We start from the raw sequence: 144179 nt of genomic DNA on the forward strand, positions 1-144179 counted from the left end.
AACATTGAGCTATCAACAAGCTGGTTCCCAGGACCGTTTCAAGTGTAATGAGCTTAATTAGAAGTCATGACCAAACTAAAGACAAACTTAGTGCACTGCAGTGACATACAGTGAGGTGCATTTTTAAAGCACTTTCAAGCATAAAAATGGCTAAATAAACTAAAATACAGTACATAGGTAAGGCATTCAGAAGACGCATTCAAAGACGCTATGAATGATATATAGTATTCTACACTGGTCAGTAGGTCTCAGTAGTGTTACTGTAATGTTGGGTGAGCCATACAAGCACCAGACTTGATTGCCGGAATTGTTGGTTTGAATTATCTCTAACAGGCAAAATAATTCCTAATAAAAATCCCTAAGAAAAACATGGGCTACTGTTGTGGCCATAACCCCCTGCCAAGCTAAAACTCAACGCTGAACCCTCGACGTCACTTCCTGTGACCACCCAGCTCTCCAAGGAAACACATTTATAGCAACGCACACAAGCATGAGTCTTACAGCATGTCTTAAATAGCTTATTTACTCTTATTATATCTAATATATGGGGGAATATGAGTGTAAATGTTACTATAGGGGTGTTATTTCATATCTAGAGGGCTCTAACAATGTTAAAAACTGTATTTAGAAGGTCATAAACAGGTTTTCTATACTATATGAAAATATTCCATTTATAAATAAGGAATCCTACTTTGGGGAAATTCACTTATCACGGTCAGGTTTTGAACTAATTAACCAAAATAACCTAGGGATTACTGTATATACGTAGAGTGACTGACCAGACAGTTGTTAAGCTGTTGTGTTTATGGGAATGGACACACATACACTGACAGAAAATAGATAAATGGATTTTAAAGTAAAGATGTTTTTGTTCCATGGTTTCTACTGCAAGTAGATTTGCAGCTCAAAAGTCCCGTTCTCTCTTTCCTGGAGAACAGTAGTTGACTATAGCTACTGATTTATTCATACCATAATATTTTAGAGAGCAATACAACCTCAAGCCCTGTGAAAAAGTTCAATCTTGATCACAAAATGCATCCGTGACAGTTCAAATTCATTTTAACAATACCCCTGTGCAGCCACACAGATTATTCAATCATGATTTTCCAACCCAGTTTTCCCGCCAGTGAGCTATTTACACACATAATTAGGATGGTTTGGAGGATACAAGGACAATGGGGTCACATGTCGATGTTGTGAAGACTCTGTCCCCAAGGGCGTTGAACAAAAAAGCAGAGGGCGAATGAATGCCATGCATGGGTCACAGATGCATACAGTACATGCGTGCATGGTCAAAACGCACATTCACTACACATAACATACAAGCTGAAAACTGAGTTGGTGGGTTTTTTTTACCGTTTTTTACATTGCACATGTCCTCACCATTGTATAGCGTGTGGTTGCAAGACATTCAACAATTGGTCTGAAGAGATGCTTGCTCATAAAAGGTGTCATCTACAGGCAAAACATATAATTTCTATATTTGCTTCATCATCTCCCTGCAATTCCCAATTGAGATCATGTTGAGAGCTTTAAAAAAAAAAAAAACACCATCCACTTCCCGACATGATTTTTTAATGCACTCCGATTGCAGTGATGTATTTCTACTTCTGTAGAAGTCTTTATTTTTACTTTTACCTCTGGACAATGCAGACTCTTGGCTCTCAAGAAGCATTAAGATCCTCCGTCAGAGGAGACATAATCTCAAGAGGAGATCTGAGGCTCTCAAAACCTCCCATGAAATGTTAAACAGTTTTTCAGCGCCTTTTATCCGGGAGGCGGCACTGGCAGTGGCGCTAAACAAGCTCACGGGTTTCACTCGGCGGTATGCAACACTTTTGTTCCATTTGTAGCTTGTTTGAGTCGACACGCCAAAACCTAGAGCGGTGTGTGGAAAGTGTGAGTTTAGCTGTATTTTTATATGAAAGCATAGGATTATTCAGCAGCTACAGGGAACTTGTTATGCTTTTTTTTTTACATTTTTTTTTATCAGTGATCATTAGAATGCTCAAAGGTTTGGAACCCAAATACCCTTTTTCAGAACACCTAAATCCACCCAAACTTCTGAGACGCCGGCAGGTCATGCAAAGGGCAATTAAGTCAAACCTCAAATAGTACGTAACATTTAATGAGCTTACATTTTGAGCTGTTTCATGAGATATTTTGATGTCTTTGGCGGACACAAACACACATGCAACGTTAATGTACAACACAAACCAACCTGGAGAGGTTTAATACGGTCAGGGGGGCTGTTTTAAGGGAGACAGCCTAATATGGGACTCAGATCCGTGCGTTTCTGGACAAGACTTTACTCAACTCTCTCACACACACACACACCCTCTCTCTCGCTTAGTCACTTTTTCCGCTCTCTTCCCAGCAGCCTGTGGCCTTCTTTTGGCATCTTCTTGAGCTACAATTTTCCACGAGTCGCCTCCCCTCAAACATGTTTCTAGTCGAATTTTCCCTTTAATGTCGGGAATACAGTAGTCGGACTATTTTTTGTAATTTTAGGATCCTTGCATAAAGGACACTGGACAAACTGCTCTCCATCATGGACAACTCCACCCACCCACTCCATCTGACAATAGAGGGTCAGCGGAGCTCATTCTCCAACAGACTCCTCCAGTTACATTCCCACAGTAAACGCTACAGGACTTCATTTATTCCACACGTCATCCATCTACAATACCTCACCTGACTGTAAAAGATAATTCATGACATTATTGTGCTGGACTGTCTGCTTTGTATAAAGTGTAAATTTACTTGTACTTACCATATTTCTATTTCTAAATATGCAAATCCTGTTTACCTTACATTCTTTTTATTTTATTATATGTTTTCATATTGCATTGCAGTGTTTGTCTTTTTCTAGGTATGAGCCAGATATTTGTCTTAGATGAGTATCTGTTATGGATACTGCATTTTTGCATTATTTGATAATGCATCACTCCTACTCCTTGCTACTTGGATCATGTGGGCTCTATCCAAGCACTGCTGGATGGAAGTGCCGGATCGGAGTGTGGAATGAACTGCTTGGATCAGAATGCTTATATTGGAGATTTTTGATGCTGGTCTATATAATACGATACAGTCGTCTCTCGTTTATCGCGGTTAATTTCCTCCAGACCGAACTGGGATAAGTGAATTTCCGTGAAGTATGATTCAATATTAATAAATGTAATATTTCCATAACTACAGAGCAGAAAACCTGTTTATGACTTTCTAAATGGGGTTTTTAACATGATTAGAGCCCTGTACACATGAAATAACACCCCTATAGTCACCTTTGCATTCATATTATTCTTTGTTTACACCACACTGCGCAGGCTACGCTGGCATAGCAAGCTACTGAGCTAACTAGTTAGCCTCTACAATTTCTTTATTCAAAACTTACAGTGTTTCAAACGGAGTGGGGAAGAAGGACAAATACCGCTGCTGTCTTTTTGCTCTATTTTTCCTTTTCTGCTGTTTTTTTGTGTGTTTATTTTATTTCTACAATGTGCCTCGGGCCAATAAAAAGCTTTCGCGTGCCACACTGTGGACACCCTTGGTTTATGTATTTCACCGGAAAGGTGGAGTGTTACTAAACAGGGGAAGAGGGTCTGCATGCTCTGCCTTGGTACGATCACAAGCCTTGACTCCTGCTCGTCAAACGCTGGTCTGCATGCTTGTGGAAATGCTCTGCATGCTTCCGCACATGTTTTATTATGGCCACTTTAGTACACACTCCGCAGGCTTGTGGAAGTGCCGTGCAAGCCTGGATCTCCACTCCCGCAGCGAATCCATCCTTTAGTGGCCACTTATACGAGTAAACACAAACTTCCTGTCCCTTACTAATTAGTGTTTAGGAATTTGGTTCGCCTCTGTACTGAATTGATGCTGCGTCCCCACAAATCCAAATACCTGTCCACCCCCAGTTGCTCTCTTACAGTCCCATCCACGTTGTGTGTACAGTACCGGCCTGGTATCTCTTCAGTGTTCTTGACACTATGCTATAGGAGACTCAGCAAACCTGCTGGAGCTGCACTGCTTGGATCATTTCTGTAGGCTGCAAATAGCACCTCGAAATACCACTAGTGGTGGAATACCACTGGCTGGAAAAATTCAAAACCAGCCAAGAATTCACCACAGAGGATGAGGAGACAGAAATCAGTCTGTGGCCGCCACCAACCAAACTATTCCAGAATAAGGGACGGTTATTTGTCCCATTTTCACAACAACGTCATCATTATTGCAACCTAAATGATTGACATACGGATGTGTGTTTCACTCACATCCTCCTACATTTCAGAGCACTTTATCCTAACATTTGGGATGTTTGAGAATGAACCAAACAAGAGCTACGGCCAGTTTTCCTTCATCGGCAGCCATGACCGTAGCACTCATGAAAAAGGTCATATGCCAGAGGGGTATCCCCATGACAACTTAGTGCCATATCCAAAGAGCGCTGCTGTAGACTCATGTGCCCTGCAGTTAAGTAATTCATGAGACATTCTTTTCTTTGAAAAATCAAATGGAAAGGAGGAAGAAAGACAAGCCGGGAGAACAACCGAGAGCCTCGACAATCAAAGATTAATATGGCTGCTGTGCCGGTACGGCTAACCCTTTGTTAGTCTGTGTGACTCGTTGCAATGAATTTCCACATTTTTAGGCTTACGTGTTATAACAATTTTACTAAATTACATTACTAAATTTCACCTCTAATAAGACCCAAATAAATAACTAGCCACACCCAGTGACTTTGACTGCTAAAATGAATTCATGAAATAATTAATTAAATAGTGAACTAATTATTCGGGATGTCCGATAATATCGACCTAATGATATTATCGGCCCGATATTGGCAGAAAAATGCAATATCGGTTAATATTGTTATCGGGTTTTTCCCTATAATGCAAACCGGAAAAAATGCTGTATATAAAGGCCTATGGTCTCCAGTATTGGCCGTCATCGAGGAATCCAGCGCTGCAATACGTGGAAATACTTTGTCACGTCCTGTGTTATTTCTCACAGTTGGAACTGGGCTTGATATGTTGAAACCACGGGCGCGGGTGTACCGCAGATAGCACCGACATTAGCTAACTGCTTAGCTTGTAGCGGTGCCAGCACGGTCTCGTTGTCTCTGTTGACAGTTGACATTTTTACCCACGTCGAGGGTCATCAAATATGGAGGTGCGATTCAGGAGACAGAAGTCGAGGTTGGTGGCACCAATCAGTTTACTCTCCACTCAACCAAGAGCTGTTTAGCGCTAGCTAAGTGGCTACAACAACCTCATGACCCGGAAATGAAAGTAAGATACTGTAGATTCCATGACATATGTGGTGTTACACATATCGGTTGATATCGAAATCGGAAATTGAGAGATGCACAATATCAGCATATAGGTTATCGGCAAAAAAAGCCAATATCGGATATCCCTAATAATTATATATGTTTTTTTGCATTAAATGAACTAGTATTTTAATGAATTAATGACACGTTTAATAGTACATTTATGTATTTAATTCCAATTTTAATTAATTAATGATACAATTAAGTAATTACTGAGTGTGTTTATGTGTTTAATGATTTAATGGTACATTCGATAACACCTATGTATTTCATTACAATGATATTTAAATACTGACACATTTCAGTGATTATTTAAAGATGTATTCTTTTATCTCATTCTGTCCCATTTGATCCTCGAACGTTTGGAATTAGTTTTGAATTTCTAAAGTGTATATTTTTCATTTTTATTCATTGATTTTCTACATCTTATCCCTCAGGGTCACAGGTGAGTCTTGAATTAACCTAACATGCACGTTTTTGGACTTACTTGAGTAAATCCACGCAAGCACGGGGAAAACAAAAAACATCACACAGAGAGATCTAATCCAGGATTCCAGCCCTGAACCACCTTACTGTCAGCCAGATGCAATTAACCGTGCTGCCCAGGACTAACATTACAATTCCAAAATACCCGACGCTGCGTCTTCTATGCTCCTGCCACATCCTCCACATGACATCAAGCAGCATGCACACAACAACTTTTAAGTGGTGAATGAATATTTTACAAAGCCTGTTGCGCTGGCCATGCACTTCAGCATACGAAGCATCAAACAATAGAAGCTGCATTATTCATCCATTACACATTCACCAATGTCTAACTCAGAGAGGGGAAGGAAACATTTCCAAATATCCTCCCCATCCTCAGATGCATTGAGCTGATCCAGTACCGTCTTCTAATTAGGTGAACCTCAGTGAATAATGCATGACTCATTCAACAGCTCACCGTGCCAGAAGCTGTTTGGTTTGGAATGACCAAAAATCTTCTTTTTCTTGCTGGTTTCTCAGCATAAACGCACATCATGTATAGATAATGGGTTTGAATCTCCTTGCAGGCATGTGTAATTGATTTATTTAAGGCTAATTATCAAGGTTTGCAATTCAAATAAGCATGGATAAGTGCGGTGTTTATACGTCATCAAACTGTGGCAGTATATCTCCACCGTTAGGTCCCTAACATGCAGTTAGGCATGGAGTGTGAATAACCCGCACAAGTGTGAAACAGGATGAGGTGGGGATAAGTAAGTCAACAAAAGAGTGGCTGAAGAAGAAGAACATTAAGATAAAGAGTGGCCTTGCCAGTCTCTGGACCTTAATCACAGAAAAAATCCGAGGTGGCAGGTGAAACATTGAGTTGCCAAGCAACAGCCTCAAAACCATCATGGTTTTTGGAGAGTGCCTGTAAACAGGAGGGGACCAGAATCCCTCCTGAGATGTGCGCAACCCGGGCGACCAACTGCAGGTGGTCTTCAGGTTATGTACAAGTTCCATTCCTAGACTGTGATGCAAGTCGAGTTTTGGTGTAAATGGTACCTAAATTATACGTAAATTAACCCCTACATCACTCACACTGTACACAGAACACATGAAATACATATAAAATACAGTCATTAAATGATACAAGAATAAATACAAGAATTAGACTAAACAGTCATACAATAAGAGATCATTCCAAACGTTTACCCTGTGGTTGTTTTGCACACAGGGGGGCGTTGCAAGGGAGGGAGAGACAGGCTTACTGGGAGGAGGAAGTGTCAATAATAAGACCACTACAATGCTAAATAATCACTGTTCATTTTACAGGAGAAGTGTTCAAGAAGACCACCTTAATCCTTTCTAATGGTCGCAGTTTGGACCGGGCATGCGGCCAATGTTGATTTCTCCAATGACCTCTAATTTCACTTTCACTTTCTTTTATGCGCTGCCACCAGATGAGTCTGCCTCACTGCCTTGGGGGACGTAATGGAGGTTAAAGTTAACTAAAAAGAACAAAAGTGATGCACCAGTATATAACTCTGGCCACGTATTACTCTGCACAACCACGGAATGACACGACTCGGACATTTTGAAGTGCTTGTTTCACTCAGTCAAATACAAATTCCTTTCAGGATTTTTTTTGGATGATATTCTGCCTTTGTTAAAAAAATCTACCAAAAAGTATGGGTTGTTTATGTTTTTATAAGGGGGTAAACAAGCAAAATCTGGCCGGGATGAAATCATTTTTCCCCCTCTGTGTATTTATGGAGCCAGAACACTGCCATTAAGTTTTGCTATTGAAAATAATTTTACAATGTAGAACCACTATTGCTGTCAAATGGTTAAAAATTTTAATCAGATTAATCCTGGGTTTAAAAGGAATTAATCATGATTAATCAACATTTGAAATGATGCTCCAAAATATGCCCATTTTTACTGTATTTTATTGAAAGAAAGATTCATGGATTATATATATATTTGCATGTATTAACAGCTCCAGATGAACTGAAAATTTCAATAAAGCTAAAAGATACCACACATCTTAAAAAATCTATTTACCAAACTAGTTTCTTTAATAGTAGCAGAACATTTGAATCACACCTCAACTGCTTTATTATGAGCAAAGAGGGGTTGCGTTCAAACACATCACGTCATTTAAGCGGAATTCACATTTATGATGTATTTTCTGGGATTTACGAGCATACTTAAATGCAACAAATTGTAGCTCCGCGTTTAGAGTTACAAAGTGAGTGATAAGAATATCCACTTATTATTTTTTGTCTTTCTGTTTATTTAGAGGCATAATAAAGATGTTTTTGTGATGTTCGGACTGTCCCTGAATGCATCTCGCGATCGTGTAGTGACAATGAGGAAGCGTTGTTCCGACGACAAAGTGACAAAAGACGCGTTTGTGAGTTGCAAATACATTTATGCAGTTGGAGTTGCACCGCTGCTTATGTGTTCAGGTTAGATTAAAGTTATAAAAGAGCTCAGACTCTGTGTGACTCTGTGGGGAACTACACGGTGCTGCCGACTGTCGTCATAACAGTGAGATGCGGCTCGCCCTAAGGCCTATGCTTTAATTACGCTGAAAGATTTAACAGTGAAATAAATTAGTTACCGCCGTTGACGCGCTATTTTTGACAGCCCTAAGAAAAACATGCATTAAAAGTAAAACATGTCATTCTTCAGATTTCCCCTTCATGTCAATCTTTATGTCAACAACCCTGAACCCTGAAAAACACAAATAATTACTCCCCCACCCCTCCAGGGTTGTTGCTTTTCAATATCAACGTCCTGGGTTTGACTTACAATTTACGGTAGTTTGTTATCGGTTACAACTTCATGGCAGTGACGAGGCATGAGCGGTTGTGTTAGAGGAAGTAGGGTGAATGGCAGCCTCTGCTGGCCACTGCTATTACTCGTTCTGCCGCAGCATGGCATCAAATTTAATGCTGCTTGGAAAACAACGATTGAGAAAAACAGACGTCAGTCCCTTTTTTACCAAATGTTCCTGGAACTAAAATGTTGGGATCCATTCCTTCTCAGCAACCACAGTGAGTCTGCATTTCGCCCAAAGCCGGCTGGGATAGGCTTCAGCTTCCCTGTTGTAAAAAAATGGATCTCAAGTTTGATTACAAACAGTTCAAATACTGTCTCTCCCCAAAGATCACCCATCCATCCATTCATCCATCCACTTTCTATGCCGCTTATCCTCCCTAGGGTCGTGAGGTTATGATGGAGCAGATCCCAGCTGACTTTGGGTGAGAAGCGGGGTACACCCTGGACCGGTCGCCAGTCAATCGCAGGGTACATGTAGACAAACAACTATTCACGCTCACATTCATACCTATGGACAATTTAGAGTCGCCAATGCATGTTTTTGGAACATGCGAGAAAACCGGAGCACCCAGAGAAAACCCACATGCAAACTCCACACAGAGATGCCCAACGGAGATTCAACCCACATCTGACAGATCTCCTAACTGTGCGGCCCCAATCACCCACATCGCGTAAATATGAAGTGAAAGTAAGAGACTCTGTCAGATTCCCCCCCAACGTTTCAAACTGCAGGCCAGTTTTGGGGGCATTCATAAAGCAACACCAACGAGTGAAGCGGCTAATGAAGTCCTTGTGTGAGCACATTCCTTTCATCGTGAGTGCAACCATGTGTTTCTAAGTGTGCAAGCCAAACATGCCTTGCGTAGATGCAATAAGATGCTGAAATCTGCTTGTTTTTGTTTCCTGACATGCATGAACACCTTAAACCCTCCAGGGCCGCGGTGCATGAAACTGGGATAAGGGATTAAGCCGGGATAGCTTGGTTATTCTCGCTCACTTTATTCGACATTAATGCATCTTACGGGCGGGCAGCTCTTGGCAGCTCTTTCAGCTGTACACACTGTTTCACGTAAGGATTGTGAATGGGCACAAATTCCCTCCAAAAGTGCAGTTTTCCTTTAAGGAAGCCTCATGCGTGCACTGATGCGGGATTGGTTTCACCTGGCTTGGTCTTTATGCAACCAATTAAGCCTAGACGCTCTCGTTTTTGCGGTGTGGGTATGAAGTCTTGGCTATGACGTTGTCGTCACAGTTGGCATTTCTACAAGTTTTGTGCAAAGGCCGAAGAAAGACACATTATGGTGGGCATCTTCACTGTGTTTTTAACATAGTGGGATAAAGGTAAGGTTTTCTTTGAATTTTCTGTGAACAATGCTTGATGAAAACTGAAGGCATCAGAGATGGGCAATTTGAAATAAAGTAACTTTGTTAAGATGCCAAGTTCCACAAATTTCCATTTCGAAGTGGGCTTTCTTCCAGTGAAATCTGAACAGTGTGACAAAAGCTTCAGTCATCACAATTCATCAGAAGGGCTTCCAGCAAAGATGGTAGTCCAGAAAATGACAGAACTATCTCCGTGACCAACAATGTGAGTGCGAAAACGAGCTCGTGAAGGTACCATGTGTAGCTGAGAAGCAACTCTCATATTTAATTCATTGGTTTACAGTTCAATTAAAAGGCAAATTAATACATGTAACTACATAAGACCATAATAAGTAATACTTTTCAGCAAATGTGTGTTTTATTAAAACCATGTAAACAAGTGGGAACTCTTTTTTTTTTTTTTTTATGACGTTGTTGAGGGGATAGAGTAGGCGTGGCACACTGCACATCACGGGAATTTACACTTCCGTTTTTTTTTAAATGACATTAATACATTTAAATACATGAGACCGTAATAAATAATACTTTACAGCAAATGTAAGTTTTATTTTCATTTAGTGAAATTATGTTTAAAAAAAGAGGAACTTATCTTTTTTTTCTGTTTATGACGTTGCTGGGGGGATGGAGTAGGCGTGGCACACAGTAACACAAGATGATGGACACCTGGCGTGTCAGAGAAGTCATAAGTCTGAAGTGGTCTTCAAATAATATTTCAACTTTATTCCTCTGGAGTTGATGTGGCTAATGAGGTATTATGTAGGAGTATGTAAACAAGATGGGAACTCATTTGTTTGTTCCGTTATGACGTGGCTGGGGGATAATTAGGCGTGGCACAAAGAGCAACACGAGATGATGGATGTCTGACGTGCCTGAGAGAATTCACTAGAAGTGCAATTTGAAGTAGTTCGGATTTCAGCCTTATTCCTCAGGAGTTGATGTGGCCAAAAAAGGTGTTGTATGTGAATTATGTGTTATTTCAAGGGTTGTATAGTCATATACGGTATTTCATATGTCTTATTTTCTCAGTTCTGACAGCATTGTTTGGGCACGTGTGGACATGTACAAAGGAAATGTCTGCTAAAACAAGACGATTCATCTCAACATCTCCGGGGAAACCAGGTGACCCAAAGCCCTTCCACGTTAAAGAAGTTGTGCCATTGTATTTAGCAGCACAGCGATTAACTCTTGGTTGCACTGAACCACAAAATAGCTCTAAAATAGCTTGATCTAGGATACTGTACGTATTTACCATTTTTGGGGACATTTTAAAAATAGAATTGAACAAAAAGACTAAGGGGGGAAAAAAACCTGGGAATTTGATAAATAAGCAGCAATTTTACAAGAATAAAGTCAAAATATTAAGAATTAAGTCGGAATCTAATGAGAAAAAGTCAGTTTTACAAGAATAACGTAATAGGAGGAAAAATAATAATTTTAGTAGCATAAATTTGAACCACAAAAGTCATATTATGAGAAATAAGCGAAACATAATAGAGTTGTAATTTTTGGAAAATTAGGTTGGGTGAAAAAGTTATATTATGGAAATAAGGTCGTAATTATGACGACAAAATTTACAAGAAAGTTGAAGATGGAAAATTGGGGGAAAAAAAAAACAGCAGAAATTTGAAAACAAAAAAAACAGCTGTAATTTTACAAGAATCCATCGATCTTCTTCCGGTGTATCCAGGGAAGCCCAGACTTCCATCTCCCCAGCCACTTTGTCGAGCTCCACCCAGCGGATCCCGAGGGAGGCATCCTGACCAGATGCCTGAGCCACCTCATCTGGCTCCTCTCAATGCGTTTTGTCCCGGATGACAGTGCTTCTCACCCTGTCTTTAAGGGAGAGTCCAGCCACCCTACGGAGACAACTTATTTCGGCCGCTTGTACCTGCGATCTTGTCCTTTCGGTCACTATCCAAAGCTCATGACCACAGGTGAGGGTAGGAACATAACCGAGAGCTTCAGCTCCCTCTTCACAACGGACTGATGCAGAGTCCGCTAATTTTACAAGCATAGAGTCCAAATGTTAAGAGAAAAAAATTGTACTCTAACGAGAAAGTCGCAATTTTATGAGAATGAACTCGTAATGTGAGGGGAAAAAATGTTACATTTTAGTAGCATAGAGTTTAAATATTAAATACAATGTTAATTATTTTAAAGTCGTAATATGAGAAACAAAACAAAGTGTAATTTTTGGACTATTAGGTGGGGTGGACACTATAATATGGGAATAGTCATAACATTACAAGAAAATTTACAAAGGAAGTTGAACTATTTGGAAAAAAATGGCAAAAACGAGACAAAAGTTAATATATGCTTTTTCACATACAGTATATCACAAAGCTGAGATGCATGTTTTTCTTAATCTACAGTATATAACTTCTTGGCATATCAACACGGGTGGGTTTACAAAATCAAAGTGGCCCTTGCATCCTTTCATTTTGAAGTATGTGGCCCTCGCTGGAAAAGTTTGGACACTCCTGCTCGAACACAATAAAAACTGAGCATTACTGCTGTTGTAAAGGCGTAATTATGCAGCTCTTGTGTTGGATCTTGTTGCGTAATCTTGCTTGGCCTTGTTCTCTGTGCTTCCCAAATAAATCACCCCAACAACTATAAACCATATTTAATTCCACCATAGCATACTGATGACACGTGGTACAAAAAAGGCCAAATAGCAAGACATCGCATTACAAAATGGACCACCCCACTCATGTCTAAAAAATGGCACAGTAGGATTTCAAACCAGGGAGAAAACACGACAACCATTTGTATGTATTTACTGTATGTATACATTTTCCACTTTTTTTTTGGTGTTTTCAATAAAAACATTCTGTATATCATTACACTCAGAGAAACAAAGCACAATTGCTACACATTTCACAAAATCCAAACCTTGAGTGGTTCGTGGAGGGATAACGAAAAGCTACAGCGCGTTTCATTCCTACATTTTCTTAAAGGGAACGATTGCAGATTTCTCCAGCTGCCAAGAGGGCGTCAACATTCAAACATATGCAAGCAGTATAGCCGCCCTCTTTCTGCTAAGCTACTCCGCCTCAAAATTTACACTAATTTGTATGCAGTTTACCTCGTTATTGTTAAAAGTACACTTAGTTCTTTCAAACAAACTATTGGGAACATCTACTAGCAGGTGGCGGTGTTTTTATATTATTTGCATGAAAAAAACTGCATCTTGAGCCAGTTGTAATTATTCCCTTTAACGGAAGAAGACGCATGCTTGGAGTAGAAAGTGTTCACAGAAGGAAGCAGCAAATTGACCTGACACTAGATGGCGCCAGATCCTAACCACAACGTTTTGACTACTTCCTGGTGTTTCCTTTTTTTTTTTTTTTTTTAAACAATATCCCGTAAAAGAAATGCACCATTTCAGAATTTGTGAAATATTTGCCAGCAAATATCCCCCTTACTAAATCTTTGGAGAGGACTTGGCCAGCTTGGGTTTGGGTTTCAGTTAGAAGTGCTGGTTCGTCATCCATTTCAAGCTGAAACAATCCACCTCCCCCTGCAACCGCGGCTTGATGTTATCACACTTATATGTGGATGAAGCGTCCTCCAATGATGAGAGGAATTGAACGACACTGCACACGTTGCATGGTTTTGGTCAGATAGGGTAACTAGAAAGCAGATTAATCATGTGTATTTAGATGTTTTAGCATTAGACTGGATTGCTAGTTTCTTGTAGAAGAAATATCAGATAAAATACACAGTTTAGTATGGTAAACCCATTATCTGCTTTACCCCGGTGCTTTTCAAATTGGAGTAATTTGATTATACAGCCAAACCTCGAGTTTTGCATGCACCAGTTTTCATACAATTCCGTATCAATGTCCAAAATTAACAATTTTTCCTCGGTTTTCATACAATATTGCACTTAACAAACTAGTCCGTTTGACCTGTACTGTATCTTTCGGCAAAATCAAGTGCCCAAACAAGGCACCCTGTGCATTTGATTCAGGCCTGGACCACATGGAAATGTTCCTTGAAACGTTCCTGGGATTTTTCTTTTTTTTTTTTTTTTTTTTTGCCGGGGTGAAAAAAAAAATGCGTCCATACTGCCTGATTAGTAAAAAGTTGCATGCAGACAGGAATGGATCACGGATGGAAACCATGTAAGACGTAAGGCACACTTATGGCGCTGTAAACCGACATGCAGACAGAACCATGTGACACCAAAACTATAGAGAAGAAGTCTGTTGTCTTCCACTTTCCAGGGCTGGCCCAGAATGACAACTAAGTGGAATTACTTCTGAGTCATTTGAGTACAAGGCAAAAGAAATATCAGAATGTCGACTGGGTTGAGTCATGTCAGTGGAAGTATTCAGATATTTTGTCGGAACTCTGGAAGCCGTTTTCTGAAAATACCGTTTCAGGCCACCCAGGACGCAGTGTCCGTGTGAATGAAAGGCTGAAACGATGAAACGCTTCGCCGTTTTTAGCGGAAAACATTTCAGTGTGGACAGCCCCTCACTGTGCACATGTGCATTACTTTATAAAAATGTGCGACTGCTAAATAACCCGCCATGGGGTCAAAGAAAGTTTGTGAGTGGCAGCAATTTGAACAAAGTGAGAAACGCTATTATTCAATGTTGTCCACATGTACGGGAAGTCTGTATCAACTATACGTTTCATCCAGTCATTTATAATTATTTCACTTTCTGCACCTTAAAGCAATAATTTTTCCCGATTTTTAAAATTTTATTTTTTGTTAGTATTTTTGTTGTTCAGAACAGATTAATTGGACTTACATTATTTCCTACGGGAAAATTGCCTCGGTTTTCGTATGTTTTGGTGAATAAATTGAATGAATGAAAATTAATGCAACAGAGAGGGCAATGCCTTTTTTTTAAACAGAGCCATGTAGGTTTTCTCACTTTTAAAAATAAAAGGTTTCATTTAAAAACTGCATTTTGTGTTGTCATTGGCTAGTATTTAAATTTGTCTGATCAGAAACAAATTAAGTATGACACATGCAAAGAAATAAGAAATTAGGAGGGGGCAAACACTTTCACACCACTGTATATGTCATATACAATATGTCATATACAGTTGGACTACTCTTTCTTCTGTCGCAACACAGTTTGTATTTTACTACCATAAGCCGGGAGCTAAAATGAATACGTTCCTAAATGCTACGCAAACGTCCTTGGCCTGCCTGTGACCCTCTCTCTCAACAAATACATGACATGAAACCAACAAATATCCTGAAGAAAAAAATAATTCAAAAACAATACATATTTGGCACTTACCGTATAGCGCAGTAGGTGGTTTACTTACAGCCGAGTGCTTTTATATTACGATTACATTCAACACCGAGGACAAAAGGGCAGTCTTACAAAGACTAACATTTACATGAAAGGCTTGAAGAATGACAGAGCTGAGTTAGATTTGGCAAATCAAAACATTTGATCAGTTTGAAGACCCCCTTTAGTGGCGCGTACAAGAATTCTGCATATAGTGGTCACAAAAGTTGCCTTTTTTACTAACTTAACAGCCATTTTACCTGTGGTTCGCCACTAAGAGATGCTTTAAAAAGGCTGAATGACACCAGAATGGCATTCGTGGCAATGTTCTGAAGATGTGTGGTGATTTTTGAGGTATTTCTGGTGGGCATTTTCCAATACCGACATGTCAGGCAGAAACTATATCCAAACATAAGAAAGTGTGTGGTGGCCCATGGATGGTTCAAAGTTCATAGAAAGCAGCAGCTGAACATGTAAACAACAATGCCATGGCGTGAACATGCTGGCGGATCCAGAGATGGACGAGAAGGAAAGATGAGGCCGTGTGATTGTCACGGGAGAGTCAACTCTGGCATGAAGCTGGGCTTGATGATCTCACACCAGCGTCTCCGGCAACGTGTCTGCATTGTCTGAAGACAACAGCTGCCAGATTTGCCACCGGTCCCTCTGCCAGTCCTGCCACTCCGAGGTGTGCGGCGTCATCGTCCCATCTGAGTTTTTCTGCTCTGCATTTGGCTTTCTGTGCTGCAGAGGGTGCTGCTGAGCTGCTGCAAGCTGAGGTGAACTCTGACAAGCGGCCAGTCGGTGATGAGCGTTATAAGGAGGAGGGCAGCGGCTTCCGGTGACAATGGCAGAACCGCCCTCCTTAGCGTTCCCCCTGCCCTTCGGTCCAGACGTCGGGCTGGCTCCATGCTGGATCCCCTCTGTTCGGTTCACAAGCAATGTTGCAGACGCAAGACTGATGGTCGGCTGCAGGTGCGGCCGCCTCGTGTTCACATGAGGGCTGGTGCACATGCGGGTCACCGGCGGGTGGGGTCTGCACTCAGCAATGCAAGGTGCTGCTCCCGTCGTTTGTGCCATCGGCTGGTGTCTGCTGTCACCATGGAGTCCATCAAGTCCCTCCTGTGAGCTGCGGGAGCTTCCCTCCGACATGTTGCCATGGGACCCTAGTAACAGAACATTTGCGAGAAGTTAATTCAAGATTGTCGTGAACAGTATAACGAGGGAAAGGCTTCTTGAGACGTCATCTGTACTTCTGTGAAGAAGGTGTCGGACGTTTCGCTCCTCATCCGAAGAGCTTCGTCAGCGAACTAACAAGTGGAATTGGTGTGCCAATGCCCTCCTCCTATTGGTTCCTTACACTAAGACTGGGAGGAGTTGTGGTCCTACACCTTCGAACCCAGGTCTTCCCGATCCCCTGCTTGTGACTGTGTGGCCAACATGCTAACCACGAGACCACCGTGCAGCCTAATTGATATTTTATTTACATTTATTTTATTTTTCCATTTGTAAACTGTTTTCAGGTCACAAACTGGTTTGACTTGTCTTTTGCGTGACGTAAGACTGTATGCCTGTAATTTCAATTAGTCTTTTTTATTTTGTCCCACTGACGAGAAATTTTCTTTTCATTCTTCATTTTTGTCCATTTGCAATGCTTGCTTATTTTGCTGAAGCACAACTACAGCTAATATGTTGCTTTGTCTACAGGTCTACAACAATCGCTTTTCACACATTCACAAAAAAATGTGATATTGACCGTCCAGGTGTGGTGGAACTATGGCTTACACAGGTTGAAGCACCAAGGCCAAGACCACTGTTATTGTTGAAATCTGCCCACCTGTGTATGTTTGGTCTTGGAGTGTTGGTTTCAGAGTCGCGTGCCATGTTCCCCAAATGTTAGCGTGCTCCTCCGATATACTGTCTAAAGGAAGCAAACAGGAAACAAGGTCAAATGACGGACATGGCACCCTCAGCATTAAAGGCAAGTCAGACGTTTGGTCCAAAAATAGATTTTCAGCTCACCTGGTGCAACCCAGCTGTCTGCTCCCGGCTTTCCTGCCTCCCCTCGCCGTTCGCTCAGGACGGGGGAATTGTTGTCGTAGGGGGACACCTCCCCGCTGGACGCTTTGTTGGAGTCGCTGGAGGAGTGGCGCTCGCTCAGAGTGAATGGATCCTCAGACTGGTGGAGATCGGGACTCCTGCAGGGAAAACGAAATTAGGCTGAAAGAGTGGATGAAACGGGAGGAGAAAATGATGTTTTTTGCGAAACTCACTGTGATGCTTTTCGCCTCAGGAGGTAGTCCACCACATCGGGATCGGTCTCCAGTAGACTCATCAAAACTTCATTTTGGAGGTCAGGTGGGACCTAAACAAAACGCAGTTTGGTTTATTTCAAAATGTAAATTCTCCTAGCTCATGGTGCAAATTGAAGCAGGTCTGTCTTCATTTCCTGCTTTGTTGCCAGATTTTTAATCACGCCAGACTCAGGCCGGTTTACGAAAGCCCTTACAGATGTCATCTCCCCATTTCAAATGAACATAAACCCTTCCTCTTACCAAGACACAAAGAAGTCTGATGTGATTAATTGGCTTACCGTAGGAATGTAAGCCTCAGGGGAGTGGCAGTGGCAGATTACAAAACATTATGGTTTAAAGTTTTGGACCTGAAATGACCCAAGCTTGCATGTCTGCACCGTTTGAGAATCTTGAGAAGAGACAGGAACAAAGCAAGCGAAGAAGAAGGTAATCCGTGCGAAATCGTGACCTCTTCTGACTCCACACGAGGGATTTCTTGCCTGAATTTTCCTTTTTTATTTTGGAAAGAAGGCCTTCAAGTGTCTGGGCGAATGTTTCTTGATGTTTTTGTCAGACATTTGGCACCATGCACTTACTGACAAGACACGTCTGTTTCTGTCTGCACAAATATGTGAGAGTGCACCAGCTGACATAAAGAGTGAAAATGAGATCTGACTGACCATGAAGAGTGTCTGGTAGCTGGCGATCATCCTCTGCAGCGCGGCGATGACGGCCGTGCTTTCCTCGGCTCTCGCGAAGCTTTGAACACTGAACTCCTTATCCGAGGACTTGAGTTTATGGAGTAGGTTGGGACCAAAGATGGTGGCAAGGTTCAAGGAGGTCATCTTGTTCCCTGTGATCTGTAATGAGCAAGACAAACTGGTCGGCGCGGCTTGGTTCGAGTTGTCTAGCATGGTGTGACATCCTGATTGGGTTTGGGTGATTGATGGTGCTATGGCACAATAACCATGCCAAGTTTCAAGAGTCATCATTTAAGCTGTCCAAACCTGACGTTTTGAGCCTGGGGTTTCTTCCCTTTCTCCTTTCCAACCCAAATAAGACATGGAACGTCACTCAAAATACTAACGTCCTCTCTCTGACCTAAACAGCAGCAGCTATGGAGGCTGTTCGTGTGTTTGCATTGTCTGTGAGTGACGAGAGTTCACCTCTTGTCCATCCTTGCCCTGCCGGTCATGGGCGTGGTCAGCCACGGTGGACAGGAATTCCAGGAGGCGATGAAGAGTGTCACTGTTGCATGCTGGGAGCAGGTAGACCAGTAGCTGGGTGACAATCTGCTGCTCATCTGGATCCAACACTGCAACAGCAACAAGGTCAGATGACAAGCTGAGGTGTCCTTGAATAGGATTAACGTAACATGAAAGCGTACATGTAGTGTTTATGAAGGCGGTGTACAGCTCTTTGGTGAGGAGTGGGTCAGGCATGTCCCTGAGGAACTCCTTCAGCAAGGCGGCCACGTCGTGGACGCTGTGCTCCTCATCTAATTGGACATCAAAGCCGCGGTCAAACTCCTCACGCAACTGAAGCGGGAACAAAAAGTCAACGATATGATGGATTTTTATAAAGTGTGTAAAAGTGCATGTTTCTAAATATTCTGTTAGTGGGTATTCCAGCAACAACTGGTACACCACATAATTATAATCATCTCATATAGCTAAATGAGCTAACTAAAATATTAGATGAACGCATGCACATCAAGCAAGCGACATCTGTGTTATGATGGCGGACAGAGGCAAGTGAAGTCTCAGAGGCACACAGAGTCCGACACATTAAGAAAAAAACGTTATTCTTTAACACATCAACAGCCGTGCTCAATTCCAACACCATAGACGTATTGCCAACTCGCATGCACGTCCCTCCGTTCATCCTCTGAAAAACACTTCCTCATTCTCCAACACACAGAAGCAATATGCACTGACGGGCACTCCAAACTCCAAACACCACCACTACTGTACGTCAGTGAACAACTACTAAGGTTCATTCGAGCAATCTCTTATTTTTCACACAACAACGAGCAATGGCTAAGACGGCCTAATTCGTTTGTCTAAGATAAAAGAGCGGTATCCAAAACAGTTTAAATAAAAACGTTAAGAAGCTCAAAAATTCCAATACTGTGCTTAATACCTGTAACTCCAGGCTACAGTGTAGTTCAGATGAATTGCAACAGACGTTGCCAGAGACAAGACAAATCACATCATGGTGTGTAGTGTGCTTAAGCTTGATTTAAGGTTCATTTGGAGCTGTTGGTAAACATACAATATGTTAAATACTTATAATAGTGTCCTGTAATGTACGTCGCTGTTAATAAAATACATTGAAAATGAGTATTTTTCAGACATAGTTGTAAATGGTGATTAATCATGATTAATGAATTTGCAAGCTGATTTCTTAAAGAACTAAGACTAATTAAAAAACAATAATCACTGGAATACCTTTCTGGCAATATCAATCAAAACTGAGCTTCTTCATTGTAAAGGCATTTTTTTCAACACCTTTTGCATTCATTAGAAATCATGCATAAAGCAACACTAACCTGTCGAACTCTTTTCTTGGAACTTCCAACTCTGAAAATTCCGACCGTCTGCAAACCTAAGTGTTAAAAAGGGGATGAAAGCCAACACATTACTATAATTGCGGCATAATTCAAGGTATTGCAGAAATGAAGCCTCTGTTTATGACACAATGAGTGTGTGCAGCCTACCGTATTTCTCAATGTGTTGGCAGCAGCTGTCGACCACACGAGGCACCTGCCGGTATATTGGGTTGAGGCTCAACCGTTTGTCCCTTTGTTTCTCCTTCTTATTTGGTGTCTCTGCAGGCAGCGAGAGCTGCAGCGCCTCCAGCAGGCGGGACTGGTTGTCATCCAGGTCAGTGATCGAATCCACTGACATCCCACCCTGGGGCCAAAACGAGCATTTTCATTGGAGAACTCCAAGGACAGAGAACACATCTAACCCCTTTTAAAGTACACCCGACCACCTCACCCGTCTGCGCACTCGTGGTGCAGCCTCAGGTGTGTTGGGCGACGTTGACTCATTGGCTGTCTCCGATGTGGAGCTCAATGAGGAGTTGCTGCTTGAGAGTTCCTTATTCGACGGCCGCTTGGTGGCAAACTGTTGATGATGCAACAATTTGACTTGGCAATAGGGGTGTAACAATTCGTTTTGGTAACGATTCAATTCGTATGGCTAGGATTCAAGGACGATATTGGTTCATTTAGAACGATATGATGGTTAGGTGTGCATGCATCTTGACCTGTAGGATGGAGGAGACAAGGTCAGAGGAGTCCTTGTGCTCCTCTCGCTGTGGCGGATCCTGGCGATAGCCGTCCTGGCGCTGCCTGTGCGTCCTGTCGTTCGCAATGACCTGCGAGAGTGGTATACTGAAGGCTTGAGGGACACCCTCTAGGAGATAAAAAAACAAAAATGAAGCTGTGAGTGTGGATTTCAAGGTCACGCAACAAAAATCATGCAATGCTTTAGCAGCTGGAAAGGGAAAAAACAAACTCTGTTGGAACACTACATTGGCTCGGTAGAAGCTTTTTTATGTGCTACTCATAAAATCTTACAACAGTACTACCACAGATGTGAATTGTAAAGACATCACAGAAAGTAATTTGGGTTAAAAAAATGACAATATACTTACCACCAATTGTGGTGCCTTTGACCAAAATAGCAAAACTTTATCGGCCCTCACCCACAATCAATGTCAAGTTCTGATTGGATGTCTTCTTTTTGACTTTTGCAGGACGGCAGTAAGAAAATAGGGAAAGGAAAGACAGCTGCATCCCATAACCACAACTAAAAGGCTTGTAGCTCAACACGACCACAAACATGGCTGCACAGCAGATTTACTCTGCAAACTCACAGCGGCATGCACATCTGGTAAACACAAGGTCCGGCACACGCAGATCTGCACGTATGCACAAAAGCACCATCTGGGCTGCATGATGCACATGATCCATCCATGCCAAGACCACATCAATCAAACCATGCCAGAGCCTCCTCTTAGGCAATGTCTTCACTGACAAGTGTGCTAAAACTTGAGAGGGAATGAGTCAGGTTTTGCCTTCCCTGATTTAAATTTGCCAGTTGCTCAAAAGAGTCATAACTACCAGAATGTTCCCCTTTTGCACTATATAAATATAATCCAATACATTATTATTATCACTTTATTTTCTTCTTCTTCTTCCTAACGAAGACGTCTGCAGTGCAGTGTACAGTTCACTTTGCCACAGTAAACATCCCTGTTGTTTCCATCTAAATCCTGAAAACAATCACCTGTATGTACCTGTAAATTTTACAGTGTGATTGTTGTGTAAATGTGCTCTCAGTTACTACTTTTCCCTTTCAGGTGATGCATTAAGGGTTGTCGCAGCCTACGATTGTGCAACGCCAGATAGCGTGCAGAACCTGACTCTGTCCTGCTGGAGTCCTGACAGCATCAACGCAGTCCGCTAAGTGCATCGTTGCATGCATTCTTAAATTTCAACGTGCCTTCACTAAGATCAGAGCACAGACTCACAAGTTTGATAAGGAAAGGCTGTTTCACATTATCTCCACCTTCAATCTCCGTCTGGCCGTCTAAAAGACCCGTATGTTCTGCAGCCAAATAATGCTGTGCTCAGCGTGCAGTCCCCCCACTTAGTATAAATACAAACTCTAAACACACACTTTATTTTTATAGCATCTCTGCTCACTTGCACCTGAAGACTGCCTCGCCAGAGGAAGGTAGGGGCTGACTTAAGAAAACCCCCACCACATATTTGTTAAAAGACCATGGCATACCTTTGTCTTTACTCTTCTCTTTGGCTAAAGAATCCAGCTTCCTCCTTAGCGACTTCTTCCTCTTCTGTCCGTCTGTGCAGGAACAAAAGACAAAAACTCACCATCTGGACAACAAGATATCTTTGTCCAGTGTTGCTGTTGTATTCAGATATTTGTAAAATGACTAAAGAATGCAGACCTGAGCCGGAGGATGCACAAAAATCTCAAGCGTCTTGTTTTTTTACTACACAGATTAAAATATCGCCGTTTTAATTTCAACATGTGTTTCAAGAATAAGCCCCTTACCATTCCGACATTTATTTGGCTAAATCTGCTAAAAATGCATAGCCTAATTAAATGTAAGGCTGTTTGGAGTAGAGGCATGGCTTTGGGCTCTTTTGAAAGCTAACAAGCTGAAATGTTTTCCTCAACACTCAGCATCTGTCGAAGTGCTACGGTTTAAAAAAAAATGAAAATGATCCTTCAAAATAACTGGTTTGGTGTTATGCACTGGAAAACAAAAGGGGGCACAGCTTGAATTTTGACCTAATCCTATTTAAAAATTGACAGTGATATGACAAACTGAGTATTTTACATAGGTTTTTCTAAAGTTAGGATCTGGCGTTCGAAAGGTGTTCAATTTGGGGACCGATGGTCACCCTTGGTCAGTGTCTCAGCTGATTCTACGCAAAAACGGCTCCATGGCATCCTGACACTATCTTGTCTTTCAAAGATTTTGTCATGACTGTTTATATATCATGTAAACAGTTATGGGGTTTAATTGGTTGTTGTTGGATCAGTGTACTAGCATAGGTTGGGGTTGGTTTGGTAAATATTAGGTAGGGTTTCTTCAGTGATTCACAGTCACTCATTTTATTAAACAGCTCATGAATTAAACTTTCTGGGTTACTGTATTCAATATAAGGCATGATTACACGTGAGTACTGTCCTGCAGTCTTTAGAAAGGAGGGAAGGCGCCACAGTCAGCTGTCAGCATGATAAATGGCACCCATATTTGTTGATTAATGACTAAGAAACTCTTGACGTACACATTTAAAGCCTTGGAATTCTCTTATGGAAGCTTCAGCAAGTCTTTGTTCCATTGTCGGGCCACCGTGCCGTCCTGCATCCTGATGAAGCAACCTCAGTTTGAACCCCAGATGTTCTCCTGTATTGAATGAGTCACTCATCCATCTCCCACTAAACATGCCAGAGTAGTATTAGCCACTTATGTCATACGGTTTCAGTTTCCCAAGCCTCCAAGCATCGCTGACAAATCTATAAAGCTTCATTCAACATTACCAGTGTTGTTTGAGTTTCACCGTGTTTTTTTTTTAATACAATTACCCACAAACAACAAGTTGGAGGTGAAAGGAGAGCTGAGAGAAGAGGAGGTGGGAAGCAGGGAGGAACTGGTGTGTGAAAGAAGAGAAAGCAGATGTAATAATGGACAGCAAAGGGGAGGATTGGAGCCGAGATGGGAAATGGTTTGGATTTTTGACAGATGTCTTACGAAGCCAAACGGAAATGCGCCCAACTTTGGAGCCTCCTGGGCTCAACAATAACTGGACCTGTCTGAAAAATGCATGTCTTGTGACACGCTAAAACACCAAAAACTTGACTGTTCAATAAAATGTGAGAGACGGGCTGAAATAGTAATCCGATGCGTACACATTTCAAAGTAATTCCCCTTGCTTTCGTATGGCGGCTGTCGGGGGTTCTGGAATTTATACGCAACACTGACAAGAAGCTATTAAATCATGTTTGGGAGAGATCTAACCTTCAGCTGCAACTCAAGTCTCCACCAATGCGACGGCAGTGGCTTCACTCCCATACAGCCAAAGCAACGATAGAAAGGACACGTTTGCTATGTACATGTGCACACACAGGCAAACTATTCTGAAAATAACAGAGTTCAATGAATTCAAGGAAAAATGCAACTGTAGTATAAACGCAACACTTGTTTTTGCTCCCATTTTTACTGTACACAAACAGCCTGTCTCTCTCAAATATTGTTCACAAATCTGTGTTAGCGAGCGTTCATAATTCATCCACCTCACAAGTGTGGCATATCAAGATCAGTCAGAATGGTTATTGCACAAGGGTGCCTTTGGTTGGCCACAATAAAAGGCCACTCAAAACTGTGCAGCTTAACTGTATTGGGAGATTCTCATTCATCCGGGTCATCGTGTTCTCGGGGCATTGAATCGACCGCTGTTCAGGCTCTCGTAGAAGACGTTTCGTCTGATTAGTCTGAGGAGTCTAGTCTGTATTGGAAGAAGGTTTGGGGGAGGTCTGAAAGCCAGTCAGTATCTGGAATGACCGCCGTTTATGACCACATTTTTTGGCTTCCGATCTGTTTTTTTTTTTTTTTTTTTCCTGTCTTGCAAGCCGATCTGATCCAGCACCCATCCTTTTCTTTTTTCTAATAAGCTTTTGTTAAAAACATGAATTTGTGGAATTGAATATGGTTATGAAAATAGCTCTTAAAAGCATTAAAAATAATGCAAACAAAGTATTGCTGAATGTACTTTTTTTGTTACAAAGCATGACCAACAATATTGTTTGGCTTTTGGAAGTCAGGTCCCTAATCCAATAAAAGATTAAATTGGAAAAAATGCTTTTAGGGTAGGACTAATCATCTGCCATTGCTGTTGATCAATTACTTGTGTGATTTAGAATATATGACCTTTTTTTTTTTTTTTTTAAACAAACTCTCTTTAGCACAATAGTAATTTGTTGACGGCCCCTAGTGTAAACAAGCTGCAGTTAGAGCAGCATGCCGTGCGAGCAGTGGCGGAGCCACACATTTTTCATTGGGGTGGCCAAAGTGAGACCATTACTCACATAGGGGGGGCAATACGTTGATATATCCGACATCCAACGTGACACTAACTTCACTGCGTGGTGGTGTTGCGTTTTCTTCCTCTTGCGAGGGGCAGGAACAGGCACCCCCCCCCCACAACTTTCATTTATGACTGAAGCTTACGCACTACTATTTTCTTTGTAATGTATTTCATTGACATTGAACTGACATGCTTACGTCAGCAGAGGGCGCTGACTGATTCAATCGGGAAACTGTAGCTGTTAGCTTTAATAAACAAGCTCAGTCATGAGAAGAAGCCAACTTTTGGCCAAAGCTGATTTTTTTTTTGTAATAATGCGCAGTCAATGTGCCAACCTTATTTTGTTGAAAACATTGAACAACCCTGTGAAACAATACAAACGTGTTTTAACTGCACACGAGTTCTCATTATTTTTCACATTTTAAAAACAAACCAAACTTGCAGACTTCCACAGATGACACCGAAGACCTGATTTGAGCCTCTCACCAAAAATAATGTGCACAGCGACTAAAAATGACCACGAGCCCCATAATTTTCCTCATAGTAGTGTAAGCTATTTTTAAATTTTGTTCCAAATAAACAGGATGTGATGCACAGCGCTCTCATTTTGAAGGCCGGGTGTGTGTTGTGTGTGAAGAGAAGGTCTCTTGACTGCGTAGTGCTGTGTACATGAAGAAACGTGCCTCATGCAGCCGTGACCCCCTAAAATCCTTTTCACTGCTCATAAGCGCTAACAGCGGGCCATTGCTTGCTGTCAGTCTGGCAGAGCAAAAGGGGACAGCGGCTGACTTTTACACCTTTGCGGACGTAGATAAGATAGGTGGATAACATCGGTGGATAAGAACGGTTTAAGGGTCGGCCCATCGCCTACACCCCAAAATTAAGAAAATTGGCTCCGTAAGGCACAACTGTGCAATATCCTTGCTGTCTAATCAGCATCTTGAGGTGATTGAATTATGACAAGCTCACTAACGCAGACACACATGAACACATGACAAATGGGAGGAAAAGCAAAAGTGTTGCATTTATATTGTTGACGACATCAGTACCGATATTGGTAGTTTGAAATGTGAGTCTTTTAAGTTGTCGCTCTTCTTGCATTGTAATTCTGACAATTTGAAACCGTGTTTCCATCATACGCTACGATCAAGTTCAGCTGTTCGCCATACTTTGCAACGGCAAACCCTGATGTGGTTTGTGTTTCCACAGCATGTTGAGGTAAGTTGATGATACCTGCATCAGCGACGTATTCAGTATGACATCAGACACGACATGCACTAAAACGGTCAGATTTCCACAGTAGTTCGGTGTCTCCATTTTTCACACTTATCTGTTAAGTCCCCGTCCACATGCGCAAGCTCTAATTTCATCGCCGTGTGCCTGTGAAACACTGAGAGGCGATTTTGTTCATTTCTCATGCTCATTGCTCATTTACCTGTGGGACTTTCTCACCAAAAAATAATGCTGCATCCAAATAGCTAGCTGTTACTGGTAAAATACAGCTGGTCAAATGGATAACAGCACATTCCATTCATGAATTACATCAATAACCTCTAGATTTTTGTATATGAGAGTTCTACTCTTAATTAAAAAGAGTTAGAATTAGCAGACGATTGTATCTGTTGTGTACGGTCTTCTACCTTAGAAAGCTTGTGCCGATGATCGGTCCATTAAAGTGTATACATGCAAGAGGGATCTGGTTTCCAAGCGCATAGTCTTGTGCGTCGAAATCCAAGCTTTTTTTTTGGCAAGCAGTTGATTATTACATGAAGATAACAAACCTTGTTTGAGAAAAGTCAGTATGCTCAGTCCGTTTGTCAGTGGAAATTGCATAGAGGTGGTCCTTGGGTTACGAGCTAGTTCCGTTGCTACGACACTTTGTACGCTGAAATTCACACAGTCCGAGCTCATACCTAAATTAACACTTAGATCACTAAAACTGCACATAGAACACATGTAGGACATAAAAATACAGTCATAAAAATAGTAAATACAAGAATTACATGAAACAGTAATTTAAAAAAGAGAACAAAAAACACTGTGACTTTCATAGGACCAGATCTTTCAACATGCTGTGAAGGATACTGCAGCAACCTCCTGGATGTTATGTGTAGTGTTAAAAGAGTTTAGTGAGGGGGGTGCAGGTGGAGGAGAAGAAATTTGAGTTGTCTGATGTTGTTTTGGCAAAGTAGGCTGTTTTGATTGTTGAGTGACCCCCTCCTCGTCCGCCTTACAACATGTGGGTGATCTTTCTCCTTAGTGACGGTCGCGACAGTCCAATACTGACGGTAGTGTAGCCGCACATGGTGTATTCTTCGACCTAGTAACCAGCAAGTCTCGTGTTTACGGACCACAATTATGTTTTTAATTCATTTATGGTAACAGGTTTGTAACAAAAAAATATCGTAACACGGAACACCGTAAACCAGGGACCACCTGTCAATATTGGGCGGAATGGTTTGTGTCTCTTAGTGTGCACGTGCTGGCGGGGTGACTCTAATCTACAAGTTTGCTTAAAACGCATGCGTTCCCTGAAACACACCTACTTGAAAAGCTATGGAAGTGTGCGGGGGAAACGCACGTGATCCCACCTTTTGGCAAAGTTATCTGACATCCGACGTCATGGTCTTGGTGCAAGCGGGCGAAGGCCACTTCTTGGAGTCTGGCTCGCTCCAGTTCTGACAGGCTCTGAATGGCGACTGAAGTCAGACGTACACTCTGGCCGGACAGGCTGCTCCATGTGAAGTCACCCTGGGGGGGGAACAAAACACTTGTGGTCAAGAGTCACCTTGGTTCCTCCCTGCTAGCCCTGGAACCACAATAAAGGTGATATCAACACATTCAAGGACACTTGTAAGCCCACTGTCTGGATAAGGCATTAGGATAATTGGTGCGTCTTCCCGACCTCCCCGTTACCACTCCTCTCAGAGGACACAAAGGAATGCATGATCAGCGAGTGACTCATGGAAGCCAACCGAGTCTGAGGGCTACCAGAAATATATTAAAATTCAATACCATTTGTATGACGGAATAAGCCGCTAAGTAAACCTGGCTGCTGCAGATAAATGAGTAAGATGACTCAGACTATTGAACCTCATACCCCCCCCCCATATCTATGCAATGCCTTCTTGCAGGTGCTTTTTTTTTTCCCTCTGACCTTGTGAAGCGGTTGGTTTTGGAATGCCTGCACATTCTCCGTTGCCATCATCCAGCAGCAATTGCAAAATTGAGTGTGATCCCCACCCACCAGTATGTCAGCATACCGCAGGTTTCATAGGTTGAGTCACGAGAACTCAAGCTCATCCATCCCCATCAGGGACCCTGCTGAGCAGAACCAGTTTGACTGAGAAGGCGACTCTTCTTTGTGTTTGTCAGCTATTTGTCAGCTTTTGTGGCAGCACTCCTTGTGACTTCACCGCACATCGAGCGGGGTCCAAAACCAAGAGAGTTGGCGCTGCACTGGAAGACTTCAAACAAAAATACGGTCACGCCTTATAATAACAACGGAAAGCAAATACATGTGCTCAGGTTGACACAGAGAGGAAAAAAAACCCGACTTCTTTTTTTCTTTCTAAAAAACCTTTTCATTTGACTATACTTAGACAGCATCATGGCGACGGGGGGGGCACATTTATTGTACATCCATCATCTAGATGCTTACCGAGATGAACAGTAGTTACCATCTCAGTCCATGCAGTCCCAATGTTGTCCTCCCAAACACGAGGTTGCTAAGCATCAAGGCCACCATCACGTGCATCCCTAAGTTGTCTTATTTATCACAATTTAGGCTGCTTTTCAGCACTCGTTCCTGTTTTGTATTGGCAGCTGACGGATGTCACAGTGGAAAAAGTGCCGTGTTGACCGAATCATCACCATGCAGTCAAATGACTCATGCTGCTCGGGCATATGGAGACCTGTAGCATGTAATTGCGCGTTCTATTTTCAGACAAAGGGATGAAAGAATATACTTGTTTCCGTGGCAATACAGAGACAGTCCAAAGGGCCAGGGAGTGAAAGAAATATTGCTATGGCAACGCATCTGCAACACACCGGCGGTGAGCACTTGTTGCTATGATGCGCTGCATAAATTATTCTCAATCGGAGGCTCTTTCAATGTGACCAAGTTGAATCTGTCCCGTATGGATCACCAGGCCCACTAAATTATTGGCACTGACGCAACATGTAGACTGGAGCCCTTCATAAACATCAAACGGACATACTTCCACTCAATTTTTTCCATCAGTTTCGTCCTCTGTGCCTGAAGCAGTATGTATTGAATGCAATGTATTACAAGCTCCTGTATGCACTCATTCTATCAGTAAGTGTGTGTGTGTGTGTGTGTGTGTGTGTGTGTGTGTGTGTGTAAGTAATTGTCAACATTTCAGCACCGTTCAATGACAATCCCTGGCATAAAGGAAAAAAAAAACCTCTACCGCCGAAGTTCCTAAAGTGGGGTACGCAAATTGTCATGGTGGTACAAAAAATAATTTGCGCCTAACACTCTCAATTACGAGTGCGCCTGAACGCGAACGGCGCAGCAAGGAAACAGAGCGTGAAGTTGTCCATTGTTCATATGAACAAACACGTAACGTTTGATGATTACTTTGTGCATGAAGAGTGTTTCATCTTGAATGCTTCATTGATATTAGTACAGTAGTACCTCGCATAACGTAAACCTCCTTTTACGTAAATTCCACTGAACGTGAAGAATTTATGTAAAGTTTTTGCATTGTATTACGTAAGACATTCCATATAACGTAAAGTGTCAAGTCGGTGCAAGTTCAGAAATTAGATTTGAATAGCTCGCGCGACAGAGAGAGGGAAACATTTTCCATGACTAACAGAGTACACTTGGTTACGCCTTCTGACGCTTCACGCTCTCATTGGCTGACTTATACAGCGCGTACGTGAGTTTGTGTGAGAGACAGGCTTCTCCCTTCAACCTCCCTTCCTCATCGTAGTCGCCCTTAAACTAGTTGATTGTTTTTGTTTTTCAGTTTTATTCATTTACAGTAATCTTATTTATTACCTTATTTTATATTGGAATGTTACTCTACTATGTTTATGCTAACGTTTTCTTATATTTCCCCACCATATTTGGTAGACTTTGAATATTTTGAAATGCCAAAGGGGTGAGTTTGGGAAGATCTTGGAACGGATTATGCTATTTACATGTATTTTACGCTTTGTATAACGTAAAAACCCTATAACGTAAACGTTCTCGGAACGGGTTATTTACGTTGTAGGGGCGTCTACTGTATTCCAATCCCCACACGGTACAGCAGTGAAAACCTAGCTGTCACTGTGATTGGGGCTTTATCGTTGGATTTTCGTACTTCGGATACTGCGTTATCGGAATTGTTCAACTTTCTTGGTCTTAAAATGAATATGCAGAATTAAACCACAGCCATCGCGAGTGGACAAAAAAAACGAAGCTCATATTCAATCCATGAAACAGACGGATGCCAGCATCAGACTAGAATAAAGTATATGTAGGATGATTACTTACAGTATCTATTTATCAGCGCTCATGTGAAATGTGATCAAAATGCGAGCATGCAAAACACTCGTTTCGGACCCGGAAGTACTATAAAATTAATTAGCCAGTTCATTATGTTCAATATTTCAAGTTAATTAGGATTAAAAGGTTTGTTTTTTAAATGTGAAGGACGAGGGGGTACATGGCTTCAGGTCTCATGTCTGAAGGGGTACGCGACTGATAAAAAGTTTGGCAACCGCTGCTCTATCGTGTTCACGTTTCTATCCAAAAAATGCAGTTGGTGCGCACGAGGCATGTTTTCATATTGCATGTTCATCCCTCCAAAATGCGCACAAAACCCGCTCCCGTGTTTTACTGCGTTGTTTCCGTATGCCGACACACCAATATAGTTACCACGGCGTCGTTAGTATGACCACAAGACTGCATTGTGCCGATGGGATGCAACTGAAGTCAAACCTATGAAAAAAAACACTTGCACATCTGGTCAAGTCCACATTGTCTTTCTGGCCAGCTTTCGACACGATTGCGTACGGCATGTGCTGCGATATTCCAGGCAGGTACCAGAGGCCCAGAAGGGGAGCAGTTATTGTGGAAACAGATACCAGAGGAAGGTTTGGGAAATTCTCTTTGTGCTTTTCATCAAGTTTTCATTTTGTTTTTCCACTACCTTGAAATGACCTCCGAGCAGAGTTCCTGTCCTACAAGTTGAAGTGGAAAAAAAAAAGTTCCTTTTTTGCGCGTCTTTTGTATGTTTCCGTCGTGCATGTCTTTTACTGACAGGAAACCGTCTTAAGGTTCACATCTGTTTGCAATTACTGACCACCTTGACTCATCAGCCAGCTCTGTGTGTGTGTGTGTGTGTGTGTGTGTGTGTGTGTGTGTGTGTGTGTGTGTGTGTTTCTGCGTAAGCATGCACATGCGTGTTTGCACATGTACCTGTCTGGAGGAGTAATAAGCTTCCCCACCAGTCGAAGTTGTCCTCAATTCAGCTTGAGGGGAAACAAACAACCCAAGTTACATAACTAAACGTAACGGTAATTCAGTGGCTATCAGCTTTCAGTTTGACATCATCGTGCCGTCCGTGTGTGTCCGGGATTTGATCTTGCGTCTACCGCTGTGGAAAAATGAGGCCAAACGGCCAAGAAGGTCCTCTCCATCGTGCCATCAATTGCACAGTGCCAGCACGGGACTACAGCGCCCCAGTCAGGGCTGTTCCTTTTTAGGCAGAATGAAATGAAATTTGTCATTTGTCATTTGTCATTTATCGCTTTAGAATAAACATTCTTTACCTGAAAACCCCATTCAAATGATTAAAGATGTTAATCAGGTTTTGAATTCATCAATCACCATCAGCAACTACAGCGGGGGTCACCAACGTTTTTCCTTGTGAGAGCTACTTTTACAAAATGAAAATGGCCAAGAGCTACTCATTTTTGTAACATTTCTTTTCAGAGCTTATTTTAAACCCAAACAAAGCGAATATGCTTGTTTTACCAGAACATGAACAAAATGCTGGTGTCCACAACTCACATGTTGTATTTCACAATGCATTTCTTTCTACTGTTCTTTCATTATTAACTGGAAACCTGAATGAAAAGCAGGCTTGCGGGCACCTCATGTGGTCGTGGGGGGCTACCTGGTGCCCGCGGGCACCACGTTGGTGACCCCTGAACTACAGTATGTCTGAAATATGCCCATTTTTACTGTATTTAATGACAGGACAGGATTATGTGGATTTGTACGTATTAACAGCTCCACATGAACCCAATATGTCAGTCAAGCGAGAAGAAACCACACAAGTCTAAAAATCTATTTGTCTAACACTAGTCTCTTTAATAGTAGCAGAACATTTCAATCACACTTTAAACCGTTGCATTTTTCTTTTGTTTATTTACACACACACACACACACACACACACACACAATGAAGCCGTTTTTGTGACGTTGGGAGTGTCCATGAATGCGTCTCGCATTGTTGTGTTGAGAATGAGGAAGTGTCGTTCTCAGGATGAGCAGACTAGAGACGTGTGTGAGTTGGAGGTACATACAGCATGTGGTGTTGGCATTGTACTGCTGTTGATGTGTTCGGGTCAGAATGAAGTTACAAAAGAGCGTCGTGCTCGCCCTCGTGCGCGTGCGTTAATTACACTAAAAAATGTAACGTAATTTAATAAATTAGTTACCAGGCTTAACACGTGATTAACGCTATGCCACTACTTGAAAAATTAGGAATATGAACCACTTTGCTTCGGGTCTCAGTTTGGGCCTCTGTGTGTGGAGTTTGCATGTTCTCCCCGTGCGTGCGTGGGTGTTCCAAAAACATGCATGTTAGGTTAATTGGAGACTCTGAATTGCCCATAGGTATGAATGTGAGTGGGAGTGGTTGTTTGTCTATATGTGCCCTGCGACTGGCTGGCGACCAGTCCAGGGTGTACCCCACCTCTCGCCACAAGTCAGCTGGGATAGGCTCCAGCATACCCGCGACCCTAATGAGGAGAAGCGGCATAGAAAATAGCAGGATGGATGGATGGATGAACCACTTTGCATAGTTAAGTGGACATCTGTTTCCTCCTTGATTTTCTCAAGAAACAAACTTTGACAACTTGTGAAAGAAATAACCTGAGTGATTTATTCCCAAAGATCAGGAAAAGAAGCTCAGTTATTTGTAACCCGGAGTGTGTGTGAAAAAAGTATCCACATATTTCAGGCAAGCGTGAGGTCAAATGCATCCATGCATGCCAGCTTGCCAAAATGAGCTCCTTGTCACAAGCATCCTCTTCCATGGGTGATCCCAACCGTATATCTTACGTGTTGACCTTCTCTCCTTGCCACAAAAATCTCACACGTGCACTGTTTGAAGTGGTTACTCTGCCTCTCAAAACAAGTCAGCTAATCATTCACGTTCTACGACGTTTCGTGATTGATTGTTTCACTTGCGTGTGCATCCATGCTGAGTGGGAGTCATGGGTCTTTTAGCATAAGTACGTACGTAAGTACTGTTTGCCCCACGTGGGGCAAAGTGATCGTATCTCGATGGGGGGGCGGTGTGCTCACATACATGTTTGTGTGCGCTTTTGTATGCCACCGCTTGGTGTTGTTGCGTGTGAATGACACTCGAAGGTAGGTCAGATGACACCCGCAGCGAAGGGTTTGAAACAGCAGGAAGGAATTACTGACGGTTTAAGCTCCCCACAGCTTTCACATCTCTTGCAGCAAGACACGCACACCCCACAATTCCAGAAGAATCGGCAGAAAACACAAGCCAGACTGTCCCTCCAGTCGCTAACTTGCATGATAACTCTCAAAATATGACTTATTAGTATCAATCTACTGCTACTTATGTTTGTATTCCATGACATCAGAGTACTGGCGCCTACGTTGTTACCACACTAACCCATGCGGATTGGTCGGCACAAATGTGGATGCAACAAATCAGACCTGCTCCCTTCGAGCTTAAAAATGTGATGGACAACATGCACAAGGGCAGAGCTGCTTATTAGAAGTCACTTTATCACCCGCATATGTTGTTAACTTGTATTTGCGCTTCAGTATTCATTTGCGACACAACCTCACAGCACACAGCAGCACATAGGAAACAAAGATGTGCCTGTCCACTCACTCATGTGATGCACGACTGCTTTTACTGTCATCGAGTGTTGGGTATTTGTCATGGGTCATCAAAACACATTGTTCAGTGTTCCCCGCAAAGAATTGGAGCACCCCAAGTAGATCTGGCGCTGCCCTGGCCCATAAACACATTATAATGGGACTGTCTGTGTAATGCAGCTTGTTAACACACCTCATACACACCTGGTATGCCAGAGAATAAGAAGGTGCAGCAGGAGGGACAACGCTGTCGCTAGATTTATTGAGTCATCACACCCCTCGAGGTTTTCAAAAAAAACTTTTGTGAAGAGACTTTTCGAGGCTAAAATGGAGAGGTGTCAAAAGGGTTCTCTGTCCTAGAATTGATCTGGTTTAGAGTGGCAAATGTAAAGATGTGTGTGTTCAAGTTAAAACATGCAGTTTGTGGATTTATGAAGATGTGGAAGCGCCCAAGTTATGTACAGGCTTCACGTAACTGTGGCGAGCTCAAGAACTGCCCAACAAAGTGCAAAATCTCACTGCTTGATGGAAAACTTTACCGAACGAAACAAAGACATAAACATGTAAAAATGGTGCACGAAAGCATGTGTTGCTCTTCTCAATGAGCGTGGGATTTTTGGGAAACTTGTTGGCCGCGGCCAGCACGTAGAGGAAGTAGGTATGCTACATCACTGCAACCTTAAATCATTAGCATTTCACTCTTTATTGCAGAATGTGCTTTGTGACCTTTCATAAACTATTAGTTTAGTGTCAGACAAGTGTGACGCAATCAGCGCACGGCTGTGCCTTGGCTGTGTCTTCCGTCAGTGGAGCTCAGTAGTAGTCGTGTTTTTTCACAGATTTAAGCTCATGCAAGCTTATGCTAATCCTATTAAGGAATCGTTAGTTTATATTTCACGGCAGTGGCGAGAACATGAGCCAACAAAAGTAAAGCACATTCCCTTTGCGTTCCACCTTCTGATCTTCTCCCTCCGTCTCCATTTAACACAGCAGGATCAGAGCAAAGTCTCTCTAAGATTCTTACTTTACGCATGGGTGCTACATCCCCCCCCCCAATCAATTTCTTGTTAATCCTGTGTGGTAGTGAAAGAGTGAAAGGATTAAAGCACCCTGGTCCACCCCTGCAAATCCGGATGATGTCGCTTGGTGGAGATGACAGTGTTAAAAGCTGTGTCGTGGTCACACGACAGCGTCTCTGAACAGCTTAAAGCAGCAGTAAGGAAAACTTGGCTTTTGGTTTTGCTCCGGGGCCCCCCCTACAGTTGCAAAGTGTCATTTTGCTTTTGAGCAACGATGGGAAATTCGACCACTGTACACAACTCTCAGCTGATGATTGTGCTTACAATTTTCGGGCCGATCGCCGATTTTTGAAAAGCCTGGCCTGCTGATTCCGATTTTGACCGAAACCAATTCTTCTGTTAATAACTGGCAGCATAGACCGTCAATGTTCTGTGTTGGAAAACATTTAACAACCCCCCTGAAGCAATACACAGCAGTTGTTTTAGCTGCGGATGGGGTTGGTCTCTCAAATACAAATGACAAGTTTGGGAAACTGCTGTCCAAACTGCTAAATCACATCAGTTCTTTTCGTCTACGTCACATTTTTTCCACAAAAGGTGATGCACAAACAGGCTGAAATTGGCATCAGATTGCGCTTCACACACAACCAGCCCGAAGAAAGTATTCAACACTGTTTCCCCTGTTTATTCCATATGTTTGCAGTACGTTTTCACATGAGCATGGCTTGAAATCACTGCAGTCTGTGCGTCATGACCCTCTAATTAACGGCGTTGTCGCTGGTACGCCTGTGAATTCTCTCATTCACTGGTACCTCTTTTGGGAGATTTGCATTTGCTTGCTTGTTACTCCTGACGACACTCACTTGCAGCACTCTGTGTGTACACTCGCTAGCGCCTCGCCCCCCACTGGGACAAATAGACTGAATGACTGACAGAGGGTTCACTCACTCCGTTCATTCCGCTATAGAAGCAATGAGGCAGATGCACAGTGAGCCTTCTTGTCATCCAGCCGGTTTGGTGGAGACAGAGAAAGACGACAAACACGCATGCGCCTGTCAATTTATCGAGGCCCGCAAAACGATCAAGTTTGTTTTGATTTATTGTGCAGTTTATCGATTTATTGATTATCGAGAAGGTCTTTCTGGAGCATTTAGCTCGTTGGCTAGCGCTGCTCACTGGCTAGCGCTGCACAACTCTCACTTAGCAGGGATGTGCGGACACGGGTTGGACCCTAGGCAGGACGCAGGGCTGGATGGACCACACGGGAGACACAAGCCTGCTTAGCATCTGAATGACTTTCGGAGATGGGACTCCACCGTTTACAACTGGTACAAAATGCCGCTGCGCGGCTTTTGACCAGCGCTCACAGACAGAGCCACGTCGCTCTAGTTCTGCGCGCTCTAGTTCTGCGCACTCTGCACCGACTTCCCGTTTAATGTTCGTTTTTAAGGCAATTCATGGTACCGCACAATCTTATTCATGTGAACTTTTAAACATTCATCGCCCTAGCAGAGATCTCTGCGGTCTGCCGACCAAAAGCCGCATGAAGTCCCTCGGTCCAGTTACAAACGTGGCGTGATCGGGTCTTTTGTGTAGCTGCTCCCAGGCTTTGGACCTTCACAGACTTACATTTGTTTAAGGCAAAATGTTAAGGCTCATTTGCTCCAAACTGGATTGGCACTTTTATTTATTTGTATTATTTTAATACATTTGATTTATTGGTTTATTATATTCTTCTTGTTTTATTTTGGTATTTTTCTTGCAGTGTTGTCCAGCACTTTGGTTTAGCTGCAGCTGATATAAGTTGCTATGTGAATAAAGCTTGATTTGATTTGATTTACGGGTGTAAAAAGGTGTCCCCCATGACCTTTTGTGTGGTTGTAAATATTTGCCAGTCAAGACTGAACTTGCCATTGTTGCGTTTCATTCTTTGTCTACAATTTCAATCGTAGCTTATTCTGGACACCAAACAATTTCGGGGCCCCTCTTCAGGCCCCAGGGACCATCTTACCTTTAATGAAGATTTATGGTCATGTTTTGAGAGAAATGTACAAGCAGAACACTGATTTGTAGGCCCAGTGGGGGAATTGATGGTCAGCCAACTGCTTATTGCGGCACAGGATTATCAGGAGCATCAAACGTCACTTTGCTAGCATTTGGAAAAGTACAGAGAGAAGATCCTTCTCAGAGCAAATGAATCATCTGCGGTGCTCTCTATAGGGCCTTTACGTGCATGTGTGACATCAAACTGAGCAAAGGAACAGTCCAAACTTCATGTTACAGCGCAGGAAGCGAGAGTCAAGTGTAACTTCCCGGAGAATAATCACCACACCCGACGATGTCCAGCGATGCTTTGTTCTCAGTGTACTGTATGTGTGCGTGCACATGCACATGCACATGCACATGCGGTCAGATATTATTGATTTCCAAGAGGAAAGAGAGCCACTCCTCCCCTCCCATGTGCAGTTGCTCTTTCAAACCGACCAAACCAGTTCCTGGAGAGACGTCGCATTGTTTACTTCCCAATCCGGCCAATTTAAGAGTGGAAGCTGGTAGTTGAATATGATTACCAGTGCAGTTTAAGATACATAAGCATGTCATCAATATAAGTAAGTGTCGTTATCTCGACCAACCACCTCATTGGGTACACTTGCACAATTCAGTCATCTCAAATGCAAGATCTGTAACAAAAAATGCCAATACCTGGGTAATAAATGCAATTTTGGACATTGTCAGCGAGGTTTTCATTTGTTTACAACCACAACATTTAACCAACCGTAAAACATTTTGCATACCGAATGCTGGAGATGATCCCAGCTGATTTAGAGCAAGGTCCACCCAGGCTATGCAGTCAATAGAGGACTGAAGTTAAAAACAAGTAGAGCAACATTAATGGACTGGATTAAGAGTCGTAGGTAAATAGTGACTGAGTGTAAAGAATGTGTGTGTGTGTGCGTGTGTGTTGATCCTTACATTCCTGTGGAAGCCTTGAGAGCAGCTAATCCAGTGTTAGTCAATGGCCTCTTGAACTCTTAGGTTACGCTGGAGCGCACACACACACACACACACACACACACACACACACACACCCAGGCGCACTCTATGCTTGTGTTTGTTCAATGTGCACATACACCCCTGATCAATATTTTAAGACCAGTTGAGCAGTTGCAGGAACTTCTTTTTTGCACTGTTGGAACTTCAGGAGGTTCTAAGTAGAGCTTCAAAATGAACAAAAAAAAAAAGAAAAGAAACGAAGTGATACCAAGTAATTTATTGCAAACAACTACTAAAGTGAAATAGGCTGATCAAAGGTTTACCACCTTTAAAAGCCAAATGTGGATTCAGTGTCTTGTCTGTCAGGTATTCACGCTGACGTGACCTCTTGAAGGCAAAGGCAGAAAACGCTTTCTCTCTTTGAACCTGCGTCGGATTGTTGAGCTGCACAGGCAAGGCCCCAGGCAGTGTTGGACGCAGTAAAACAGTCATCATAACTTTCTTATACGATCCTGAGGGTTATGGTACAAAAACCTCAAGTGGGGCACCCAAAAAAATTGTCACTGGCCCCCTGACCCGCAAGATCCAATATGGCCGTCCGTCAAGACACGGGATGACCCCGGCCAAATGAAGGTCGGTACTGGTGCTGAGTGCAGTCCGGTTTAACCATCAGACGGCGTCTCAGAGAGAAGGGTTTTTAAAGAACAAAAAATGTCAGTTGCCCGTTTGTAATTTGCACGAGAGGTGGGGTTTCAGGGGTTTTTCCCAAATATGATCTTAAACAGCCCATTTCACTTGAATGCTTGCTTGCAGTAAATTGCTGACTCAAATTGTTTTTGTCTCACTCCCATTTCTTTGTTTTGCATAACGAAGCTCTACATAGAACCTCCATCAGATCCAACAATGCAAAATGGAAATTCTTACCATTTTTCAACTGCTCGAAAAATTTTGATTGGCCGTGTATGTGCACACCGAGCCATTGCACGTACATGCATGTGTCCCGTTTACTCGAAATATGTACGCTTTTCATGAAAAATAACCAGTACAGTTCAAATTTTGCTAACCAAGATGTTGACAGACGTACAGGTTCTTACCCAAATGGGAGGGTGCCAAACATTTGTACAGTTCGGTTATCTTGACAGCATCTTAACAACAAAAATGGACTTCTATACTTGTTGATGTTTAAGCCATCGTATTATCTCGGCTTCGCGTCATTCCTCGAAGTGGACGGGGCAAGAAAAAAAGAGAAAATGTGTTGGGTATTGTGTTGTGTTAATGTTTGTTTTAAACTTAGACATGCAGAAAACTGTAACAAATGCGTATGGGTTTTCCCAGACGTGATCGTGATCGTTGCTGCAAGTTATTTCTGGAATTCAATGGCGTTTATCACCTTCTTTGTCAAAATACTGGCACTGGCAACTTACTTGGCCTTCATTGTGGGTTATTTTGCAGCCATGATCAACAAGAAAAACAAAGCCTTGTGATGTACTTGTTAGTTAGCAAAGATCTACAGTCAACTAGAGCGACGACAGGGAGATGCTGTAATAATCTCCAAGAGAAATTCACATTTTGGTATTCGGTTAATTGTTTTTATTTAAACATGTTCTCAAGTGTGAATACTTTAAATTGCCTAAGTCGTCCATGAAAGCAGACCTGGTATCTTAAGTGTTTCTAGACAAAACAAGGTATTCGCAGACATCAGCTGTGTCTTGGGAAAACAGCGATGGTGCCACAAACTGTTTGCGTTTGCGGGCCTAACCGATCACTCGACTAATCAAAACAACAAGCTTCAGTTTCAGATTAACCGACTAAGAAAATAACCATTATTTGCAAGTAGGTATGGGCCGGTTATCGGTTTCAAGGTATAACACGGTGTGTAAAAGTCATGGTTTCAAAACCGCTAAAGTAGTCCGTCATACCGTCCTTAGGTATGAGAGAAAGTGGAGGTCCACCGCGGCCACTGTGTGGAAATACTCGTCATGTCCAGTGTTGTTCCTCGCAGTTGGAACTGGGCTTTGATGTGCTGAAGCCACGGGCATGAGCTGTGTTGCCAAAAGTCGCCAACTTAACCGTCGCGACATAGCTAACATTGATGTGAGCTGCCGGTGTGACAAGACGTGCGCCCTCGTAGAGCTTTGCAGCGCGTGGATTTTGTGTGTATTTCACAAGGCTTCGCAGCTATCAAAGTAATGTGGAAGCACATAACAGCAAGTGCATTTTTGACATGTTAACGTGAATATCATAACCTAGTAAGTCGCAGATGCCGTCGTTGTTGAATCGCTTGTAGTGTAAACAAACACGTACTGGCACTACATGCTGCAGCTTAAAACATACAGTAAATGCCAAAAAGGGATGCACATTTAGAAGATATACTTCATTTACAACAGATTCCCATGTGCAACAGCGCTAGGTAGCAAGAACGATGAAGGCCAACATGTCGTCATTCCACCGGTACTGCCGTGCTGCTGTCATAGTTGTCGGTCGACATATCACTCGGGTCGAAACGAAGAAGAAGAATGCGACAAAAGCCGAGGATGAGTGGTATAAACCATTTGCTATCCACTGAACAACAAGCAACAACTCCTTAGCAACATCTGCTGAACAACAATCCCATGGCCTGGTAACGGAAGTGAAACTTGGTGACGCAAGGAAGTTAAATAAATAAAAACTCAGCAAATACACAATCCAACAACTCCACAACACTTGTGGACAAGTTGTGACCTGCACATTAACCACACTATGAAATCATAACATAAAATTATATGTATTTTTTTATTATTTATGCCGTGACCATTTTTGAGGCACTGATTGCATTTTTTTGCAATTTGCTTTGTTCAGTTCTTTTAGTAAGAAAATATTTACGGTCTCTGACATGAGTGGAGGGATTAGCCATCGTAGACTGCATTAAGAACTGCATTTTATTTATTAATTTATTTATTAATTTATTAAATGGTTAGCATGTTGGCCAATCTCCACTTGGGCATCTCTGTGTGGAGTTTGCATGTTCTCCTCGTGGGTGCGTGGGTTTTCTCCGGGTACTCCGGTTTCCTCCGACACTCCAAAAACATGCATGTTAGGTTAATTGGCGACTCTGAAGTGTCCATAGGTATGAATGTGAGCGTGAATGGTTGTTTGTCTACATGTGCCCTGCGACTGACTGGCAACCAGTCCAGGTTGTACCCCGCCTCTCGCCTGAAGTCAGCTGGGATAGGCTCCAGCATACCCCCCCGACACTAGTGAGGATAAGCGGTATATAAAATGGATGGATGTTCAAACTTGACACTGCTTACTCTTAAGATTGAGTCTCTACAAAGCCCAAAAAGCCTGAGATGCAGGTTAACAGGCCCCAGTTGAAATCAACATTGGGCAACTTCAACTATTGCATGGCCCGGGAGAGCGCCAGGTACATAAATTTACTGAAACACATTCCTTGACGGGATTATCGTCCAGTCCCTGCTGGGTGATGCTGATGGAGGGAGTGAGAACACATACATTACTTCTTAAGCTGCAGGAATGCAGCAGGTAGCCAAGACGCGACTCTCATAAAAAGGCAGATTTATGAAAATAATAAAATACCCGTTTACTCTGCGCAGATCACACAGTATGAGCTTCAGATGTGCGTTAGCAATGACGGACATTTTACTCAATGACCTTTGACCTGCAGACACATTGAAGCAGTTAGGGAGATGATCCGTGACGCCCGCCCTTTTTGAGCTGCAAGACTTCCTGGAAATTTCTCCGACAAAGAAAATGAGCTGCTCTTGGGTTTGGAGTTTGGGGAGAGATTCTGCGCATGCCCCTGGGCTCACGTTTGGATTCTTATGCAGACTGCTTGATTCTTTAAATTGTGCCAGATGCGGAAATTTGATCATCATTTAACAGCTTTGGCAAGTTTAGTTTGGCGACACAGCTGTGGTCGAACAGAGAGGAGGAGTAGTATGCCATTGGGCAAATTACTTTTCTAAAGTAATTAGTTACAGTTACGGATGCTCCGATCAGGGTGTTACGCTGCCGATTCCGATACGGATCATCCATGAGTGAAATCGTCCTACTCTGGATATGAGAGTTGTCTGATGGCATTCTAGCAGGACTGCCTGGTATCATGCAGCGGGGATCCAAGTTGGAGAACACCCGGCGAACCCGAGTTGGCTTCAACCGCTGAGGGAGGCTGGTCGGTCATCGAGTCTGATGAATTCAAATATTTTTCGGGTTATTTGCTTTAGACTGTCACGCTCATACGGGTGAGTGTTGTCCAGCGTTGGCTACATTAGCTGCCATTGCAAGCCTGGAAAACTCACCACAGTCCGTCCAGTGTTTGTTCTTCAAATGTCGTATTGAATTCAAGCTTTTTCACGAGCTACCCTGGCGAGATATTTTTCATGGTATAATATATCACACGGCAGACATGTTTGTTTTATGTTTGGCACGCCTGCGCGGTGTGAAGGGAAGTGGGCGGGGGATGCTCACTCTAGGCTGCATGCTGCAGTAGTACGAGCCTGAGGTGATCGGCCTTTGTGATCGCCGTTGAAAGGCATTTATCAGCATATGCCGATCACTTGCTTTTTCACAAAAATCACTGTCCCTTAGTTCAGTCGCCCGTCTATGACGTCGACAGCGGTTGACTCTGTGGTTCTTTGCCACAAGTCTCTGCTTGTCTGATTGATCACGGCTGCAAAATAACCCACAATGGAGCCAACCAAAGTTGAAAGTGCCAACATTTTTCTAAAGAAGGTGAGAAACGCTACTAAATTGAAGAAATAACCCTCCTCGTCTCTCGTTGCTTTGTCAGTGCCGTCTTTGTCAGCAACCACAGTTCTCTCCCAAGATACGAGGGGCAGTCCTTCTCTGAGAATGAGCAACCACAACTCTCGTTGACTAGCTATTTAGCTTCCTGTGTAGTAGTAGTAAACAATGGCGACAAAAGCCACACCCTGATGGTTGATATAGCTCTCAGTGCATAATAGCGTGCCACATTTAACTGTCGGTAACGGTGTCATGTTTGAAATAGTAATTCATTACATTACCCATTATTGGAAAACAATAACGCTGTTATTTTTAACACCGTTACTCCCAAGGCTGGTGTTCCACAAGCAGGAAGCATCGGAAGCTGTGATCCGGTCTAACACTTTTCTTTGCAAAGTCCTTGGATGGTATCATAGTAGACAAATGAACCACCCGCAACACCGCAACAATGTCTGCTTCAAAGTTGAAGAGAAAAGAATGCAAGTAACGTGGTAAACCAGCATCTACGCTGGAACAGGAACCTATTTCGGTTCCCTGGGTATGAGCTTAATCTGTAAACCCTCTCTAGAACTTTCTCCTCTGCGCATCCTGCTTTTTTTCCCCTTCCTGCAGCCTTCCTACGTCTCCATAAAAAGACAAGTCTCAAGGAGGGCGGACTTCTCTTTCGTTGTTGATAATAAAACAAGCACCACTCCACCCCAACGCACTCCCCCATGCGACAGGTTCTGCTGAGGAAAGCGAGAGATGGGCGGTGTTGTCATGACGAGCTACAAGTGACGACTGTGGCACGCCAAGAGGCACTCTTAAACTCTTTCCAAGCAGTGTTACGCAGCTGCGCCACAGCAAGAACTTCTTCAGGCACCCAGTCAATAAACACAAAGGGAGTCACATGACATTCATATCCTTATGAAGCATGTCACAAAATGGATTGAATGACAATTTGACAAGCAAGCGTGAACACTGCATTCGATGCAAGTATGCCAAGGAAAACTTGTGGTCAATGCAAATTAACAGTACCGATGGCTAAGAGGCCACAAGTTTGGCTGCTGACACACACACACACACACACACACACACACACACACACACACACACACACACACAGTGGTGTGAAAAAGTGTTTGCCCCCTTCTTGTTTTTTTTTCCCCTTGTTTGTCACACTTAATATAAATGTTTCAGATCATCAAGCAAATGTAAATATTAGTCAATGACAACACAACTGAACGAAAAATGCAGTTTTATTATTAAGGGAGAAAAAAAATCCAAGCCTACATGGCCCTGTGTGAAAAAGTGATTGCCCCCCTATTAAAACATAACTTAACTGTGGTTTATCACACCTGAATTGAAGTGGAAAAGGTTATTAAGCTTTGGGACTCCAGCGAACCACAGCAAGAGCAGTTATCCACAAATGACGAAAACATGGAAGAGTGGTGAACCTTCCCAGGAGTGGCCGGCCAAACAAAATGACCCCAAGAATACAGCAACGACTCAGCCAAGAGGTCACAAAAGACCCCACAACAACATCCAAAGAACAGGCCTCACTTGCCTCAGTTAAGGTCAGTGTTCATGACTCCACCATAAGAAAGACACTGGGCAAAAACGGCCTGCATGGCAGAGTTCCAAGACCAAAACCACTGCTGAACAAAAAGAACATTAAGGCTCGCCTCAATTTTGCCAGAAAACATCTTGATGATCCCCAAGACCTTTGGGAAAATACTCTGTGGTCTGACGAGACAAACGTTGAACTTTCTGGAAGGTGTGTGTCCCGTTACAGCCTTTTAGAAAAAGAACATCATACCAACAGTAAAATATGGTGGTGGTAGTGTGATGGTCTGGGGCTGTTTTGCTGCTTCAGGACCTGGAAGACTTGTGGTAATAAGTGGAAGCATGAATTCTGCTGTCTACCAAAAAATCTTGAAAGGGAATGTTCGGCCATCTGTTGGTGACCTCAAGCTGAAACCAACTTGGGTTCTGCAGCAGAACAATAATCCAAAACACACCAGCAAGTCCACCTTTGAATGGCTAAGGAAAAATAAAATGAAGACTTTGGAGTGGCCTAGTCAAAGTCCTGACCTGAATCCTATTGAGATGCTGTGGCATGACCTTAAAAAGGTCGTGCTGGAAAACCCTCCAATGTGGCTGAATGACAACAATTCTGCAAAGATGAGTGGGCCAAAATTCCTCCCCAGCGCTGGAAGAGACTCATTGCAAGTTATCAGAAACGCTTGATTGCAGTTGTTGCTGCTAAGGGGGGCCCAACCACTTATTAGGTTTAGCGGGCAATCACTTTTTCACAAAGGGTCATGTAGCTTTGGATTTTTTTCTCCCTCAATAATAAAAAGTTTCGTTTAAAAACTGCATTTTGTGTTCAGTTGTGTTCTCACTGCCTAATATTTACATTTATTTGATGAGCTGAAACATTTAAGTTGATACACTTAAAAAAAAATTAAATAAATCAGGCAGGGGGCAAACTCTTTTCACACCACTGTACATATAAATTGGGGAACAAAGGGAAAATGAAGTGCTTCACTTGAATAACCTCCTTTTTCTGTTTGCTGTGGGCGGCCGTGCAGTAAAACAAACACACACATCAGCCGGTCTGTCAGAGACGACAGACGGGTTATAATATTTAGCTCCAAGCAAGGGGAGCGAGCGAGGTGTCATCAAGTTGAAGTCAAGGCGCAATGCAGTGAAAAGGGTGACGTCAAAGCAGGAGAAAAATGGGCCACACACGGGAGAATTTGAGGGCTTCTGTAAACACAAACGGCACAGGAAGAGAAGGTATTTGGTGTTTGTGACTGGTGATGACGGACAGATGCACAAAGACTATGGGTGATCAATACTTGCATCACAGACTTTGCTCTGTTTTGCTGTCAATATTCAGTGTAATTGTTTTAGCTGGATAATTATAACTAAACAATCTTGAAGTCTCCAAGATTAGTGCGAGTATCCTTTATTTGTGGGCTGCCATTGTGTAAAACGCAGGCACCACATAAACTGCCTGGTACATGTGACCTGATTTCAGCTGTTTTTCAGTTCCTCTTGAAAGTGATCAGGACTGACAGTACAGAATCAGTCATTCATTCATTTTCTGTTGTCCTGATTCGAACCCAGAGCCACCCACGAGGCAGACGTGCAAACCACATGCTCCACCGAGCGCAGCGTTTCCCAAAGTCAGAATTAAGATGCGTCATTTCATGAATGCGATCGCTCCTCCGCATGCAAAAGAGCAGCAGCAACATTTAAAAATTTTCTCATAAACCGAACACTTTTCGTATTTTGTTCTTTTGGTATGAGTTGAGTATTTGAGCATAGCTAAAGGTTTGTTATAAAGAAGATTGAAGGTTACGTTTGACTTTTTCAAACGTTACTTCAGAAGCAGAATAGTAAAATCACTGCAACTTCCACCGTAATTTTGGGAAACTGGACATTTAAGGCTACAAAAATCCATCGTTGAAATCACCTGTTTTTGAACGTTGCCTTCCCAGTTAAACAAGCCAACGGACATATGCAAGTGGATACGATGAAAGCAGCGCGCCGGCATTGCTCAGTGGATCTTGAGAAAGGGGCTACCAGCTGAAACTATTAATGCTGCGGTTAAGAGGGTGCTCGCGTGCGAAAGAGCTGCAAGCGATATTTCCCACCCCACTAATCCACACGTATGCAAAAAAAAAAACAAGGTTACGTTATAAAAGCAGTAATATCATCCTTTTTAAAGTCTCATTTTCAAAGATCTCTTTTGTGCCATTTGTGCGAGACAGTCGTGATTGACAGCCTGAACGCCAGTCATCTTATTCTAATGTTCTAGTATTTCTTGATTGAAAAACATTCATCTTGAGCCCGCGGCATACAGCAGCTTTAAAACGATAACTTTCTTTCTTTCTTTAAACTGGGTTTAGAATCCTTGTTTGTTGTTGCTGCTCTTGACTATTGTGCTACCTTTACATGTGACAGGTGCACCACCACTGTATCATTGGTCTAATCCACCCTAAATATACAGCACAGTACTAAAAGACTCAGTCATTTAGCCTCGAACAAATAAACAAGGAACAGCCACCTTGGTTTCAGGTGGGTCCATGACCATCATTACATCTGAATGGGATGGGATGCTCACAAAGGTGCTACCACCAACAACCAAACCAACCAAACAACCATCCTAACGATCGTTATTTGACACCACTGAAGAGCCAACCATCCCTGTCTGGACCTGCATCCCCCTTTAGAGGATAAATCGATCGGCTCTTGCACCAAGCTCTCAGACTAGAGCTGTCCTAGCTGGTCTGACAGGAGTGAGAGCGTGAACTGATGAAGCCTGCTCGGATGAGAGGCGAAACATCTTCTAGTACAACTTGAACAGTCCAGTTGTGATCGATTGAATAATGAATGCCCTGAGAATACAGTGACCTGGATAAATGACAATATTCACAGGCCAATATTCACGAAACATCAGCGCAACCACAGTAGTTAACTAAGTCACCCGAATTGAAATTTCCCCAAAGGAATCATATTGACGCCCTGGCGTCTGGAATGGAATATGTCACATGAGCAACTGTGCATTACCAGTTACACACTGGCAACCGTGACGCTCACTCTTTGACTCCCAGACATCCGTGGCTAGTCCGCTCCAGTACCCTAGAGTCCTAAATATTTATCCGTCCCTGTAGGAGTTTATTTACTGTCGTACTATGAAGGGTGCCGAACACCGCATTAACACAAAATCCCCTTTTTCCTGGCCTGCTGCTTTCAATTACATTCCTGCACCTAGTTCAGATGAGTTCATAGAAGGATTGATGAGACTGCAGAAATTCTCTGGCTGACAGTCGCACGATGTCGCACTCTGTCTTTGCTTGCGAACATTGTCTCAACCAATCATATCAGCTTCAGAAATCCGCCCCAAAAATTCTGATTACGCTGTTTTTTCTTTTATTTCCCAATGCCAAAGTATAATAAGTGTGCAACAGCAAGTCAAAACTTTGGAGGTGCAGGCAGTATTTTCAATGTAAACAATTATTTCATTATAATACAGAAGAGCTTTGGTATTTGAGTTCTACGCTCTCTTCAGGGCAATAAAATCATCCATCTGTAAAGGTCACTAAATACAAGTTTAGATTTAATATGAAAAAAAAAACACTAATCTCTAGTTTATTGGAGTTAATTGGTTCCAAACCAGACTGTGACAAGTGAATTTCTGAAGTAGGTTTCCTTATTCATAAGTGGAATATTTTCTTAGTTAAAGCATAGAAAATCTGTTTACAACATTCTAAAGACAGTTTTTAACATTATGAGAGCCCTCTAGACATGAAATAGCACCCCTATAATCACCTTTACACTCGTATTACCCAATATAGTAGACATAATAAGAGAAAATAAGCCCTTATTGACATAAATAAGACTCCAACTCATGTGTGTTACCATAAATGTGTTCGAGGGGACCTGAAAGAGGTGGACATGAAGTGACGTCAGGGGTTCAGAGTTGAGTTTCAGCTTTGTGATAATAAAAAAAACTTGTCATTTTCATAGCGTGGCGCGTCCCCAGCGCGCATGCAGTGTCAGATTTTACCAACGCTAACTTCCGGGGATTCTAACATTCCTACAACCACACTGTAACCACAATAGTCGCCTTTACATGGACGTCATCCGTGCACACCACTCTACAGGCATGACTAATCAACTTACGCCAAACTGTTACACGAGTTTAACGTCTTTAGCATTAAAAGTGATAAAAAAAACACACACATCCATTTAAAGCCTGCCGTGCTTAAATCCAATGCTTTATTTCCTACTATTGATGCAATTGATTGATTAAACAATGTCAGATCGATATACGTTGTCCGGAATAGTTGCTTACTGTCCACAGATCGATGGCTCATAGGAATATAAATCGATACATCGATGTAGTGGATGAATCGTTACACTTGTAGCTACCGCGCATGCGTATAACAAGGAAACCCGTTGTAAATTGAGTAAATCTTCTAAATTTGAAGGAATCTTTCACATGAGCACAATGTTTTCACTTAATAATGCTATATTAGTGTATTTTGTCATTTACTATACGTTTTACGCTGCAACGTGTAGTGTCAATACGTGTTTGTTTACACGACAAGCGAGTAAAAGGATGGCGTTTGCGACTTATTAGGTCATGATAGTCACGTTAACATGTTGAAAATGTACTTAAATCGCGTTATCTGCTTACGCATTAGTTCGATAGCTGCAAAGCCATGTGAAATACACACTAAATCTACACGCTACGGGATGCAAAACTCTACGAGGGCGCGTCCGGCGCCGCTTGATGCACGAGGCAGCTAACGTCAGTGCTAGCTCGTCGGTTAAGTTGCCGACTTTTGGCAACACAGCTCATGCCCGTGGTTTCAGCACATCGAATCCCAGAGGAATAAGACGGGACATGACAAAGTATTTCCACACCTCCACTCTCTCTCACACTGTAGGACGGTATGACGGATTATTTCAGCAGTTCTGAAACCGTGACTTTTTGACACGAGTAACCGGCCCGCGCCTACTAGTGACCAGTGTAGACTACTACTTTCATCAACGTCTTTTGAGTGCGTCTTTTGAATGCCTTATATCTGTATTCCACTTAATTTAGCCATGTTTATGCTTGAAAATGCTCAACTGAAGCAAAAACTACACAACATTTGCTAAAATACGCATATTGTTTGGTCATTTAACCAAGATTTATTCAAAATGATTTATTCATTCTTATATTTTTTTTAAACGTGACAGAGTGAAACCGCCAAATTCAAAGCGTTAAGTGGCAAGGGACGACTACAGCATTTTCCATTGAAAAAATGAAAGATTAAATAATTTAATCAATAATTACTATTTCTTTCATGAAAACAAATTTAAATTGAATATGAAGTTTAAGTTTATCTCTTGTTTCTATCTTGTTTTAGGGTAAAAAAAAAAAAAAAAAAAAAAAAGGTACAGTTTTGTTCCCAAGCTGCAAATGTTAAATGTACCTTGTAGGGTTGTGTCACTTGTTTCTGAGAGCTTATCTGAAAACCATCCCCATGTTATAAAGACACCAAGCACAAGCAACCCGCCTCTCCTCTGCACACGTCAAACGATCCCATTGGCCTTGACCCATATGGGTTGTTTTGCCCTCATCTTTTCAAACGCCACTACTTGCAGCTCTTGGCTGCACTGTTACCACCACTTGCAACCAGGAAATGATGTGTGGTCTTGTGTAAGTGTTGTACACACCACATGACACGTGAAACATTCCGCCGCAAAGACTATGTGCAGTTTCCTCCTGCCGTCTTTGGTTATAAAGACAAATCCAAATGCGTGCTGTTATTTAGTCACCAAAATGCACGATGCTGGGGCTTTTGGTGGGGGAAAAAACGGGCCACAACGGAGAGAAAGATTGACAGTCCAGATGCAGCCAACACACTGCACGAGAACGCGAAACTGAATAATTAAGAATGCATTAAAAGACTTACGAGGTAGCAATTTTGCCTGTCGAGGAACACGGCGTCTCCCATGGCCAAGGACAAATATCCACAAATAAACACTCCAAAATGTGATTGCAACAGACGGGATCCCGTTTCACAGTATTAAGTCCAAAAAAGTGTGCGCGCGTCAGACAGGATCCTTTCTTCTTCCTAAAATAACAAGACTTTTCTCTCACTGTAAGGCGCAGCCGAGGTTCTTGTTGATGTTTCTCCACCCGTCAGATGGTTGTGTCAGAAAGCTGTCCACGACACCATCGTGCGTCATGCGTAACGGATCCATACTGCGCGCTCTGTGGGCCCCGATGAGGACAAGATGCTGAACCAAGCGAGGGGAGGCAGGCGACGAGTTCAGTCAAGTTCAAAGTGACTACACGCGCGGATTCCGCTGCATATTTTCAAATTAAAAGTCCGTAAAAGCCATTGCAATTTTCTTTACGTCAGCATTCATCTGCAAACGTTATACCGCTCAAATAGCATCTCTCCATTGCTACTTATTACTGCTACTAACTTATTGTTGCGCCAATGTAAACACAATGTGATATAGTTGAAACAAATCAACTATTCGTATGATTCAATGCAGTTCTACGCCTCTGCACGCCACCACAAAAAAAGTTTTTAAATGAAATCACAATCAAAACTCAGCATATAAACTTTATGAAGATGGCAGTTTTATACCGCGCTTTGAATCACATGTGCTTCATGCTTTTATTTTGTAGGTAAAACTACATGTCCGTTCGTGTTTATGCTTTCGTAGCGTTTGACAGGAGCAAAGGCAATGTGGCAGACAAAAAGGGGAGGGATGCTTGCTGGAGCTGTACAGATGTTTTGAAAATCCATACATAACAATTGAAAGCAGTCAACCATTCAAGTCAATCATTTGTTTCTATAACGGTCGTGTTGTAATTCCATCTCTTCATTTTCTTGGAGCCAGCTGACTTTGGGCAAGAGGCGGGTACATCTTGGAGTGGTTGCCAGTCAGTCACAGGGCACATATAGAGAAATCACCGTACACACGCACACTCAGAACTGTGGACAATTTAGAGTCTGGGGGGAGAATGACTTCCGGGTGGGAGCAGGATAACAGGTACGTTTTGTAATAAAGACAGTTGGATTATCACAGTCTATTAATAACACGACAAGACTGAGTCACCAACGTGTTGTTTGGGTACTCGGAATGATACGTGGGTTTGTGAGGCACAATGTTTGGCGACATAATACCCAAGATAGTCAAAAACCGAGAAATGTTTGGCAAAAACCGAATCCTACAAGCAGATGTGATTCTAGAGTCGAGGCTCTAGGCAAAAGTTCACAAGGGGCCCCTGGAACCAGCGTTCATCAGCATTATGCATAGCACCACTGCTGTAGACAAAGTCTGTCAGCTCTCGGGGGCCTGCAGCTGGGCTGGGGCCCCAAGCAACGCCCCTGCCCATGAGAACCGGGGCATACGAAAACCGAGTATTTTCAAAAGGGGCAGCGTGATGGTGGTTGCCAAGCATTGAAATCATGGCTTGTGTGGGTTTCCCCTGGGTACTCCAATTACCTTCCCACAGTACGGAAGCATGCATGTTAGGTTAAATGAAAACTATACAGTGCAAGCCATCTATAGCCACGCCCCTTGTACTGGCCGACTAACGTCGACGAGCCATTGCTTACAAATTTACTTGCAACTTTGGCCGGCGACGAGTGTAGGGTGTATCCCGCTTCTCACCCTAAGTCAGCTGGGATAGGCTCCAGCTTACCCCCAACGGTGGTGAGATATAGAAAATGAGATGGCTGGATGGATGTTTTCATATGGTATTTTATACGTTTTATTTTATTGTATGTCTTGACTCCAGCGACAATAAAGCTTTCGTACGTACGCAAACCTTCCTTCTGGTGACTAACAATCTAAAAAAGTCTAACGAGTTACGTCGCTTAGCGATGGTGAGCAAGTTCACAACACAGCAATCCCTGTTTGCGGTTAATCGGTTCCAGACGCGACTGTGATAAGTGAATTCCCGCTAAGTAGGATTCCTTTATTTCTAAATCAAATATTTTCGTACCTAAGGGCATAAGTTTACAATCTTCTAAATGTGGCGTTTAATCTTGTTAGAGACTTCTAGACATGAAATAAGACCCGTACAGTCACCTTTACATTTATATTACCCAATATAGTCGATATAGTCTGAGAAAATAAGCCAAGTAAGACATGAATAAGACACGGCCTCGTGTTTGTTGCAATATATGTGTTCCGGACGTGTGCACGATAGGAAGTGATGTCAGGGTTCAGAGCTGAGTGTCAGCTTGTAATGGATTACGGCTGCAACAGTACTGTTATTATTATGATGATTATGTTATTTTTATTGTGTTTACTGTGAGATCATTTAAATCTGCAATAAAAGCCTGTTGTTCCAGCCTTCGAGTCTGACGCTTGTGTGCCTCACCAAACATTAGTTACATGACTGACACCTACTGGGCAGTGTAGAATACTACATAGCATCTTTGAATGCATCTTCTGATTGCCTTATAGTTGTATTTTAGTTCATTTTGCCATTTGTATGCTTTAAAATGCTTAATTTAGGCAAAAAAATAACAACAGTTGCTCAACTCATTCAGTAAAACGTAGTTATACATTTTATACAACCCGAACGCCCGATCCCAACAACGTATAGGCAAAAAGAGGTGATGACACAACTCCCCACTAATGCATTTCACTTCAGAGCAATTTTAAGCTATAAAATCGGCCACAAGGTGGCAGAAGTGCATTTGGTAAGAGCTTGGCAGAGATCATGTGGATGGTAAAAACGCACATGACAGGAAAAAGGACGTCAGAGAGCGTGGAGGAGTGTAGCGTGCACAAGGTTACGCATTGTAGGGAAATTTTAACGCATGCAAACACACAGTTCAGTTCCGAATGTGAAAATTGTAAATAGTTCATGGTGTTAGATTTGTAAATAAATAGTTATTTCGATGTTGTTTATGTTGTGGGATAGTTTTTTAAATATTTGAGCTGTCACAAAAGCAAAGAATATTTGTGTCAAAGTTGAAGTTATGCTTGAAATGTATCTTTAAAAAAAAAGCTGTTTTTCTCCCTTTTTTAATCAGGAACTCACATTTTCCTGAAACGTACCTATGTTCTACTGCTGATTACTAAAGAACAGAAAGAGATAGAAAGAAAACTGTTTTTCTTGATGAAAGACGGGTGTCTAATCTTTCTTTTGGAAGGTTCCATGTTTATACAGCCATGGAACACAACATTCTGTGTGCCTTGAAAAATCAGTCAGACTAGTCTAAAATGGCCGGGATTGAATGAGTTAAATATGCATATGTTTGACTAATAATAGGCTGTATTCAACCACGAAACCGCATGATTAAGCCGTGAAATTCAAACTGTGATGTGGCAAAGGACCACTGTACTATAACCCATGTCGACATAAACTGACCTTTTTTTCATAGAAATGAAGAGAGAAGTGGTTGACTATGTATGTTCATGAGAGTTGTTCGACATAGACGGGTAGGCGACATAAGCAGGGCCGTCTTAAGTGAGTTCCGGTTCATCTGTGACCCACAACATCATAAGCAATACGTCTGTGTAGGCTCTCAGTCGTACAGGAGTTGTCCATCGAGGAAAAGGCTTCTTGAGACGTCATCTGTACTTCTGTGTAGAAGGTGTCGGACGTTTCGCTCCTCATCCGAAGAGCTTCGTCAGCAAACTAATAAGTGCTGGTAGCTTAGGCCTTAAATACAGTAAGAGTGGGCGGAATTGGTGTGCCAACACCCTCCTCCTATTGGTTCGTTACACTAAGCCTGCATTCCTCATCTTTACAGTGGTATAATCCTATCCTGTTATTCACACCTACGATAAAAGGGAAGTGTCGCTCCCTGAATTGGGTATGAACGACTCTGATACTGGCTTGTTAGCATCTATTGTTCTGGCTCGGCCCTGCCTTCACCTCATTTGCAAGACTAAGAGCTGTGGGTTTTGGTCTCAGTAACCTGCTGAACACAGGGTCCAAATTGAACCTCAAACCACCATTCCGATTCAATGATGGGTTCTGTTGTTTGACAAAAATAGCTTCCTTTACTCCTCTTTCAAACCATCTGTTTTCTTTGGCCAAAATCTTTACCTCGCTGTCCTGAAAAGAGTGATTGGTAGCTTTCAGGTGTAGATGTACTGCTGATTGAGGACCACTAGCATTGTCCCTGCGATGTTGATAAAGCCTTTTTTGGAGCATTTGCTTAGTTTCCCCAATGTAGTGCTCTTTGCATTCCTCATCTTTACAGTGGATGGAATAGACCACATTGCTCTGTTTCTGGTTTGGAGCCTTGTCTTTAGGATGCACTAATTTTTGTCTCAGGGTATTTACTGGTTTGAAATAGGTAGGAATTTTGTGTTGCCATAAGATCCTCTGGAGTTTTTCGGAGACCCCCGCTACATAAGGGACTACCACTCCTCTCCTTTTAGCTTCTGTGGGCTTTTGGGTTTCTTTCCCTACTCTCTTCTTTTGACATTTGTTAAAAGCCCACCGTGGGTACCCACAGGTTGAGAGCGCTCTCTGGACATGTTGTGTCTCCTTTTTCTTTCCCTCAGCACTAGTTGGTATTTGTTCCGCTCTATGTTGGAGGGTCCTAATAACCCCTAGTTTATGTTGTAGTGGATGGTTTGATTCAAAAAGCAGGTATTGGTCAGTGTGTGTGGCCTTTCTAAAGACCTCTGTAAGTAGCTGTCTGTCCTTTCCTATAATTACCTTGCAGTCTAAGAAGGCTAGTTGGTTTTCTTTAGTGTCCTCGCGAGTAAATTTGATATTGGTGTCCACCGCATTGATGTGATCTGCTACACTGATCATCATATAGAGAACACAAAAGGGTTTGTGGCGAGCATCAAAGACCTCAGATTGGAGCCAGAGGAAACTTTGGTGTCTTATGATGTGACTTCACTTTTCACATCTGTCCCCACCTCAGCAGCAGTCTCGGTGGTGAGGAAGAGACTGCTCGAGGACTCAACTCTGCATCGGAGAACAAAACTTAGTGCTGACCACATCTGCCAATTACTGGAAATTTGCCTTAACACCACATATTTTCAGTTTAGAGGGAAATTCTACAGACAAATTCATGGTTGTGCTATGGGCTCACCAGTCTCACCCATAGTGGCGAATCTGTACATGGAAGAGATGGAGAAACAGGCTCTCACATCCTTCTCAGGGACAAAACCAAGGCACTGGTTTAGATACGTGGATGACACCTTTGTCATAATCAAAAAACAAGAAATTCAGTCTTTCACAGATCACATCAATGCGGTGGACACCAATATCAAATTTACTCGCGAGGACACTAAAGAAAACCAACTAGCCTTCTTAGACTGCAAGGTAATTATAGGAAAGGACAGACAGCTACTTACAGAGGTCTTTAGAAAGGCCACACACACTGACCAATACCTGCTTTTTGAATCAAACCATCCACTACAACATAAACTAGGGGTTATTAGGACCCTCCAACATAGAGCGGAACAAATACCAACTAGTGCTGAGGGAAAGAAAAAGGAGACACAACATGTCCAGAGAGCGCTCTCAACCTGTGGGTACCCACGGTGGGCTTTTAACAAATGTCAAAAGAAGAGAGTAGGGAAAGAAACCCAAAAGCCCACAGAAGCTAAAAGGAGAGGAGTGGTAGTCCCTTATGTAGCGGGGGTCTCCGAAAAACTCCAGAGGATCTTATGGCAACACAAAATTCCTACCTATTTCAAACCAGTAAATACCCTGAGACAAAAATTAGTGCATCCTAAAGACAAGGCTCCAAACCAGAAACAGAGCAATGTGGTCTATTCCATCCACTGTAAAGATGAGGAATGCAAAGAGCACTACATTGGGGAAACTAAGCAAATGCTCCAAAAAAGGCTTTATCAACATCGCAGGGACAATGCTAGTGGTCCTCAATCAGCAGTACATCTACACCTGAAAGCTACCAATCACTCTTTTCAGGACAGCGAGGTAAAGATTTTGGCCAAAGAAAACAGATGGTTTGAAAGAGGAGTAAAGGAAGCTATTTTTGTCAAACAACAGAACCCATCATTGAATCGGAATGGTGGTTTGAGGTTCAATTTGGACCCTGTGTTCAGCAGGTTACTGAGACCAAAACCCACAGCTCTTAGTCTTGCAAATGAGGTGAAGGCAGGGCCGAGCCAGAACAATAGATGCTAACAAGCCAGTATCAGAGTCGTTCATACCCAATTCAGGGAGCGACACTTCCCTTTTATCGTAGGTGTGAATAACAGGATAGGATTATACCACTGTAAAGATGAGGAATGCAGGCTTAGTGTAACGAACCAATAGGAGGAGGGTGTTGGCACACCAATTCCGCCCACTCTTACTGTATTTAAGGCCTAAGCTACCAGCACTTATTAGTTTGCTGACGAAGCTCTTCGGATGAGGAGCGAAACGTCCGACACCTTCTACACAGAAGTACAGATGACGTCTCAAGAAGCCTTTTCCTCGATCATAAGCAATAGAAAATAAAGGAATGCATGAATAAATGTAAGAGCATCCTTCTGTGAAATGCGCTCTTAAAAGGGGCCACAAGTGCAGCACACAACTGGAGGGCTTTAACAAGGCGGCGTGAATTGCTTGGGTTTATGCAATTCTTAATGTGGAACCGATGTTGGGCAATCTGTCAAAGTCTTTGCCTGCAGTTATAGCTTGTAAAAACAGAAACATGCAAAGCAATTGAGATGTTGCATCTTGGATATTGTGGATAAAGAGAGTGGCTACATGGAGAAGAAGTGACTCCGCAAGGGTCATGCCGAATTCCTCCTTATCAGGTAGTGCTTCAAACATTTGAAGAATTCCAAGATCTTTGGAGCGGAACACTTTATTTGCACTGATATCTTTAGATGAGATAAAATCCTGGGAGGAATTGTAAACCAGTCACTGTGCATCTCATACAAACTGATAGTGAATGTGCCGCTGACGCATGCTCCTGCACTTGTCCCCTCCTTTTGGCCATCCAATATGTTTATGGTGCATTATTGCTCAGTATGTTCCGAAAAGGCCCAGCACCTTTTCGTGTATTTTTAACAATTTTCGCTCATATTATTGCGTAACTCAAGGTTATTGTAGCAGCAGCAAAATGCACAAACGTCAGTCAAAGAGTGGGAATTATGGCGTCTCGCCTTAAGAAAAACAGAAATTTAATAAATAGGTCTAGACAAAATTAAATCAGACATTCTTGAGGATGATGGAGAGGAAATATACACAACTTTTCACTCAAGTTCATTTGCAAGGCAGACGGTTGTTGTTTTATGCTTCAATGGGAGGAGCTCGTGCTCTCCTAAAATGGGTGTTTCCAATGTGACGGAGCGGACGCATGGTGCTGTATGGACGTACAGCCCACATGTGATGCGGGAATCAGCAACTTTTAGCCAAATAGTTTGGCCAAGACAAGTAGAAATGAATATGCAAAACATTATGCGACTCGATTCCAACCTGTTTGGTGTGACACCACAAGCGGAGTGGAAAGTATGCCGTTTGGAGAGCTGGAAGGTGCTCCACTGGGCAACAGAGAAAAAGCCTTTGATGTGTTTAATAAACTTAACTGAATAGATGCTTCAAGCGCTATGAAGGCATTCGCTTGTGTTGCGTCAAGCAGAGCAAGCTAACCTCCCTCACATAGAGGACGCAGGGTGTGGAGGGTCATGGAACAAACCTCATAACCGCACTTGGGAGGATCCCTCTTGAGACGGAGCAGCTGAAAACATGAATTGTATTCTTTCCCACACCCTTCTAATACAGCAGCATGTGAAAAAATGCTACAGCTGATAAAAAAAAAAAGAAAAACGTTCAATATAATGTAGTAGTGTTTACCCTCTCAATTGCCAAAAGAGGGCGTGTGTGGACATCGTAGGGAAAATAAAGGGGGTGCACATAAATGAATACACAGCAGATGCAGAACAAAGCAGCTGCTGGGGATGACCTCACAACTGAGGAATGTGTGTGTGGAGCGCACGTGTGTGTGTGCGCACAATTGAAAATATGTGGGCTCTCACTTTTGCTTAGGGTGTAAACACAAATTGTGAACAAACTACTTTCTTATCAATTTCCCCAGACCACAATTTCCCTCTGGAAACGAGCTGAACTGTGTATATATTGTATATACAGTGCATAATTGTAAAGTATGTCCAGATGTTTTTGGACAGAGAGAGCTTCTATGATTTTCACTTTCCACGCCACCACAGCGGACTGGAAATAAAGCGATCAAGATGTGACTGAAGAGTGCTTTCGGCTTCCAGTCAAGAGTTTTCACAAAAATATGACATTTACTATTCAGGAACTACAGCCATTTTATTTAGAGCACCTCAACTTTCAGGGCCTCAGTATCATTTGGAAAATTGGGCGTTGAGGGGATCCAGTTTGGTGGGTTTCAGCATTTTGCAGATGATGCGGTCCTGCTGGCTTCATCGGGCCTTGATCTTCAGCTCCCACTGGAGTGTGAAGCGGCTGGGCTGAGCCGGGCTGGGAGGTTTAAGTTGAAGTCCACAAGTGAGGGAAGGATGGATCGTGAGATCGAAGGGCAAATTGGTTCGCCGTCTGCAGTGATGTGGGCTTTGCTTCGGCCCGTTTGTGAAGGCAAAGCTCTCAATTTATCGGTCCATCTACGTTCCTACCCTCACCTACGGTCATGAGCTTTGGGTAGTGACCGAAAGGACAAGATCCCGGGTTCAAGAAGCCAAAATGAGTTTCCTCTGTAGGGTAACAAGCTTTCCCATCCAGGAGAAAATCGTGGAGTAAAACCACTGCTCCTCCACACAGACGATTTGGCTTCTAGTCAGGATGCCTCCCCAGTGCCTCCATGGGGAGGTGTTCAGGCCACGTTCAGCTGGCAGGAGGCCTCGAGGAAGACCTTAGGATCCCGCGAGAAAAGCTACCCGAAAAAGCGAGAGAGAGGAAAGTCTGGGCTTCTGTGCTTAGTGTGCTTCCCCATGACCTGACCATGGCTAAGTGGAAGGACTGTATAGATGGAAGGATGGATAGATGGGCATCTTTGTAGAGGTGCCCCACATGGACCGCAGAACAACCCATTACATTTTTGGTGACGATCTGATTAAAGGTGCAAATACAGGATTCTTTTTTTCACCAATAGGGTCACTGCGGATCGGAACCACCCATCATCCGCCATCAACCAGGATGTAGTCTGCTAACTAACTAACGGACAAATGACGACTTTGAAAAAAAAAAAAATGGAGCTCCTTCATTTTTTTTTCCCACTTCAGTTAACAGTTCTGCCTTGGCAGAGGTCTGCGCTCGACTAGTGACACCATAGCGTGCGGTCATTATAGCACTGTGAAAACAAATCCAAAAAGGGCACAGTACTCTATATATAATTGCACAAATGAGCTCATAGGATACACTCACAAGTATGGTCTGGATTCAATCTGAATGCTTGTCCTACTTCTCTATACCATACCCAACGAGAGCGAGAGGGGCAGGATGTAGGAAGGAATGCTGTGTATACAAGACGCATCCACTGGACCGCACTTGGCGTGGACACGTCCAATTGGATGGTTCTTCTTCACAATCTGTGTGAAAGTTTTTCTTCTTAGTGTCAGTTCCATGAAGGAGCATTGCATAATGGGAGATGGTGTGAAATACTGTGAAACGTAAAGGCTTCAGTAGCCGTGACGCCACAACTTCTATCATCAAATCAACGGTGTCGCGGACCACAGGGCTATGATTGGTCTCCTTTTTTTTTTTTTTTTTTTAAGTACATCATTACCTTCTGCAGCAGTAACACCTGAACAACAGCCCCACTTGTAGCTCATCTCAAAGGGGTTTCATGGGGCTCTCATGGAGCTCTCAAGTTTTTCCACATCAAAGTCATCCAATCGTCCCTTTATGGAACTTAACAGACATGCTGGAACAGAAAAGGGCCTTCCCTAAACTAATCCAATAAACTAAACAAACAGTTGGGAACAAATTGTCCAAAATGAGTCATCTACAGTTCTAGCCACAACATTTTTTTTCTTTTTTTACTTTGTCCTTCTCTTGATGCTGTTCAAACTGTCGACCCACTCTTGAGTGAGCTGCCGTAACAGCTGGAGCAGGCTCACGGGGGACAACCGAATAGGATGCCCACCGAGTGATGTAATGCGAGCGTGTTGTTTATTTCTTACGCATCTGCGCAGCTTAACTACGTGTGTTTGCATAGCTTTACGCTCCAAACGGACGTGCGTGTAACCAGTGCATCGAGCCTGAGTTTTTGTCGACTCAAATATTTAGTCTCCACTGTAAACACAGCGACCTTCTAGGAATGCTCTGCTCATGCTCCCTGCAGATAATGTGAGTGAGAGATCGCCAACACGTGCAGCTGAGTTATGCCAGACCTAATGAAGCACTTGCACAACATCTTATCAATACAGCTTATTGCAGAGGTGCTCTTAACTTCAGTTCTACTCATTTATAGTAGTTGGGTAGAAATTTAATAAAAAGGGGTATAATTCTGCGTCTGAGTAAATCTGGACGCATTAATTGCTCACTTTTGTTCATGTTAGCTAAGAGTAAAGAAAGAAGTGTCGGGGGTTGACAGATCCATCTCATGACTTTTTCTCTCACTGAAATGCAGCTGGAATTCAAGCTCGACTCCCCAGTTGGCTCCGGTGACACTCCCACTACCTCGTACCATGCAACATGCACACACACATTAAGGCGCCACTTCTCATGGGTCATTTTAAACCGGGAAAAGTAAAGTGTCTGCCTGTTATGACCTGTCCGGCTTACATGACGCCTCCAGAAAGTAGTCGGCTCCCATCCACTTTTTAGGCTCAAAGCTTTTGGAGCAAAACTCCAGTATGTGCTTGTATGAGTGTAGACTGAATTATTTGAAATAAATAAGCGCATTAAGGCTACTGTGAAATTTTTTTAAGGTGAATACTTTTTCAATATGCTATTTTTTACGAACATAAATCACTTTCATTACGTTTGGAATGCAAAAAATGGAACGTGAAACAGTGTTTGCCCCCTTCCTGATTTCTTATTTTGTTGCATGTTTGTCACACTTAAATGTTTCAGATCATCAAATTTAAATATTAGTCAATGACAACACAACTAAACACGAAACGCAGTTTTTGAAATGAAACTTTTTATTATAAGGGAGAAAAAAATCCAAAGCTACATGGCCCTGTGTGAAAAAGTGATTGCCCCCTAAACCTAATAACTGGTTGTGCCACTCTGAGCAGAACCCAAACTGGTTTCAGCTTGGGTCACCAACAGATGGCCAGACATTTTTTGGTATACAGAAGAATTCATGGTTCCATTTATCACAGCAGGTCTTCCAGGTCCTGAAGCAGTAAAACAGCCCCAGACCATCACACTACCACCACCATATTTTACTGTTGGTATGATGTTCTTTTTCTGAAATGCGGCGTTACTTTTAAGCCAGATGTAATGGGACACACACCTTCCAAGAAGTTCACCTTTTGTCTCGTCAGAACACAGAGTATTTTCCCAAAGGTCTTGGGAATCATCAAGATGTTTTCTGGCAAAACAGACAATCATTAATGTTCGTTTTGTTCAGCAGTGGTTTTGGTCTTGGAACTCTGCCATGCAGGCCGTTTTTGCCCAGTGTCTTTCTTATGGTGGAGTCATGAACACTGACCTTAACTGAGGCAAGTGAGGCCTGCAGGTCTTGGGGTGTTGTTTTGGGGTCTTTTATGATCTCTTGGATGAGTTGTCGCTGCGCACTTGGGGTCATTTTGGTTGGTGGGAAGGTTCACCACTGTTCCATGTTTTGGCCATTTGTGGATAATGGCTCTCACTGTGGTGCGCCGGAGTCCCAAAGCTTAAGAAATGGCTTTATAACCTTTATCCAGACTGATAGATCGAATTAATTTAAGTTATGTTTTAACAGGGGGGGGGTTCACTTTTTCACACAGGGTCATGTAGGTTTGGATTTTTTTCTCTCCCTTAATAATAAAAAGTTTCATTTAAAAACTTAATTTTGTGTCATTTGTGTTGTCATTGATTAATATTTAAATTAGTTTGATGGTCTGAAACATTTAAGTGTGACAGACATGCAAAAAAACAAGAACTCAGGAAGGGGGCAAACACTGTCACACCACTGTAAATGCATCTGTTTTATAATTTATTAAAATTTTATGTTTAAAAAGCAGCGTAAAGTCGGATTTGATTATATTCACACATATTTTAGGCCCACGGGTTCTGAGAACAGAGATGCTTTATATTTTCAAGAATATTCTATATTTTGAAAAAACCTACCACAAATGTCACATCATCACAGCCTGTAAAATGGGGCCAAATAGGTGAGCGTAGCTTTACCTTTCTTTTTCGAAACATGACCTACTTTGCATAATTTATGGGCTACAAGAATATGTACAAAAGCTATCTGTTAGCAAATTTTTCACATAAATTTGTGCTTTCTGCTGAGACATGTTAGTGTTCCAAAGTTTGAACCCCCTTCAGTCGCTCCTGAACACAACTTTGTGCTGTAAAAAGGCCATGTCAGGTCATGTGTGACACTTGCTCAACTCAGATGATGTTTTGTCCCTGCAGGTATCTTTGCTATTTATATGCATTGGTCATAGTCACCTGTTAATGTTCCCCTCCCCCCGACAATTCGCACAAACTGCGTCATCGCCTTTTCATCATGTAAACTGTCCCTCTATTACGTTCGGAGAGGAACGCATTATTTGTTCTCCCTCCTACAGCCACTGTTTACATCACTGAGTTGTTGCTGAGGCAACAGACCGACCCTCACAGCCAGGAGGAGGCTGCAGACTGGAGGGGTTTTTTTTTTATAACTTGGAGAATTAGCTGCAACACCCTGCAACTGAGCCTTGCTGCTCAGAAAGGATTTTTTTCTTGCAAACATGGAAGAAAATGTCACATGTGTAAAGCAGTCTGACACAGTTCACGCCCGTCCGCACCATAGATGTATGGCTTCCTTGAGATCTGTTTCTTTTTTAAAATATATATTCTATTGTTTACTTTAAGCTTGAAGCTTTTCCATTGTCAAAATTTGTCAAGGGCAGCAAGAAAATTGATCCTTATCCTACCACTTATTGGTATCAGTCACTGGCAAATCAGTGGACAACTAAGTAATTAGTTACCTGGAGAAGTAATTACTGTGTTACTTTAAAAAAAAACAACCTTCAATTATCTCAAGCAATTCTCTACCACAACACTAAGGGGCAGCATTTTCCCCGAGAGTGAGCAACCACATCTCTTGTTGACTAGATATTCCGTAGTAGTGACCAATGGCGCCTGAAGCGACATCCACATCATTGATGTAGATATCAGTGCCACATTTCACCATTGGTAACCGGAAAGTTGAAATCGCTATTAATGAGATTACCCATTTCTGGAAAACAATAAGGCGTTTGAATGCCGTCACTCCGAACACGGATGCTGATACACAACTGACAAGCACTACGACTAAACCCCAAGGCTCTGACTGCCTCTGAATGGCAGCCAACTGTCAGCGGGGAAAAGCATGGAAAGATTTAATAAGTCTATAAAGTCAGAAGGCATGAAGACATCTGCACTCACACACACGCTGTGACTGTGATCAGTCATTTCAGAGCTGATTAAATCCCCATTAACACACAGACTCCCTGCAAATTTGAGCTAATCCAACCCAGGTGCATGTTTGTGGCTGTTTGGAAGCACACCTTCTTCTCCTTCACCCCTCCCGGAACATCACAACAACACAAGCCTGGATAAGGCCTCTTTGTTAGGTACAATTAGGACCAATTGCGCGCGTCACTGTGATGCTCATTTGCCACTGCTTTTGTACCCTTGACACTTGACTTTTAAAGATTGGGAGCATCGCGCTACCTTTTTGGCACTTCAAAGGTGTAATTATCTTGGTCTCCAACATTTGTATATATTTAGGATACTAACTTCAGTCCTAGACTGTGATAAAGTCGTGTTTTGGTCTAAGTTGAATCTTACACCGAAACTATAAGTCACTCACACTGTACACAGAACACATGAATTACACAAATACAGTAAGAAAAAAAAAACAGTTATGTGTACTGTAGTGTTAGTTTTGTGATTTCTGACCGTCTGTTCTGACTGTGTGAGAAGACAGTTGAGTTTGCTGATGTTGTTCTGCCGTAGTTTGTCCGACAGTAGCCTGTTTTGTTTTTGCAATTAAGGCATTGTTGATCGGCCGCCTCCTCGTCATCCGTCCAGGTAGACATTACAATACGTTCGTTGCCCTTAATGATGGTCGCGTGAGTCAAGCGATTGAGACAAGTGTGGCCAGTGTTGAGCACACACACGCTGTATCTACTGTAGTTCTCGCGCGAGTCTTGTGTTTAAAATGAAGTTTTGAATTAATTCTTGGGAGCATGTGCAAAACGCTGTAAACCGTGGACCATCTGTGAAGGCGATACACCACGCAGAAACCGACCACACACATTCACACACAGGCGACACCAATGTGTTGCGCTCCTAAGATAAGTCCGAGGGGGTTTGGTGCCTTGCTGAAGGCCACCTCAACGGTGCTCAACAAGCAGAATTGCATCTTTCCAACAGACAGTTAGCTATTTATAGTTGTCTGCAGCAGGATTCAAATGGTTGACACCCCCCAGACCTGTCGCCATAACAAAATTATTGTCGATAATCGATAATATTAGCAACATTTTTCAAGAGCATTTTTTTCATTAATTATATTGCATTATAATAAGAGTACATCGAATTAAAAGCTATAAACTTTAATTGCTCAAGAGTATTCAACATTGTAATTGGAATGTCAAGAGCTTTTAAATAAAACATAATAAATTAAACAAAAAAAGACAAAAAAAACCCAATGAAAATACAATGGACTCTCACATCTCTTTTAGCAAAAACTGCACTTCCAAAATCACAATCATAGTCAAAAACAATAAAAAAAAATAGACCCTGTCTCTTTTAAGAGTTAAGGTCGGGGGGGGGGGGGGGGGGGGGGGGTCATATTTGAGCTGGACCACATATCTGGGGTGGCAGAGTAAAATGCAATATTTCTAATGTCCTTCAACATGTCTTCTTTCACTTGGTTATACAGCTCAAGAATTGCTGCTTGTGACATGTACATGTACGTTCTCCCAGGCAAGTCGTACTATCAAACATTTCTAACATTTCCAGAAATGTTGTCATTTCTTTTGCAATGGAGCGAGCGACACTGTCTGTGAGCGCGCACCATTTTGTGCTGTTTGTTTGTATTTACTTAGCTGACCAAACGCCTCGTCAGTACTTTCGAACGGCGACATATCGGTTCGACGACGTTCATGCGCTCACCTTGTTCATTTTGTTTAAAATATTCCCACACTGGGGCTGTGGCATTCTTAGAAACCATCGCTTCTGTGCCTTCATGCATGTTAGCGTATGCTGGCTCACGAGGCTAACTTGCCGCTACCACTCACTAGTAGCCCCGCCTCCACGTAATTTCTGAGAGGAGGGCACCAACACGCACAGACAGATGCAGAGTGAACCCTCTTGTCATCCAGCCAGTGTTGTAAGGAGAGACGAAACAAACACGCATGCATTCACATGTCAATTTATCGAGGCTGGCAAAATTATCACCTTTTTTTTTTAGTCGTTTGATTAATCAATTTAGCAATCACCGTGACAAGCCTAACCCCCCAGTGCAAAGTAAGTGCTACGATGCTACCCCCAAGAACTAAACCTAAGTGATACAGTAATTGTGAATTGTACCTTGAGAAGACGGCAATAAGGGGAGCACGGGGGTACATGTGGTTAGAACCTCTGTCTCACAGCCAGCTGGTTCTGGTTGGAGTCTTGAATCTGACCTCCCTGTGTGAAGTATGCATTTTCTGCCCGTGCGTGCGTGGATTTGGGGCTTATATGTCGCTTTAAAGGTTCTCTTCAGACAAGCTAAAGCATCTGGTTTGCATTGCATTTATGATGCTGAATGACGTGGCACAATTCTGTTGGTTTCATCATTGCTGTTGTCAATGTCAGCAGGCCACCGTCGCTGCTGCAGTCGTAAAGCCCATCATTTTCTGCACAGGAAGCGGAAATGAATTAAGAATAATAATTAAAAGGTTGAAGTCCAGCCCAGTAAAGTTGGGCAAAGGACATAGTGTTTTTGAATATTTTCGAGATCACTAGATCTACAAACAGTCATCTCAGGCACACGGGAAAATTTATGGGAAGGTACTTAGCAGGGGAGAATAGGATCTGTGCTTGGAAGTGACGCTGCTCCCTCCCAAAGCAACACAAACACACGTTGTTATCCTTGTGTGTGTGTGTGTGTGTGTGTGTGTGTGCGTGTGTGAGGCCTGGAAAGGCTTGCACGTAAATGTTTGTGTAGTGTTTTAGCCAATGTCCAAAGTAAGTTAAATCATTCTAGCATCCCAATCAAATAATTTGGGGTTTATTTAATACCAAAGTGCTGTAAAATGGGATTTATTTGGCCATAAAACCTGTACTGCACAGCTGTTGCAATGTTTGTGTGGCAGATATTTGGGACAAAGAAGGGTCGTGCACACAGATGTGTAGTTCTAACTGGCCCACCCATATTTTCAGCGTGATTCATCATTTGCAAGGCGCGTGCGCGCACGTGTGTCCAGATGATGCAGATCTCGGGTCAGTCAAAGTCACGCAAAAGTGATTTGCAGCTGACTGGCGCCTCCTACTGGTCAAATCCACCTTTTACAAAACCTTCCTTCTGATGCTGACAGCATAAACTGTTCCAGCATAGAAATATGGCAGACCTGGAAGGGTTCTTAGAAATAAAACATACATTCTCGTGAGAAAAAGGGTTATCTCGTAATTACGCCATTTAAATCTGATTCAAGCGTAAAATCTAAGGCTTGAAAAAAAAATCACAAAAGCCAGTGAAAGCCTTGCCTAAGGGTACAGTCGGAAGGGCATCCACAGCCTGCGGCTGAGGTGTTATAATATTTACGTACTCATTACGCACAAAGCTGAAAACCGGACTTGACAAAGTAAGTTGATAATCACTGTCGAGGGACCAATTAAGACTGATTGTGGATGTTAGGTTTTGTCGAGTTGCATCTTGACCTCAGAGCCTGGGTTTGTTGAGCCACTTCCGCCGTATACCCCCTAAGTCTCCAATAGAGTTGGGCGTCGTTTGAATCTCAGCGATTCCGGTTCCGATTCCTCATTTCGATTCAGGTTCCAAACGATTCTCGATTCCGATGCCTTTAAGAGGCAGGGTCATAAACATTTGCTTGGTTTAAATGAGGGCGCTAACTAGAGTTATTTTTGGATGAAATGTGTGAACTTCCCCATGAATCTTTTAATGATATGAACTCCTGAAATCCTCGGTTATATTGACTTGACACAGACGTAATTTATTATTTGACTTCCGGAATTCTGACCTAGGAAGTCTGACATTGCGCACCAAAGACAGAAAACTTCTTCGTTGGTGCTCGACGGCTTCTTCTTCGTTGGAGATCGCGGCTATTTCTTTCAGTCGGCGGAGAGGCCATCGTAACTAGGAATCGAAATTTAAAAATATGAACGACCCCGGGAGGTTTGGAATGTTAGTCCTGGTTCCCAGCGGTGCTCGAGACTCGATACCCAACCCTACAAAAAATATTATGACATATTTGCAGGAGTGTGAGTTACTGTGTACGTTTATATGTATACAATGTTTATTTTTTAGCCTTTTTACTAAATTACAAGTATTAAAGTGACCATCAGTATGCTTTGATTTTTCAATATGCGACCCTTGGTGGAAAAAGTTTGTGGACACCCCGGCCTAGCCAGTGACAGCTGTTATATCAAAATTAACAGTAGCAGAAAGTGTCCACTAGATGGCAATAACATCCTGATGAATACAGTCCATTAGTGCAGTGGTGCCCAACCTTTTTTGACCCACTGACCGGCTTGTGTTCCCAAAAATCTCCCGCGGACCAGGGGGGAGTTCATACATTCTAGCTATCTAATTTATCTTATTTAATATGTATTGTGTAAAAACTAAGACATGAGCAACAACAAATTAAAAGCACAAAATGAACGCAGACCCACCATCCACCAGTACAAGCCTGGAGTTTGTTTTCAGAGAGACTATTACATCCTGTTTGACTTGTGTGGTAAAGGCAGTGAGCTAGCATGAATTAACTTGAGACAAATGTGCACATTAGCACTCAATGAGTCATCAAAACTTACCTTTATGCATTCCCACATAGTATCAGCATTTGGTACCAAATATGAGGTTAAAAAAAAAACGGTAAAAATACAGTATAGTAGTACTATCTGTGTGGCATGAGAGAAAGTTAGCGCACGCCCGATGGTGCGTTCAGGGACCGTCGAACAAAGTGGAACAAGTCGCTTGCAACAAACAACATATAAATGCCAAATCTATGGGATTTGTAACTGTATTATTATTATTATTATTATTATTATTATTTTAAAATAAAATAATGTCCCTTACTTCTGAAATTGATATGCATTTACATAAAATTTGATGTAGTTATTTACAAGTGTATTTGTTTTATTTATCATTGCACCTGAAAACTTCCCGCGGTCCGGTTCGGCCCCACCCATGGACCGGTACTGGGGCACGGCCCAGTGGCTGGGGACCCCTGCATTAGTGGACTCAAAACAATGCCTTTGTGATGAGCTAATTGAGCTCTCTTTGCCCACCCAATAAACTACAAATGTAAAACATGCATAAACAATTCACACAACACCCTGCAAATTCACTTCAGTGGCATGACCCATTCCTCCACCCAGCTATTTCTCTATTTATAGCTGCAGCCCGTCTCACTATGTTTTGCTTTCTCGCTGTCTGGCAGATTCATGAGGAGGGGGAAGAAGAGAGGTCCTCAGGTTTACACCACTTTGCCTCTCTTTGTACCTGGAAATAGTACCAGCTCGTCGTTTTGCTTAAGACAAAACCAGTTTTAAACCCAAGTATTTTTGTGAAAAGACGTCCCCAAAATACTGTTGTCGGCCCGCCCCTACTGTACACATGTACATAAATATTTTCACAGCCATCACAATATGATACATTTGAGCTTTTGAAATGGTTACAAGAGTGTTCGTGTCCGAACAAGGACACAAGTTACTGTATGTGTAAACATAATAATGGCATCTTGTGGCGAACAAACATTTACGAGCTGCAAATCTCCAGTCCGTGTTCCCCTCAGCTTGTAGCGATGGATAAAACAATCTTGCATTGAAGCAGAGGCGCTGTTTGAAGGACAGTTCTGGCGGCATTATAAACGAGTTGAGTCACACAACTAACACACTATGGATGTGCTTCAGAGTCGCACAACTAACACACTATGGATGACTCCAGCTAGTCTGGTCATTGAGACATTCTGAGGGAATATAGGGAATGTTAATTGCATATAGGTATGGGAGTCACATACGCAAGATTTATGGTAGGGCTCCACAAAAAAATTTGGGTGATCGAGTCACACTAACGTGATCTAATTTCTAAAAAAAAGTTTTATTTAGCGAGCTGCGTCACAAACAAACGCTGCCATTTCACTATCCGCCGACAGCCGACCCCGTTAATCCATGTGATCGGTATCGGTATTGTCCGATCTGACTCATGGGTGACCGGTACTGGAATCATAAAACCCTGATCGGAACATCCCTCCTAATAAATACACAGCATGATTTCTTTTAAACGCACATGGCCCTTAACATGGTGTTTGTTTGTATGTGTGTGTAAAAAATCCTCCCAAATCATGTGGACCTAATTCATAGCACATGCTTCAACTTATTTTCTGAGTTTCTCCCATGTGGGCCAGTTTGGGTATGCATCACGGCAACATAAGCAGAAAACAACACAAAGAACCAGATATGCGCACGTTCACATTTGGCCTCGATCATATGGAGATAGCAATCAGATCTTCACGTGTAAGCAAACAGATCAGATATACCCTCTCATTGTGAGACAAACGCCACTGAAGCGTGCTGATTGATCATGCCTATCCAAACAACACATCCACCGCTAATCAAAACGACAAACGATGTGCTTTACTGCCTCGTAAACCTATGGAGGGGATGAGTCAGTCCATCCCAAATCCATCCATCCATCTTCCTCTTAACTGAGGCTGGGTCGCGGGGGCAGCAGCCTAACCAGGGAAGCCCAGACTTCCCTCTCCTCGGCTACTTCGTCCAGCTCTTCACAACAGATCCCGAGGCATTCCCAGGCCGGGTGAGAGACATAGCCTCTCCAACGTGTCCTGGGTCTTCCCCGAGGCCTCCTATCGGTCGGACATGCCATGAACACCTGCCCAGGGAGGCGTCCAAGAGTCATCCTGACCAGATGCCCGAGCCACCTCATCCGGCTCCTCTCGATGCGGAGGAGCAGCGAAGACGTGCGAACCACATGCTTCACCGGGCCGTGTCATGGTACAGACTATCTGACTTTGGAGGTCCCAGTGAACTTTCACTGCTCATTTCAATGTAAGCACCGTGGCGTCAAATATGAACATACTTGAAAGCAAATACAGTCTAAATGGTTTTACGGTAAGCATTACATTTGACCAAATTGGGCATTTTGCGCAGTGACACCTCTACGTCTTACATTTACCTGAAATTCTTTAAGAACAAATCTCTGAACCTCCAAACTAATGCGAATTAAGTAATCTTCACTTCTCAATGCGCAGTAATCCCTGTGTTTTGTACACCAAGTATAGCCTGAACCCTGCTTGGATTAGTTTACACAATTCGTTAATCCTCACAAGAAGTAAACGATAAATGAAAGGGTATCTATCCCAAGGCGATTTTGATTACATTTCATCCAGTTGTGTTCAGCAGCAGGACGTTTTCAAGCTGCAGGGAGGAAACTCTGGAGAGTGAGTGTGATTGATGTGATTTGATGTGGTTTCAGTCACTGGGAAGTTGACACGGATCAAGACTATGGAATCTGTGTGTGTGTTATCAATGTTTTCCCGCTGACCCATGACAAACCGCATGAACCAGAACTGGGTCACTGTAACACATATAAAAACAAAACGGGTACATGTTTGACCTTCGAGACTTAAAAAAAAAAGCACACTATTAGATCACTGCCTTCTGCATCCAAAATGAAACTCAATACTTCTGCACGCTTGTTGGAGGGGAGCTTTAACCAGCAACAGACTTGAGATTCTGCCTGAGGAAATTAATGTTTACATAGGGTCAGTCTCTATTTCAAGCAGGGATCTTTTCACTTGTTGTTGAGAAAACATCCCAAAGGAGGCGTGAGATCACCCAAGCCGGGACTCTGCCAAACATACTTCCAATAGCTTATTCAGACCACAGCACTTGACTTTATATTCGGCGTATTGTCATTTTGCCTTACATTAGAAGCTACGGGGTGTATCCAAAAAAAGTAGACTCTCCCAAAAGTAGCCACTGAAGTTACAATTGAATATTTGCATGACATTTCTTTATTTGCATATGTCTCTATGGACATCATTGCATAATTGCTTGCATGACTGAACACAGGCCCGTTTTCCGGTGGCCAAAAAAAAAAAAAAATGGGTTAAAGGGTTAAAATTTAAGGAAAAGTCTTTAAAAATGAGAATTTTTGTTCTTTTACGCTGCGATACCCAGATTAACCCTTTGTTTCACGCTATTTGCACTGAGGTAATGGATGGAAGTTTTTGTCATCTTAGTCCTCAACATAACCTCCATTTCTTTGGATGTACAGTCGCGCTCTCCTCCGCATGTCCTGCACTGCTCGCTTGATCATTCCCTTGTCCCTCCGGAGGATGTTAACTTCATTCACTGTTCAATGTCATCGAGGTCATGCGGTGGTGTCATATACACTGTACACTTTTGATTTGAGATGGCCCCACAGAAAAAAGTCCAGCGGTGTCAAATCAGGTGACATCGGGGGCCATTCACTGGGCGGTTCAAAGCAATAAAATGGTCACCAAAAAGCTCTGTCAGCCCATCAACTACAGTTCTCCAGTGTGGTGGAGCACCATCTTAGGCCAACCAAGCACGTGCCGACCGACCAGTCCCTTGAACACGAAAACACGGCATTCCTCTGAGACTACAAACGACATGCTCATTCAACATTCGGAGATAATCGTCACCGTTGATGTTGTTGCGGAAATAGTACGGTCCGACAATTAAACCTTTGGTCTGGTCGTAATAATCTGAGTATCGCAGCGTAGAAAACGGGCCTGTGTTCAATCATGCATTCAATTATGCAATCAATTTTGGTCTGGACCGAAGGGTGATGTCTACTTTTTTATTCTCCCTGTAGGACAGCATTCAGAGATCTGCAGAGAAGCATTGCATTTGTGTTTTTTTTGTATGACCGCTTTGCTGTGAGTGAGCAGTTGACAGCAAAGAAATGCCTCCTTTGTCAAACCACACACAAAAGACAGGGCTAGTTAATTCCGCAATGCATCAGAAAAATTGACATTCAAACACATTATCACCAAAAACAACACACATATAAACCTTTCCATTGTTAATCTGTAGCCTCAATTAATTTCTTAACTTGGCATTTCAATTAAGCATCATCATCTCTCATGGTTCACAATTTCGAGCAGAGTTGCAATTTCTAGTTACTTGTGCTTTTACAGGTAATGTATAACGTCAAAGGTATGGATGAGGAGGTTGCGCAATATATAACCTTGATTTCAGGAAAAAACATGGTAAATGCAGCAACATTGGCGGCAGACGCATCCAGTATATACGGTGTCTCCTCTGAGACAACCAACATACTGGTCTGTAATTAGGCTGGACAAGCTGGTACCAGAGGCCAGTTAAACTGAATAAAGACCATAATCAGACGAGAGTCACAGCAGACCCACTCTCCCAGAGGGACAGGACTGTTCAACACAACCAGTGATGCTTGGCAAAAAGGAACACCAAAATCTCAGAAAGCACAAAATACTAACAGTAGATCTGTTCGGCTAAGACTAAGTGTCAGTGGAGCACTGGTACTCTCTAAATCGTAAAACGTTGACAGCTGAGGCAGAGAAAAATGCTGCAAATCAGAAGAATGCAAGCCAAAGAAAACCTGCCTGTGCTCCTCCATTATGCCTGCAGTCCTTTTTCAGGATGCTTGATGGCATCCTGTATTTTCATCCACATGACCTTCTATAGTGTTGCAAACAGGTCGGCACCCTTCCTCGAGTGGTACCACGAGGAGCTGTTTGTCTTTGCTCTGTTTCATCTAGGACTTTAATGTCAGCATTCAGACTTTCATGGTCATTTGCCTCCAGCCTCCTCACTTTAGATCCCAGGGAGGAACTCGGCAGGAGGAATGTTCAAGACTCAGTTTACAAGCCGGCTGCTCATAGCATTAATTTCAAGTTGTTGTTGATGGAAATAAAGTGCTTCAGAAACTATGTAAACCAAAGAGTCCAACCCAAGCACATGAAGTACCACCCTAAACTGCTACATTGTTGCCGAAAAACAAAACTCAAAAGAGATGCAGATGAGCCGTTTTAATGACCTTCGGTTTGTATGCCATGCAGCATGAATAACGAAAAACCTGGGGCGGAACATAAAAGGTAAGCAGTGTTGTGCAAAATTCTTCTGCCTTCACTAGCTTTGTTGTGTTAAGGCTCTGTCCCACTGTGCCATTTAACGATTCCTTCGGAAAATGAAGGCATATGTTTTTTGGACTTGATTCGTTTCTTCATCTGCTATACAGATGCATCTAAATATTGACAGGTGTTGCTGGTTATTCCAATCTGCCGGCCAGGTTTGGATAGCGATTGATAGTTCACATGTTACTCTGGTTTTGCTGTCACTCTGGCGGAATCTTCAGGCTTTTTAAACAACTATTTTGGGACTCATTCTTAAAAGTCACAAGAAAAATATTCCAGTTATAAGAATTCTTACCAAGCAACTTTTTCTTACCCCATTGGCAGACTTTTTTGCTTGAAATAAGAAAAGTTGTCGCATTTTAATATAATTTGGGCTTCTTTCGGGTATGGCTGTTTTTGCAGTGTACCGAAGGGGTTGTCTTTTGAAACATGGCTGGGACTGAATGAGTTAAGTTGGGCTGCAATTAAGTTATTTTCTATTAATATGAAGCTTGTTGTTTCGATTTATCAAGTAAGCGTTTTGGTCTTAGACAAACTAAATAAATAGGAACCAAACACATTTAGTGGTTTGGTCCGCAACATATCAGAAAACAGGCAAAAATGTTGATCACTGTTTTCCAAAGTAGAAGCCGATCTTGTTTTGCCTAAAACACAAATAGCTCTGTTTTCATGGATGACGAAGGAAATGTAAACATATTGACATCTAAGAGGCTGAAATTGGAGGATATTTACATTTTTAAATAAAAAAACGATGACTCGAATACCAAAACAGTTGTATAATCGATTGATCATCGATTCCTAGATGAGTTGTTGCAGCTCTGTTCTCAAGCAGATGTTACTCAGGCGTTGGATGTCAGATAAGACTGAATGAAGATGCTATTCACACTTCAGCAGTTGTCTTTGCTTTTTCAAATACCTTTGATTAAATGGTCATGCAACTGAAAAACGTCTGGGGAAGTAGTTAAGAGGGAGTTGACATGTTATATTCTGCCCCTTGCCAGAAGTCCAGGCAACAGGCGCATGCGCCTCTAACAGAAGATAGATGGAAGGATGGAGGTTAAACTGCAACATTACTTGTCTTTTTGCAAATGTACAGCACCGAATAGACAAATAGTTACATGGCCATCGTGGTAGCTGGGTTTTATTACCGGGATCTTGTTTTTGCTAAGGCAAATTGGCTATTCTATTCTAATTCAACGCTATAAAACTTTCACCTACTCAGCAACTGAAATATTTTTATAAACGCTCTGAGGTGCAATAACTTCATGATTCATGCCAGACCAGGGGAGCAGGAGGACGGGGTTGCGAGCAGCATGGAAAATTACGTTTCGTTATTGGGAATGAGTGTGAGACAATCTCCAAGAGGAGTAGAGGAGCAGCTCCCTGGAACAGGAAATGATGCAAGAGCTGTTCAAGGGCCGCCTGGTTTTTGACCCTGCACCTTCTCTGAAGCGTGAGAACCGAGTGCTTTAAAATCCTCACACACACACACACACACACACACACACACACACACATGCACGCACACACTGTAAAGCAGCAAACAAAGAGGAAAAACACACACCAACCCAGCAAGAGTCTACAAAACAAGTGGGAAAATAATCATACATTCCCAGTAGTGCGTGTGGACTTGTGCCAACTATGCACCCTATAAAGCCCCCCTGCTAAAAATAAGTCTCCAAAGTATGTTTTGGTAAAGATTTCATACTTAGCCTCACTCAATTTCAAGCCTGCTTGAGGCCCAATCGCCTACATGAGGGCAGTACCGGGTGGAAAATCTATCTGTGCACTTGAATGCACCTTTTGTTAGAATTATTTAATCCAAAAGCATCATAAATCGTTATTTAGCTCGCCTTAACAACGTTTTTTTCTCTGAGAACTAACCCACCCCACCCCCTGACTCATATAAGTAGTAATAAGCAATGCTCCCTTAGTCAAGGCAACTGGAGTGAAGAAGCTTCCAGGTGCAGATGCCAGAGAATGGTCCAACTATTTCATTTCTTGGACAAATAAATCATATCCATGGAGGTGCAAAACAGTAAGAAAGTAGCTTATTGTGAATAAAATTACCTCTGACTTCCACACGACGTCAGCATGGTAGATCGGTGGCTGTGTCCTTCTCTGGAGCCACCTCCGAGGTGAGAAGAGCGTGCCGGTGCTCCCAGATGGCGCGAACCCGGAGCCCCGCACAAGCAGCGGTAAATCGCCGCTAGTGTTCCGTTTGGAGCGCTTCACGATCTCATAGTCAAAGTGAAAGTTGGAACAAGGGGATAGGTCCAGAGGTATGGAGGGAGAGGAGATGGATGCTGCGATGGGTTGTTTCAATGTGAAAGTCTTGGCGCGCGTAGCCTGTTTCAAAGACGCACCTGCGTCCTGGGACACCGCTCCGGACAGCTGCGCGCCACTTGCTCCGTCGGTCCCGGTGCCGCAGTGTCTGATGATGGCCGGGTCCAGACTCCTGGTCTGCCGTAACCTCCGTTTGGTTAAGGCTTTGGAGGCTGGCGAGGAGCACGAGAAGACGCTGTTGAGAAGCCCCTGGGCTGCAGACATGGCTCCTTCTTTTTAGACCTGGCCAGTGCGTCTTCCTCAAGCCACCCAACTACAACGATGAGCCTTGGAGAGAAAAGCGCAGGATGTGAAACGAGGAAGAGTTTGATTGCGCCACATTTGGCTGCAGAAGTGGCGCCAGTGCGGTGCGAGTTCATCTGCACGGCGGTCATGCCCGAACTGGAGTGGGGAGAGAAGACAATTAAAGATGTATGTTTGAGAGTTGGGTGGGCGGGGGCCAGAAAACGTTCATCTTTCGCATGCTGTGCCCTTCCACCCCTCATCCGCTAACATCAGACTCCTGAAAGTCAGTCTGATGTGGGCATCCTCCAATTGTTTGAAATTGTGCGTATGCATTCAATTACATTGAATTATTATTTTGTTATTTTTTTACAGGCAATGTTTTAATAGAAGGGTACTGTCCACAGCTGGTTTTTACTGGCCCGCGGCACACAAAAAACAAACAAAAAACCCCAAAGAAAACAACAGTAACTATAGAAACACGAGCATTTTTTTCATGAGCATAAAGTTGAAACAATCGCAGAATAAAGTCATAATATTAACAGGAAAAGGTTGTAATCTTACAAGAAAAAAGTCGGAATTTTACAAGAAAAAAAGTAATATTATAAGGGGAAAACAATTCTGGAGGGGAATGAAGTTGCAATTTTTGGAAAACTAATTTGGGAAAAATGCTATAATTTCACGAGAATAACGTTAAAATATGTCAATAAAGTCATAATATTCAGAGAAAAAAGTATAAATTTGTGTGTAAAAATGTCAAAAAAATGAAAAACGGAGCAAAAAAAGTCTAATGTAAGGAGAAAAACTACTAATAGGCTGCAGTCGTGTGAAAAAGTGTTTGTCACACTTATATGCATCAGATCATCAAACCAATTTCAATATTAGTCAATGACAACACAGAGTTAAATGAAACTTTTTTATTACTTTATTACTTTACTTTACTTTACTTTACTTTACATGACTTTATTACTTTTATTACTTTACTTTTTATTAAAAAAGGAGAGAAAAAATCCAAAGCTACATGGCCCTGTGTGAAAAAGTGATTGCCCCCTAAACCTAACAACTGGTTGGGCCCCCCTTAGCAGCAACAACTGCAATCAAGCGTTTGTGATAACTTGCAATGAGTCTCTTACAGCGCTGGGGAGGAATTTTGGCCCACTCATCTTTGCAGAATTGTTGTCATTCAGCCACATTGGAGTGTTTTTCCAGCATGAAGCACCTTTTTAAGGTCATGCCACAGCATCTCAATAGGATTCAGGTCAGGACTTTGACTAGGCCACTCCAAAGTCTTCATTTCGTTTTTCTTCAAGTATTCAGAGGTGGACTTGCTGGTGTGTTTTGGATCATTGTCCTGCTGCAGAACCCAAGTTGGTTTCAGCTTGAGGTCACCAATAGATGGCCGGACATTCTCCTTCAGTATTTTTTGGTATCCAGCAGTTTTCATGTTTCCATTTATCACAGCAAGTGTTCCAGGTCCTGAAGCAGCAAAACAGCCCCAGAGCATCACACTGCCACCACCATATTTCACTGTTGATATGTTCTTTTTCTGAAATGCGGCGTTACTTTTATGCCAGATGTAATGGAACACACACCTTCCGAAAAGTTCAACTTTTGTCTCGTCAGACCACAGAGTATTTTCCCAAAGGTCTTGGGGATCATCAAGATGTTTTCTGGCAAAATTGAGACAAGCCTTAATGTTCTTTTTGTTCAGCAGTGATTTTTGTCGTAGAACTCTGCCATGCAGGCCGTTTTTGCCCAGTGTCTTTCTTATGGTGGAGTCATGAACACTGACCTTAACCGAGGCAAGTGAGGCCTGCAGTTCTTTGGATGTTGTTGTGGGCTCTTTTGTGACCTCGTCGCTGCGCTTTTGAGGTAAGTTTCGTTGGCCGGCCACTCCTGAGAAGGTTCACCACTGTTCCATGTTTTAGCCATTTGTAGATAATGGCTCTCAATGTGATTTACTGGAGTCCCAACGCTTTAGAAATTGCTTTATAACCTTTTCCAGACTGATAGATCTCAATTTCTTTCTGGGGAAAAGATGCAATGGCTCAGTGTTTTTTTAAAGACCTTTACAGTTTGGGAACTTACCAGCCCCATTTCCACTTGGAAAAAGACATACTTCGCGCAGAGTAGTTATCCCTATGGGGAAAATAATGTCTCTTCAAGGGACTTCTAGTTCTGCCAAAGCAGTTTGCAACTGTCCCATTTTTCACGATATGAAGTGATCACTTCCAGAGATGTTCAAGACCTGCTCTTTTGTTTTTATTTCTATCATCGATCTTCAAATTACCAGGGGTGGGCGATACTGCAAAGTTTGGTATCGATTAGGGATGTCCCGATCTACATTGTTTGGCTTCCGATCCGATCCAGTCTGTTTTGTTTTTTGTTTTTTACAGTCTTGCCGATGCAATCCGGATCCTTTTTTTTTTTAAATAAGCTTTTGTTACAAACATGAATTTGTAGAATTGAATATGGTTATAAAAATAGCTCTTCAACGTCTAGCTGAATTTATGTTTTTATTACACAGCATGACCAACAGTATTGTTTGGCTTTTGTAGCAAACCTCTTGAGAGTCAGGTCCCTAATCCAATGAAAGATCAAATAAAAGCCCATCCAATAAAAGATAAAATTGGAAAAAACGGGCATGAAAAATATTTGTGGGGTTAGGAGTAATCATTTGACATGGTTATAGATCAATTTGTGGTGTGATTTAGAATATATTACGTTTTTTTTAACAAACCTTCCTCAACCAATAGCAATTTATTGTCGGTCCCAAGTATAAACGACCAGCGGCTGAGCGACACTTCCCGTGCGAGCTCCCCGCACCATGCCACAGCAGTCCGGGCACAGAGAGGGGGAATTACCGCTGTAGCTGTGGAGCTGAATAGCCAACATCTAAATGTCTGCATGGTGGTCAGTGGAGGAGCCAGAAATTCATTGGGGTGCATTTTTCATTGGGGTGGCTAAGGTGAGACCATTACTCACATTGGGGTGGCAATAAGTTGACACCTGAAATGTAGAGATGGCCAGTGGGGTGGCCGTAGAGTGACCACGGCCACCCACGGCCACGGCCACCACATAGCTCCGCCACTGATGGTGGTGTTGCGTTTTCTTCTACTCGCGGGTGGCGGGAGTCGAGTGGCAACCAGCTTTGAGGCGTATTACCGCACCTACCGTGTTGGGAGTGTGGCCCTGAGTAATAAATGTTATATAGCTGTTATGTTGTGTTATACGGCAACCGGATCGGCCCGATCTCGTGGCGGACGCAGATTCTGTCTGATCTTCAAAATACAGCCTATCGGCAGCCAATCCCCATTCTAAAGATCGTCTCGGGACATCCCTGGTATCGATCCCACATCAAGTAAGCACCGGGCCAGTATTGCAGATACCAATATTTACTTAAATTTTGAATTTTACAATCACAAAAAAACCCCACAGGAATACAATTTTAGCAAACAAAAAATTGTATTAAAAAATATAATATACTTTTAATAAACAAACTATTTGTGAACAATTCAACAATATAAGACAATTTAACAATGTAAAAAAAAGAATACAATTAATCATTAAATTGTTTTGAGTAAAATAAGGTCATTACTGTCATGCGCCGCAGGAAAGGAAGTATTTCTTCCTGTTGTGCGCTTTTATTTTGTAGAGTGCTTCCTGTTGGGTGTAATGTGCAGCTGTTTGACGGTGGCAATTAGTGATCAGTGGGGTTTATAAACTCAGCGGAGTCATTCTGACTTCGCTGGCTCATTGTTGCTGACGTCGTGTTGTTGCTCACCCAGACTGTCACCTGGACTTTTTTGTCATGTCTTTTGCACTTCTCTCCTACTTACCTTTGTGTTTTTGCAGAGCCTTTTTCCCCTGTGTGTGTTTTTCCCCTGCCTTTTGCCCGCACCCGCTCGCGCTAAATAATAAATGACTTTTAGTTGCACGCAGCCTTTGCATACCGGAGGTGTAGCATTCGACAGCTCCACACAAGATCTTAACACAACAGTGCAAAAATAAGTTATCAAAAGCAAAATTACTGTTGGCTCTTATTCAAATCCTTTGCCCCTCTCCCCTCCCCCCAACTCCCCCGAAATGTCGTTAGTGTTGATCCGTTATTCCCCCCCCGTAGTAGTCAGCACTAAGACAGCTGCAACCAGTCAACGTGAAGGGCAGGATTTAATCATGGCGGTAAATATGAGTATTAATCACATTAATCCAGATCGCTGCTTGGAAACAGCAAGGCTATTATTAGCATAATGATAAATGAGTCGGGGGATTAACACCCACTGACTTTCTTCATTCACTTGCACGTGAGGCCATATGCCAGGCAGTGTTTCAACAGAAATGACAACACCATCGTCGAGCACAGCGGTATCCAAACTGTGGCCCCCGGGGGCCATTCAAAAAAACATTTCACAAGTAAAAACCAGCAAAAATTGAAAACTCAGCAGGAAATTTACAAGAACACATTTAAAATATTGAGGAAAAAGGTTCTAATCTGACGCGGCATAACATTATAATATCGTGAGGAAAAATAACATTTAAGCAGCACAAAGCTGAAATATTTAAGAGAAAAGGAAAAAAAAGGAATTTTACAGGAATGAAGTAAAAATACTAAGACAAAAATTTTAGGAAGAAAAAAGGTCGCAATTTTACAAGAATAAACTCGTTTGAGCAGAAACGTCATTTTAGTAGCCCAGAGCTGAAGTACTGTGAAGTTTAAAAGACATAATATTATGCAAAACAAACAAAACTAAATAAATTGTAACGTATGAAGATTATTTCAGGAGAAAGTTGAACTATTTGAAAAATTAAAAGCAGAAATGGGGGAAAAAAACAACACATTTTACGGGAATAAAGTCAAAATATTAAAAGAAAAAAGTCATTCTAACGAGAAGAAAAAGGCAATTTTACAAGAATTAAGAATTAGGAAAAATGTAATTTTAGCAACACAAAGCTGAAATGTTAAATTAAAAGCATCTTAAATGTCATAATATGAGAAACAAAACAAAATTAATTTGTCATTTTTGGAAAATTCTTTTTTGGGGGGAAAAAAGTAAAAAAAACAAAAAAACAACAACAGCAGAAATTTGCTGGAATTTTACGAGAATGAAAAAAAGCAAAAAAGTTGTATTCTAACAAGAAAAAAAAATTAACTTGTAATATGAGAAAAAATTTGATTTTAGTGCCATGGAGCTGAAATATACAAGTTTAAACGTCGTAATATTAGGACAAAAACAAGCTGAAATACATTTTATGTACCATTTACCAAATCTGAAGTAACCGTATGTGTAACAAAGTGTCACAGTTGCGTTACGATTTGTAGATCGATGTATAATTGAACGTTCCCTCCACTCTTATTGTTCCAGTCGATGTCGTTCACTTCGTGTCCTTCCCGCTCAAAATCCAACATCAATCCAAGTGCGATTTGTTCATTGAGTCGTCTCAAATATTGCATGATGTTACTGTAATCCGTCCTTGTAGTAAAAGCGGTTGTTTCGAACATTTCTTTTGTTGTTGTCCAGATCTATATCAATCTGTTATCGAGTCGTTTGGGATCTGGATAGGTCTTCCTGTCCCGCATGGTGACGTGATCTTTAATATTTATCCACATCCTTGATATATTTGACAACAAGGTACATTTAGCTTGATGCAGAGTTCGTCGTCGTGTCTTGAATCTTTCCCTGCTTGCTCAAGTCGCGTGCCTTCTTGGCGATGTCAGCGTTGCGTTTTGTCAGACGCTCATTCATGTAGACCAGTGGTGTCCAAAGGGCGGCCCGGGGGCCATTTACGGCCCACGACTTTTTCATTGGCCCTCGGCACATTCTAAAAATCTGATTAAACAAATAAATAATAAACAACAGCAAAAATGGAAAAAAGCAGTAATTCTTGAACCAACATCAATTGCATCTGATTCTCTGTTTTCAACTGTCCTGGCATTTGACCTGTGTTATCATCCTGTAGTACCTTGATGTCATTGCACAGTGCGCTATTTTCCTCCCTGTGGTTCTTGACCTCATCACGGATCTCAGAGAAGCCCCCCTTGAGGCTGTCAGGCGGTGTTTTTCCATCTTTCCCCGTCTCCCACTGTTGTTCAAAGAGGCTCTCCTTGAAGCTGTCAATCTGCAATCTTAGATCTTGCTGTATTTCCTGATGTAGCACTTCCAGTTCGTCTTTCCTTACATCTTTCAAGGCGCCATATAATATCGAATCCTTCTCATTCAACTGCATATTTGTCCCGGTTTTTGATGATGGACCCGGATGTCCAGGCTCGCCGCTTTGAACTTTAGCCGATTAGCGTGACTCCTGCACTTGTAACTTGTTTATTTCAAGGAATCCGTACCTCTCGCCGGTCCGAGTTCAAGTCGAAGGTGTCAGCAAGCTGTTCTGATCTTGTGATCCTGACGTGTGGTCAGTAAAGCGGCAAAAACAGTTCAAAACTCTAGTAGCGACTGCTGAGCTCTTGCCATGAATGTCCTTTGCAGTCAACAACAGAAAGATTTAAAAAGAAAGGTGACATATTTGGACATTTAAAAAAAAAGACTAAAGTTCTTTCTTGAAATACATGTAACTTCTCAGTGTATGGACGTGTTGGTTTGCAAAACATCAAAGTGGCCCTTGCATCCCTTCATTTTTTAGAATGTGGGTCTCGGTGGAAGAAGTTTGGGCATCCTTGACCTAGCATGTGTTTTATCAGCAGGTCATTTGGGAGTGGGAGACAATGCAACAGGGCGTGTGTGTGTGTGTGTGTGTGTGAGTTAAAGTATGGAGAAAATGGAAGTGGAGAAAATGAAAAGAGACAGCAGGAGACGGTTGGGAGGAGGGTGCTGGACATGTGATAATGGAGCGTATGAGGCTTCACCGCATGGCATGCGCACGCACGCGCGCACACACACACACACACACACACACAGCATGACATGACACTGATAACAGCTGAGACAGATTTGACCTGTCTAAAAACAGTCTGCAGGGAGGGACGGAGGAGACCGTGAGAAAACAGAGAAGGAAAACCAAGTGCATGGAAAAATATCAACGGGCTCTGAAATTTGAAAGCATATTAATATACGCTGGAGATAGAATGGCTAAATGTTACAATACAGCTGTTTTAGAAACCTGTGGTCTTTCTCTGCCCACCCTCCCGCCGGGACTAATTGAGAGCCCTTCGAATGACACTGGAAAGCACTGAATTCAAAATACATCACACCACCGCCTGTGCGGAGGGAATAGGTATTCAGCGCTGCCTCTCAAGCTGAGTATGATATATACACTGACCATATTTGGTGTTACAATATTAGACGGCGTGAAATCACTTCAAGCCAATGAGCTATTCAGTTACAGCTGCACAGGCATGCTTTTCTGCCCTGGGGTCAGTCGAACTTTGCATGGTTTGACAGATATGAATGTGCAAGGGTCACAAGGTTCAAAACTAAAGAAATCAAATGAATGATTGACCTACTTTTGGAACATGAAACTGTGAAGTCCATTGCCCGGCTCCATTCATCAAAGCAAACATTTTAGTGGAAACATCTTAGTAGATACAAGAAACAAGTAATCAACCACTACAGCATCAGTGATTCAAAGTACCTGTGTATTGGGTCTGTTAGCAGCGATATCTGTCGCAGCAGTCCTTGCACGGGTATTCGGCCCTTTGGTCTTCTTAGAGAGGAATAATTTGCCGCATCAGTCAACCGGAACAAAGCAAAACTTGACATAAAGGGAAAAAAGCCGTGACAAAAACAAGTCAACACTGCCGACTAGTGGCCACAGCGAGGTACAACATGCGAGAGCACACTGATGCAACTCGACGCTCCCACTGGCTCGAGCTTTTAAAATAAAATCCATCATGTATGGTTAATAACCACAACTACTTTATTGTTTGCAGTAACATCGACTGATCTTTCCATCTGAAAATGCTGACCTCAAAAGGCGACACTTTTAATGTCCACATGAAAATGGCTAACATTTGTGTGCTCTCGCATGCTGTACCTCGTGGTGATCACTAGCTAGCAGTGTTGACTCTCTAAAAAGAGACGGCTCTTTCGGCTCATCAGATTTTTGTTGTTGTCTTAAATTAATTTATTACCAAGTTATGTGTATTGTTTAAAAGGAATTACCAATGTAGAAAATATATTATATCAAATGTTATTATTTAAATTGATTGATCAAAATCCTCAATGAACGGCTGCAAAAAAAAAATAATCTAAATCACAAAAACAAAGACCCATCACAATAAACAAGATCAAATCTCCGCATGCATTTTTTTGCATGCAAAACTATTTACAATCAAACAACACAACATCAAAAACAGCATTCAAAAACTCCTCCTCCGTGTGCTGTGTGTGTTTGACCAATAACATTCGCCTCGAATTTTGACAGTGTCGCGGTGTCCCATCTCCTTTCCCAAAATAATTATCCGCTTACTCTTCTTCTCTCCTTTTTACTCTTAATCGCAACCATTCAGTCACCCCTTTTCCGCGACGTAGCCAAGATGGCGGTGATTGAGGGTGGCCAAGATCCTTACGCACTCACCATTTGGGGAGTAGCGAGTGCAACATCCGGATACCAACGGTTCACTTCATTTCGCCGTACTTCACAATGGAAAGCACTTACGCACTCAAGGGCGCAGCATACATCCGGGCACTGAAGGCTCACTGCAATTCAACATACTTCGCAATGGAATGCACTTATGCACTCAAAGTGTAAGTATGGAAGTACGCGAATTGAAACACAGCCCAGGACAATGAGAGCGGAAGTGACGACGGGGATTGTGAACACACAACGAGTCAACAACGCCATCCATCCACGCCAAGTGTATTTTGTTTTTGTAAAGAACATCCTAGAGGGAAGAGAATTCCCCCACTGGAGTGTTTTTTTGCTTAAAAGAGGCGGTTGATAAATATGTTGCAGTTTAGATTGATACCCCTCTCACACACGTAGCCATGAACAAATGAATTCGCGGGGTATTACATTTAAATTCCATAAAGGAGAACGAGTCCTGTGCTTCGAACCAGATCCATCCAAGGCTAAAGTGTTGTATGACGCAAAGGTAACCATGTTCATCTTTGAGTAGTGATTTTATAGCAAAGAACATCTGATTGAAACTACCTTAAGCACAAGTTTCTTTGCACGCGAAGTTACGTCGAAGTATTCTGGCTTTGCTAGCTCTAGCTAACGACTTCCGGTTAGCATTCACTGTGTACAGGTCGTCGTGTTTAAAGTATTTTCCTCTTAGAGGTATTAGTAGTGTGCAGCTGTAAAGACCATTATCTTAAAATACAACATCTATTTCCTAACGCGATTACCGCGATGGTACACGGACAGCTTGCTAAGGTATTAGCAACTACCATTTGTAAGTCAAAACAATGACATTAATGTTTTGAAATGTATACTGTATACCCAGATGTGAATACGATAAGTGTCTATGCTAACTTGGTTAGACTTCTACAAACAAACCCTAAATCATTTGACTAAGTCCATTGCATTTGTTGCGTGTTTCATTGCAGGTCCTTGATGTATTGATAGGCAAAGATGAACATGGAAGACGAATCCCGAAGTACTTGATTCATTTTAACGGTTGGAGCCGAAGGTAATCACATCGCAGACGTGTACTAACACCATTGTTTGGTTTAATGTTGTGTATTTACAGGCCAACAACACATGGTGTAACCGTAACTGCTGTCAGTTTAATTCGATCGTTTTTGGATGTGTATGTGCAGCTGGGATCGCTGGGCGGCGGAGGACCATGTCCTAAGGGACACCAAGGAAAGCCGTAAATTGCAACGTAAACTGGCGCGCGAAGCTCTTGGTCGCATGTGAGTTGATAGGTCTCTCACATGAGGGCATATGGTTGATGATAAAGTGCTTGAAGTATGTGTCTCGTTTCCTTGTGGTAGGAAGAAAAAGGGATGGGCAAAGAGGCGGCGTCGTCATTCTGGTACTAAACCGTCTGCTAAGACCCTTCCTAAGGAGGATGACAGTGATGACACATGTGAGGAGTCTCTCGTTAGGTTTGTCTGTCATTGCAAGTAATAATCCATTAATATTCTCCTGCATATTCTGTCAACAGGCTTGATTTCATCTTCTGGCAGCAGCGAGGGCGAGGACTCTGAAGCAGAATCTTCGAACAGCGGGGACAGCACCTTCTCTGAGGACGTCAACAAAATGGTGAACGATCCTCCATTGATAACTCCACTGGCCTGAGCTCAGCTCAAGCTCTTGCGCATGCTTGGGCGTAATAATCAGCACATTGCCTAGTCTAAATTAACAGAACAAATGAAAATAACGTAAATAAAGTCTTAACAGCTCCTGTGGTAGTAGGAAGTTATGGCACATGCAAGAAAGAGTGCAGGGGTTACAGGCAAAATAATGCTGTAAACATTCCTCACTTTGTCTGGTTGCACATATTTTTCAGTTATTCTAGCATGTGGTTCCCCGGAGAGCATTCGTTTTTTTTGTTTGTTTGTTTTTTGTCAAAATGTCTTTGTTGCAGAAGGTTGAGCCAGATATCAATGTCAAGAGGGAGAATGAGGACAAAATTGTCCATGTTGACATCGGTATCCCGGACATTCTCAAGAAGAAGTTGGAGGATGACTGCTTTTACATCAATAAAAGGAAGAAGGTATTTTGAAGATGTGATGCAGGGGAAAAGGAGGGTTCTTGAAATTCTTTAAATATTATGTTAGGGCTGTCAAAAATCACTCGATCAGAGAGGTAGCTAATATATCTCATTAATTACGTTACTTTTTTTGTGTAATTCATGCATGCGCACCGGAGCAAGCACGCCTCTCTGTTATGATGGCAGAAGGAAGCACGGGGGAGCATCCCCGCACAGTCTAGCTAACTTGATTGTGACCTGAACACATCAGCAGCAGTAGAATTCCAACGCCATATACTGTATGTACTGTATCTCCCACTCACACACACACCTAGTCCGTTCATCCTGGGCACGACACTTCCTCATTCTCATTACAAGAACACGAGATGCACTCAGGGACTCTCCGAACATCACAAAAAGGGCTGTATAAAGCATGAATGAAGTGTATATTCTTATCACTCACTTCCTAACTCTTAATTCGGATGTACAATTTGCTACAGTATGCTGGAAAATACACTGAAAACAAGGAAATTTACCTTAAATTGCGAGATGTCTTTGAACGCAGCCCCTCATTGCACATAACGTGTTTTAAAGAGTGATTCAAATGTTCTGCTGCTATTAAAGATACTATCCATCCATCCATTATCTATACTACTTCTCCTCATTAGGGTCGCGTGGGCATGCTGGAGCCTATCCCAGCTGACTTCGGGCGACAGGCGGGGTACACCCTGGACTGGTCGCCAGCCAATTGCAGGGCACATATAGACAAACAACCATTCACATTCACATTCACATTCACCAAACGTTCCAGTAAGATTGTAGATCCTTCATATCACGTCTTATGAATGCGTCTTCTGAATACCTTGTATTTGTAGTTTAGTTCATGTCGCAATTTTCATGTTTGATTTAAGCCACACACACACACACACACACACACACACACACACACACACACACACACACACCACGAAACAGGATGATTGTTAGTATATTTCTGAAAAACCTGATAGAGTGAAGCTGCGGCGTGGCAAGGGATTACTGTATAGGCTGTAGTGAAACATACAGACTCTTGTGTACTGCATAATAGCATATTATATTCCTTCATTCATTTTCTACCCCTTATCCTCTTTAAAAGCTTTTTTTTGTGTTTATGCTGTTGAGTGTGAAACTTTAAATTGTACCCCCTCCCTTTCCCTCCATTCCATCATGGTCTTTCCCCACATCCCCTTTCCAGTTGGTGATGGTTCCTTGTCAGATGAATGTTGTGCACATCTTGGAGTCATATGTGAAGCACTTTGCCATCAACAAGGCCTTCATGGCCAATGAGCGGTACAGGCGGCAACAGAATACGACACAGAGCAGCAGCCCTCAGCCTATCCCTCCAGAGAAGAAGTTAGTATGCTCAGAAGAAAAAAAAAAGCTATAAGCTATAAGCACTGAGTGTTAAGTCAGTTTTCTTTGAATTGAAGTGAGGAGTTGTGTAAGGAAATGGTGGATGGCCTGAGGATCACCTTTGACTTCACATTACCCATGATCCTTCTGTACCCGTGTGAGCAAGCTCAGTTCAAGAAGGTCAGCTCTTCTCGGCTTTTCTTGGCCATCAGTGAAGAATCCCCCTGCCCCAGCAAGTAAGTGGAAATGACTCAGGGTCTGTATACAGGGCTGCAGGATCGTCGTCATGTGAGGCATTTTGTCTGTCCTTTAAGTGCCCAGCGCGAACGCAGTCCGAGCCCGGTGGGCCACAACCCTCCCACGCCTCAATCAACCGACAGCCAACCCGCCCTGAGTGACATTTCCGCTACGACGCCCACCGCCCCCACCCCAAAGCGCCGCCGCCACCCCGACATGGACTGTATCTCATACCAGTCCCAGTCTCTGAGGCGCTCCACCAGGAACACACCCGGCGGGGAGCGCCCAGCTGAAGGGAGCAGCTGCGGTAGGAGCTTTTAGTGGAGGCTTTGTAGTGTTGATACTTGTGCATTTTTCTCAAAGTTAGCGCTTTTTGACAGGTGGAGGCAGTGCCACGGCGTCGCCACAGCTCAAACGCCGCTTGATCGACACCTCATCCCAGTCAAAGTTCATCCTCAACCTCGACAGAAGTCAGGGTCTTTTTTTAAAATAGTTTTTAACAAGATTTCTTTTACAAGTTTATGAAACCAGCAGCATTTTAAAACTGAATTGATTTGATTGTGTTGAACATAACATGTTTGGCCCAGTAGGTGGCGCAAGAACACTTTTGTTGCCATATTTCTCATCTCCCACTGCTGCTTATTAACTTTGTTGTCCCTGTAGAGGGTGGTGTCAGTTAAATTAAGTTTTGCTTTTGTTCGTGTCACTTGTTCTGTTTTGAGATGACCTCCAAAGGAATCTCTTATCCTCTTTGCACAGAAACTCCAGTGCACAGTGGCTCATCCTCCCCATTGCCCTTGACTCCAAGTAAAGAGAGAAGCGGACCTTTTCACGGCCTTGAGAGCCGGCGAAACAACGAGCTCAATGAGGTGACAAACCAGTGTGATGGTTTTAGAATGGATGGAATAGAACTTTTTTGTCAGTGCGCACATTGTACATTGAAATGAAAATGTATCCGCGTGAAGAGACACAATGTGTCGTGTAAAGGCTGACTTATGCTCCTGTGCATGGCTGACACTGGATGTGCGCTTCCAAAAAATTCTAACCTCACGTCAACGTCACCCGGGCCGCAGAGCTGTGATTGGACTGCTTTTTGTACATCATTTTTGTTTTTTCCCTCTCGTGGAAGTGCCATAAAGTCTGTCGCGACAAAAGAAACGGAGCATGTTGAAGGACCGTCTCAGCGAAAACTGTGTAAATATGAACGCCTATATAATACAGGAGCGTCCTGATAAGTTCTTTTGAAGTTTTATTGCCAAGCTTAACGTCAACAGTAGTGCTCAGTTCCAACACAGCTCACACACTCCCTCGTCTCCCAACATTCAACATTCACGGCGAGGTGCATTCATGAACATCAGAATTCACAATCATCAATGTTAGAACAGCAACAGGTGGTAACAATACATTAGTTTTATGTGAATGTTGTCTGTCTCAATTGTTTACTGCTTCACCAGAAGCTAGCTAGTGAAAGAGAGCAGAGACTTGTGGTTACTCGCTCTCAGGAAAACGCTGCCACTAGGGTTTTAGTGGAGAATTGCATGGTGAAATATAAACGAGTCAAGATGCCATAGTGACGTCCCTCTAGCATCCATCCATTTTCTTCCGCGTATCCGGGTCTGGGTTGCAGGGGCAGCAGTCTCAGTAGGGAAGTCCAAACTTCATGGTCCCCGGCCACCTCTTCCAGTTCCACCAGGAGGACCCCAAGGCGTTCCCAGGCCAGCTGTGAGACATAATCCCTCCAGCGTGTCATAGTCTGGCCCGGGGCCTTCTCCCGGCCAGGCATGCTCAGAACACCTCAACAGGGAGGCGGCCGGGAGGAATCCGGACTAGATGCCCGAGCCACCTCAACTGGCTCCTCTCGATGTGAAGGAGCAGCGGCTCTCCTTTTGAGCCCTTCCCGGGTGCCCCTCACCTTATCTCTTAGGGTGAGTCCAGCCACCCTACGGAGGGGACTCATTTCAGCCGCTTGTATCCGCGGTCTCGTTCTTTCAGTCGCGACCCAAAGCTCATGACCATAGGTGAGGGTGGGAACGTAGATAGACCAGTAAATTGAGCTTTGCCTTCCGGCTCAGCTCTCTCTTCACCACGACGGTCCGGTACAGCGACCGCATTATTGCAGAAGCTGCGTTGTGATGCTGTGAACAAGACCCCAAGATGCCTGCGGGGGTGCATTGTGTTGTGGGTGGCAGGGGGCTTGGCGACCTGGTTCTTCGGCAGCCAAATCTGGTTCCCTGTGGCATAAGTTAGCTTTTAAAGTAAGAACATGATATTTGGACTCTTTATTGACAACATTAGACTACCTTGTTGATGCAACAACTATTTGGTGTCACATGCTGCAAGACCCTTTCCTCCATCCCGTTTGTCAGGTCCTGAGTTGGAAGCTGACCCCTGATAACTATCCTTTGAATGACCAGCCTCCTCCACCTTCCTACCTGTATGGCGTGCAGCACCTTCTCCGGCTTTTTGGTTGGTTACTTCTTTTTTACATCATGAAGTGAATCCGTGCACTCATTCGATCCCAGATGCTTGACTGACATGTTTATCTCGTTCCCCTGCATCTTGTCTCATTTACTCATCCAGTGAAGCTTCCCGAGATCCTCGGAAAGATGCAGATCCCTGAAAGGAATCTCCGAGCTTTGGTCAAACATTTGGAGCTCTTTCTCAGGTGATAGATACTGCTATCAGGTGATGTAAACTGAATTACTGTACTGTTATTAGCTGACCCAAGGCAAGTGCTTCACAAGCCATAATGTAGGGAGGGAAAACATATTAAAAGGGAGCTCACATTATAAATGTGAGATGACCACTGGGACAAATGCATGCGAGAGCTTTTACAGTCATCCACTAAATAATAATAACCATAATTAATATTTCTGAACACAAAATTTGAATTCATCCTAAATGTGGTGTCTTTGAATGCAGCCCCTCATTGGTGATGATTGATTGACTGATTTGAACATTTCCTTTCACTTCAGTTTACATCACATATCACAATTCATAATTCCACATGTTCAAAGGGAGTACGAAGAAGCAGAGCTTCACGGTTCAAGTGTGATTCAAATGTTCTGTCTGTTAAGCAAATAGATTTTCAGACGTGTGTGGTATCTTGTAGCTTGATTTACATTTCTCTTGGCCGGTGGCACATTGTAGAAATCAAGTAAGCGAAAACAGACAAAAAATAAGGAAAAATAGAGCAAAAGGCATAATAGCTTAATAACACAAATGTTTATCTTTAGCTATTTCAATCCCAGACATTTTTCAAAAGACTATTTTCACTGATCTTTCAAGGCACACAGAATAGTGTTCTATGGCTATATCAACATGGAGCTTACCAAAAGAAACATTAGACACCTGTTTTTCATCAGGAAAAAAAGTTTGTACCTTTTTCCGTTCTTGAGTAATCAGAAGTAGAACGTTGGTATGTTTCAGGAAAATATCAGTTGCCTACAAGAAAAGGGAGGAAACAAGCTTTTTGTGAAGATACATTTCAAGCATGACTTTCACTTTGACAAATATTTTTTGCTTTTGTGACAGCTCGAATATCTAAACAACTCAACATTTTTTTTAAAACATCCAAATAATTTATTTACAAATATAACGCCATGAACAATTTACAGTTTTCATATTTGGATCTGAACTATATGAGTTGGAACCGTGTGTGTGTGTTTGTGTGTGTTATTTAGAAAGTTATAAATAGGTTTTCTATGCTCTAACATCAAAAATATTTGAAATCAATTATGGTTGGGTTTGGAACCAATTAACTGCGATGAATGAGGGATGACTGTACATATACGTAAATGTTGATGAGTACTCAGCCCTCCCGAAGAAATTTTGAGGGGTTAAGTGCAGTCATTCATGACATTTTTTCAGGGTTGGCAGGTCTGTTGTACTGAATTATTGCTTCTCACAAGTTTGAACTAGCAAAATTCACACTACACGACAATGACAGGTTGCCCTCCTTTCATTTTGTTTATGAAACAACCGGGGACTCCAGATGCAAAAAGCAGCAAATTTGAGAATCATCAGGAAATAATCAGTAAAGCAAAAAAAAAAAAAAAGCTTTGAAACATGACAAAAATGTCAAGGAGGAATAAGTAAATGAGAGCATGAGTGGTTGGTAGGGAGGGAGAGCTACAGCATGTGTTAGCGGGAGGGAGATGAGTGGGTGTTACACAAGCGCGGGAGTCTAATCTTTAAATCCTCCCGAGCGATCTTCAGTTGAGCCGCTCCCAAACCTAAGGGATTTGGTCCTCGGTCTCTAATCAAACTCATGCAGTACTGTTTTCGGCCACCACGTTGTGCTGTGGAGCACTACCGAAACCCACCAGGAATGGTGTCAAAAGATGGCACTGGTCCCCAATTGAACAATAAAGATGTTATATTAGAATGAATCAGACCGTTAAACGATGGCTGGTCTCAAAATAGCCAAAGCTTAAGCTGGCAGTAATATGCAACATGAAAGGATTACACCTCAAGCATGTAGCTCCTCATTTACAGGATGGGAGGACTCAAATGTAGCATTGTCATTATGAGATTGTCACAGTCGTCACATGAGACACTGTTTCTGACTGGGTTGCATCGCATTAGTGGTTCCACTTGGTAAGACTCCTCACTCACTGTCAAAAGATTGGGAGTTTTCAGAGTAAGTAAAGGCAGGACAAATTTCTGTTAAATCAAATGTTTGTTTTTTTTTGTTTGGGGGTTCCCGTTTCTTAAATAGGGGTGAGGTCGCATCTGCATTTGTCATCCTACCCTCATCGTTTGCTTGACTTGTCGTCGTCAAAGCGTTCTTCAGTTTCTTTCTGATAAGTATAATTTGTTTGCATTGAGATTAGGAGGAACGGTGGAGTTAAGATGAGATGGCAAGATTTAGAGGATTTGGCCGAGTAGCAGATACTAAGAAGATTCCAGATTAGTTTTCCCCGCAACTGATTAGATGGGAGGGAGGAGGGTTGGGGAAAGGGTGGGTTCATGCCGACTGGTAGTCGGTCATGTTCTGTCTTTCTTTGATGCATTGTGTGTTACGCTGCTGCCAGTTGTATGGACGGAAATGAGGAGGCTTTGTCTTTTGACATGTATACCTCCCAGATGGAGGGCATTGGGTCTGGGAATTCTGTGGAATGAGACATGTCGAGGAAAAAGGTTACCAAAGTTATTAGACTGCTGCTTATGAGATATTTCCATGTCCCTGCTGAATGTCAGCTGACAACAGGTCATGTTCAATATCTACAAATACCTCACTCCCTATTCTTCTCTTACCCCTTTCTGTCATGTAGGTTTCTGGCTGAGTTCCACGAGGATTTCTTTCCCGAGTCTGCTTACGTGTCCGCATCTGAGGCTCACTATAACATGAAGCAACCAAGGCCTACTTACTGAAGATGGTGAATGCTCTTTGCCCATCTTTTTCTTGTCTTCACACCAACACACTGTACCTTCTAAGCATGACTTTGGTTGTTGTACTTGTAGGAATAAAGAGTATTCAAGATTCAAGAGAGTTTTATTGTCATGTGCATAGTACAACAGCAGTTATACCATGCAATGAAAATCTTATTCTGTTCATTCTCCCAAGAAAAGAAAGAAAACAAATGAAAGAATAAGAACATAAGAAACATAAACATATATACCAATAAATTAAGCAACAACAACAGACGAGACATTAATACAAGTAAATAATACAAATAAATAAATAAATAAAGTGCTATGAGTGTGTGCGTGTGTTGCGTGCGGCGTGTGCGAGTGCTTCGTTGAGGAGCCTGATGGCCTGTGGGTAAAAGCTGTTTGCCAGCCTTGTGGTCCTGGACTTCAAATTCCTGTAGCGTCTGCCTGACGGTAGGAGTGTGAATAGTGAGTGTTGTGGATGTGTGCTGTCCTTGATGAGGTTGTGTGTTCTGCGTAGGACTCTAGATTTATAAATGTCTTGCAGTGAGGGGAGGGCTGCCCCAACAATGTTCTGTGAGGTCTTGATCACCCGCTGGAGTGCCTTCCTATCACGTGTTGTACAGTTACCGTACCAAACAGTGATGGAGGCGGTAAGGACACTTTCGATAGTGCATCTGTAGAAGCAACTCAGGATTGTGGTGGACATGCCAAATTTCCTCAGTCTTCTCAGGAAGTACAGTCTCCTTTGGGACTTCTTCATAATTTGTTGGGTGTTGTGAGACCAGGTGAGGTCCTCGCTGATGTGTGTGCCAAGGAACTTGAAGGTTTTCACCCTCTCCACCTCAGTCTCATCAATAAACAGGGGTCTATGCGGCTCCTTTTCCCTTGTTCTTGGGTCGATGATCATCTCTTTAGTCTTATCTGTATTGAGAAGGAGATTGTTATCACGACACCAAGCTATGAGGTCCGCCACCTCTCTTCTGTATGATGTTTCAATACCACCAGTGATCAGTCCGATGACTGTAGTGTCATCTGCAAATTTAATGATGCTGGTGTTGTTCTGGGAGGCCACGCAATCGTAGGTGAAGAGCGTGTAGAGGAGTGGACTCAGCACACACCCCTGTGGGGTCCCAGTGCTCACAATTCTTGAGCTGGATGTGCGGTTGTGGACTCTGACTGACTGGGGCCTGCCTGTGAGAAAGTTAAACACCCAGTTACAGAGGGAGGGAGACAGGCCAAGTGTGAGGAGCTTATCTGTGAGTTTGTGGGGGCTGACTGTATTGAATGCAGAGCTATAGTCTATAAATAGCATTCTGACATATGTGTCCTGGCCTTGTAGGTGAGAAAGGGCTGTGTGGATGGCAGTGTTGACTGCATCATCTGTGGACCGGTTCTGGCGATATGCAAACTGTAGAGGGTCCACGGTTGCCGCCGGGATGCTCTTTTTGATGTGTATCTACCTTCCTTGTAATTTAAATTGCCTTTGTTGAGCTTGCTGCTCAACTGTGTGCTGTATTTGCCAGGTTTATCATGCAGTGATCCTCTGAAGTTCTTCAGCTTGTCAGCAAAATATTGGTGCATGTGGCTATTACACCTTCAGGAAGTGAAAATATAAGCAAGATTATAGAGGTTGCTACCCTATGCATATGTAACAGCTTCCACTAAATTATTTTTATCTGGGGGAATTTATGTTTGAGAAAAGCATGAGGTGAGAGGCCTGGGTTACTGTGTGTTTGTCCATAGCCATTAGTGTTTCAAGTTGTTCCACACCAAACCCATCCAGATGGACATTGCTTTGTGCACTGGGGCAAAGAAAGAAAGAAAGAAAAACACAAGAAAGAATAAGAACATAAGAAACAAACATATATACCAATAAATTAAGCAACAACAACAGAAGAGACATTAATACAAATAAATATACAAATAAATAAATAAAGCGCTATGAGTGTGTGTTGCGTGCGGCGTGTGTGAGTGCTTCGTTGAGAAGCCTGATGGCCTGTAGGTAAAAGCTGTTTGCCAGCCTTGTGGTCCTGGACTTCAAACTCCTGTAGCGTCTGCCTGACGGTAGGAGTGTGAATAATGAGTGTTGTGGATGTGTGCTGTCCTTGATGAGGTTGGACTCTAGTTTTATAAATGTCTTGCAGTGAGGGGAGGGCTGCCCCAACAATGTTCTGTGAGGTCTTGATCACCCGCTGGAGTGCCTTCCTATCACGTGTTGTACAGTTACCGTACCAAACAGTGATGGAGGCGGTAAACATATTGTTCCTGCTGTTGTCGTCCTCGTCCTACTGCTTGAACTGAAGATTCATTTAGCCGGTTAGCAAGCAGCTCCCATAGTTAGCTAGTTTGCTAGTGACTTATTGACCACAACAGGAAACGGCACGAAGGAGGTTGGCTGTAGACTATTGTCAATCAATCAGGACACAGAACACAATGTTGTGGCTCGATAGTTAGCCGACTATTGTCTACTGTGGTTTCCTAATACGCCCGTCCTTGTGCCTATGCCTTTTGTTTGTACTTCTAACGTTAGTTTTACCTTTTAGGTGTGCCGTAAAACAATTGCTTTGGTTACTTTGGGTACCACCGTCATCATTCCAGTTCATATAAATGTTCTTCCAAATCAACAGTTGCACCTTTTGTAGCAGTGAATATGTAGCTGCAACCCCAGGCATCACCCTTCACAGATGACCACCCAATTATTTAAAAGAAAAAAGATTTTTTTTGTCAGTGTTATGGCTCATGATATAGCCTCTGACCCCTGTGCACTGCATGCAATGTTGGGCATTGCTTGAATTGAATGAGTCGGGTGCGATTCCAGTTCATAACGATTCTGATTCTTACAAGCAACAGGGTCATAAAAGTCTGCATGGTTTAAATGACGGCGCTAATCAGTTATTTTTGGATGAAACTTAATGACTTTATGATTTTTGTAATTACAGAATATGAATGTTAAAGTTAAGTTTTAAATATCAAGCCGTTGAACTTGAATATAAATGTAATGAAGTTTCTTTCCACAACAGTACACTTTTACAAAAGAGGCTTTTGGAAGCCTCATGTGTGAGTGGTTATGCATTGATAAGTGCTGCATGGGCTTAGGCAGCAAGGGCAGGATGTTACGCATACCCAGAGAGGTTCTATGGAAGGTGAAGTGTGGAGGGGGAAAGGGAGCCTCCAGCAGCCTGTGAATGGAGCCTGGAGGCCAGCCAACAAGGTTTTGGGGGTGGTATGTAGAGCCCAGCCAGAACGGCTAGGTGTTCTGCTTGGAGCACACCCAGCGAGGCACCATGAAAGGGGTTTCTTGCAGGCCGGAAATGGTGCATACAGACCTGGTAAAAACAGCTCAATGGAAGACAGGGACGTTTAGCAGGGGAAGGACGTTCATGCAACCCGGAAATGGTGTTTGTGAATCCCAGCCATAACGGTGGCTATTTCTTCCATTCGGTGGACTGGGCAATGAAACTAGGAATCTAAATGTTAAATGTAAACAATCCCAGGAAATTTGCAACATTTAGCCTGGTTCCCATCGATGCTCAAATATAGTCATGGCCATGGTGTTCATTTTCAACATGCATAGCAAAATTACATTAAGGATCCAGATTTGGGTTAACAGCAAACTCACTGTATACTGTCAAAATTGTCCGAAAAATTTCCCTAAGTGTAACCTTTGGGTTAGGTCTACTGTTACACTGCCTGACATGTCATTGTCTTTACAGTATCTGCAGTTAGCAGGTGTCTTCCATTAGTACTGCAAACCTGTCCTATCATTTCTGGGTTCTAATGGACTTTGGCGGTAAGCCCCAATGTTATTTGGAGTGGATCAGATACTTGTAATGAACTGCTTATCACTGCAACCCAAGACGACACTCTCTTGCCTGTAGCTATCATGTAGCCACAGACCACTAACCTAAGCTTCTCATTGCATTTCCAATCGATTTCTCATCTGCGAAACATCTCTATCATTTGCCACATGATTCAATTGTAGAGTGGCTGTAATGAGATGTGAGCACCTTGTAAGTGCTGGTGCCTCCACTTTCCTCCTAGTTGTGCCTTTTCTGTCTGTAACACTCATCCGCCTCTCTTTTGTATGCATGATTCTTCCGTACATCCTCAGTATTTGCTCAAGGAAAATCCTGACCGGAGAGTAAACAGATCTTTTCGGTGCAAGCGTTCTGTACCTTTCTCGTCATCTGAGAGTATTTGCCATGTCAGATTTCCAGATGTATCCATGTCCGTTCCTACCTTCATCCTGTTCATCCTTCATCCAGTTTTATTCTTGCACATTGGACCTCGAAGATGCCTTTGAAGAGGAGAGAGGCACTGCCAGTCCTTCCGCCTCCTCAGACTTTTCTTGGACTTCCTTCGGTCTCAGTACAGACCTGACATCAGTTGGCTCGGACCAAGTCCTCACCCCTGCCACCGAGTCCAATGTCTGTACATGTTTTGAGGTCGGGAGGTCTTCCATCAAAGTGCCCTATGGAGAGCGAACCAGACCCATTACATGGTGGGAAACATCTTTTCTTGGAAATGATCAGTAAGTTTGTCACTGTCTCTCTCTGGAACTTTGGAATACTTCCTGCTACATTTCATATTTAGGAGTTTGAAAGAAAAAGAAACCTAAATATTGCCACGCACTGATGTGCTTGTCACTTAGTCACTCTGAGCTTGTGAAATCACTCCATCTTCATTTTAATGATGCTAGAGCAGTCATGCATTCATAATAACTCAGCTCTTAGTCCAGGGTGGGAATGATGAACCATTTTGTTTGGTGTAAAACAAGTGCTTTTGATTTCCAGTGGCCAGACGGTGAGAGTTGATGGACTGGCCATTGGGAGTACCGGGAGTTTTTCTGGTGGGGCCGTTCTGTAATGTTTTTTTTTTTTTTTTTTTGCTCCTTGTCTTGGTAACTACAGTAACTAATTTCACTTTGCCACATTCACGGCAAATGCACAAAAGATGTGCATTGCTGCTGTGACACGTATGGAGCATCAAGTCAGTCCGTGACTCTGCCATCAATTAGAGAATAAAATTGCAGAATGCATCTGCTCTCCTGTCAGTCCTTGTTGATGTCATGGTACATGATGTTCCCTTTCAAGGCAGGGGCGAGTGTTGATCCCAGCCCTGTACATTAAAAAAAAAAAAAAAAAAACAAGGCTTGTAATGGGCCAAAAAGTCCAGGGCCAAATTTTTACATGTTCAAAATTATATTTCCCTCAATGAACTGAAGCTCCCCAGTTGCCGCAGCACTCATGCAGCCCAGACAACCCCCAGACTCAAAAGTCAGAGTGGGACTTCCCCTTCTTTAAAACCTGTTGACTGTTTGGCAGAGGTGAGAGAAAGTCAGTGTTTTGCACGTCTCAGGTTTTTAATCCCAAGTCTCAAGTAACAATGAGCATGAGCAAGTCAAAGGCTTGAAACGTTTGAGTTCTTAGAACTCAGTGCGGCAGATTCTGTGGGAAAATGTGTTGTCTTGCTGGAAATGATATGACAATGGTCACGTTAGTTGAGTACTTTGAACGGGGACACATTTTACTCAACACTCTCATTAAAAATTTATTTTCAAGTCATCAGACTAAAGTCAGAGTCAAGTCCTGATCATTGATGTCCAAGTCGTGTTGCAAGTGTGTGATGACATTGTCAAATCGAGTCCAAAGTCATCAAAATTGTGACTCGAGTCCACACATCTGCTGTTTGGTATCTCCTAACATTACATTCAGTGTAATGCAAACACATTTGTGTTGAGCAAAAGTTGTACCGTTCCACTGTGGACTTGGTAGTGGTAGCAGGGAAGTTACAGTTCAGCTCTTAAAAATCTAAAAAAGGTCACAGCCGAGGTCCCTTTGGCTTGTGTGTTGCAGCAAGCTTGGCTATGATTGTGCATTGTAGATAAATATCAATATGAAAAGCCTGCGGTTTTTCCCTGTCCCCATTGTCTTTCAAACTGATATTCTCTTCCTACTACAAACCCCTGTGACAGCTACTAAACTTGGTTCTTTTTTTTTTTTTAACCATCCCTAACCCCACCCCCACTTGACCCACACATAAAGTAATTTCACTGCAGTTGTGGTTATTGTTGGAGCCTGCCCCTGTGCTGGTGGCAGCTTGAGGATTAGGGCATTGTTGGGCACAGAGAGGAAGCAGGATGGCAATCTGAGCCATGAGGTAAGACGCCATGTAGCGTTTTGTTTGATATTTAGATACATGGAGGGTGTGTTTCCAGCCTCTTGGTTCAAGCAGGCGAGCGTTCTGTGTGTCTGATTTTTTTCTTGGTGAAATGGATGCACCCGAGGGTGAAATGGATGCGCCGTGACCTCGGGTCCTCCTGCTTGTCTTACTTGGGATGCTGCTTTTGGTCCTATCATATTATTTTCAGGAAGTCTCTGTCCTGTCCTGTGTGAGTGGAGGTCTGTGTGACTTCAAGTACCTCTTAATTTATTTTCGTAACTCATTAATCATTGCATTGCATGCAATCACGAGGTCACATGTGAGGATAATGTGTGTATTATTTCCTTGGTTGGGTTCTCATTGGACCCCTGGCTGATTTTGTGAGCATCGTTTACTCTTTTGTGTGTCTTTGGGAGCTGATGGAGGAGAGGCTAGTGTTGGGGGATGCGGGCGGGTGGTTCTTGCGTCTACTGTAAAGTCCAGTTTTGATATAAAAATGTAAGCGATTGACTGAACAATTAGGAGACAGTCCCAAGGACACAGACAAAGTTGTATAAAGTCGACACAAAACCTCCAGATGGATTGGGATCCAGTCATTTGGCCAGGAGTCATTTGCAGCATGGCCAGGAGACACACAGACACCCACACAGACATAGCAGATCTGTTACATAGCTGAGGACACTTGATGTCTTGCATGTATTGCTTCATCCCGTATGTGTTCCTGACATTCTTATACGGTGGTGGGAAAAAGTGCTTGCCCCCTTTCTGATTTCTTGTTTGTTTGTCACACTTAAACGTTTCAGATCATCAACAATTTTTTAATATTAGTCAAAGACAACACAACTGAGCTCAAAATGCAGATTTTAAACTAAATGTTTTATTATTAAGTGAGGAAAAAAAATCAAAACCTACCTGTGTGAAAAACTGATTGACCCCTAAGTCACGTACAGACGGCCGGACATTCTCCTTCAGGATTTTTTGGTCGAAAGCAGAATTCTTGGTTCCCCTTATCCCAGTAAGTCTTCCAGGTCCTGAAGCAGCAAAACAGCCCCAGATCATCACACTACCACCACCATATTTTACTGTTGGTAAGATGTTCTTTTCCTGAAATGCAGCATTACTTTTACGCCAGATGTAATGGGTCACACACCTTCCAAAAAGTTCAACTAGTCTCGTCAGACCACTGAGTATTTTCCCAAAGGTCTTGGGAATCATCAAGATGTTTTCTGGCAAAATTGATGTGAATGTTCTTTTTGTTCAGCACTATTTTTTGTCTTGGAACTCTGTCATGCAGGCCGAGTGTCTTTCTTATGGTAGAGCCATGAACACTGACCTTAACTGAGGCAAGTGAGGCCTGCAGTTCTTTGGATGTTGTTGTGGGGTCTTTTGTGACCTGTTGGATGAATCCTCACTGTGCTCTTGGGGTAATTTTGGTTGGCCGGCCACTCCTGGGAAGGTTCACCACTGTTCCATGTTTTCGCCATTTGTGTTAATGGCTCTCACAGTGGTTCGCTGGAGTCCCAAAGCTTTAGAAATGGCTTTATAAGCTTTTCCAGACTAATAAATCTAATCTGTGGGTGCCGATATTGGTTCATTTCGAACAAGACAAGCAACACAAGAATACACAAATGCGCACACAAATGACCTGGACACGCCGCGCTGGATGATGATGTCACTAAGCGTCACTGCTACTGGATACTTTGCATATTGTCCCCATTAATGCCACTTAAAAGGAGTTTCAAATAAAGGCGTATGAGTTCAATGTGAGCACTGAATGAAGTGAATTACCTGACCAAAAGAAGAAGACGCGAGTCAACTGTATTTCACAGGTCGACTACAACTCCCATGACCACCACACACCCGGAAGACGATGACGTCACAGACACAGACTGAATGTCTTTATCACCTTTAAGAAACACAAGAAACAAATTGAGTGATTACATAATTTTTTCCCTCTGATTGGTCTAAAAAAGTAACTGTTACTGACTACCACAGCTTTTTTTCTTGATTTCTTTTAGTGTTTCTTAAAGCCAGAAAGTTGCCATTTGAAGTGACTTTAGTTTTGTGTCATGTCTGTGATCTGCTTTTTTTCTACAAATTTAAACAACTGAATGAACATCCTCCGAGACTGGTGATTCCATCATTTTTGCCAGGGGTTGTATAAAGGTTTTCCACTCTTAAAGGAAGGCTTTCTAAAACAGTGGTTCCCTAACTTTTCACACTCGCGTGCCTCCTGCGCACTTAAAAAAACTAACTTTTTAAAAGCTTCATTAACTTGAAATATTGAACATGACTCATTAATTGTATAGTAAGTAAGTAATAATTACAAGTAATTATAAGTAAAAATAATAAAAAGTAGTAATTCAAGTAATTCCAAAAATTGTATTTTGCATGGTCAAGTTTTGATCAAAGTTTACATTAGTACTGATAAATTGATAAGTAGGATTGTCCGATATGCCGATATTGTCCAACTCTCTGATATCAACCGATCCTGATATGCATAACATCACATATCTTCTGTCGTGGAAGGACTGGACTTATGACCTTATTATGTATCATAATACTATGCATTATTGCACTAGAAATTTGACGTGATCTGTTCCGTATTTATTCATTTATTCTTATTCTATTTACTTATTTTCTCATGTCTTGCCTTGGTTGTTTTATTTTGTGATTAAGTTCATTATGACATTTTTGCAGAGCTGCCGGAGATGTGGGTTTTTCTCTGGAGATGAATAAAGTATCTATTTAAACACATTCTGTTGTGAAGCTAATGGACAGAGCATCAGCAATTAGCTTCTCAACGTGGCTGTAAACAAGATGGTACAACATCTGAGTTTTAAAAGTCAACAGAGTAGACATTAACATTTTTTTGATCATCAAAAAGTCCAGTGAGACAATAAAGTGTCCTAATTTTCATGTATGCCGCGCAGTCTTAGTGCAGCAGCACGCTGTATTCGTTTCCACGCCACAGTACAAATTGCATGTGCACAGTAATTCCGGGCCAAAATTAACATATTTCAAAATAATCATAACATCAGATTTTAATGAAATTTCATCTACAGATAGATATTAAAGTGGATTTATATCCTACATACTGTACCTTGTATCTTGTCCTGAAACTGCGATCCATGAGTTTGAAAGGCTTAAAGTTGGACTGAACGTTGAAAGCACTCGTATGACTCGAGTTGGTCCAACACATAGTATAAATCCGATACAAAATTGAAGAGGAAGAGCAATATACCTAACAAAGATGTATACGAATGAAATACACCCCATATCATACCATAAGCAGCATTTTCACGGACGTCCCCACCGACTCTCCTACAGATTTTCAGATTTTACCGTCGCTTACTTCCGGGAATTGTTACATTCCTACTAGGGAGGATAGGCGACATAGAAATGGATGGATGGAAGGACGGTTGTTGACAAATACGGAAAATACGGGAGCTCACAGGCCTACAACAGCATTATGTTTATTAACGGCTTTTCTTATAGGGAAAAATCCCGATCCCGATATTGACCGATATTACATTTTTATGCCAGTATCCCTTTAGATAACTATTCATCCTTTATCTTTTATTTCAGCCGTATGTTGGGACCCTTCCGTTTGAATGGTTGAAGCTTTACTCTTGTCCACTCGCAAGTCTGCATATAAATATGATACCAAATTGAAAGGGAAAGTTTAACAAACATGATAAAGCAGTATCCAAAGTCCAAAAATGCACACAACCAACGATAAATCCTCATTTTCGGGGGAGTCATCCTGACGGGATGGTGCGGGGATTGGAACGGGGGATTGGAACACCAGTATGAATTAAATCTTCAAAATTAAACACTCTTAATACGCAAAATAAACATAAAACTTCAAATAAAAAACAGTTTGTTCATATTAACAAACTTTGGTCGTTGCCATTTGTGGCCCGCGGCTGTTTTTTTTTTTTTTTTATTGTCCCGCAGCCCATTCTAAAAATATGATTTATCAAGAAACAAAAAAGAAGGCAAAAATGGAAAAAATCAGCAGTAATTCTACAAGAAAAAAGTCAAAACATTAAGAGAAAAAAAAGTTGTAAAGTCATAATTACGAGAAGAAAATTTACTGGAAGAAAGCTGAAATAGTTGTAAAATAAATACAAAAATAGCAGAAAAAAACAGGTGTAATCTTACAAGGATAAAGTCAAACTATGTCGGGAAGAAAAAAGTCGCTTTGTGGCGAATTTGACAAGAATAAACTTGAGGAAAAATAATGTCATGTCAGCATAGAGAAGTTATTTTTTTTAAATCGTAATATTTTGGGAAATAAACTAAACAAAATAAAGCTTTAGTTTTTGGATAATTATGTTGGGGAAAATTTATAATATTATGGGAATTGAGTCAGAAGAAAATGTAAGAATTATTTAAGAAGAAAAATGGAAAATTTAAACAAAAATAGCAAAAATGGGGAAAAAAAGAGCCACGGCAGAAGTTAATACTAATGAACAGCTTTTTCACCTCTATCCCAAAGCTGAGATGCAGGATTAAAAATATATATATATATATATATATATATATATACTTATATATATATGTTTAACTTCTTAGCATATCTACATGTGCTGTTTTACAAAATATGAAAGTGGCCCTTGCATACTTTCATTTTTCAGTCTGCGGCCCTCGGTGGAAAAAGTTTGGACACCCGGTGTAACATCTGTCTAATGTGCGTTACGCGTCTTCAGATTTAAAAGTGACATGCGCACCAAGTAAGTACAATGGTCTGTGCTTATCATGACACATCCAATTGTGAGGCACACAGTTTATCACGCGTCTAGTTGTTTAGCGTGAAGGGACTGTGTGTGTGTGTGTGTGTGTGTGTGTGTGTGTGTGTCAATACGTGTGTGAATGAAGTTTATCCCCGCTGGCCCAGATGCAGGCTAAATCCATCACCAGTGGTGCTTCACAGTACTGCTAAGCTGGAACATTTGGCACCAAGTCAGGAATCAAAAAGAGGAAACAGGGACACACAGGACATTGGCTTGAGGAATTCAAAGGAAGTGGAAGTTGGACACAGGAGCTGTTCTTCTTCTGGCCGTGTGAGTGTTTTGGTGGGGGTGAGGACAGGGCGTACGTCCCTTTTTGTCCACTTACTCCTTCATCTTCAGCAGCGAGATGGAGCCGTGTGACGACGAGGACGAGCTGGGGGCGTTCAATACTTTCACGTGAGTCCTGACTGTTCTTTTGGTTCACCACGCCATCCTGGGAATGATTGGGGTCAAAGCTCGTTCACTAATTGGGCCACCATAAAACTTCTGGATACTTTACAAGGAGGTTGTCGCACGTGACCATCTGTCACGGACGTCTCGACATTTCGGTTTGTTCTTTTTGTGTGCACGTATTGAAGATGGCGGACTTGTTTATTGGTCGAGGATGTGTGTTCGTTTGTTCTTTTGTCGCATCTGCTTTGTGGAGCTGCCATCAAGAATCTGACAGTGGTGTTGGAAATGTACGTTTAACAGGCATTCTTGGGGTTTTTTAGTACAGCGGAATCTCGGTTTTTGTTCCCTTTTCCAAAAGGTCCGACTCTAAGCGAAACGTACGAAAACCGTAACAAATTTTTCCATAAGAATGAATGCATATCCAATGAATCTCTTCCAAACATCCAAAAATATTCACCCAAAATGCATTCTATGGAGAAGTTTACATGCAGAAAAGATAGAAATGATGAAAAAAATGAATAGTTAACATCACTTTTACCTTTATTGAAGACTTGTTTTGAACGCGGTGATCAGTGGAGTCGGGGGTCTTAAGAGCCACACTGATGCTGTTTCATTCCAGTCTGTTACAAACGTAACGTAAAGAGTGGACGGTTAGAGCCGCATACTCGCTCCGTTGAGCTTTGTTGTAAACGTCAGCAGTAGGTACAATCATCATTACACACACTGGCCTGGCTCACTATCTGTTATGTGTCTCTGTTAAACCGTTCCCCTGCGTTCACTAAGGAACCTTTAAATTACAGTCTTACTGCAGCAGAAGCAACCTTCATGCTTTGCTGCGAGTCTTTTCTTGAATTCAATAGTGTTTCTCACATTCATTAGCAAGTTCTTGCACTTTTTTGAAGCTGTACGCAATAAGAAAAAAAAAGTACAGACTGTCTGGATGCCTATTCTTCTAACGCTCCGAAATACGCAGTGCGCTTGTATGCCTCAACAGCACAAGAAAGGAGACAGACACGGAGTTGTTCATCGTTCTGTTGTTGCGTTTTGTGACCAAATATCACCCACACACACATAATAAAGATGATTAAAAGGTACCCTGGTCAGAATCTGTCTATAGTGTTTCAGTATGTGTCGAAAACCGAATCCCACGAAAACCAGGGCGTTCAAAAAACAAGCTTCCACTGTTTCTCATAAATGCATTTTGGTGTGTGTGTGTGTGTTGGGATGCTGCACCACTACTGAGGATGTTGCCATTTGATGGATATTTGACCTTATTGGTGTTTGCTCGTCTTAGCTTATCTTGGTTGTCATGCCATATTGTCATCTGGCTCGTTGAATTGGCAGCACGTGAGTCTCCCGTTACGTAAGCCCGAGGAGCCTGCAATGCAACCCAAGTCCCTGTAATTGCTAAACACACTCGGAGATTACAGCAGGGATTGGTTAGCGCGACGGGGGTGCTGGTGGGAAGTGTGACTCATTGTGTCATTGAGCAAGTTAAAACGTTGGTTTGACAAAAATAAATTACCTCCAAACTTGAACAAAACCAAATTGATGTTGCTGGGAAATCCATCCATCCACGCTGGAGCTTATCCCAGCTGACTTTGGGCTCTGAGACGTGGGGTACACGCTGGACTGGTCGCCAGTCAATTGCAGGGCGCATATCGACAGACTGCTCGGAAATCATAAAGGTCAAATCAAATGTTAAGGTGGAACTTGATAAGGTAGTGATTGTAATAGTATATGAAAGTACATTTTTTGGTGTTGTATTGGATCGTATGCTCTGCTGGAAACCTTACCTAAAATATCTGTGCGTTAAAATAGAAAAAGGTATTGGAATTTTAGGTAAAGCAAAGCACAGCCTGAACTATAAACCCGTGCACACTGTGCGTTGCGCACTTTTACTGCCATATCTGATTTACTGTGTGGAAGTCTGCGGTAAAGCTCGCAAGAGCACCTTACAAAAGTTCTGCACACTACAAAAGAGTCTAGCGAGGACGATAATAACGGTGATTAATGGGAACACACAAATGCACTGTTTTTAAAGTCACAAATAATCAAACTTATGGATATGGTGGAATTTAAAACTGCAAAGTCCACACAGAGATGCCCAAACGGGGATTCAAACCAAGATCACCCTGATCTCCTGACTGTGTGGCCAACATGCGAACCACTAGACCACCGTGCTGCCTGCACAGGTGCTGTTTAAAGTAAAATGTATTGATGGTGTGATTTCTTTTCTATTTACTCCTCTTCTTCTTCTCTTCTTCTACCTCATGTTTTTGTCAGCTACACATTTGTCAGGCCGATTCGAACCAATCCAATCCAGTTTTTCAAAATGTTCAGCTCATTTAGGACACACTGACTCTCTATCAGCACTTTAAAAAAACACACCCATTTTTTGTAATTTCACATTTTCTGTGACAATTTTCCCATGAAAAATGAATGGGCAAATTATTTACAGATTTCAGCATTCAGTCTGCAGCTTCACTTCTCAACAATTCAAATTACGCCATTTTTAGTCTGCTAAAAACAAATGGACAAATTAAATGGGACGCCCTACTGATGAAAAGTTGTTTAGCATTAGCATTAGCATTAGCATGTAGCATTCATAGCTCGGGTGGTCGATCGGTCGCCTCCCAGCCCGATGGGGTTCAACATTTTCGTTTTTTGTCCGCTAACTACTCCCACATTTCTCAACCACTTGAAAGCATTCCAACATCAAAATGGTCAGCTCACTCGGGACATGTAGGCTGTCTATCAGGACTTTTCTCAAAATTCCAACATATTTCATAATTCAATACTTTCTGAGACATTTTTCCATTGCAAAAGAACGGACAATTCAATGTCGCCCTGTAGAAGTGGAAATTTCGCATGTAACATTCTGCTTATTCTGTGCACGGTGGCTCAGGTCATTGCCTGGTCGTCTCCCAACCTGACGGTTGCTGGTTCAATCCTCAGGCGGTGTATAGATTTCAACACCTTTCCAGGGTATTTCAGCATTCGTTCTACATTTCAGTTCAGGTTCAGCATTTCAGCATCAACACGCAATTTCCATTGAAATTGCTTCATCTAATTTTATATTGTTATTAGATATTGTCACTTTGCACATATACTGGAAGGTATTATATGCTTTACCCAGTTCATATATGGATGATGTGAAAGTGTGTTGCATTTGGTGTCAGATTGCTTCGCCTGTAAGTGAATCTCAGCAGAGGATTAACACTTTAATTGTTTTAATGTCATCCCTCTGACAGCAGTGTGGCAGGCTTGTTGGGACTGATTGTCATTTGGCGTGATAATCCTCATGCATACACACAGATATCATGCGATGAAGACGGACAAGCGGTAGCACATGCATACGAATCCTTCCTTGCTTACTGCACGTGTGCCCCTATCATTTTTGACTCTCGCACTAGGTTTAGTTTTTCTGGTAGGAAAAGTGGAAAAAAAAAAAAAAAGAGACAGGCACGCCCTTCTCGTTCATTTTTTTTCTCTGAACCTAATCATCGAGCCGTGCATCTGCTGGTCAGCAGTGGTCTGCAGGATTGAGGAGGCGCCAGATCGCTGCATCATTGTCGAAGGATTACAGCTGTTGGGTGAGAGGTCATTGGCCAGGAAACATGTGGCCCAGAAAGCAGAGAAATGAAATTGGTCTGACTGATGCTTTGAAGCTGAGTCTGGATTGGACAGACAAACAGGTCGGCAGGACTATTTCTTTTTCAATCTTGCCGCCTGCTGTCGTGTGTATTCTGGTATTCTTAGTCGCCATTACTCAAAATATTTGAATGTTGACCCAGCAGGTGCGGCAAGAGATAACCTGTTGAGGAACAGGTGATATACAGTGGTGTGAAAAAGTGTTTGCCCCCTTCCTGATTTCTTATATTTTTTAGTTAATTTTTAGACTTAAATGTTTCTGATCATTAAACTAATTTAAATATTAGTCAATGACAACACAACGGAACACAAAATGCAGTTTATAAATGAAACTTTTTATTATTAAGGGAGAAAAAATCCAAACCTACATGGCCCTGTGTGGAAAAGTGATTGCCCCCTAAACCTAATGATTGGTTGGGCCCCCCTTAGCAGCAACAACTGCAATCAAGCGTTTACGATAACTTGTAATGATCATCTTTGCAGAATTGTTGTCATTCAGCAACATTGGACGGTTTTCCGGCATGAAGCACCTTTTTAAGGTCATGCCACAGCATCTCAATAGGATTCAGGTCAGGACTTGGCTAGGCCACTCCAAAGTCTTCATTTTGTTTTTCTTCAGCCATTCAGAGGTGGACTTGCTGGTGTGTTTTGGATCATTGTCCTGCTGGAGTAGGTTTCAGCTTGAGGTCACCAACAGATGGCCGGACATTCTCCTTCAAGATTCTTTGGTAGACAGCAGAATTGATGGTTCCATTTATCACAACAAGTCGTCCAGGTCCTGAAGCAGGAAAACAGCCCCAGACCATCACACTACCATCACCATATTGATCACGATGTTGCTATGATCTTTTTCTGAAATGCGGCGTTACTTTTACGCCAGATGTAATGGAACACACACCTTCCGAAAAGTTCAACTTTTGTCTCGTCAGACCACAGAGTATTTTCCCAAAGGTCTTGGGGATCATCAAGATGTTTTCTGGCAAAATTGAGACAAGCCTTAATGTTCTTTTTGTTCAGCAGTGATTTTTGTCTTAGAACTCTGCCATGCAGGCCGTTTTTGCCCAGTGTCTTTCTTATGGTGGAGTCATGAACACTGACCTTAACTGAGGCAAGTGAGGCCTGCAGTTCTTTGGATGTTGTTGTGGGGTCTTTTGTGACCTCTTGGATGAGTTGTGGCTGCGCTTTTGGGGTCATTTTCGTTGGCCAGCCACTCCTGGGAAGGTTCACCACTGTTCCATGTTTTTGTCAATTGTGGATAATGGCTGTGGGGGTTTCACGAGCATGTGACTTTTGTGATTTGGGTTACAATATCGTTCCATTCATAGTGGTATTGAACCAAGAATGTATTGAATGGTTCGATACAGATACATGTGTTGTCGCACCCCTAATACATATACGTATCCTGTGTATATATAGAACTGAAAAGCCCTGACCCCAATCCCGTCAAACGTGTGTGTTACAATACGTCACCATAATTTGCTGGTTGGCATCGATGCTTAAGCAAGCCATGCATTTTCATCTGAGATCATTTGACTTGCACATGAGAGGAAAATTAAATTCTGAGGGCGTGTCTCTCAGATGATCTTGTTAAACGACCCCTGTGCCCCGCTGTACTGCATGATATTTGCGCCGGGATTGGTCAAGTCAGGCTGGACAAGCCTCCAGGCCAAATGGGTCATAGGCCGATTAGTTGGCTGGCAGGTACTCAAAGTCTAGTCCTCTTCATGAATCCTCTGCTTCTTTTTCCCTTCTTTGTCAGAAGCATTCATGAACCTACTTCTTGCTCCGAGAATTAAGAATGAAAAACAACACTGTACAGTAAATTTGGTCCTGCCCCAGACTTGTTAAAAGTATAAGATAACTAAACAGGTAGGTGAAAGGTCAACCCAACAAATAATGCTACATTGTCGTCCCTCATAGTTAATTGGTTGCAGACGCGACTGCGATAAGTGAATTTACAGAAAGTGGGATTCAGTATTAGTAAACAAAATATTTCCGTAGTTAACCGCATAGAAAACATGTTTATAACTTTCTAAATATGTTTTTTTAACCGTTCTTAGAGCCCTGTAGACATGAAATAACACCCCTATAGTCACCGTTACACTTGTATTACCCAATATAGTAGACATAATAAGTGTAAATAAGCCATTTAAGACATAAATAAGACTCAAGCTCTTGTGTTGCTGTAAATGTGTTCCGGTGCTAGAGGAGGAAATGACGTCATGGGTTCAGAGTTGAGATTTATCTTGGTGTGGGTTACGGCCACAACAGTAGTTCGTGTTTTTATTGGAGATTTTTATTAGGGATTATTGTGTCTGTTGTGAGATACTACAAACCTGCAATAAAAGCCTGTTGTTCCGACGATCAACCCTGGTGTTTGAATGCATCTTCTGAATGCTTTATGTTTGTATTTTTAGTGCATTTAGCCATTTTTATGCGTGAAAATGCTTAATTTAAGCAAAAATATGTGAAATGTGCTTTTTTTTTTTTTTTACTAATAATAGACCGCAATCAAATGTGAAACAGCATGATTAATATTTATGAAAAGACCGGATCAAGTGAAGCCACGAAAATTCAAAGCATGAAGTGGTGAGGGATTACTGTGTATTGCTCTGCGCTGGTTTGCTTTACTACTGTGCTGATATTGAGCATGTGCCAAACGATGCTCCTGTAAAAGTTGATCACACTATCGATCAGCAAAGCTGTTGCATCAATGACTTGTTCCCAGTTTAAACTCCCCAGAGCATGCGTGTGTCCTGGCACATTTTATTGACAAGGCACCATTGCGTTGGTGCTCTCAATAGTGTTGTTGTTGTTGTTGTTGTTGTTGTTGTGTATGTCTGGAGTCTAATGGAGGCAAATGATTATAATCTCAGTCAGCAAAACTACTTACCACAAACACAGCTGTCCATCTGAAGAACTACATGTGTCTATGGAGACGTGAACCAGACACATGAACCGAGGGGATTTGCAATCCATCAACCTGCCGTCATACAGATCTTTTATGAATGAGACATGAGCTTATTGTGGACATCCGCTAATGACTGAATGCAGATTTGGCAGCGATCCGAGTGGTTAAACATTATTTACATTGGGGGCAGTGGGGCGTCGCATGACGTTTATACCGCTGCGCGTGACAATGCAATGCCATATGCAAACTTTAAAGTTTTTAATGGCTTTAACAGATGGACGAGATTTGGATTAACATGTCCACCGCCTTTAATGCGTCATTGTCTTATTAAAGTCTGTTATGGTATATCAGTGATGCTTGTTTATTCTTTTTTAACTGCAATGTATTAGGAGGTAAATCCTACTTCAGGGTCGTATTGGAATAAATTACTGTAAGATTTCTATTAACATAATGGATTTGAGCGGACTTGACAACATTTCATCTTAGCGAGTGCGCTTGATGCCGGTCGTAAGAAGAGTTAATTGCATATGCTCAGCATTGGACCTCATCTTTGCATGCAGGTTAAGTGTTCTTAAAAGATTACATTTCTGTGTGTATTTGCAGCGTACTGTAGGCTCCTCGTTTTCATGAGGAGGGCATTTAGCAAGCTGACGGCATGAGATGTGAGAGGCAGAGCAGCATTGGTAAAGCTAATCTCAGCCAGCTATGTTCAAGTAAACTGTACAAGGCTGTAATGCATTGGGGAGAAATCTTCATTTTGCCATGTAGGTTCTGCAGTTGGGCCACATACTGGAAATACGATTCAGGGAAAAACACATTGAAAACAAGCTGACGGTTCAAGTGTCTCTTGCAAGTAGCACTCTGCCAGCCTGTATCTATTCAATGGAGTCATTCGTCAAAGTGTCTTTGATTCAGTGCAGTGGTCCAGTTGTTCTGGAAGTCAGAACTCTTGATAGTGGATGGCGACTCAAGCAAGGTGTGTTCATATCAAGTCCAGAGAGTTGCTACAAAATACAGTTTCCCAAAAGCTGACTGGTCCAAAGTTCATTTGAAAATTGTTCAGTGGGGTGAGTGCCAAATTCATTGAATATACATGCACGGTTGTGCTGACCTGGTTTGCACTTCCTCATGCACTGTTGTTCACTCAGTCTCGCTCACACAAATCTTCAAGTACAGGTCCAGTATCTTTTTTTATTCAACAAAAAATGATGACATGCTCTATAAAATGCATCAACATTGGATGCTTACAAAACTGGAATCGCAAATGGTTCTTGAATCCTCGGCACTAGGGTTGGGCGATGTGGACCTTAGCATGTATCACAATATTTTGTGGATGTATGTATGACGATATAATTAAATTCAGCGGAGTCTTGTATAAAAAGCTGCAAAACTTAACCCATATAATGAAAAATAATTACATTAAAAGTATGCTTACCTATGGCACTGGTGTAGAGAGTGTCCAAAGCAAGCCAGTCTATTCCAGTTGTTCAGGGCAGCTGCTTTCACAACATTAGATCCATCGTCACTAGTTGCACACACTTGTCTCTTCTCATCTAAGTTCCATTCCTGGCGAAACTCCCTCAACTGATGTTTTCACCTGTGAAAAAAATTTGTCTGGAGACAGGACAACTTCAGAGTCCAGTCGCTCGTTGTGTAGTGGACCGTGAGGCTAATGTATGGTTGAGTCGCTCAGCTACCCCACATGTCTGCTGGATAGAAACCAAACCACTTCCATATTACAGAGGTACCTCCCGTTTACCAACAATTTCTTCGTCTATAGACTACGCTTCTCCTCCGCCTTCAGCCATGCTCATGTTTTCTCTTTCTCTCTTTTGGTTGTCTTGTTTGCTCTGCTTTCTCCGCCATCGCTGGCGGTAGACGTGAAGCACCAATGTGTCGATGCAGTGCGCCGCGGGGAAAACATGTCGTCAACTCTGCGTTTGAAAATATCATTTCGACCGGTATTTGTCATTTTCTTCTAATTTAAAGGATTTATATCAGTATACAGTGTTCCCTCGTTTGTCGCTAGGGATAGGTTCCCAAAATAGCCCGCAAACAGTGAAATCTGCGAAGTAAAAACCCTCACCATACACTTTATACACTTTTCTCAGACAGGCATTAATGTTTGATCACATTTCTCTCTTGTTTAAACGCTCTCAAGGTTCAAATTTTGTTTGAATTTTAATGCCGAAGTTACGAGATGGGCCTCACGGTGGCCGAGTGGTTAGCATGTTGGCCACACAGCCAGGAGATTGGGAAGGGTTTGAATCTCCGCTTGGGCATCTCTGTGTGGGATATTCATGTTCTCCCCGTACGTACGTGGGTTTTCTCCGGGTTCTCCGGGTTGTATGATCGCTAGCAGCAAGTGATTATACAACAGGAAACAGGCAGTCCTGCATGAAGGAGATAGACGGACGATGGCCTACAGCCAATCAGAATGCAGAACACAATGGGCGGTTTCTTCTTTAACCAATCAGGACTGTTGTGGCTCTATACAAACTGAGATGCTATAATCACTGTAAACTCCTCTGTCACCGACGTGTTTGTGTGACTGAGAAGTGTTACTCCGCCGATGTCACCTACGGAAATTACGCTTTGCTGCGACAACGAGTTTGTTAAATGTAATTTTTGAGAATTTACTGTTTTCTTTTTTAAAAAAAAACTAACAATGTAGAACATAATTACAAACAATATAAAACATATTTGGGGCGGCACGGTGGCCGAGTGGTTAGCATGTTGACCACACAGTCAGGAGATGGGCAAGACCTGGGTTGGAATCCCCGTTGGGCATTTCTGTGTGGAGTTTGCATGTTCTCCCCGTGCGTGTGTGGGTTTTCTCCGGGTCCACCCACATTCCAAAAACGTGCATGTTAGGTTAATTGGCAACTCTAAATTGTCCATAGTTATGAATGTGAGTGTTTGTTTGTCGATAGGTGTACCCCACCTCTTGCCCGAAGTCAGCCGGGATAGGCTCCAGCATACCCTCGACCCTAGTGAGGATGAGCGCCATAGAAAATGGATGGATGGATAAAAAACATTTAAGCAAAGTTGATGAATCATGTCAGTGACCCACTGATATCAGATCCACTCAATCAAACCATGATATTCCTGGCAGGTTTTTGTATCCTTTTTTTTTTTTTTCCCAATATCCAGGATTAAATCATCAATCAAGAAAAGACCAAATGTTATTCAAGATGAATTTTATCATCACTGTACCTCAATGATGTAACAATTATAACCATGGAATATACATTTCATCTACGACCAACAATTTCAAAATATACATAGAACAGATGCCTGCGAGCCCCTCCCACTCCCCCTGGCTCCAGAGTGAGGCCCCGGTATCCCACGTCCGGGCGAGGTGCGGCCCCTCTTCTTGTGTTTGTTCATAGGGTCTTCTGAATCACACGTGGTCTGGCCCGTCACCGAGGACCTGTTTGTCTTGGGAGATATACTGTAGCCCCAGACAACATAGTTCCTAGGATCACCCGGGCTTTCAAACCCCTCCACCACGATAAGGTGGTGATTCACGTGCTCGTGAGCGAAAGAACAAGATTGCGGATACAAGCGGCTGAAATGAGTTTCCTCCGTAGGGTGGCTGGACTCACCCTAAGAGATAGGGTGAGGAGCTCGGTCATCCAGGAGGGGCTCAGAGTAGAGTCGCTGCTCCTTCACATCGAGAGGAGCCAGTTGAGGTGGCTCGGGTATCTAGTCCGGATGCCTCCCGGATGCCTCCCTGGTGAGGTGTTCCGGGCATGCCCAGCCAGGAGTAGGCACAGGGGCAGATCTAGGACACGCTGGAGGGGTTATGTCTCACAACTGGCCTGGGAACGCCTCGGTGTCCTCCCGGTAGAGCTAGAAGAGGTGGCCGGGGACCGGGAAGTCTGGACTTCCCTACTGAGACTGCTGCCCCCACGACCCAGGCCTGGATAAGCGGAAGAAAATTGATGGATGGATGGATGGATGGATGGATGGTCATATTCATAATTTTCCTTTTTGCCACCACTGGGTAGTGTTCTCACCAAAAAAACCCCCAAAATATTTAAACTATTTTATCAACTTTTTACTTTTCCTGTTTGTAGCCTACTTGCCTCATAACAAAGGTTCTCAATTATTTTCTGTCATGCCCCCACTGGGGGACAGAAATGTATTCGCACCCGCCTGATTTGAAATACTAGTGAGAAGCTGATACGTATTTATTTATCTGTACCGTACAGACTGAACTCCAAACTGAAACCAGCAAAATGCAACAAAATGGAGAGCAGTGAAGCATACAAGCGCATTCAAGAGTCAAAATGCATTACAACAAATCCTCCCTCCAACAAGTCCTCCCTGCCTCTCACCCCCCTCGACAGTTCACCGCCCGCCCCACTATTTGAGAAGCATTGCCTTATAAGAAGATAGAAGCCTTTTTCCTCGGCCTCTGGCCCCCACTTGCCCTTTTCACATCTCTGTCAGCCCATCCTTTAACTGCCCCCCTCCCCTCACCTCACAACCTCAACATTTGCATCACACCTTTCGTCTCATCTCTGAATACAAATAAGTAGCCGTGTTCATGTTTCCACCCTCCTGCAGTCGCACCTCTCTTACATGCACCCGCGTTCCCATTCTCATACCTCCAGCCGATCAGATTAGGCCACAAGAAAAAATGAGGAGAGGTTGCTGGTTGGATTATGGATGGTGCAGGACTCTATTCTATGATCTCATTGTTAGCGTTACCAAGTGTGTGTGTGTGCAAAAGGGCGGTGTGCACTTTCTCTTATGTAATGGTGGAGGAGTGGATACCCTGTTGCATGCTGTGACATCATCCAAAGGTCTCGGATATTATTTCCATTTCGTCATGAATTACATTGGACAGCAGTGTAATTACTTTAACTATAAGGAGATGATAACTTCCTTAGTTTGAGTTCTGGGGATTCCTACTCTGTGATCACTTCCTTTGTGCATCAGTGGTACAGCGTAGCTTGCTTGATGCCAGACCTTCTGTTGACCCTGTTTGGCATCATAGCTAGCAAAATGTAATTTAACTGAGATTAATTGAGATCTATCAGTGTGGAAAAGGTTATAAAGCCATTTCTAAAGCTTTGGGACTCCAGCGAACCACAGTAAGAGCTATTATCCACAAGTGGCGAAAACATGGAACAGTGGTGAACCTTCCCAGGAGTGGCCGGCCAACCAAAATGACCCCAAGAGCGCAGTGACGACTCAGACAAGAGGTCCCAAAAGACCCCACAACAACATCCAAAGAAGGCGTCACTTGCCTCAGTTAAGGTCAGTGTTCATGGCTCTACTATAAGAAAGACACTCAGCAAAAACAGCCTGCATGACAGAGTTCCAAGACAAAAAATAGTGCTGAACAAAAAGAACATTCACCTCAATTTTGCCAGAAAACATCTTGATGATTCCCAAGATCCCTGGAAAAATACTCTTTGGTCTGACGAGCCAAAAGTGGAAGTCTTTGAAAAGTGTGTGTCCCATTACATATGGCCTAAAAGTAAGGCTGCATTTCAGAAAAAGAACAGTAAAATATGGTGGTGGTAGTGTGATGCTCGGGGGCTGTTTTGCTGCTTCAGGACCTGGAAGATTTGCTGTGATAAATGGAACCATGAATTCTGCTGTCTACCAAAAAAACCCTCCAATGTGGCTGAATGACAACAATTCTGCAAAGATGAGTGGGCCAAAATTCTTCCACAGCGCTGTAAGAGACTCATTGCAAGTTATCACAAACGCTTGACTGCTGTTGTTGTTGCTAAGGGGGGCCCCACCAGTTATTGGGTATAGGGAGCAATCACTTTTTCACACAGGGCCATCCATGTAGGTTTGGATTTTGTTTCTCCCTTAATAATAAAAACTTTCATTTAAAAATCGCATTTTGTGTTATCAATAAATAATAAATATAAAGGCAGCAGCAGATGGCTCAGGTGGCTCCTGTTATCATGCGTATTAAATTAGACGGACATATCAGAAGGTCTCCTGAGTGCCATTCTTCATTGAGGTTGTCATGCACTGTATCAAACTCTGAGGCCTGCCGAATGTTTTATTTAACGTTTGTGGTGACTTGATATGTGTGAAACACTGCAAGTTATAACCGCAGCAAAAAATGTATTATTTAAACCTGTTACCACCTGACAGCTTATGTGATGCCATACATGACATGGTGATGACTTGAGAAGCATATTTCTCTAAAATTGTGCAACGTCAGGCCTTTGACTACACAGATCCTGCTGTGAATATATTTTTTTAAATTGCAGCAATAGATTTACCATTCAAAAATATGTCATCATTTGATCAAGTGGCAGAACATGTCTACTATTTAGTACCTTTTTATGGTGCTTATTTTGGTTGACATGCTCTGCCTTGCTATTTTAAAACTGACAGAAGACAAAAGATAAATAGATACGTGCCGGGGAAGGTTAATGATTACACGCACGTGTCAAGCATCATCAAGGAGGGGTTGCTCTGAATGCCAATATGCAACACTTTCTCCCACAGTCTTGCTTGCACTTCAATTGTGACCTTGGATGGTGTTGTTATTCATTTGATGATCGGTGGAATTTGTAGTCCTGCTGCCCCTCTTTTTATCTCCACTGGACACAAGCCGTCTGTTCTCATTGGAGTAAGCATCACTGTTGAAATTTGAGGGATGGCACGTCATGTCACGAAAGATAAAATAAAGGTTCTGCTATCCCGTCCAGCAGGTATTTTAAACAAAAATTAGATGACAACACAACTGTAATTGACAACAACACAACTGAACACAAAATGTAGTTTTTAAATGAAACTTTTTACTATAAAGTGAGAAAAAAAATCCAAAGCTACATGGTCCTGTGTGAAAAAGTGATTGCCCCCTAAACCTAATAACTGGTTGGGCCCCCCTTAGCAGCAACAACTGCAATCAAGCGTTTGTGATAACTTGCAATGAGTCTCTTACAGTGCTGGGGAGAAATTTTGGCCCACTCATCTTTGCAGAATTGTTGTAATTCAGCCACATTGGAGGTTTTTCCAGCATGGGGCACCTTTTTAAGGTCATTCCAAAGCATCTGAATAGGATTCAGGTCAGGACTTTGACTAGGCCACTCCAAAGTCTTCATTTCGTTTTTCTTCAGCCATTCAGAGGTGGACTTGCTGGTGTGTTTTGGATTATTTGGATCATTGGTAGAATTTATGGTTCCATTTATCACAGCAAGTCTTCCAGGTCCTGAAGCAGCAAAACAGCCCCAGACCATCACACTACCACCACCATATTTTACTTTTGGTATAATGTTCTTTTTGTGAAATGTGACCTCTTAGATGACTTGTCGCTGCCCTGTTGGGGTCATTTTGGTTGGCCGGCCACTCCTGGGAAGGTTCACAATTTTTTAAGTTTTTGCCATTTGTGGATAATGGCTCTCATTGTAGTTTGCTAGAGTCCCAACGCTTTAGAAATGGATTTATAAACTTTTCCAGACTGATAGATCTCAATTATTTTCAATAAAGTTCTTTATGTTTAACAGAGTGGGGCAATCACTTTTTAACACAAGGCCACGTAGGTTTGGATTTTTTTTTTTCTTTCTTAATAAGAAAAAGTTTAATTGAAATCTGCATTTTGTGTTCAGTTGTGTTGTCATTGACAAATCTTTACACATTTTTTTGATGATCTGAAACATTTGAGTGTGACAAACATGCAAAAAAATAAGAAATCCGGAAGGGGGGAAACACTTTTTCACACCACTGTAACTGCAATTCAATATACAGTTCATAAACATGACCAACTTTAAAACATGTTTATATGTCACACTGCAAACTGAAACTCTAATCCCTCGTTTATCACGATTGTCTGTCTGTCTTATGATTTGTTATTTCTTTTTAGTTTTTAAAAAATGAAAAATAATTTATTTGAAAAATATATTGCCAAATTTTTTACTCCAAAGATATATCTAACACGTATTTTGAAAACGTGGGGAAATGTAACTGTGTCCCACTCAAAAAGGTTGTTTTTTTTAAATGTATTTCTGTGTTAGTTTTTGAATTTTAGAAACCAAATGTCTTCCACTCGCCTAAAAAGAGATTCACCATATGCAGACTCTCACTCCCCTGGAAATGTGGTCTGTTAAAATGAGCTGCAACAAACTATGACTGCCAACAATTTTTGATGTTTGTGCATACATTTCCACCCACATGAAATAGTAGAATGATGTCAAATCAAACCTGACAGCTGAATTGATTTCCAGCGATGTGCAACCACCCGTCGCGAAGTGGCTTTTATCGCCAAATAAAATGGTGACAGGAAATGAAATCGACGACGATAAAAGGACTCAAAGTTATTTGTCTCGGCACTGTGCAAATGCAAGCTGTCTTCAGACCTATAGGAAATGGTGAGAGGACAAGGCCTTTAATGTCTCATGTCCCACCAAGCACATTTTGATGTGCGTGAGGCCACAGAGAGGACGAGGGTCATCAAAGAATCTATTCAACATCAAAGAAGCTTTTCTCCATGGCTGATGGCAACCCGGTTCTCACACCAAGCAAAGTAGGCGGCACACATAATGCCTTTTATCAACATGTAGTAAATGGCCTCAGGGGAAAGGTTAACTTTTATTTTTAACAACTCAGCACATTATTGCTGCATTGTCAAGATTTTGGGACGTGAAAGGAAATCTATGCCTTTCAGGAAGTCATATCCGGGTCACAAGAAAATCCTACTGCACATCCACAACATGTGCACAAAATAATGAGCTCCATGCCTTGCAGCGCCTTGTTGTACACAGTAGATAGAATTGTTATGTAAATTGTTGTTTGTTATCACACATAGTAGTGCAAGGCTTGGTGTGTGTTCACGTACCTGTTGTGTATTCTGTCAGTTTTGTGTTAGCACCGTGACTGTAGCTAGTGTTCTGTCTAGTGATCCCCCTGTTCATTTCGGCGGGTGACAAGCTTGTTGTGAGTTTCGGTTTGGCTACTCCTTGCCTGAATAAGAAGCAACTTCCTTTAGGCAAGCTGAAGTGGCCTCTGAACATCTCTTGTTTGGCTTGAGCGTTACAATACACGTGGACGCCCAGGTATTTGGAACTGGAGACCACTTCCACAGCCACTCCACCGATGTTCAGGGCGGGTGAACAATGTTTGTTCCTCCTAAAGTCCTCGATCATCCCTTTGTTCATCTTCCATTTGATGCTGAGGTTGTTGTCACTTCACCAGCTCTCCAGCTGTTCCACCAGCCACCTGTGTGCAGATTCATTCCCTTGGGTGATGCATCCTACTACAGCCGTGTTGTCCGCAAACTTAACAATGGTTTGGGTTTTGGGCTAAGCAGTCATAAGTCTGCATCGTGAAGAGAAGGGGGCTCAGCACACAGCCCTGAGGAGAGCCAGTACTAAGGGTGATGTGAAGCTCTGATGTGAAGTCAATGAAGAGCAGGCACATGTAGGTGTCCTTACTCTCTAGGTGAGTGGGGGAGTTGTGGACCACTGAAGAGATGGCGTCCTCAATGGAGCGGTTCTTCTTGTATGCATATTGATGAGGGTCTACAATAACGTCGATGGTGTCTCTGATGTGGTTCACACATCCACAGGAGAAGAAGCACAATGATGCTGTTTGAGTAAATTTCAACATCTTGGGCTCAAGTTCACTCTTATGCTTGACATGTGCACCGAGAGACATTAGACCTCACCCGCCAAGAGTTCTTGAATTTGTTTTCTTAAATCAATTTACACACTGGCAGCACTCATCCGTGTAATGTTTGTTTTCTTATAAACACTCAACGGCATACTTTACACATTTGAACGTGGTTGAGCAAAATCCTATTTAATAGTCCTGTAGTAAGCTTTTCTTACTGTGTGCTTGGGACTGAGGTATGCACAATGCAGGGCAATAAACAACAAATAGTTTAGGATGAGGTGCTTTTAACTTAATCTACTTAATTATGCTGGCCATGAGAGATAAAAATTCACAAAAAAAATAAATCTAATCATGAAACCCTAGTTGTTTGCAGGGGTGTAAAATCCAGTACATAGTAGTGATAGCTGATTCTACTGTTTGATTACCATCTCATGATGTGGTCTCTGAGTGTATAGATAGTCTGCTAAAAGTGGTTTCTGCTCTTTTGCACTGAATTAAAATAAACTGTCACCACTAATACGCAAGTATGGACTGTCCTTGGCCTCTTTTATGGCACTGGGCCAGCAGGTGATTGTGCCGAACCATCTGTGTACACATACAGCCTTGCATCGTTTTGACAGCCCCAGCGAAAATGTGTGTTTGTGTGTGCGCATACTATGTGTGAAGTCCTGGAAATTGTCTTTCATATGTGCCTTTATTAATGGCTTAACTTATCTTTTTTTAATTATCCTATTGTGATTGTTCAAATTCACAGTAGCCGGATTGTATGCCAATTTGTGATGCTGTTTGCCGTTGTGCAGCTCTGCCACATCTGGACATATCACAACTGTGTTTTTTCTGTCTTGGATCACATTCTTCTATTCAAGTATTTGAAGTTTCGCACAGTCTAGAGATTCCAGTGTAAGCAGGATATAGGAATATTTCAAAGTGTGGTTTAAAGCTACAGATTGTTTGTCCTTTGTTCAAGAGTCTGATGCCCTGTGGGGAGAAGGTGTTTTTTAGTCCTGTTGTCCCTGCTGCAATGCTCCTGTAGCGTCTGCCAGATGGAGGAAGTGTGTGTTTTGGATGTGTGCTGTCTCTCTTAATGTTCTGTGCCCTCTTTGTGGCACAGCTGTCATAAATGCGCTGTAGTAGTGTGAAGTCTACCCCAGAGACGTGCTGTGCAGTTCTTAATGACACACTGGAGAGCCTTCCTGTCCTGTATGGTGCAGATCACATGCCATACTGGGATGGAGTTGGTCAGAATGCTCTCCACTGTGCATCTGTAGAAGTTGCTGAGAAGTTGGGGTGGGAATTCCAAATTTGCTTAAGAAGTACAGCCTCTGTTGGGCCTTCCGTTTCATGTGCTGTGTGAAGTCTTCATGAATGTGGGCACCAAGGAGTTTGAAGGTTTTCACCGTCTCCCCTTGAGTCCCACTGATAACAAATGGGGCAAGCCGCTCTTTCCTCAGTCTCAGATTGACAAAAATCTCTTTAGTCTTTTCAGCATTTAAAGAGGGATTATTTTTCACCTCTTTCCTGGAGGCTGCCTGTTCTCTACCAGTGATCAGACCAATGACTGCTGTGTGATCAGCAAACTTGATGATGGTGGTGTCGCCCTATGACAGGAGATTACTGTCCTTGTGCCTGATATCCTGGAGTCAACGCTGACTTTCTGGGGTCAGTCTGTGACGAATTCCAGCACCCAGTTGCAGAGGAGGGGTGTTAGCCTGATGGCTTCTCAGCCAGTCTGCTTGGGGTGATCGTGTTGAATGCTGAGCTGTAGTCAATAAATAGAATTCAAACATACTGTAAGTGTCCCTGTTTCAAGGTGTGTGATGGCTGCAAGGTTGATGGCATCGTCAGTGGGTTCAGTTCAGTGTGTCATGACTACTTTCTCAAAACACTTCATCACAACTGAGGTGAGTGCGAATGGGGCGGTTGTCATTCAGACAAGATACTGTTTTTTTCTCGGGGACGGGCACTATCTTGGTGAATTTGAAACATGTGGGTGCAGATGAATGGATGAAGGACAGGTTAAAGATGTCTGTAAACACCACTCACAGAACTCAGCCAGGGATGTTAGCTGGGCCTGATGCTTTCTGGGAGTTAGTCCTCCTCGGAACTTCATACACGTCAGCTGATGATACAGTGAGGAAGAAGCTCTGTGCTGCCTCTGTTGGTATAATTTATCTGCGTCGGTCAGTGTTGAGTGCATCAAAGCAGGCGTTCAGAGGTGGTACAGTATCCCTCCAGCTTTACTGTGTCTGTACTGTCTCTTGGTTTCCCTGATGGATCTACGTAAGTCCTTTTCGTAGTCCTCAGTATCACCAGAGACAAATGCAGCACAGCGTGCATGATGCACCTCACAGTTCTTCCAGGGTTTTCGGTTTGGGTAAGTGTTACTGATGCATGTGCTGACGTAAACCATGACGAGTGAGGCATATTTCTCTAAGTCTACAGAGCAGTCCTCACTCCGAGCAGCAGTCTGAAACACTTCCCAGTAAAGCAGCCCTGACGCACCAGATCAATAATAATAATGGATTGATTCTATATTGCACCTTTTTACAAGGTACCCAAAGGGCTTCACAGTGAAGTGAACCCATTATTCATAATCTACATGTCTAGCCGCAGCTGCCCTGGGGTAGGCTGGTGGAAACGCAGCCGCCAATTCACACCTACGGCCTCTCTGAGGCAAGGTGGGTGAAGTGTCTTGCCCAGGGACAGCAACAGGGTGGAGGGAAGGAGGATCGAACCACCAACCTTCCAGTTTCTGGATGACTCACTCTACCTCCAGAACCACTTCCGCCCCAAAGAGCAGTCTCTTCCTTCAAAACATGAAAAGTTTTGTTTCCTGGGGGTGAGGGGGATGTTTGATGAGTTGCCGGTAGGGAGGGTAGAGGAATGCAGTGATGTGGTCAGACTGTCCAAAATGGGGCCTGGGCACAGTCCTGTAAACATCCATCACTTTGCTACAAACTTTATTTTCCCTTGTTAGATATTCAAGTGCTGGTAGTACTTTGGGAGAACAGTTCTGATGTTACAGTAGTTAAAATCTCCCACTGCAACAAACATAGCGACTGGGCGTGCAGTGTTGTGTTTATCTTTGATGTCATGCAGTAGAGCTAACGTTGTCTTGTTGGCCCGCGGTGAACACGTTGCTGAACACTCTTGGTAAATAAAAGGTTCTGTACTTTACCAACAGCACTTCAACGTCCATCGAGCAGTATTTCTCCATCACCTCAACGTCATCTGTTGTTAACCTAGATGCACACTCTGCCACCTTTGTTTCTTGTTACATGGGGTGTTTACGCGGTCTCTGTTGACGGAGAGGGTCTGTAGCTGGATGGCTGAGTCCGGCGTGTTGCGTATGCCGATAAACGCCTTTCAAAGCCGATCACAAAAACCGATCGGTGTGCGGCGGCAAATCCTACATGTCTACTCTGTCACGAGGGGTTGCCAACAAAACGCCGCGTCTTGTATTGAGCTTGTCACAGGCTACCCCAATCGATGCCAGTGTTTTTGATCACTCCCTTACCAAACCTATTGCCAGTCGACTATTCTTGCATCTTTGTTTACACGCTTTGCCTGTCTGTCACTGACTGTACTTTACATCGGCGGCAGCTAGCTCTCTGGCTAGAGTTATTTGCCTCGCTTCTGGTCTCCGGGCTCCGAATGTGACCTTTTACCACAGTGACATTTTGTTTTTAAAACAAACAAGCAATGTGATTAGTTCAGAGCTCGTTTTTGTGCCACAGGAAAGCTATAAGTGGATATCAAGTTCATAGGGTACGTACTAACTTTTTCAAGTGTCACTGAACAACTTTACTATCTTGTTGCCATTATTGTAATTATGTCTCGTCCTCAAAACACTACTTGTGTGTGGTTGTCTCATGAACATAAACACGTAGTGTGTCCAGCCTTATGATGGTGATATTATGTCTCCTATCTCGCCAGCTGATTTTGAGTAGCTCACCAAGGGGTCAAAGAATATTTGCTTAATAAAGATATTTATTTGGATTATTTTATTTTGTTAATTTTGTTATCTTGAGCTAAAAAAAGAATAATTATTGAACAGTTTATTTCCTATGTATTCATATTACTCAAAAAAAATTATCAAATTAATTTCAGAGAGTGCAAATGCCTACGTGGGTCATGTGATGTGTGCTCTCATCAGCGTTTCATTCTGCAGCGTCAGCTCTTCCTCTACGCATCTGACCCTCCTGGAGTTGCTAGCTTATCTAAGCATCGCACTTTGTTGCCATTTCATTTACCCGTTGGCCATCTTTCAAGCATTCCCTAATCTTGAAGCCACCTTCCTCTGCATCTAACTCCAGCCTCCAAAGGGACTCGTGGCTCAGCGCGGTCATTAGGAGTAGCCAAAGCCAGAGAGCATCCATCATGCATTCAGCGCTGTTTACTGCCTCACTCCCTTCTTTCCTCACACCCCGTCTCTCCCTTGCGCTCTGTCCCATCCCTCGTCCACTCTATCTCTCTCCCTCCTCCCTTACTTGCTGCACCTCCCCATACCCAGAGATGGAGAGCAGTCACACAGGCTCACTGCAGCCCAACTAGGCAAGGTGGGATGCAGCAGAAAGGACTCGCAGAGACCGAACTCGCATCAACGGCAAGGGTGGGAATTTGGAATTTGAATGTGCAATTCTGCACTACTGGTCCGCTGAGTTTATTCCCCCAAGCGGTTGCAATAATCCTTGTTGTTTGAAAAGGCTTTTGCTGACTCTTGCCATGGATCCGGGTTGAGACTGCATCATCATACATGTGAGGGATTTGGCTGCAGTTTAGAGTGTCAGAATGTGGAGCATCTGATTTCCGGGATGTACCACCTGACAGCAGGACCGCGTGGATATGTTTGGTTTCTCTAAGATGCCAAAGTCCTCTGGGTGAGTTTGCCTTCAGTTTTGCAGCCAGAAGTCGTTATTCCGGGCATGTGTCTGAGCACGTGGAATGTTTACAGATCTGCAGGATCTGTGCATGTGTATACGAACCAGCCTTTGAAGAAATATCCAAGAAGACTGCAAAAACGTACATACTAGGTAGTTTTGTTCACACCTCCGAGACAATCTTCCATCATCCTTGCAACACTTTCAATCAAGGGTGTCCAAACTCTTTCCAGACTGAAATGAAAGGATGCAAGGGCTACTTTGATATTTTGTAAAGAAACACACGTAGATGTGCTAAAAAGTTATACAGTACTTTATATATTTCAAGAGAAAAAAACTTCTTCTCAGCTTTGTGATATAGATGAATAAGTGAATTATTAGTATTATTAGTATAAACTTTCCCATTTTTGCTGTTGTTTTTTTTATTTTCCAAATATTTCATCTTTCTTCTTACATAGTCTTTGTACATTTTCTTCATGTAATATTCTGACTTTATTCCCATATCATATTTTTTCCCCAACCTAATTTTCCCAAAATTACAATTTTATATTGTTTTGTTTTTCATAATATTACGCCTTAAAAAAACATAGATTTTTGAAAATATTTCAACTCTATGCTATTAAAATGGCATTATTTTTCCACATATCACGAGCTTATTCTCGTAAAATTGACACTTTTCTTCTCGTTAGAATACAACTTTAACTTTTTTCCATTTCTGTTGTTTTTTTTGTTGTTGTTGTTCCAACTATTTGACTTTCTTCTTGTCATTTTTTTTCTCATAATTATTTATTTATTATTTATTTATTCCCATAATATTTTGACTTTATTCCTATTACAGTCCAAATTTTTCCGCAACTTAACTTTCTGTATTTGTTGTTTTGCTGTTTATCATAATATTACGGCTTCAAAAAAATTAGAATTATCACGAAAAAATCACAATTATGATTTTTTACTGTTAGATTACAACTTTTTCCCCTTAATATTTTCTCTTTATTCTTGTGAAATTAGTGCAGATTTTTTAAAAATTTTTTCTTTTTTTCTTTTGTTTTCTTGCTAAATGATCATTTTAGAGATGCCAAATGGACCCTGGACCGCACTTTGGGCACCCCTGCTTTAAGGTGATGAAAATATCCTGTCGGGCTAGAAGAAGCACAGAGGTGCTTTTTGAGTAACTTGGTAACTTGGTAACACGTTACAGTAAAGTACACAAAATTACAGTAGTTAATGAGGAACAAACCTAACCCTAACCACTACTCATTAGTTCCTCATTAGGTTTTCGTTACTTCGTCAGTAACTACTCTAAATGTATGTGCCTTAGTTCCTCACTATCTAGTCTACTCATTAATTCCTCATTAGTTCTTCGTTAGTTCCTCAGTAACTAGTCTAAATTTATTAAGTCATTAGTTCCTCATTAGTTCTTCATTAGTTCCTCAGCAACTACTGTATTTTTGTGTACCTTATTGTAAAGTGAGACCAGTAACTTTCACCATCTTGAGCTCAAATGGAACACTTGAATGTATTTGATGAACGTGTTTGATGTGCACTGAGATACTTCAGGCCTCATTCACCAAGAGTTCTGACAATGATTTTCTTCAATGAATGTGCACACTTGCTGCACTCTTTAGTGTAATGTTTTCTTATGTACGGTAATGTTAACCTGGTAACACAACAACACTGATAAATAAAAGAAAAACTAAATACAGATTTTATACCCTGACTTGCTACACCCACTTTATCTACACACTGCCCAATGGAACTGGTCTAGAACTCATCTGGAAAAAAGAGCGGTAGGGCTCAAGCACTAGTATAGCATAGACAAACGTATTGGGAGGGCACTGCACGCAGTCGTATGTAAAGCAATGCTCAATTTACAGTATTTTACTACAAATTAGGGATGTCCGATATTGGCTTCTTTGATTGGTGCCACCTACCTCCACTCCTGTCTCGTTGTGAATCGCAGCTCCATGTTTGGTGACCCTCGACGTGGGTAAATATGTCGACTGACAACAGAGACAACCAGACCGTGCCGGCGCCGCTACAAGCTAACAAGTTAGCAAACGTCGGTGCTATCTGCGGCCAGCGACGGTGACGATGACGGCAAGTACGGGAGCCCATAGGCCTATACTGTATATACAGCAGTTTTTTACTATCGGTTTTCATTATAGGGAAAAACACGATACCGATATCAACCGGTATTACATTTTTATGCCAATATTGGGCCGATAATATCGGACATCCCTCCTGCAAATAGTAAGACAAAAGTCGTCCTGCACCCATCATTTTTGTACATAGTTTTGCCTATCTATATAGTAGATAGGCACTCCGCCACTGCTCGCACGGGAAGTGATGCTCTAACCGCTGGTTGTTTATATTAGGGACCGTCAATACATTTGTATTACACTGTAGGGAGTTTGTTAAAAAAAAATGTCATATATTCTAAATCACACCACAAGTTGATCTATAACCATGTCAAATGATTAGTCCTACCCTCAAAGTATTTTGCACGCCCATTTTGTCCAATACTGTCTTTTATTGGATCTTTTATTGGATTAGGGACCTGACTCACAGAGGTTTGTTCCAAAAGCCAAATATTATTGTTGGTCATGCTGTGTAATGAAAAAGTAAATTCAGCAATTTAGTTGCATTATTTTTTATGTTTTGAAGATCTATTTTCATAACCATATCCAATTACACAAATTCTTGTTTGTAACAAAAGCTTATTATAAAAAAAATATCTGTACCCGATCGGATCGGATTGGCAAGACTATAAAAAAATCGGATCGTCACGGAAGCCAAAAAATGTGGATCGGGACATCCCTAGTAAAAACATTATAATATGTAAATCTCGCCAAGGACGCCACTTCGGGTCGGGTCAGCTCTGCCGCTGCAGAACAGAAAGTGAAACTGGATGACATTTAGTTAGGCCCCCTGTGCCGCGAGAATAGCTTCTACTTTTCTGTGAACACTTTCTCCAAGATGTTAGAGTGCGTCTTGTCCGAGCACACCTAAATATGAGTATTTTGATCACGACTACATGTTTGGGACACAGTATGGTTGTGACAAAGATGAAGGGAGCACTTACAGTTCCAAGTGTGCTGTTGTAGTTCAAGCACCATCCATTTTCCATGCCGCTTACACTGATTAAGGTCACAAGGAAAGCGGGAGTCAACCCCAGCTGAGAAGTGGTGTACATACAGACAGAGCCCCTAATGAATCAATCATACGGTACACGTCTTTCACCTGCAGGAGAGAACCCACACAGGCACAAGGGGAACATGCAACATCAACACTCTCTTTGATGTGTGGGAACAATGCTAATCATCCAGGCACTGCGCTGCCCTTTCACAGTCAAAACCAGATGAATTGTGCCAACATATTGCTGAAATGTGATGAAACACGAATGCGCCGACACTTGAGGCAGCACGGCTCAGGTTGTGAAGGTTATGTTTGATCCTCACTCCCCCTGTGACTATGCAAAGTATGCTTGAGCGTTGCTGAACCCCCAGTTGCAGTGGGTGAATGAGGAGACAGTGTAAAAGTGCCTTGAAGGGAGAAAAACGCCATCCAACGACAAAATTGATACTTTGGAGAGCCTCAGAACACAGAAGCAATCCTCGCTTGTTGTGGTTTCATATGCACTGCTCACATCCTTTGCATGATCATTTTATGTCCTCACATTTGTATGTCAATACAGATAAAATACAGACACACAGTAGATGACACTTTCTCCCAACCTGCTGACTAAAAACCTGATAAGGGAGTCGAATTTCAAAGTTGAGGTGCGCTCAAAACTTGCTTATTTTCTACAGTGTTCAATCACCGCCAAGATAACTGTACAATGTTAATGAAAAATAGTGGCAAACAAAACCTTGCACTCACTCTTGTGTCAGTGATAACGATTGTGATGATTGGACACCATGTGATTTTTAGACATCAATACATAATTAACTTGATTATGTTTTATCCACGTGGAGTCATTTGGCCCCATGAGTGTAGCCTAGATTCTTGCTGTGGAGATGGTGTGTGTTAGAAGCAAAACAGAAGGCGTTCAAGGAACTTTCCCACGCTACCGTAAATTCCGGACCCACCAAATTTGAAGAGAAAAAATGTTTTGTACAAAAATACTGTAGGCCACACTTGTCTATTAGCCGCAGGCGTCCATGCTGTAAAATGGGATATTTACACAACAAGACACACTATAAACCTTGCAATCCTACCTACACTTCGTGTTCTCAGCAGAACTCTCAGCTCCGGTGACACGCTTGCTTTCATCAGAGTTCAAGAGCTGTCGTGGTCCAGGCAGTCCAAACAGAAGCTGTAGTGACTCTACACTTGATCAAACTTACTTAAGAGATCAAAAACATGATCACTGTATAAAACTTCAAAACATGTGACATTAGCTTCTATTGCGGAAATGCATTACTTTACACTGCAAGCATCCTGGGAACTATAGATCTTTTAGCCACAAATTAGTTGCATCATTGCTTAAGCTGCAGGGTTCAATGCGTGTGAAAAACGCAACGACTTATAGGCCGGAAATTATGATAATTAATGCGCGTGATGGCGGTGGACACAAAAGATAGCGATTGTTATTGGATTTCCAAAGTTCCTGTACTTCATCAATATTATCTGTGTGGTAGAAATTGTGTGTACAGCACCCCAATAATGACTTCCACTGCAAATATTTGACAAGATGCAATTAAAGTTAATGTCAGAGCCACAGAATAAAACCATGATATCTATGTTTTGTGTCTTTTTCCCCTGATATCAAGGATTAAATCATCAATCAAGAAAATACCAAACGTTGTCCAAGATCGACAGGCGGATTGGGTGCGGCGTCTCATCGGCCCGTTGTGGTGAAGAGGGCGCTAAATCCAAAGGCAAAATTCTCAATTTATCGGTCGATCTACGTTCCTACCCTCACCTATGGTCATGAGCTTTGGGTAGTGACCGAAAGGACACGATCGTGGGTACAGGCGGCCGAAATAAGTTTTCTTCATAGGGTGGCTGGGCTCTCCCTTAGAGATAGGGTGAGAAGCACTGTCATCCGGGAGAAACTCGAAGTAGAACCGCTGCTCCTCCGCATTGAGAGGAGCCAGATGAGGTGGCTTGGGCATCTGGTCAGGATGCCTCCCGGACGCCTCCCTGGGGGGGTGTTCAGGGCACGTCCGACCGGTAGGAGGCCGTGGGGAAGACCCAGGACACGTTGGCGAGACTATGTCCCTCAACTGGCCTGGGAACACCTCGGGATCCGCCGGGAAGAGCTGGACAAAGTGGGCGGGGAGAGGGAAGACTTGGCTTCCCTGCTTAGGCTGCTGCCCCGGCGACCTGATCTCAGATAAGCATAAGAAGATGTCTGGGTGGATTCATTTGTAACATCACAATACCTCAATAATGTAACAATTACAATTTCCATTTCACCTAAGACTAACAATTTCAAAATAGACATAGAATATAAGATCCTTGTAAAGATCTGCAGGTGTCATATACATCATCAGGTCTTGGGCAGAAGTCTACATTTGTACAAGTCCTTGTATTGCATTTTTTATGCATGGCAGCCATTTTCCAAGAGTTGTTTTTGCTATCCCATAACACCTGCCATACCCACTCTGACACATCTGGCATTGATTTTTGTTGACCAACTGCACAATTAGCTCCGGCATAATACCAGCAGGCACCACATGAGAATATGTACTGTTGGCTTAGTTTCCACTATGTTTCTGTGCCACATAGTGGCAAATTTGCTCTGTCAGCTTTAAAGAGTAGTTGTTTTTCACTTACACTTTTATTTGTTTTACTCTTTTTAGTTTGTCATCACATTTACATCCATCAAAGGATTCTGAAACCGCTCGTTTAAAACTAAAAGGCCACGCTGGTGTTTACCGTGGGAGAAGTTTGACTAGCGTGTCGGCATTTGGCAGCAGAACCAGCCCAGCAGGCCTTGTTTGTGCACTGAATATTAGATTAGGGTAACGTGTGCCAGAAATCCCTCTGCTCTATGCCAGTGCATGCTGCTCGCTCCGAGGGCAAAGTTCCATTGTACTCACAGCCATCTGACCAAAGAATATTCAGTCATTTCCAATATGGAGGAAGTCGGTGCCTTTAAATGAGCATTTTTATAATCACCCCAGGAAGCGTGAAGACATTGTTTCTCCAAGACGAACTACAATTATGCAAGCAGAGCGGTCTGTCTTTAACACACGACAACTGTTAATTTCCCACATCGCCGAGTAAAATGTATACTGGAGCCGATGTTGCAAGTTCCGCAGTGACACAAGAGAACTCGATGCAACAATGGCGAGTCCGAACCGGTCTGATGAGTTACACCTGGTGTTTTCAGAGTGGAAGTACAGGCATTACTAGAGTGACCAAAAATGTTTTTAAATGCATTCCCGCGAGACCCATATAGTATTTTTTAATACTGAATACAAATAAACGTGTGCATCTTTAGGCAAGACCAACAATTTTAGAATATAGTAAGTCTCTGCATTTATGTTTTTTTAATAATGTTGTTATACTGAAGTTAATCAATCGATAAAATACTTTTCATGATGGTGCGTTTGTGAACAGTTCTTGCTGACGGAAGCATGTCTTTTATTCGTTCGATTATCTTGTCTTTATCCGAAAAGTCGTCAAAAAGTTCATTCGCATGAAGCATACGCATGAAGTATGATTTTTTTTTTGTACGGTACTCCTCATCTTTCTTTCTTTTCGCCATCGTCTTCATCAACAGTGTTTGCTCTAACTACAGAATTAGGTAGAAAAAAGAAATAATGCTTAGTAATGCTAGTAATACTTTACTTTCCATGGTAACTATCGTAAATTCCGGTGTGTAAGAGAACACTCCAAAAGTATACCTCAGAAATATACAAACATGAGCCAATACCAAATTTAAAATGCAAAAAAAAGTTTTCCCATAAGGCATTGTGTCTGAGCAAAGCATTAATTGGGGTGCTGCAGTGACGTCAGCCTCCCTCTGGGCTCTGGGCACCTCTGGCTCCCCCTGGTGGACAGAGGAAGCATTACAGCACTATCCATCTATGTTGCTTGTCCGCCAAAGAACTGCTCTTCTGGCAGTAATGCATTATGGGTAGATGTTAAAACAGCTGCTGTTTGTTATTTTAAACTCGCATTGATACATGTAATGTATATTTCCTAGGTACCGTTTGAGTGTTAAGTTGCTGTGTGATGAGTTTAATGTTGTTTGTAAGATGAAACCGTGAGTAATGAGTATTGAGTAATGACCTCCTGCAATTTCCGAATTGACTGACAAGCTCGTTGTGACTTTTTGTCATAGCTCATGATTGGCTCCTTTCAAATAAAGAGCTGCCTGGTCCTCACAGACTACTTATACACCAGTGCGACTTATATACCAGAACGAATCTGTTTTTTCCTCCAAATGTGGTGGGTGCTGCTTACACACGGGAATTTACGGTAATTACGTAGGAAGGAACATTATGTTAGTGTATGTTACTATTTCAATTACGGTACTTTTTTTAGGAAACTACCAAGGATAACCACTTACTTTTTTACAGTTATTTGCCCCGCTATGCTTATATTTCAGTCTTTATGTAATTACGTACAGTATTTAACTAGAATGGCAGACCTCTGCATGGGACTGTCCTAATTTGCGGAAAATTGGATATTCATAGACCTCCTGAAGCCAATCTAGTCATTAAGATTCATTCATTATTCTGTGGGAAATAAGAAAAAACGTTTATCTTGCAGTGATAATAAAAAGTTAACAAGAAATCCCTAGATGGCATTTTTATAAGAATCTGCTTCCATCTTTAATCAGGCATGTCCCTCCCTTCCATAACATTGAGTAGATGCATTTAGGGATGTATGGTTCTACCATGTAACGTTCTGCACAGGCAATCCACCTTCTGATCCACCTTTTTGGAGTGTTTGTGTGTCTTGCCTGTCCAGGCTAGCAAAAAGGCATCGCCGCAACGTAATGTCCCATTTCCTTCACTGTACAGATTTCAAGTGGGCAACAGTCTGCCCAAAAGCGGACAAAAGGTGAGGCATTCGGCTCACTCGGCTCAAAGAAACACTGTAAACCGAGGGTGTCCAAAATGTGTCCCAGGGCCATTTTCGACCTTGTACATTGGATTGGTTTTAGCATTTTTAATGTACACATCAAATTGGCCCCCACATTCTTCAATTTTTACCTCCGCCAAGTGCTGCGCAAAGCGCAAGCGCAGCGCGGAGTTAGAACTGATTAAATGTTGGGGGTGATCTAAAATCCAAAATTCAAATTTTTCCCAAAATTCATGCTTTTCCCTACAGCTACAGTAAATATTACCTGCTACTGATGGACATTTTAAGACATTCAGGCTGCCTTTATTTATACTGAAAAAAAATCTGAATTTTTCCAAAATTCACACTTTTCCGTAAAACTGCTATTCCCTACTACTACTTCCACATTTCTCAACCGATCAAAGCATTCAACTAATGAAGGACATTCATGCCATTTTTCACATACCAACAATTCCCACTTTTCTTGACATTCCCATTTTTTGTAATGCAAAATGCCGTTGATCTAAAGACTTCCACAGTAGCTGCTTCCACATTTCTCAACCGATTCAGACCGTTCCAAAGTCAAAATTCTAAACTCATTTAGGACATTTAGTCTTCCCAGTACATCATGCTATGATGCTAGGTGTTAGGTGCTCGGTGCTCGGTGTTAGCATGTTAGCGCAATGTACTACGAACATACTAGCATCGTTAGCTATTTTCATGAGTAGACACATATATAAACACTTAGCACTATTATGCTATGTGTTAACATGCTAAGGTTAGCATGTTAGCATTGCTAGCATGCTAACATTAGCATAGTATAATTTTTTAACCATTTTCATAGACGCTTGTATAAACACTTACCACTACAAAGCTAGGTGCTAGCATGCTAATGTTAGCATGTTAGCACTGCTAGCATGCTAACATTAGCAATCTAAATATGTAGATAAAATAAATGCAGGACTAATATTTATGGTGTAAATCCCAATATGGGGGCAACTATGGCGCTTGGCGGAGGTCTGTGCTCTCCCAGTGCTTTTCTAGTTCTGTATGTTATATTTCATTTTTTATATGAGAATTTTATTTATTGGAGAATGATCTGCCAGAAGAATGCAATTACATTTTCAAGCTTAATTTAAAAAATCATTTAACAATAATAAATTCTAAAGAGGGTTACCTGTATTGGCAGAAAACCTGCACCGTTGTACCCTTAGTGGATAATGATGAAGCAGTTTTAGTGTAGTCAAGCACACAACAGTATCTAGAATAGCCACCAAGGCCGAGCAATGCTGAACACATCCGCCGGACTTGTTTGATTAAGAAGTATTGCAAGGCCATCGACTTCCACTGCAGTCTTGTAGGAGCCGGTCTATCTGCTGGATCTGGTTGGTCCCTGCCCCAGTCGTCCCAGGGGATCGCGATGGTGAGTAGTGAAAATAAACTGGATCTGCACATGGAATCCTGCCCAAAAACAAACGGCAACCCAAACTTGCTCTTACACTCTTGAGATAACAACATGTCTCCTTACTTGAGGTAATAACCGAAAGCCTTTGGGACTCATGCCAAGCATTGGATGAAATTCCAGCAGTTATTTTTGGCTTGAAGTCAGCAAGAATAGCATAAAAACAATGAACAGAGTGGAAAGCAAAAATATGTCAGATGGTATTGAATGGTTTTTGGGGTAGCTCCCCCCAAGTTTCTAACATTATGGTTCGCATGGCCATGACACACGCACGGTGGTGCACGTGTTTTTCAAAACCTTTGTTTTTTGTTTTTTTTTAATATCTCACTTCTCACTTCTTATTCCGAAGAAAATAGGATTTTGAGTGTTTTTATTGCTCTACATCAGTCTTCTGTGGAGGTTCATTTCCTGCTGCGCAATAACGCTCCGTTATGTTGTGATTGCCACCTTTACTTTCCATAAATCCAGTCGCGTATATCACTGCAGAGACACGCTTCTTGCGTTTTCTCTCATTTGACAAGAGACAAAATTTGATCCATTATGCAAATAAAGCAAATCCTTTATGTGTCTTACAGATATGAACTTCCTCTCACGGTCTCTGCTTCATTAAAGCAAATAGCGTCATCTCCCAAACAACTCTTTGATTTCCGAACGGCGTGCTTCCTGCAAAGAAGACAATACTCCAGATGATTGGAGACGAGGGAGCAGCTTTTTTGATTGGCGCGCATCACATTTAGAGGCACTTTGACACATGCAGCATGCGCGTTATTCTCAAAAGCAACATTTCCGTCGCGCTTATCAAGGCACAAAGAGGCCTGACATCAATAATTTCCCATTTTAAGAAACACGGTGACGAGAGTGCATGTTGCGTTTCCGCTCTTGCTTTGACCTTCAAAATGAAGCTTAGTTATTAAAGGCACCGAGTCAGTGTTCTTGAATGCATAAAAAATTCAAAGAGTTTTGACCACAGCCAGCATGTGAAGATGTTGCAGGAGTTCATGCAACGGGACTGTTAACATCACTTAAGTAAGTGCATTCTCAATAATTGATCGCTTTAGCTGGGTTTTACTACGCACGTTCAAGTTGGGTGGAAAGCAGGAAAAAAATAGGGAAATGTCATATTCATATTTCATATTCTCTCCTACACTTGCTGGGCGACGGGGAAATGGTAGCAAACTGATCAAACATAGTCTTGCCATTCATCTTTAATTCATCATCGACGCTGTTATTTTAGCCGCACAGAATTACTTTTGAGCGAACGCCGACTCTTTCTTTTTAATAGAATGTGCTTTTATTCATCAAAAAATTGTCAAGAGCAAATGTGAAGAACAAGCATAGCAAGGTATAATCTTTCATCTCGTCCAAGAAATAATGCGACCAAGGGTACGGTGACCAAACGTCGTGTTTTCCGAGGTCATGTCTTGCTTTTTTGGACGTCCTTGTTTTTGTTGTTTTTCACTGGGCCGGTAAATTGAGCGGCATTATGGCGCTCTGCACTTTGTGGGCAACTTTTCTGAATTAGTGTTGCCAAAAAGCCAAAGAAAAAGTAAAACATATGCACGGAGTTAACCCTCAGATGCTTGCTGAGTTGAAGTCCTGTAAAATTGGGGACGTCATGGACGACAACGGTTCAAATTCCCAAGTTCTTGCAACTTTAGAGGGCACGCTTTTCCCCAAAATATTGGCTTGCATCCCAAAACTTAACAAGCATTTGACTGTTTTTGAATGTTCTTCCTTTGGAAGATAGTATTTTGTAATATATTTACTATCCACACAGACGATGCATACTTTAAATGTATTGACATTATAAGGCATCTTTAAGTACATTTTGAGTATTATTTGAGTATCTCATTGCCGGGCTGAGTGTCCTGGTTTTCGGTAATCAAAATACGGCCAACACGGGGAAACATTCAGTGGTGTGAAAAAGTGTTTGCTCCCTTCCTGATTTCTTTCTTTTTGCATGTTGGTGACACATAAATGTTTCAGATCATCAAACAAATTTAAATATTAGTCAGTGAGTAGTCAGACACAACTGAACAGAAAAGGAAGTTTTGAAATGAAACTTTTTATTATTAAGGAGAAAAAAAATCTAAAGTTACATGGCCCTGTGTGAATACGTGATTGCAAGAAAACATGCCAAGACCTTTCGGAAAAATACTCAAAAATGTGGTCTGACGAGACAAAAGTAGAACTTTTTGGAAGGCGTGTGTCCCATTACATCTGGTGTAAAAGTAACGTCGCGTTTCAGAAAAAAAACATACCAACAGTAAAATATGGTGGTGGTAGTGTGATGATCTGGGCTGCTTTGTTGCTTCAGGACCTGGAAGACTTGCTGTGATAAATGGAAGCATGAATTCTGCTGAAGGAGAATGTCCGGCCATCTGTTGGTGACCTCAAGCTGAAACCAACTTGGGTTCTGCAGAAGGACAATGATCCAAAACACACCAGCAAGTCCACCTGTGAATGGATGAAGACTTTGGAGTGGTCTAGTCCAAGTCCTGACCTGAATCCTATTGAGATGCTGTGGCATGACCTTAAAAAGGTGCTTCATGCTGGAAAAGCCTCCAATGTGGCTGAATGACAACAATTCTGCAAAATTCCTCCACAGCGCTGTAAGAGACTTGCAAGTTATCGCAAACGCCCAACCAGTGTTTAGGTTTAGGGGGCAATCACTTTTTCACACAGGGCCATGTAGATTTGGCTTTTTTCTCCCTAAATAATAACAAGTTTAATGTAAAAACTGCATTTTGTGTTAAGTTGTGTTGTCACTGACTAATATTTAAATTTGTTTGATGATCTGAAACATTCAAGTGTGACAAACATGCAAAAAAAGAAGACATCAGGAAGGGGGCAAACACTTTTTCACACGACTGTATGTCTTAGTGGGGGTGGCTGGTGGTTTTTTCCTGGTAATATGTACCGAAGAGTGCCAGTATACATTAGTCAACAGAGATAAGGACTGGCGATGTTCTCTTCAGTCATGTTTTATAATGAAAATAGGGATGAAATATACCTGACAAAATGGCTAAAATGGCCCATTCCCAAAACCCTTGAAAAAAGGGACTTCTCTTGTTGCAAACATGTATCCTGTATGTCTAAAGATAACTGAGTGACATAACATAAATCACAGATGAGCCTACACTGGATTGCTGGCTGTCTGTTTGCTGATACATGTGCTTACTTCTGCTCCAAATACCACTCCACCACTGGCCTGTATTCTCCCATATACAGTACCCACATATATGCTATGCACACATGTGCACATGTAAGTGGTTGCATCAAGCGGACGTTTGCATAATCAGCAGGTGCACAAGAAGAAAGCAGTGAAGGACAACGAATGGACTTTATTTTGTCAAACAATTCTTATGCCCGCATGTTATGCCATATTTGCACCGAAATTGAGTAGATTCTTGCTTGGCACGAACGTCATGAAAGTCAGCTGTGTAGATTTTGCATAATCTTGCTAACTAACTTCGTACAACAACAGACAGACTGGGATCAAAACAAATGCCAGAATGTTTTTTTCTTGTATTATAGCATAGTACTTATGGGAATATCTTATAGTGGCTATACTGTACTGGCATAAAAACCAGATATCAGTTCATACCGGTATCTGTTTTTCTGCCCATAAATATATCGACGGGCAAGTGATGACGTTGTGCTCCACACAGCAACAAGCTTGCTAGCTCAGTTTCACCTTGAGATTGTAAATATGCAATTTGCAAAGATTGATTAAGTGCTGCGAGGGGGGAGTAAGGCATCTTTATTCAATACTTCTGATCTACTATATGAATAAATAAACAGTCCACACTGAGCATGAGCGAAAGAAGTCTTTAACAATATGTTATTATCTTTGTATATTCATTTGGTTGTGGTTTGCAGAGATGTAGAAATCAACTGAGTCTTACTGAGAGCTGTTCGTCATGTAGGACTTATTGCCATTAGTTACAGGGGAGGGGCATAGTATTAGAAAGCATTGCAAGTATTCTGTAAGAATTATGCAGTCAGTGCCTTCCCTTGCCGGTGTCAGTTAAAAGTGAGAATCATTAAGACTTGAGTGGCTCTCGCGGGATTTTGCAGGTGCACCGAATGTTGTGGCGGTGGAATGAATCTCCCTCACCAACCTAATTAGCTGTTTTGTTTTTTGTTTTCATCTGGCAGCAATGTTGCAGTGGTTGCGTTCGTTTTAGCATGAATGCAAACAACCATTAGTGCATATTTGCGCTCTGCAAGCCACAGATTTGTCGACACGCTCCAAGCAGCTGTGCACACACACACACACACACACACACACACTCACTCTACTCTTTCTCTATCCTTTCCAATTGACCAAACAGATGGAATTGGTCAATGCCTGACATCAACGGAGCGTAAACAGCCAACCCGCGACTAACCTGTGGTGAAACTAGTGAAAGTGCATAACCCTGGAGAAAAATCCATTTGTTTTGTGTAACTGAATTTCAACACAAATTCCACCATGGTTTGGAATAATCAAGCAAATAACATGACGAGCTAAGATACGGAACTACATTAACAAGCTGTTCATTTCAACTTTGCACTCTCATGACTCCCAAGGCGCACGTTAAAGCTGCATAAAGTCCCAGGCAGAGTGATGGCATGTTTCAAACCAAACAATCCTCTCCATCAGGAATTGATTTCCCCCTGGTTTCCTCCTTACTTTTCTATTCTATTATTTATTGCCTATTTTTAACCTTGTCTGGCTCCTATGATCACATAAATGTGCATCTGTAACGACAATCCTTGGAGCAAATTACATCACTTTCATCCAACATGTGTTGGAGAGAAGCACGGCCTATTAAATAATCTAAATCTCGGCTGCATCCTAGTAAGAAACGATAAATAAGAAGCAGTACGAGACAATCGAGCTAGAAAGATTAGTTTTAGGTTGGTTTGTATGGAGATGATCAGATCTGTGTTGCATTGTGTAACAAGGACACAGCAGCAGAGGTTTAACCAGGCCAGCTTGCAGTGATTGATGGTGCTGACACTGAACTTATTGACACAACCCTGGCATGTCTAATTTTTGTGTGTGTCAGTACACAGGCAGCTTGTGTTTTATGTCTTTCACGGCATTGAAAGGGACAAAGCTGCAGCAAGGATGAGCTGTCCATGGTGCTGAATGGAACATCTCCTTTGTAATATAAGGAAGAGCTTTTTGCCATGTTTTGTTGGCAAGATGCCACATCGTGACCAGTGGGGTTTGCATAATGCGGACAAAAGTATTGGGACATGTTGCTATTTATATATTTTTGTCATCATGCCACCCAGTATGTAACCATTTCCTTTGGCTCATTTTGGCTTTTTGCAAGACTTTTTCCGGCCGGAAACAGTGGCAGGAGAAGAAAAAGAATGTGACAAGAGAAAAATAATATTCACAGAAGGCGGGCTATGAAGTACACAGTCGTTTATTTGTCATCGCCAATAAGTTATTGCTCAATTTACATACAGAAATTACTGAGTAAAATTTTTACTCCAGTATCTGTGCCATGCGATAGGCTGGCGACCAGTCCATGGTGTATTCCCGCCTCTCGCCCGAAGTCAGCTGGGATAGGCTTAGAAGCTTGTAAACAGGTTTCCTATGCTCTCACTTTGAAAATATTCCATTTGTAAATAAGGAAACCTACTTTGTGGAAAGTCAACTTTCATGCTCGGGTCTCTGGCCATTTAACAGTGATAAATGAGGGATTACTGTACGTGCACTTAAACATCAAAATTCAATGAAAAATGTTTTCACATCAGGCTACTACATAAGCAAAAAGATTTGTGCAATTCTTTAACAAAGTACAACTACATGAATATGATTTCAAGCTGCATTTTGAGCTGGAAGGATTCAAATTTATTGAAAGCTGTTTGTGCACAGCAGTTTGCACATTGGTCAGACAACACTCTTGGTAGCACCTTATCTTGTACCAATGAAAGTGGTCTACAGTCCACTGCAATCCATTTGTCCAGCTTGCTTACTCCCAGATGACTTTTGTCTTGGATATGGACCCCGTGTGTAGGCTGGTGCCACTATTTGCTCGTACTAGAACAGCTGAGTCTTTGGTGCACATATACATGTTCTTCTCCATGTTTCCATAAATAAATATTGTGTATATTAATATTAATATTAATATTGTGCCCAAGTGTTGTGCTGATGTCACTCTAAGCATGGCGTGCATCAGTGTTATCGGTGTGGAATTAGAACGAGACTGTGACGCCTGGAGTGCAGAAATAGAAAGGTGCGATTGCATTTTTTTAAACAAAAATGAAGTAATTCAGATGAGCATGTTGGATCTTCTCTGACTGGTGCATTTGATTGCCATGTGCTTGTACTGTTGGACAAGAAGGAGCAGTGAGAAACTGCGGACTGCTATGTTTGCTTCTCACACTCACCGCTTGTGAGAAAGCCAACTGATTAGCAGCCATATGCTTGTCATTTGTGATCAAAACAGTTTTTTGTTTAAGTGAGCGTTATTTTTTATGTTTTAAATTGCATTAGTGATTGATTTCATTGCAACAATTATTACCTCTCTTCTCCGAGTGAGGTGTTTTTATCTTCCTTCCATCCATTTTTCGGGTCGCGGGGGCAGCAGTCTGAGTAGGGAAGTCCAGACTTCCCGGTCCGCGGCCACCACCGGGAGGACACTCAGGTGTTCCCTGGCCAGCTGTGACACATAATCCCTCCAGTGTGTCCTAGGTCTGCCCCGGGGCCTTCTCCCGGCTGGGCATGCCCGGAACACCTCACCAGGGAGGCGTCCGGTAGGCATCTGTGAACCACCACCTTATCATGGTGGAGGGGTTTGAATACCTGAGGGATCGTAGGAGCTATGTTGTCAAGAGCTATATGGCCCTGGTAGGGTCTCCCAAGGTCAGAAGACCCTATGAACAAACACAAGAGGAGGGACCTCACCCTGGAGCAAGGCCCAGGGCCAAACTGTATCTCCCCCTGGTAGACCTACCACCTGCGGGGGCAAGCATAAGGGTCGGTTGCAATGTGTTTTGGGTGGCGGTCAAGGGCGGGCTCCTGGGCAACCTGCTCTTCGGCGGCCAAATCTGGTTCTTGGGACATGTTTTTATCTTATTAATAATAGAATGAATAACTTCTGCATTCGCCCCAGTATGATTCGATTGTGATTGAACATTTTCAGGTTTCATAGACTGTGTTGGTTTTTGTACAATATTATATGTTCCAAACTAGTCAGTTTGCCGTGTGCTGTATTGCTCCACCAAAATGAGTGCCAAAACAAAGCACACTATGCTTTGCCGACTCACTTTCCATGCATTTCTTTGATTGTGTCTGCTAAATAACCCGCCATGGGGCCAAAGAATGTTGCGAGTGCCAACAATTTGATAAAGATGATGAGAAACACTATTGAGTTCAGGAAAGAGCTCATCACAAGGTATGAAGATGGCCGCCAGGGTGTACGGGAAGTCTGCATCAACAAGAAGTTCCATCCTGACAAAGAAAGAATACATCAAGAAAGCTAACGTTACAAAAGGGGTAACAAAACAGAGATCACAAACGACGGAAGGTGAAACAGTATTGAATTGGATCTCGTCAGAATGTACGGGATGTCCGCATCGATAATACGTTCCACGCGTTGTTATCTGCATCTTAAACTACAATTACTCTCTGTTAAATGTATTTTTTGTGTGTCTGGAACACATTAATTGGATTTACATTATTCCTTACGGGAAAAAATTGCCTTGTTTTTGTTTTTTGTTTTTTTTATTTAGGTGAGGCATGCATTTCTGAAGCATTCTCTCTGTGCTTGTTATTCAAATCTTTTTCATTCATCATGATGCTCACAGAGCATGCAGCAAGCAGCTGGCAAGAAAGTTTCTGTCTGTGTGTGTGTGTGTGTGTGTGTGTGTGTGCGTGCGTGTGAGTGCATGCAAACTAAATACACACGTGCACACACGCTTTTGTGTGTTAAATCCTCTGAAAGCCAAAACATGTTGTGAGCAGGTACTATATAAAGGGAGAGCACTCAAAGGGGGAACTTTTAACAATTTTCTCCAATGTTTCATTCATGAAGACACAACGAGCGAGTGGAGGAACAAGATGAGGTAGGGACGGCAGGGTGTAGAATCGTGCGGG

At 42.4% G+C, this 144179-nt stretch overlaps 3 protein-coding genes and 1 long non-coding RNA gene across 13 annotated transcripts in view; 3 read left to right on the forward strand and 1 right to left on the reverse strand.

The window, feature by feature from the left end:
• Window positions 1-10671: 10671 nt before the first annotated feature.
• LOC129179666 (uncharacterized) lies at window positions 10672-22687 on the forward strand. Its single transcript, XR_008570028.1, has 4 exons — window positions 10672-10980; window positions 11057-11149; window positions 21351-21487; window positions 21957-22687. It is a non-coding gene; the product is annotated as an uncharacterized LOC129179666 (long non-coding RNA).
• LOC129179652 (rho GTPase-activating protein 6-like) lies at window positions 14049-84349 on the reverse strand. 3 transcript variants are annotated; one of them, XM_054773145.1, is made up of 15 exons: window positions 84178-84349; window positions 76099-76641; window positions 27807-27966; window positions 22391-22462; window positions 20859-21007; window positions 20588-20716; window positions 20305-20500; window positions 20137-20192; window positions 18973-19123; window positions 18752-18900; window positions 18266-18445; window positions 17565-17656; window positions 17314-17489; window positions 17129-17212; window positions 14049-16457 (listed from the first exon to the last, which is right to left on the reverse strand). In XM_054773145.1, the coding sequence occupies exons 2-15, from the start codon at window positions 76576-76578 to the stop codon at window positions 15886-15888; spliced, it is 2646 nt and encodes an 881-aa protein (XP_054629120.1). In that variant the 5' UTR covers window positions 76579-76641; window positions 84178-84349; the 3' UTR covers window positions 14049-15885. The 3 variants fall into 3 exon arrangements, with proteins under 3 accessions (XP_054629120.1, XP_054629137.1, XP_054629127.1); XM_054773162.1 differs by lacking the exons at window positions 76099-76641; window positions 84178-84349 and adding an exon at window positions 50538-50904; XM_054773152.1 differs by lacking the exons at window positions 18266-18445; window positions 84178-84349 and having other exon boundaries at window positions 76099-76755.
• A 990-nt stretch (window positions 84350-85339) lies between these two features.
• Window positions 85340-94306, forward strand: LOC129192092 (male-specific lethal 3 homolog). 4 transcript variants are annotated; one of them, XM_054795641.1, is made up of 14 exons: window positions 85340-85639; window positions 86097-86179; window positions 86310-86405; window positions 86487-86581; window positions 86660-86757; window positions 87086-87211; window positions 88422-88579; window positions 88657-88815; window positions 88894-89123; window positions 89197-89286; window positions 89576-89685; window positions 91183-91282; window positions 91397-91481; window positions 94093-94306. In XM_054795641.1, exons 1-14 carry the CDS (start codon window positions 85541-85543, stop codon window positions 94190-94192), a joined length of 1629 nt encoding a protein of 542 aa, XP_054651616.1. In that variant the 5' UTR covers window positions 85340-85540; the 3' UTR covers window positions 94193-94306. The 4 variants fall into 4 exon arrangements, with proteins under 4 accessions (XP_054651616.1, XP_054651607.1, XP_054651624.1 ...); XM_054795632.1 differs by having other exon boundaries at window positions 85342-85639; window positions 87083-87211; XM_054795649.1 differs by lacking the exon at window positions 85340-85639 and adding an exon at window positions 85777-85923 and having other exon boundaries at window positions 87083-87211.
• A 5963-nt stretch (window positions 94307-100269) lies between these two features.
• LOC129179996 (FERM and PDZ domain-containing protein 4-like) overlaps window positions 100270-144179 on the forward strand; it is a 74785-nt gene continuing 30875 nt past the window's right edge. The window contains exons 1-2 of one of the 5 annotated variants that reach the window (XM_054773962.1): window positions 105335-105426; window positions 105496-105552. In XM_054773962.1, the coding sequence (XP_054629937.1) occupies window positions 105503-105552 (50 nt within the window). In that variant the 5' untranslated portion in view covers window positions 105335-105426; window positions 105496-105502. Of the gene's footprint in view, window positions 100355-105334; window positions 105427-105495; window positions 105553-126185; window positions 126592-138392; window positions 138688-138719 lie in introns of those variants that run through there. The other 4 variants (XM_054773982.1, XM_054773992.1, XM_054773973.1 and 1 more) reach the window with 4 other exon arrangements.

This window comes from Dunckerocampus dactyliophorus, chromosome 1 (genome assembly GCF_027744805.1).
Source record: "Dunckerocampus dactyliophorus isolate RoL2022-P2 chromosome 1, RoL_Ddac_1.1, whole genome shotgun sequence".
NCBI classification, from domain to species: Eukaryota; Metazoa; Chordata; class Actinopteri; order Syngnathiformes; family Syngnathidae; genus Dunckerocampus; species Dunckerocampus dactyliophorus.

Bases quoted from the DNA above. Each gene is read 5' to 3' on its own strand.
- LOC129192092 (XM_054795632.1), top strand. From the start codon at position 85,541: ATGAATTCGCGGGGTATTACATTTAAATTCCATAAAGGAGAACGAGTC. The intron at 88,816-88,893 runs GTAAGTGGAAAT...CTGTCCTTTAAG, and splicing joins GAATCCCCCTGCCCCAGCAA to TGCCCAGCGCGAACGCAGTC. The intron at 89,287-89,575 runs GTCAGGGTCTTT...CTCTTTGCACAG, and splicing joins CATCCTCAACCTCGACAGAA to AAACTCCAGTGCACAGTGGC.
- LOC129179652 (XM_054773145.1), bottom strand. From the start codon at position 76,578: ATGTCTGCAGCCCAGGGGCTTCTCAACAGCGTCTTCTCGTGCTCCTCG. The intron at 22,463-27,806 runs GTGGGATCACGT...GTTCCTGCACAG, and splicing joins TCAGATAACTTTGCCAAAAG to ACGGACAGAAGAGGAAGAAG. The intron at 18,446-18,751 runs GTGAACTCTCGT...TGCTCATTACAG, and splicing joins AGGGCAAGGATGGACAAGAG to ATCACAGGGAACAAGATGAC.